The sequence below is a fragment of the Mustela putorius genome, unplaced genomic scaffold (genome assembly GCF_011764305.1).
Source record: "Mustela putorius furo isolate JIRA1106 unplaced genomic scaffold, ASM1176430v1.1 tig00001566_pilon_pilon_pilon, whole genome shotgun sequence".
Taxonomy (NCBI): Eukaryota; Metazoa; Chordata; class Mammalia; order Carnivora; family Mustelidae; genus Mustela; species Mustela putorius.
The window spans coordinates 789,102-915,356 of NW_025421798.1; the positions used below are offsets into that span (position 1 = coordinate 789,102).

Genomic DNA, 126,255 nt, shown 5'->3' on the forward strand with positions numbered 1-126,255 from the left:
AAAAACCCATGAGCCAAAGATAAATTCACAGTGGAAATTAGCAAATATTTTGAACTGACTGATAATGAAAATATCAGTCAGTTTAAAAGTATTTAAAATCTTGTGGGGGTGCTGCTAAGGTGATGCTTCGAAATGTATAGCTTAAATTATATATTATTTTTCAAAATGTGGCAAATCCATCTCAAAAAGTTAGAAAAAGCAAATTAAACTTAATGAAAGTAGAAAGAGAGAAATAACATTAAGATTAGAAATTGACAAGGGACGCCTGGGCGGTTCAGTCGGTTACGTGTCTGCCTTGGGCTCTGGTCATGGTCCCTGGAGTCCTGGGATGGAGTCCCGTGTGGTCAGGCTCCTTCCTCAGCAGGGAATCTGTTTCTTCCTCTGCCTCCTGCTCTCCCTGCTTCTGCATGCTCTCTCTCTCTGACAAACAAATAAATAAAATCTTTTTAAAAGAGTAGAAATTGACAAAATATAACAGAACTACTACAGAGAAGATCAACAAAGCTGAACATGGGTTCTTTTAAAAAACAAGAAAAATGATAAATCATTAAAACTGATCCCCAAAAATACATATAGAAGTCACATAACTATTAACAGGAGCAAAAGAGGAAGTACAATATGAGTCATGGATACATTAAAATATAAGACAGTATTATGAAGAACTTTATATTAACAAATTTCAAAACTTTGATAAATGGGAAAATTCCTGGAACAATACAATACACTAAAACTCACACAAGAAAACAATTTAAAGATAAATAATCCTATAGCTATTAAATAATTGAATTTACAATTTAAAAGCTTTCCATAGGGACGCCTGTGTAACTCAGTTGTTAAGCATCTGCCTTCAGCTCTGGTCATGATCCCAGGGTCCTAGGATCAAGCCCTACATCATCATCATCATCATCATCATCATCATCATCAGGCTCCCTGCTCAGCGGGAACCCTGCTTCTCCCTCTCCCACTCCCTCTGCTTGTATTCCTTTTCTCTCTCTCTGTAAAATAAATAAATAAATAAAATCTTCATAAATAAATAAATAAATAGCTTTCCATAGCCCTCCAGATTTGGTGACAGTCAATAGTGAATTCTACAGGATACTTAAACTCACCAATTTTCTTTTTTTAAAAAAAGATTTTATTAAGGGAAGGCTCCATAGCTCAGGGGTTAGAGCACTGGTCTTGTAAAAAAAGATTTTATTTATTTATTAATTTGACAGAGATCACAAGTAGGCAGAGAAGCAGGCAGAGAGAGAGAGGAGGAGGAAGCAGGCTCTGTGCTGAGCAGAGAGCTCGATGCGAGGCTAGATCCCAGGACCCTGGGATCATGACCTGAGCCAAAGGCAGAGGCTTTAACCCACTGAGCCACCCAGGGCCCCCAATTTTCTAATTTTACACAACTTCTTCCAGAAAATTGAAGAAAAATCATATGATCTATATATGCAAAAAAAGCATCATGACAAAGTTTGCTAAGAACATAAGGGAAATTCTTTAATTTAATACATGTTATCTACAAAAAAAACCCTATAGCAAATATCATACCTAATGAGAGATGTTGAATGGTTTCTGCAAGGATACCCACAATAACAACTTTTATTCAAATTGTACTGGAGTCCTGGCTAGTGCACTAAAATAAGAAAAATAAATAAAGGACATAAGGATTATAAGGGAAGATATGAAAATACAACATCATTAGTTAAGAAAATACAAAAGAAATCAACACACAAAAAAGACTAAAAAGAATAAGATTAATACTGAATGTTGCTGAGAATGTGGAATTGGATGAAATTCTCATAAAATGCTGATGAGAGTATAAATTGATATAATCACTTCGGAAACTGCTTAGCAATATCAAGTAAAGGTGACCATATGCACACCCCATAGCCCAGCAATCCTTCTAGGTATATTCCCAACAGAAATGCTTATACGTGTTTACCAAAAGACATATGCAATAATGCTCATAAAAATACTATTTGTAATAATCCAAACTGGAAACTACTCAAGTGCCAACAACAGAAACATGAAAAATATATTGTGGTATATTTACACAATGGAATACTACACATTGATGGGAAGAAACTAATCTATGGTGATAGAAGTCAGATTCGTGATTGCCTTGAAGGACTGAGTAGGAGGCTTAAGGAAACTTCCGGAGTGCGAGGAACGTTGTGTTTCTTGATTTCCATGCTGATTACATGGGTGGTTACTTAGTAACAATTCACTGAGAGCTGTGCATTTATGCCTCTTTGTACTTTTCTTTATGTGTGTTATACTTCAATCAAGAAAGAGTAAAATAAGCAGTCAGATTGTTTTATCCTAATGGGAGGTAAAGATGGGAAATGGGAGCTGTGGGTGCTCAAGGATGTCAGGGCAGTGTGGGGAGAGGTGTTGATACCCAAGATAAGCGTGGAAGAAATGCAAATAAGTTGGAAGAAGTTTAAGAGACAATATAGTGTAATGGCTAAGAGCATTTACTCTGGCTCCAGGCTGCTTGGGTTTGAATCCCTTCCTCCCACCCAGCTTGCATCTCAAATTCCTTATCTGTTAAATGGGGTCATAATAGTGCTTAGAGCATGGGGTTGTGAGGATAGATGAGGTAATATTTGTAAAGTGTTTATAATAATGCCGAGACATGGGGCGCCTGGGTAGCTCAGTGGGTTAAGCCTCTGCCTTTGGCTCCGGTCATGATCTCAGGGTCCTGGGATGGAGCCCAGCATCGGGCTCTCTGCTCAGCGGGGAGCCTGCTTCCCCCCCTCTCTCTGCCTGCCCCTCTGCCTACTTGTGATCTCTGTCTGTCAAATAAATAAATAAAATCTTAAAAAAAATAATGCCAAGACATATAATTAGTACTATGCACATCATGATTAAGTTTACAAAAAAAAGTGGGGGTGCCTGGGTGGCTCAGTGGGTTAAAGCCTCTGCCTTCGGCTCAGGTCATGGTCCTGGGGTCCTGGGATCAAGCCCCACATCGTGCTCTCTGCTCAGCAGGGAGCCTGCTTCTTCCTCTCTCTCTGCCTGCCTCTCTGCCTACTTGGGATCTCTGTCTGTCAAGTAAATAAATAAAATCTTTAAAAAAAAAAGTGGTGGTCTAGGGAAGTGGAACATCCTGTACAAAAGTTTGGGGGTCCCAGGAGGCAAGATGCACTTGGAGCATGGTGAAAGTAATTTGCTGTGGCCCGGATAAGTGGTGTTGCTCTGGCACAGGCCAGGCCCTGAATGTTAGGATGATGATTTTAGACTTTTTCTTGAAGACAGAGATCCTGACCTTGACTCCTGCTAGCTTGGTTTCCCCTCAGTTAGCCTCCAACCCATGTCTTTCTAAGGCCCTCAGGAGAAAGGGTTGTTCTGGTGAGACCACTGGAGATAGTGAGGAACAACAATGAGGAAGAAAGGGCCTCACAAAAGGAGCATAGGAGAGGCCAGCTGAATTCAAGCCCCCCACCCTATCCTCCTGCCTGAAGCAGCCTTCTTCCCTTGGCAGGGGGGAAAAAGGGTTCTCCAAAAAGGCATCTCGGGGTGCCTGTTTGGCTCAGTTTTGGGGCATTTGCCTTCAGCTTGGATTGTGATCCCAGGGTCCAGGGATCAAGCCCCACATCGGGCTCCCTGCTCTGTGTGGAGCCGGGTTCTCCCTCTTCCACTCCCCCTGCTTGTGTTCCCTCTCTCACTGTCTCTCTCTCTGTGTCAAATAAAGAAATAAAACCTAAAAAAAAAAAAAGGCCCATCTCTATGAGAAAATAAGAGCCAACAGGCAAGGCCATGGGGGGTGCAGGGGGGAAGATAGGGGAAACTGAGTCATAAACTTATAGCCACAGTCTCCCATCTTGGGTCCACTCCAACATTCTAGGAATGGGAGAACCCTGCTTTCCTTCTGCTTTTGTCCCTATGTATACCCCCTGAGCAGGTAAGGATGTAAGCATATTTTTTAGAGGATTTTTGAAGTTCTTTTTCCTCTTGTTCCTTTCTCTAATATGTTCCTTTCTCTGAGAGTTCCATCTCTGAGATGAGATGACTGAGACCCACCACCAGGTGGGTAAAAACACCTTGGTGGGCTGCTGTGTTCTCCTTGATGGGTCTTCTATACTGAATTGGGAGAAAGAGGGCCATGTTTTACCACTCAGTTATGCTTTGAGAAGTTTAACATTTTAAAGTGTGAGATGTAATATATAGATAGAAATGTACATAAGATTAACAAATAGTTAGAAAGTGAACACCCATGTAACCACGGCTCAACTCAAGAAATAGAATATTAATGGTGTCCAGAAGCCCCTAGCATTAATGATTCTCTTATTTTAAAGAAGAGGGACGCCTGGGTGGCTCAGTTGGTTAAGCAACTGCCTTCGGCTCAGGTCATGATCCCAGCGTCCTGGGATCGAGTCCCACATCGGGCTCCTTGCTCAGCAGGAAGCCTGCTTCTCCCTCTGCCTCTGCCTGCCATTCTGTCTGCCTGTGCTCGCTCTCTCTCTCTGATAAATAAAAAAAATAAAATAAAAATCTTTATAAGAAGAAAGAACACAGTCCTATCATAAGGAATGTTTTACTTGGTCTCTAAACAGCTGGGAATAGTTTGGTACATTTCTCATCCATGTTTAACTGTCCTAGTTACTGAATCTAGATGAGGCTTTTACCCCAGGCTTGAATAAAAATGCTTCTTTTCCAATTTATTCTGCAATTTTTCTTAGGGCTCTCATTCATTCTTTCAACAAACTTAAATTTTTTATGAGCATTTCGAACATATAAAGAAGAGAATAGCGTGAACACACACACACACACACACACACACCCCACAAAGATTGGACAATAAGATTCCGCAATATTTGTTCCATCTTTTCCATTTTTTTCCTTTTGGAAGTATTTAAAAGCAAATCCCAAACATCACATCACATTCCTCTATACTTCAGTATGCATTTCTAAAAAGGGACATAATTTTATTGTTTTTTTAATTAACATATAACGTACTATTTGTTTCAGGGGTATAAGTCTGTGATTCATCAGTCTTATGCAATTCACAGCACTCACAATAGCACATAACCTTGCCAATGTCCATCACTCAGCCACCCTATCTGCACCCCTAGCAATCCTCAGTTTGTTTCCTGAGATTAAGAGTCTCTTAAGGTTTGTCTCCCTCTCTGGTTTCATCTTGCTTCATTTTTCCCTTCCTTCCCCTATGACCCTCTGTCTTGTTTCTCAAATTCCTCATATCAGTGACATCACATGATCATTGTCTTTTTCTGATTGACTTACTTCATTTAGCATAATAAAAAGAGGCATAATTTTAAAATCCCATGCCATTATTACACTTAAGCATAGCAACAATTCCTTGTTAATGCCTAGTAATAAGCAAATCCACGGTCACCCAATTGTCTTCATAGTGAAATGTCTTTTTACAGTGGGCTTGTTCTAATCAGAATGCACTGCAATGTCTGATGTGTCTCTTGAGAGTCCCTTAATCTAGAGCAGGTCCTTTCTTCTTGCTTTCTTTGTGTCATGCTCTTGACTCGTTGCAGTTGTGCTATAGATGGACTCATCTTCTGATTTTGTTTGTTTGCTTCCTGATGGTGTCATTAACAATGATCTTTACTCTCCATTATTCCTGGAGATGGAAGTTAGCTCTGAAGCTTTATTGCACTCAGGTCATTTATTATTATTATTATTATTATTATTATTGCAAGAACACTTCATAGGTGATACTATGAGATTTCTATTTCATCACACCAGGAGGCATACAATATCTGGTGGTCCTACTTTTAATGATGTTAAGGGTCATCAGTAGGTTAAGGTGGTAATAGCCTGATCCCTCCATGGAAAATTTCGCCATCAACCATTTATCTAATGATCTCAGCTGTTGATGATTTTTGCCTGAATCAGAAATTTTTTAAAAGATTTTATTTATTTATTTGACAGAGAGAGATACAGCGAGAGAGGGAACACAAGCAGGGGGAATGGGAGAGGAAGAAGCAGGCTCCCCACAGAGCAGGGAACCCAATGTGAGGCTTGATCCCAGGACCCTGGGGTCACGACCTGAGCTAAAGGCAGACGCTTAACTGACTGAGCCACACAGACGCCCCTGAATCAGAAATTTTTTGAAAACTTTTCTAAAATTCTACCAATTTTCTACATTCTTATGTAAGTAAAAAATTTCCTTCATCAACTTGGGCTATTGTGTTATCCAAAATACAGTTAATACAAGATAAAGTTGTAATTCTGACATTACAAATGTCAATTTTTAGATTAATTGAGGCTTTATCATTCCAGTGTTCAAATGAGGTTTTTGTTTGGACTGCTTGTTTTTTACTTCTTCTTGTTTTTAAGGTCACTCTGAACTTATGCGTTTTAAAAAATATGCATTTAGTGTGTTTCAATCCATTGTAACCATTATTCTGCTTGATGTTCAAATTATCCCACATTTGGCCGGTGGGAAGCCGTTCAGGCTTGTTTCTGTGCTTTTTTTGATGTTACACTAGTAGTTTTTGATGGTTTTCTTGGTTTCTGTATGAAAAGATGTCTGGAACTCATACTGGGCATTTCCTGTTCCAGACCTAGAATATATATAATACTGACACTTTGCATTCCTCCCTTTCTTGAGCAAAGGTAGCAGACTGGATATACTGTTTTCACCTTTTGCAAGCATCTATTCAGTGGTTATTATATTTCTGGCACTGGGCTGAGCAACTCAGGCAAGAGCAACCCCACTTATCACAATGTTCTAGTGTATTTCTCAGTATTACAGTTAATTAGGGCTGCTGCTGTTATCTCTGTCTCTCAGGAGACTGTGCCCTGGGTGCCACCTTAGTGTGACTTGTTTATCTCTTACTATCTTGCAGTAAGCACGGACGGTGACAAACACTTGTCCCTCAGCATGTCAAAAGAATAAACATATTTTTAATTACACAAGTTATGCATGAGAACATGCACATCGTGAAATGCTTGAACAACACAGAAGTGTATGGAATAACAAGCCATTGTTTGCCCTCACTCTCACCTAATCCCACTACACTTGACTGAAAGAATTATTCTGATGGTGGTTGACAAGTGGTGATTTTCTTTTCTTTTTTAAAAATCAATTTTAGTTATTTGAGAAAGAAACACACACAGAGAGATAGCGAGAGAGAGCAGGAGCAGGGAGGAAAGGGAGAAGCAGGTTCCTAGCTGAGTGGGGAACCTGATGTCATGCAAGGCTCCAACCCAGGACCTCAGGATCATGACCTGAGAGGAGAGGCAGACCTTTTTTTTTTTTTTTTAAAGATTTTATTTATTTATTTGACAGAGAGAGATCACAATTAGGCAGAGAGGCAGGCAGAGAGAGAGAGAGAGAGAGGGGGAAGCAGGCTCCCTGCCGAGCAGAGAGCCCGATGCGGGACTCGATCCCAGGACCCTGAGATCATGACCTGAGCCGAAGGCAGCGGCTTAACCCACTGAGCCACCCAGGCGCCCCGAGAGGCAGACCTTTAACCGACTGAACCACCCAGGGGCCCCCAAATGGTAGCTTTCTAATTCTATTATTCTTTCTACATTTATTAGCTCACATTCTACAATAAGGAAGAGAAAAACCTCTCCTCCATTTATTTCTTTGTTCACTTATTTAGTTTAGTCATATGGATTTGTTGATTCTCATTTTTTTCCAGTGGGTTATAGATTGCAACATTCATTATTTATTTTGATGCCCAAATTGTCCCAGAATTTGACAAGGGGAGTCTTTTCAAGCTTGCTTTCATGTCCTTTCGATATGCCCATCATTCCCTGAACACTTCTTAATTTTCTGGAGCAGCAAGTTGTTCCAGGCTCATCTTGTACTTTTCCTGTCCCAGCTCTGGAATCAGCCACTTCTCCAAGAATTCAGACTTGGTTCCTTTTGTTAGCGATACCAAGATATTGGTATTAGGTGTACTCTTTGCTTCTGGGCCATTTCTTTTTTTTTTTTTTTAAAGATTTTATTTATTTATTTGAGAGAGAGACAGTGAGAGAGAGCATGAGCGAGGAGAAGGTCAGAGAGCGAAGCAGACTCCCCATGGAGCTGGGAACCTGATGTGGGACTCGATCCCGTGACTCCAGGATCATGACCTGAGCCGAAGGCAGTCGTCCAACCAACTGAGCCACCCAGGCGTCCCATCTTCTGGGCCATTTCAATGGACAGAGCTAGATTAGGATTATATATATATATATATATTTACTTACTTATATATAATACTTACATATATATTCCTTTTTCTATGCTAGGATTATCCTCTCTCTATATATACATTCCTATATATACTATATAATATATATATAATCTATCTATTATGCAATCTCTGTTATCATCTTAAAATCATGAGTTCATCCTGGTACTCCAGTTCCAATCTCAAACTACAATGTTCATTCTAGTCTTCTCCCTTTCTATATTTCTAACTCCCTTCTCTAACAGTGAGAAACCTGGTTCTCATTATCCACAATATACTTACTTGTTCAGTTCTAATGTATACACATTCTAATGTATACACGTTCAGTAGTTTCAGAACTGTCAACCCACACCACTGTGAAAAATAAAGCTACTAACAAGGGCTTAATATTTCTTTACAGTTCTTTCTGTTTTTCCCCTTTGGTGTAGTTATGTTATTCATTTGAATTGGGCTCATTTGTTTCTGTTTGTATTCCATTTTGTTTTGTTGATTGGTTGATTGTGTAAAACATTAACATGATTTTAAAAGTCAAAAGTATACAAAAACTATAACCAAAAAAAATTAGTGTAATTCCCATCCTCTGTACCCCATTTCCATCCTCCAATTCTTTTCAACCCATTCCCACTCATCCCTGTGGGTAATAAATCCCACTACTTTCTGGTTTACCCTTACTGTGTTTCTTTTTGCACAAATAAACAATATGTGTTTTTCATTTCTTCTTCTTTCTTACACAAAATTTAGCATACTATACTGTCTTGTACTTTGCTTTTTTTTTTGCACTATTTGCTTTACAAGTACATTTTGAAACTGTAAATACTTACAAAAACACTTTAGTGGTAAAATGTAATACAGAAAGGTACATAAAACATACATTCATTTTATTTATTTATTTTTATGTAAATTCAATTGGCCAACATATAGTACATACTATGTTTCAGGTGTAGTAAATTCAGTAATTTATCAGTTGTATATAATGCCCAAAGTCCATCACATCACATGCCCTCCTTAATGCCCATCACCCAATTACCCCATACCCCCGCCTACCTCCCCTCCAGTAAGCTTCAGTTTGTATCCCATAGTTAAGAGTTTCTCGTGGTTTTTCTCTCTCTCCGATGACTTACAGTCAGTTTTCCCTCCCTTACTTGCACTATTTCTTATATTTCACATATGAGTGAACATACATTCTTTTAAAGTAATAATTATATAACCACCACATAGGTTAAGAAATAGACATTGTCAGCACCCTAAAAGTCCTCTGGGCGACTTTTGTCAATCACAGCTCCCTCTCTCTCATCCTGAGTGTTATGGCATGTACTTCTTTGCTTTTCTTTTTTCTTTCTTTCTTTTTTTTTTTTTTATTTAACTACAACTGACATGTAATTTCTTGGCTTTTCTTTATGGTTAGCCACCATAGTTTAGATTTGCCTTTACTCAAGGATAACACACACATAAAAGTGCACAAAAATTATTGACAACTTGTTGAGTTTTCACAAAGCCAATATACCCAAGTCAAGAAACAGATCATGACCAGCACCTCAGAAGCCCCAACCTTGTCCCCTCCCAGCCACTAGTCTGATTTCTAAGACCATGGTTTACTTTTCTCTCTATTTAAGTGGAAAGCTAAAAGAGCATGTGCTTCTTTTACTTAATTATGTTTGTGAGATTTATCCACTCTGTTGTCTGAAGATAGTTCATTCTTATTGCTGAATAGCATCCCATTGTATAAATACATCACAATTTAAAATATCTGCTTCACTGGCATTGTTGGGAACTTGAGTTGTGTGTACATGGCTTGTAAAAGAAAAAAAAAATAACCTGCAGATCATAGCCCCATAGGTAAGACAGGCAAGTGAGGCAGAGTTGCAGAACAAGCTCTCCATGAGGGTTATACATGTGGAGTTATGGATAAATGGACTTTGAGATGTCAGAGGTAAGTTTCAAAGGATGAGAAGATAGGGTCTCTCTAAGAAGATACAGGAAGAAAGAGACAGAAAGAGACAGGGTGCTTCGAGGCAGAGGGAGAGCCTGGTGAAGATCTGGGACCTGGTAGCGTTTGGGGGAAGTCTGAGTCAGAGGGAGCTGCTTTTAGAGGTGTAGGGGAGAATTGCAGTTGCAGGGAAAGTTGGTAAGGCAAAGGATGTGTCATGAAAGTTCTAGGGTGTTAGGATAAAGATGAGACTTTATCTCTTAGGGGATTTGAACGCTACCGAAAGATTGTTTTCTCTCCTCCTCATTGATTTTTTTCCTTATATTTATTTATTTGTTTTTATTTTTAGAAAGATTCTATTCACTTATTTGAGAAAGAGAGCACGAGAGGGCGGAGGGACAGAAGAAGAGGGAAAAGCAGACTCTGAGCTGAGCAGGGAGCCCCACATGGGGCTTGATCCCAAGACCCTGAAATCATACCCAGGCCGAAGATAGATGCTTAACCAACCGAGCCAGCCAGGTGCCCCCATGTTTTTCCCATTATTTTTAATGCAGCGTCATCATATGGACTATTTTGCAGTTTTGAAGGGTCCCTCTGGCCGTGGCAGGAATGATGGATCGGAGGGGCAAGAGCAGGAGGCTAGGAGACATATTGGTTGTTAAGAGTGAAAGTCCTGGAGTCAGGCTTCCAGAGTTTGTTCAGCCCAGTTCTCTCTTGATCTCTAGACTCTCATATCCAACTTTCCACTCAACATCTCCACTTGAATATTTAATAGGCATTCTCAAACTCAACACAACCAACAATGAACTCCTGACCTTACCCTAAAAACCGGTTCCTCTCACAGCCTTTCTTACTGTGTTGGCAATTCCAGCCCTTCCAGTGCTCAGGCCACATTCTTAGAGTTCTTTTTCACTCCTCTCTCCTTCACGCCTCACACCCAGTCCATCCCGAAGTCTACTAACATATTCATTTGCATTTCCTAGATTCCATATAAATGAAATCATACAATCTATTTTCTTCTTTTCTGCCTTCCTTCTTTCACTCAGCATAATTAGTTTGCCATTCAAACTTGAGGTTGCATGTGTCAATAGTTCATTCCTTTTCGTGCTGAGTAGTATATCATTATATGTATATACCACAATTTCTTTATCCATTCACCTGTTGATGGACATCTGGGTTGTTTCTAGTTTCTGTCTACTACAAATAAAGCTGCTATGAAGATTAGTGCACACACCTTTGTATGGACATATGCTTTCATTTCTCCTGGGTAAATACATAAGAATGAGTAGACTGGATTGTATAGTACATGTATGTTTAATTTTGTAAGAAACAGTTAAACCATTTTCCAAAGCAGCTATACCATTTCATTCCCATCATCAGTGTATGAGACTTCCAGTTCCTTCGTTCTTTGCCAAAACTTGCTATCATCAGTCTTTCAAATTTTAGTCATCTTAATAAGTGTGTAGTTTTACTTAATCATGGTTTTGACTTGCATTTGACTCATGACTGATGATGAGGAGCATTTTTTCACATGCATGTTTGTCATCTGTATATTTTCTTTAGATAAGTATCTATTCAGATCTTTTGTCCACTTAAAAAATTGGGTTGTTCGATTTCTTATTACTGAGTTTTCAGAGTTCTTTACATATCCTGGATACAAGTTCTTTATTACATACATACTTTGCAAAAAATTTTCCCAGTCTGTGGCTTGCTTTTGAATTCTTTTCTTCTCTCTTTCTCTCTCTTTTTTTTTATTTTTTGCTTTTGAATTTCTTAACAATCTCTTTTTGAAGAAAAATTTCTAGTTTTGATGAACTCCAAGTTATCAATGTTTATTTTACACCTATGCTTTTTGAGTCCTAGTTAGGAAATATTTGCCAAACCAAAGGTGACTAAGATTTCCTTCTATGTTTTCTTTAATAAATTCTTGTAGTTTTTGGTTTGACATTAAGTTATATGATCTATGTTGCATTAATTTTTGTATATGTTGTGAGATAACTGTCAAACTTCATTTTTTTTTTTTGCATATGGCTGTCCAATCGTTCCAGCACCACTTACTGAAAATATTCTTATCCTCATTGAATCACATACTCTAGTGGAAAATTAATTAACCATATATATATACATACATACACACATATATATAGTATATATTTTTATATATGTATATATATTTATAAGAAATGGGTTTACTTCTTGACTCTCTTCCTTTTCACTGATCTTTACACCAGTACCACATTGTCTTAATCACTACAGCTTGAAATCAGGTAGTGTAAGTGCTCTAACTTTGTTCCTTAAAAAAATTTTTTTTGGCTATTCTAGATCCTTTGCATTTTCATATGAATTTTATAATTGGGTTGTCAACTTATGCATCTTTGTAATATTGGGTCTTCCAGTCTGTGAACACAAGATACCTTTCTATTTATTTAGATCTTCTTTAATTGCTCCTAGTAATGTTTTGAAATTTTTGGCTTATAGGCCTTGCACATTTTTGTCAAATTTATCTCTAAGTATTTTGTATATTATAATGCTATCATAAATGGTATTTTTATTTCAAATTCCAATTGTTAATTGCTAGTATATAGACATGTAGTTTATTTTGAATATTGAGCTTTTATCCTACAATCTTGTTAAACTCATTTGGTAGAGGTTTTTAGTTTTTGTTTGTAGCTTTTTAGGATTTTTCTATAGACAATGTTTGTTATATGAGAAAAGGACTGTTTTACTTCTTTCTTTACATTTGGATACTTTTTACTTTCTTTTTCTTACCATACTGCAAGGGCTTGAACCTCCAGTACAATGTTGAATAGAAGCAGGGTCAGACATTCTTGCCTTATTGCTGATCTTAAAGAGAAAGCATTCAGTCTTTCCTCCATAGAGTATGATATTAGCTGTAGGATTTTTAAAGCTGCTCAACATCATTTATCATCAGGGAAATGCAAATCAAAATCACAATAAGATATCATCGCACACCTGTTTCGATGTCTGTTATTTAAAAAGACAAGGGATAACGTGCTGGTGAGGATGTATAGAAAGAGGAACCCTTGTGCACTGTTGGTGGGAATGTAAACTGGTGCAACCATTATGGAAAACAGTATGGAGGTTTCTCAAGAAATGAAAAATAGAAATACCATATGATCCAGCAATCCACGTCTGGGTATATATCAAAAGGAAATGGAACCACTATCTCAAAAAGATCTGTACTTCCATGTTCACTACAGCATTATTCACAATAGACAATGCACAGGAACAACCTGTGTCCATCAACAGATGAATGAGTAAAGGAAATGTGGTTTTTGTGTGTGTGTGTGTGCGTGTTATATGTACATATATCATACATATACATATATACACATACATATACACAAAGGTTATCTATATTTATATATGGGGCATATATATGCATATATAACATATATACATACACACAAAAAAGAACATTATTCAGCCTTAAAGAAGAAGGAAATCTTGGGGCGCTTGGGTGGTGCAGGCGGTTGAGTGTCTCACCCTTGGTTCCAGCTCAGGTCGTGATCTCGGGCTGTGGATCAAGCCCCACACTGGGCTCCATGCTCAGCACAGAGTCTGCTTGAGATTTTCTCTCCTTCTCCCTCTGCCCCTCCTCCTCTCTCTAAAAAATGGGTGAATTAATCTTTAAAAAGAAAGAAAGAAAGAAAGAAAGAAAGGAAGGAAGGAAGGAAGGAAGGAAGAGAGAAAGAAAACTATGCCGGGAGCATTTTGTTCTTTATTGTAAAGGAAGTATGAAGCCAGGCTCCTAAATAGTTCTCAACAAGGTGTTCAGGTGAAAGGGAGGTTCAGTAGCTGTGAAGATGCATATACATACTTTAAACTGAAGTTCTTTCAGTTAAGGGATAAACAAGAAGTGGACTTTATGAAAGGGTAGAAGTTCAAGCCACTAGGATGGTAGCAGGGCAGCCTGATGAAACTTCAGCTTCCAAAGTAAGAAGCTTTTATGGTTAGACTGTAGTCACAGCCGGACACAGAAACCAACTTGATTTAAAGTAGTTTCGTCTTTCCAGTAGGCACATTTAGCATATACCATCAAGTACTATTCACCTCACTTTTGTTGCTCTTGTTGTTGTCCTTCAGCAATCAAAACTACAAACAGGACTTCACCTGTCTGGATTTCGTAGCACATGGGAACAACTGTTACTTCTAGTGACAGGGCTTAACCAGTCGGGGAATGATCTTATAGGCTTAATCTTCGGTTGTCCCAAATTGGTAAAGGAGTTTGAAACGTGGTCCCTTTGGGTGCATGAGTGGCTCAGTCAGTCACGTGTCTGAGCCTTGATCTCAGCTCAGGTCTTGATTTCACAATCATGAGTTCAAGTTCCACATTGGGTTCCATGTTGGGCCTGGAGCCTTCTGTCTCCCACCAAAATGGTCACAGCCTCAGCCCCTGGCTCTGGCTCTGCCATCCTCCTCTTCCAAGGTTCATCCCTAGATGCTCTAGAAAACTACTTTATAAAAAGATGGAAATCTTGCCATTTGCAACAGCATGGATGACCTTGAAGGGCATTGTGCAGGATATCACTTAAATGTGGAATCTATTTAAAACAAGTTGAAGTTACAGAAATAGAAAGTAGAATGGTGACAGGGGAAAATAGGGAGAGGCAGGTAAAAGGGTACAAACGTTCACTTATAAGATAAATAATGTCTGAGGATATAATATATAACATGGTGATTACTCTACTTGATAATACTATTTTATATAATTGAAATCTGCTAAGAGAGTGAAACTTAAATGTTCTTACAAAAACACACACACACACACAAAAACACAAGTTATTATGTGAGGCAGTGGACATGATGGTGGGAATACCTCCACAATGCAAACTTATATCAAACTATCATGTTGCACACTTTATTTTTTCTTTTATTTTTATTTTTTAAATTTTACGTATTTTTAAATTCAAGTATAATTAACATACATAGTTTCAGGTGTATAATGTAATGATTCAACAGTTCTATACGTTACTCAGTGCTCATCACAGTAAGTCTGCGCTTAATTCCTTTCACCTATTTCACCCCTCTTCCCACCCATCTTCCCCCAATTCCATTTGTCAATCATACCTCAATAAAGCTGAAGAATTTTTTTCTGTTGCCCCTTTTTATTTCTTCCTTGACACAATATTTAGAAGTGTTATTTTGCTTCAAAATATTTGCATATTTCCCAAACACCTTTTAAAAAGGTATCTCTAATTAAATTCCATTGTTTTGTTTAAAGATTTTATTTATTTATTTGAGAGAAAGAGATATCACAGGTAGGCAGAGAGGCAGGCAGAGAGAAAGATGGGGAAGCAGGCTCCCCGCTAAGCAGAGAGCCCAATGCGGGGCTCGATCCCAGAACCCTGAGACCATGACCCGAGCCAAAGGCAGAGGCTTAACCCACTGAACCACCAGGTGCCCCCAATTAAATTCCATTGTGCTGAGAGAAAATACTTTGTATGATTTCAATCTTTTAAGTTTATGGAGATTTGTTTTATGGTCCACAATATGGTTGTATTAGATTCCTAAGGCTGCCCTAATAAATTACCACAAACTTAATAGCTTAAAACAATAGAAATTTATTCTCTCACATTCCGGAGGACAGAATTCTGAAATCAAGGTATAGGCAGGGTTGTTTCCTTGTAGAGACTCTGAGGAATAATCTATTCCATGCCTCTCTTCATTGGCTTCTGGTGGCTGCCAGCAATCCTTGGTATTTCTTGGCTTATAGATCCATTACTCCAATCTCTGCCTCTGTCTTCACATTGCCTTCCCCTCCTTGTCTCAAATCTCTCTCCACCTTACTTTTATAAGAACACCTGTCATTGAATTTAGGGCCCACCCTAACTGCCCTGGCTAGAGCCTCTAGACAGTTTTAGCTTGTTGCTCTCAGAGAACTACCAGCCTTCTCTTAATTGCTCACCAGCAGGATTCCATTGTTTTTGAGAGAATACTTAAGTTTGAACTTCTACAAATTCTGTTTCAATTAAAATCAGTTCCTTTGAGGACAACATGGAGTTCTCCCTTATGAACTGCCTCTCTCCTTGGGCAAAATCTCTGATCCACTGCTCCAGGCACTGGGTGAGGGTGGTAGCTTCTGCCTTTCCCAACTGAAACGTCTTCTCATGAGTGAGCTGGGGCAAAGGCTACAGAGACTCTAGTATTTTTTGGCCTGTTGTGCCTGGGGCAAGGTTTCCACCCTGTGAGTGGGGGCTGGATAGAGGAAGGGAATACCAGACATGTTAGACACTTTCACTAGGAATTTGGCCTCTGCAGTGGAGTGGGAGTGAATGAGAAATGTTGGTATCCTGCTCCTTCTAGTGATACTGTGTCCCTTGATTCGGAGCCGAATGGAGAGGGAGCTCCATTTTTGTGGCCACATCCTCCCAAAGTGGACCTTCCATCTAGCTGAGTTGGGGGGTGGAGGATGGAATGGCTCAAGGGCCACAGACTATCATTGTAAGATTTAATAGCTTTTCTTGAATAAATGTTTCCTTATTTGTTGTATTCCCTTAGGACAATTTCTGGAGACTTTAAATGTTTTGACTAATAAATGTTTTATTAGTCCACAGAACTCCTTGTATTGCCATTCTGGAAGTGGAATCCTTTGAATGGCCTGTCCTTTCACTTTTAACCTATTTGTACCTTTACATTCAAATTGGGTTTCTTTCAAGCAGTATATAACTGAGTCCTGCTTTTATTTAACCCCATAATCATTGTCTTTTAATGGAGTCATTTAGATTCTTTACATTTAAAATGATTATTGGTTTGGGTTTACATAGTGCATATTATTGTTTGGTTACTATTTGTCCAATCTGTTCTTCATTCCCAGTATTCCCTTCTTATGCTTTGTTTTAGACAAACACAGTAGCTTTTTTTTAATTCCATTTTGTCTCCTTTGTTAATTTCTTGGCTTATTTGCCAGACTTTTATTTTGGTAGTCAATTCAGGGTTTATAGTATACATCTACAATTTACCACAATGTATTCAAGTAATAATAATCCCACTTTGAATAGAGTATAGGAATTTTATAACAGTATAATCCTGTTTTATTTCTTCCAGCCTTTTTTTTTTTGCATTTGTTGGCATATATTTTGGTTTTATTTATGTTATAACCCCCCAAAATAATATTATTCTTGCCATAAACTGTCCATTTTTAAAGTTATTTTTAAAATTTAAAAAATGGGGGCGCCTGGGTGGCTCAGTGGGTTAAGCCTCTGCCTTCAGCTCAGGTCATGATCCCAGGGTCCTGGGATCGTCGGGCTCTCTGCTCGGCAGGGAGCCTGCTTCCTCCCCTCTCTCTGCCTGCCTCTCTGCCTACTTGTGATCTCTCTCCCTCTGTCAAATAAATAAATAAAATCTTAAAAAAAATTTTAAAAAATGGGTGGCTTATATTTATACACATATTTCATTTCTGATGCTATTTCTGAAGGATTTTTTTTAACCCCCCCCCTTTTTTTTTTTTTCCCAGAGAGAGAGGGTGAGTGGGGAGGAGGGCAGAGGGAGAGGGAGAGAGATAATCTTAAGCAGACCCTATGCCTGGGGTAGAGCCTGATGTCGGGTTTGATCTCACAACCCTGAGATCATGACCTGAGCCAAAATCAAGAGTCAAATGTTTAACTATCTAAGCCATCCAGGTGCCCCTAAAATCTTTTTTTGTAATCTTGCATATTTGCTGATGAATTCTTTGAGAATTTTTATCTCTAAAAAAGGGCATTATTTCGTCTTCATTATTGAAAATCATTTTGTCTGTTTTCAATTTTAGTTTGACAATTCTTTTCTTTCACTACATTAATGATGTTGCTCCACTTTTTTCTGGTTCCCATTGTTTCTGAAGAGAAATGTGCTGTTACATTTCATCTTTGTTCCATGTTACATAATGAGTCTCTTTTTTTCCCCTTTGTCATCTTTTAAGATTTTCTCTTTTTTACAGCTTTTAAACATTTTGATTATAATGTAACTCAGTGTAGTTTTCTTTATGTTTCTTGTGCTTGGGATTCATTGAGCATCTTGGGTGTGGGTTTATGGTTGGTTTGCATTAAATTTGGAAATTTTTCAGCTATTACTTCTAAAAATATTTTTTCTGTCCACTTCCCTTTGGCAGCTACAATACTATGTATATAAAGCAGCTAGAAGTTGTTCTACAGCTCATTATTGCTCCATTCATTTTTAACAAAGCTTCACAGGAAGTTTTGTTTTATCTTATTATGTCTTCAAGTTCACCAATTTTTTCTTCTGAAATGCTAATCAGAAATATCTAGTCTGTTAATCTCATACAATGTAATTTTCACCTCAGTCCATGTATTTTTAATTTCTAGCAGTTCAAAAGGAGTCTTTTAAAAAAATAACTTTAGGGGGTGCTGGGTGACTCAGTGGGTTAAGACCTCTGCCTTCGGCTCATGTCATGATCCCAGGGTCCTGGGATCGAGCCCTGCATTGGGCTCTCTGCTCCGCGGGGAGCCTGCTTCCTCCTCTTTCTCTGCCTACTTGTGATCTCTCTCTGTGTGTCCAATAAATAAATAAAGTCTTATAAAAAATAACTTTAGGGGCACCTGGGTGGTCTTCAGTTCAGGTCATGATCCCAAGGTCCTGGGACTGAGTCCTGCGTCAGGCTCCCTGCTAGATGGGGAGTCTGCTTCTCCCTCTCCTCCCCACTCCTGCTCTCCCTAGCTCTCTCTCTCTCTCAAATACAGTCTTAAAAAATAACTTTATGTATCCTATTAACATACTCACTCTTTCCTCTATTTTTTTCAACATACAGAATACATTTGTAATAGCTGATTTAATCTGTTCACTGGATCACCTGTGTTATTTCTGGATGCGTTTCTATTGATTGTTTTTTTTATACTCATTGTTGGTTGCATTTTCTGCTTCTGTGAATGACTAATATTTTTTTAAGATTTATTTGTTTATTTTAGGAGGGGAGGGACAGAGGGAGAGAGAGAATCTCACGCAGACACCTTGCTGAGTATGGAGCCCGACGTGGGGCTCGTCATGAGATCATGACTTGAGCAGAAATCAAGACTTGGATATTTAAGTGACTGAGTCACTCAGGCACCCCTGCCTAATAGTTTTTTATTAGATGCCAGACATTTTGAATTTTACCTGTTGGGTTCTGGTTTTTAGAATAGTAATAATTTATTTAAGCAATTTTGAACCATGTGCTGGGATGCAGCTAAGTTACTTGGAAACAGTTTTATCCTTTTGAGGCTTGCTTTCTAGGATTGTTAGATATAACCAGAACAGTCTATAGTCCAGGGTAAAATTTCTTGATGACTGAGGTAATTAGCTCTACCCAGTACCCTGCGTATTTTGAGGTTTTCTCACCTCTAGTAGGTGAGAAGATGAATGAATTCCATCCCTCTCTGAACTCTGGAGTTGTTCCACCCATTCTTTTTTGGTGGTACTTCTCCCTGACTTGGGTAATTCCTTCACACAGGTGCACTAATCAGAATTCAGCTGGAGACTTCAGGGGAACCCTATGCAGATCTCCAGAGCACGTGTGCTCGCTCTCTCTTTGCATTTCTCTGCCCTCTAAGCAGCATCTCTCTTTTCTCTTGTCTTCTACTCCAGGACTTTGCTTTTATTTTAAAGATTTTTATTTATTTATTTGACACACACAGAGAGAGATCACAAGTAGGCAGAGAGGCAAGCAGAAAGAGGGGGAAGCAGGCTCCCTGCCGAGCAGAGAGCCTGATGCGAGGCTCCATCTGAGGACCCTGAGAGCATGACTGGAGTGAAGGCAGAGGCTTAACCCACTGAGCCACCCAGGTGCCCCCACTCTAGGACTTTTGCTTGTCTTGGCCTCCCTGAAATTTCAACTGTTTCCTCAACTCTTGGAGACCAGGGACCTCTGGGTTTCCTCTCCCTGCACTGATGCCTGAAAACCTTCTCTGGGCAGTAAGATGTGGGAAATTATACTACTTACCTCATTTCTCCCTTTCTCTCAGGCATCAGGGTCCTAAACTGCCTGTTGTACCTTCTCTAGGAACCATCTGTTCCAATTTTTAAAATTATTTAAAGTGGGAGGATAAAACCAGACCTGACCTGTTTTTTCCATCATGGCCAGATCCAAATCCTGTCAGTCTTGACTTAATCCTTGGATGCCGTATTAAGATGATTGGCTATCTTTTTCATATGACACATGCATGACCTGTGATGAAGAAGTTCAAGGAAACTCCTGAACTTTTGTCAGTATAAGGGCATAACAGTTGTTGCTTTCCTAACAATGACCACTATTTATGATAATGAGGATGTCATAAAATTGTGTGTAAAGAATATGGCATGTGGGCATCATTAAAGAGCATCTGCTATTACTAAGGACAGAAGGGAATACGTTTTAGGTCAGTAAACCTAGCGTCACAATGTGCAGTGTGTGAATCCAGGCTTTGCTGTGGAATAGCAGGGGGACCCTGGTCAACGTGTCTAATGCCTTGGTACATCAGTCTCTTCATCCACTGGTCTATTAACAGAATCAGGGGTGAATGTGGCTGTTGCACCCACTTAGAGGGGAGAGTGCCAGGAAGTAGATTGTGAAGGTTCTTCTGGGTCCAGGAGCAGAGGTTCTCTAGAACATGGGACATCAGCATGTCCCACCCAGCATAGGAGGGAGTGGCGGGTGTTCCTTGGATCAGCCTTGGACATAATCCTGCAAGTGGCTAAGAGTCCCCTGGAAAACAAGACCCACAAGATGAATTCTCCAGCCCATGGGACATGTACAGGGAAGAGTGATGGCCTGAGACTGAGAGTACTCTGCTTATCTAGTTTTTCCACTTCAGGTTATGGGGACCATATTTGTTTCAGGGTCTTTTCTCGGCTTTGGCTACCTCTATAACGTCAACAGCTACTGCTGTCACTGACACTGCTGTGGGAAGAGGCACAGCCAGGGGTTACAGGCAGGAACTCTGGGGTCAGACATTTCTGGGAGTGAGTGTTGACATCTCCTCTCCTGCCTCTGGTGAACTTGAGTAAGATAGTTGGCTAATACATAGTACATCAGTTACTTACCTGTAAAATGGTGATTAATAATAAACACCTCCGAAGGATGTTACGACTACTACCAGAGTTAACTGATGGTCAAAATAGGGCATCCCTGTAAACAGTAATAATGACAAAAGCAATAATAATACTGGCTAGTGTTTTCCTCATATTTATTCGGTGTCAGGTCCTGTGAAAACTCTTGCTGGGATCATCTCATTTGCTTTTCACTATAACCTGTGAGGATTGACACGGTTTCACGGTGAAGAAGACTAAGGCACAGAGAGAGTGAGGGCAGATCTCCAGTCACATAGCTGATATGAAGAGAACAAGCTGAGACTGGCACTCAGGAAAACATCAGAATGCAAGTTCCAGACCACTGCCAGGGATAGGGGTATGGCATGGAGTGGTCCATTCCAGAAGGGGCTCTACTGGGGCTGAAAACTCAGAGAAGGAATCAGAGTGGGCTATGTGCGGAGTGATTACTGGGAAGATACACCAAGAGGATGAAGGGGTCAGAAGGCAAATGATGATGCCCTCCAGATAGTGGGAATCAGAGTAGTGATCCAGGACCAAAGAACAGAGGAGAAAAAGACGCAGGGTGTATTCATTCACACATTTGTCATTTCAAAAGCATTTCCTCACTTCTTGCTGTGTTCTGAAAGGGATACAGAAGGGTTTCAGAAAGATCTGTCTTGGAAGAGAGCTCTTAGACCCGTTCTCACTCCCAGACACATTGTTCTATATGACATATCCAGAGCTAGACTGATCCACAGTTTCTGTCAATTTAATTTGTTTCTACAATTTACAACAACAGGAAATGACAAGAACCCCAACTACCAGCTTCACTGGGAAAATCACAGCCCTTGGCCATGCAGGGATCTCATTTCTGCCCAAGGATAGTAAGCGGTAGCTGCACTGTGGATGTATCCTCAGATGGGGGCGCTACCTATCCCAGAGGCTGATTGGCAGGGAACATAAAACCTACCCAAGGGCTGTTTTTCCACACCTTCAGATGAGCTGGGTTCTCTTATGCACGTTAACTGCCTGGCCCTGGGGCATATTAAGTTTGAGAACCCTGTTCCTGGACACCCTCCAGATACCCTCACAAACAAATACTCTGTGGAACAGGTATTGTTTTCATCACATAACTTTGCATTATAAAGTTACTCAAAGAATATATGAATGTGGGTCAAATGTGAAAGATTCCATTAGTACATCATTGCCTTCCTGGTCCTACTCTTAGGGTTAGTTCTGGGTGTTTCTTTCAAATATATTTCTCTGTATTTAAACTGCCCGTGCGCGCGCGCGCACACACACACACACACACACACACACACACACAAATCCAGGTCCCACTATGAGCATCTCCCATTTGTTCTCTGCTCCACCCATTGTTGGCATATCCTGAAAATATCCCTCTACTCTGTATAGACAAGTTTCTTCATTCAGTTCCATAGTCAGTGGGCCCTCCATGGTAAACGTGAACCCCTCATCTTTTAGTTACCATCCAATGATCACTATTAATGGACATTTAGAGGTTGTTCCCGATTGAAATCTACTACCCTCTTATACACACAGCTCTGTTCATGTGGGTGTTGATCATACATCCTTTTAAGGGGAATTACTGGGTCAAAGATCAGTCATTCGGTGAGCATCCAGTCAGCGTTCATTTTGTGCTGGACACTACAGAGACTAAGGATATTGAACAAAAAAGGTCCTTATCCTCAGGAGCCTAGACTTGCAAGGCTTTTTTTTTTTTTTTTTTTTTTCAGGTTGGTAGATGAGGCCACAATGCTGTTCATCACTGGTCCAGGGTCGGGGAAAGCATATTCACTTACACCATCACATCATTCATGGGGCAGGAGCCCTGATGCAGGGTACGAGACACTTACAAATTTAACCTCATCAAGATCTTCAGGGTCTAGGGATAAGACTTGTCATCTGGGTGTGTTATGGGGTGAAGAGGGAGAGACACAGGAAAGGACTGGTCCACTACTGATGAGGTGGAAGGAGATGGGAATCAGACTTCACTCAGTTGTGTGAGAGGGAAGCTCAGCCTGGTTAGAAATGAAAATTCCTGGACTCCACCCCTGACATACTGAATCAGAAATTCTGGGGGTAGGGCCCAGCAGTCATGTTTGAACAAGACCAACAGGTGCTCTTAAAGTTTCACCTTAGCATTAGAACCACCAGAATGATCCACAGGACTTGAGTGAGAAACCGCCCCTCTGAGGTCTCGCCTCCTGGTGGTATACCGCGGATGAGGTGTGAGGATGAAACTGTCCCCCGTGAGACTCAGCACTGTAGATCCAGGGAGGGACCACAACCACTGCAAATGCTGTGTATGGCAGGGCCATAAAGTCCATCCCACCCTACGGTGATCAGTCCCAGCCTCTGACAGAAGTGACGATGATGCTGTCTCGCACCCCAGACGCCAAGCCCAGCACAGGGCATACACCAATTCTAGGATATCCCCACGGGGCCACTCCAGTCAGACTTTGGCCACGCCACCACTTACGGGTGGTGGGATGAAGCAGGCAGGAATCCAGGGCGGCTCTGGGTGGTCCACCAGAAGACTGCCAGCTCTGGCTCTTGCAGGACAGAGGGAAGGAGCCCTAAGCCCGGTGCCTGTGCTCACGTGGTCAGGTGTTGTGGTCCATGGGTGGGCATTCGAAGTGCAGCTCTGAAGGACCCATCTAAGCCCAACTCCAGGAGTGGTCCTCTGTCCAGTCAATAGGCCTGAAGACACTTACCCATCAGGGCAGGGTTAAGTGAGATCACTCCAGGAGTCAGATAGCACCCTGTGCACCTGGCGCTGAGTGTTAGGTGATCACTGATCTGTTTTGCAGTGTCCTCAGAACTTCCTAGCTCCCAGCTCACTTAATCCTCACTAAGCCCCTTTACAAGAAAACCCAGTCACCGATGAGGCCACTCGGGCCCAGACAAAGCAGGTAACAGACTTGGGTTGTCCAGCTGCCCTGAGGCACGGCTGGCCAGAGGCTAAAAAGCCCCTAAGGACAGCCACAGGAACACTAATGTGATCATGAGGCCCCAGTCCCTCCCAGGGACCCTTCTCTGTGCTCACTGCCCCAGCCCTGCACAGTGTCATCCTGCCTCCTGATGGGACACTCACTGCAGCTCCTCCTCTCAGAAAACCTTCCCTTTACCCTCAGCCCTGGGGAATTCATTGCCCAGGACTCTCAGTCTAGGGCTGAAATTTCACCTGAATACTGGAGAATTTCAGTTCCTCCCAAACAGGGATGTTATGACAGAGCCCTGTGTGATGAAGAAAAGAGCTCTGTCCTGGACAATGCTGTGCACTAGCAGGGAGCAGGACAGGTCCTGAGTGGGTGCTCTGAGGCACAGCTGCGGTGCTGGTTGACAGGATGAAAATGGCAGATGTGGGGTGTACCTGAGGCCCCGTGACTAGGGTTTGGGAATGGGGTTAAAGAGGCTCCCGGGGTGGAAGGGGAGGCCTGGTGGCTGGCAAGGGGAAAAGAGAGCTGTCTGCAGAGAGAAGGGGTGTAGCAGCTGCCACCAGAAGAGGAGGTTTGGGGAAAGGAAAGGACTGTTCAGAGGGATTTAAGGGGAGAGGGCAGAGGCAGTGAGAAGGAAAGGCCTCTCCACTCTCCACGATACAGTATCCTACAGTGGGTGCTGAGAGATGGCAGAGATGACAGGATCCATGGGTCTCCTTTTGCACCCAGGACTCTCACCCTAACACCCCGAGGGGCAAGACGCAGAAGTCACTGTGACCAGACGTGACCAGAGTGGGTCAGATCACGGTCATCTCCAGGATCCAGATCTGAGAGGTCACTCTCAGAACCCTTCAGTCCCAGAGAACCCCCCAGCCCTGAGATGAACCCAACTTCCGGGTGACACCGTGGTGACAGCGGACAGTGAGCATGGCGAGACACCAGGCCTGTCCCCCACAGGGTGGACAGAACAGAGAGTCACTGTCACTGCCCATACAGCAGCCCTGAGCTGCAGATTTGCGGCTCTGTGTGTCACCGGGTGCAGCCTGTAGGCTCTGGGAGTGGGTGCGGGAGGCCTCTGAGCAGAAGGGCAGCTGTTCCTAGGACTAGGAAACCTCTCAGCGAGTTGGCACTATGTTGTCAGGTGTGACCAGCTTCAAGCTGTTTTTTGGTTCATGTCTAGGATGAGAGCTCTCCGAACGACTTGTGCGTCTCTATCCCAGGGTACAAGGTCTCCTAACTATTTGGGGTGGGGAAGGGGGGTGGTCTTTGTCCAGAGAGTTGGGTCTCTGAGCTCTTCATGTATCTGCATCTGAGAATGTGGCAGAGAGGAAGGCAGGATGGACCTCAGTCACAGAGGGCTTAGCGTTAGACTTGGGACTTCACATTTGCTGTGCTGTCCCCCTGCCTGGCCTGTTACCACAGGGAAGAAAGCTTCGGCTCCCCATCCTCAGGGAGGGCCTTTCCTCAGTCACATGCAGCTCCTGGGAACCCACGGTAACAATACAGATAAGACACATATCAGCTAACATTATCCCCGTCCCTGCCAGGGGCCAACCCCTGTCACAAACCGATGTACATGTACCAGCTCAGTTAATTTGCCCAACACCTAAGGAGAAGGTCATCATTTGCACATGAGGGGGCTGAAGACGAGGGAGGAAGGGCAATCTCCGCTCCTGAGGAGGGAGAAACTGGATGTGACTTAAGCTCTTTGAAGGAGGCAGGCACAGCTCTGCACAGCAACGCCTGGTAGGGGGTGACCAGGATGGGGGCAGGGCGAGGGTTGCCCAAGGCCACAAAGACCATGTAACCGACTCACTTTCAGGATGTCTGTCTCCCCATCTCTCATGCACACACCCTGTTCCCCGGCTCAGTGCTTGATGTATGAAATGTGGAGGTGGGGATGGAAGGTACAGAGGTGAGGGAAGTACCTCGGTGCATCACGTTGCACAAAGCCTCAAGCAAACCTAGAAATTCCTGCCTTCGCTTCCCTCCTTGCAGCATTTTTGGGCACTGAGATCAGCAGGAGGGTCATCAAGGGCATGAGGGAGTATGAGGAACCATGTGTACAGCATAAGCCTCCCCGTAACTGAAGTGTGTCCTTGTCCTGAGGAGCAGAGCGTCCCAATGTGGGTCAAGGCAGTGTGACTGAGGCCCAGATCACAGACAGCTGTATTATTACGTCAGGGGCATCTTTTGCTCTGGAGAGACAGACACATCCTCCAGTAGCAGAGCTGGGGGCCCCTAGGTGGGTACTAATTCAGTGGGGAGGGTGTGCGGCCAGAGTCTCTGTCCTGATGTCTCTAATGCTCTTCTTTCTCTGGCTTCTCTGTGTCTGTAACTTTGTCTCTGTTGCCCACCCACCTGTGTGGGACCTCAGTCATGCCAGAGGCCCTTGCTTGGCCTCTCCTGAGGCTATCATCCTTTCATATGGCTGTTCATGGGGAACCGTGCGGGGGGCTGGGGGGTGTTTGCTCGTGAGTCTATGGAACTGTCCAAGGAAGGCATGTTCAGCTGCAGGGAGGGTAGAGAGAAGGTTCTCCTTTGGGGGCAAGCAAGGAGCTGTTTCCCATGAAACTGGGTGCCCTGGGCTTCTGGCCTCTGAAAGAACCCTAGGGGCTTTTCTACTACAAACAAAACACAACAACAATAACAACAACAACAAACCCAACCTAAACCAACCAACAAAAACCCCCAAAACCAAACCTCCAGGGCTCAGAGAGTAAATCAAAGTCCTCCCCTTGGCTCTGAAGGCACGATAAGATCTGGCCCCTCCCACCTCATCTCCTACCTCTCTCCCTCAGCCACACTGAGGCAGCCACAGACCTCACAGTGCCTCATATACCCTGGGCCAATTTCCACTCCTGCCCTTTTCCACTGGCTCCCACCTCTGTCTGGGATACTTTTCTTGCAGATATTCATCTCCTTTAGGGGTCTGCTCAAGGATCACATGCTTTGAAAGAATTTCCTTGACATGCTTCTAGAAATTCACCCCTCTATTTCATTTTGCTGATTTAATTTCCATCGCAATTGCCAAAACCTAGACAACTTCCTAACATTTTTGTGCTGTATGATCCCAGTAGGATGTAAGCTCCATGAAAGCAAGGTTTTCTTCCCCGCCCCCCGTATCCATACAATTGGATTCCTAACATCCATTATATGGTCTGACACCTAATTTGGAGGGAATGAATGAATGAGAAAATGAATAAATAAATGCGTGGCGGGCGATGAGAACTAAAGCCACAAAGGGTAATGGATTCTCCTAGGGAACATGTTCAGGGGTGACAGGATGGTGACGGAGTCGGCGGTCTTTATCTCACTTTCTCGGTGTCCTCGGGGCTCCTGGAAGATGGCTCCTTCCCTAACAAAACCAAAGATCCTTCTATCTCTCTGATCTATCCTGACAGCCAACCACAGTGGCCTGCCCCACACCAGGCCTCTAACACCCCCACTAGACCCATTCTGCATTGCTCAGGGAGACACAAGCCAGCGTAACGCCCAGGACATTGAAAACGCTTGTAACGCTCCCTGGTACAATGGTGGCCACTGCGGGGACGTAAACTTCAGCTTAGTAAGACTTTTCCCCCCGAGTCCAAGACTGCAGTGAGCTGTGGGGTTTGCATCCTGGCTTTGCCCTCCCTCCCTTTGGGGCCAGCCTGGAAGAGCCCATGGGCCTCCGCATCGACCAGCCATTCCAGGTTCGCACCACTAAGGGGCGCTCCAGGTGGACCAGGAAGACTCTCCGGACGTACCTCCCAGGGGCACAGAGGTAGGACCATCTGAGCAGGAAGGTACCACTAGAGACGCGGGGTCCGATTTTGCAATAACCCACGGTGTAGGACACTACACCAAAGGTCTGCATCAGCCACGGCCCCCAGCGGAGGCGCTAATACGCCTCCGAGCCTTTCCCCACCCGCTCCACTCCGTTCTCCCGGCGCATTTGAGCCAGAGTGGACAGCCGGACTGAGCCGGCAGCCGTCATTTCACTTCGCCGTCTCTACATGGTCACGTCCAGCTGGGCAACAACGGGGCGAGAGATTGGCTCTCCATTGTAGGGGCGGGGACTGCGACTCCCTAGGTGGTGATTGGCTCCGGAGAGTTCATCTGAGTAAACCCTTCCTGGGCGCGCAGTGCCTCCGGATGAACCCCCTAGTCCCCGCCTCTGTCTTCGAGTACCCAGTTCCCATTGGTCATTGGGCTGGGACAGGCAGTACGACAGCTGAGCTGGAGCACATGGGGAGGGGTGTGTGTGGTGTTTGGGTGTGCGATCGTGCGTGCGTGCGTGCGTGCGTGCGAGCGCGTGCGCATGCCTTTCGGAGTGTAGAATTTTTCTCCGAGTTCAACTCTTCGGGGACCGGCTGCTGCGAGGGAATGAAGATGCTGCCTTAGTCGGTGGCGAAGTTCGGCGCAACAGCTGGCTGGTAGCCAGTGTCTGGCGCTGGACGCGCGCGGTGACTGTACCGTCTTCACGTGAGCTCTTTCAGTCTTGTTCAGACCTAAACTCGGTCACAAGCCTAATGGGGCCCGTCTGGCACGGCGCCTCAGTCGTACAGATGCAATCAATCAATGGTCAGGGCGAGGTCTGTGCGCTTGGTTGGCGTCCCTACCTAGGAAGTGAAGTGTGTCAGGCAGTTAGGGGATGTGCATCGCTCTAGGTAGGTCAGTACAGATGCAGTTTGGGTACATTTGATCTTTCTGAGCCTTTTGGATATCGGAGTGGATTGTGTTCGTCATGGGATGAAGTGTCGTAGGCTGTGTGTGCCTGTATATCGGGGGGTGCGCTTTCTGAGCGCTTTGTGCTTTGGTGTCCTTGGGTTTGAGGTCTCTATGTTGGCATCTGCACCCTAGTGTGTGAGGTCTCTAAGCTGTTTGTGATTCTGGGTTTTAAGTTGTGAGGTCCGTGAGCTACCTGGGGTGGGGGGGGGGGGGCACTGTCTTAAGGATCTGAGCTGTTGGGAGTCTGTGTCCAAGGTGTAGGCTCTCTGATTTGTATGGGGGCTTTATCGGAAGGTTCTGTGATGTTTCCGAGTTATTTGAACTTCTGTCTTTCTCTTTTTGAGGAGGTCTTTGTATTAGCCTGGGAGGTGTCTGCATGGTTTGGGAGTCTCTCTAAGATGTGACATATCTGAGCAGATTTAATTTGTGTCCTAGAGTGCAGACGTTGGCCTGTTGAGGTGTGGGAGTTGTCTCAGTGTGTGTGATCTCTGTTGCTTTGGGGAATCTGTGACTCCAGTTGTGAGCTCTTTGTGCAGAGATTTTTGGAAGGCTTTTTAGGTCGTGTTCAGTGATCTGTTTTTGTTGTTTCTATCTGAGCTGTTTGGGGGTCTTTGTCTTAGAAGTGAAATCTTTTACCTTTGTAATTTTGAGGTCTCTGTCCAGGAACTGAGGGTCTTGGAACCTGGCAGAGGTGATGCCAAAGTCCAGAGCCCCAAGTCCTGTTTGTGTCGTTGGGCAAGTCACCTGTCTCCTGAAGCCTAAATACGGACCACAGTCAAAAAAAAAAGTGGGGCCAGTGCCTGCCCTGGAGGGTACCTGTGCAACTTAGAAGTGTAGATGTCCTGACTCCCAGCCATCCTTCCCCAAGAATTTTCTGATCACCTGCTGTGAGCCTGGGTACTTTTCTGGGAGCACATAGAATACAGAACAAAACTGACGAAGTCCCCGCCTTTCATAGTTAGCCAGTAAATATATATTGACTATCAGAGAGGGGCAAGTGCTACATAGAAAGATAAGGCCAGTTAGAGGAAAGAGTTTGTGGGGAGCATGCTGTTGTTTATTCAGGGTGATGAGGGAAGGACTCCCTCACAGCGTAATGACTGAGCAGAGGACTGAGGAAACGAAGGAGCAGGCCATGGAACCACCTGCCTTGTTAGAACATCGCAGGAAGAAGGTACAGCAGGTGCAGTAGTGCTGAGGGGACATCCACTGGGTGTGTTCCTGGATATCAGGGATTCCTGTGATGATGCTCAAAGTCTTCATCACGGGGTTTGACACACAGAGTTCATCGAAAGGTGTCTGGTGGTGTTGTCTCTGTTTCTCCCACAACCTGTGAGAGAGAGGTGGTCTTCATCCCCTTTTCACAGACAAAGGACGCAAGGCTCCAAGAAGTACACAGATCTGCTCTCCTGCTTACACCCGAAATTGCTAAAGGAGGGGGAAACCTTGTGCTCGGTCACGAGAGACAGAGAGAGGGCTTGAGTGTCGAAGCCGCAGGGTAGACGCCATTCACACTGGATGTCAGTCAGCCAGCTCACAGAAATGATCATACGGGAATCACTACCCTCATTACCTTTCTACACTTGATGGAGGACAGGACTGAGAAAGCACAGGGGTAGAGAAGAGAGGCAGAAAGAGAAAGGTGGAGAGCAGTGAGGAAGAAAAGAAGCAAAAAGCACTGGCTTCGTGATACTGCCCAGATTTGGCCCAGTTCACCTTAATTAACTGATTGTATTGAGATGTATTCACCTCTTCCCCTCCCCTTTCTTTCCCTTCTCTTCTCTTCTCCTCTGTACCTGAGCAGTTCAGCCCTAAAGCCCTTTGCGGCTACAGAGCATGGCAAGTGTATGTGTGTAGGGGCATCCGACGCTTGAGGAGTCAGAGCCCAGGCACGGGGAGAAGGGCATCCATACACAGGAGCAGGCTCTATGGGGGACAGAGCCCACGGTGGTGAGGACGATGTCCCTGGGAGTTGGATGGGAAGAAGGCTTACTGGCTCAAGGATTCCAACTGGAGTGGGGTACGGTGGTCAAGGTCGGGGAGTGGTTCAGCAGAGCATGGGAGTGGGGGTGGCTCTATTGTGCAGGTGTTATGGCTTATATCCAGTGGGATTCGTCAGCTCAGTAAATGAGGAAGGATATTGGGAGACATGACTCTCACTGAAGAAAACAATTTCTGAGGTGTTGCGTTGGGAGTGGAGTTCTTAAGCATGTGAACTCGTGCTTTTCAGTATGTACGTGTGCGTATACGCATAGATTGATAGATACAGATGTGTGATAGATAGATATGCGTGTGTGTTGGGATGGCAGAGGGAAAAAAGAAACGAGCCTGGCTCAACTTGTGGTACCAGTAATAAGGGCCAGGTCAAGGAAGGATTGACTGATGTCAGAAGGACACAGGAAATCTCTTGAAGGGGCTCCCACTGGAACATATTGGGGATAGTTTTGTTTTTTCAGCTTTATCGAGGTACTGTTGATATATAACATAAGTAAACTGAAGGTATACAGGGTGATGATGTGATACATGTATATGCTGTAAAATATTTACTATGAAAAGTTAGTTAACACTCTTGTTCTTTCATGTAATGACCATTTTTGTGTGGTGGTAACATGTAAGATCTAGGCTCTTAACTTGCCATATCTAATACAGTATTGTGAATGATGGTCACCATGCTATCTATATTACATTAGATCCCCATAACTTATTCATCTTATGGCTGGAATTTGGTACCCAGAACCACCGTTTCCCCCCAGCCTCTGGCACACACCATTCTCATCTCTATTTGTATGAGTTTGCTTTTTAAATGTCCACATATGTGAGAACATGCAGTGTTTGTCTTTCTCTGTCTGACTTACCTCAGTATAAAGTCTTCAGGGTCCATCCATGTAGTTGCAAAAGGCAGGATTTTCTTCTTTTGTATATCCAAATAATATTCTGTCGTGTATCTGTAGCACATTTTCAGGATCCATGGATCCCTCCGTGGACACAGATGTTTCCACATCTTGGCTGTTGCCTCATAGAAAATCATAAAATTGGTGTTACTCCTCCAGTTTTCTTTTTCTTCTTCAAAATTATTTGACTGTTCTAGCTCCTTTGCCTTTCCACCTAAACTGCATGATCAGTCTATATTTCCTAAAAGTCCTACTGGGAGTTTCAGTTGGAATTGTATTTAAATGAGGGATCCCGGGGCATCTGGGTGGCTCAGCGGGTTAAGCCTCTGCCTTCAACTCAGGTCATGGTCTCAGGGTTCTGGGATCAAGCCCTACATCAGGCTCTCTGCTCGGCAGGGAGCCTGCTTCCCCCTCACGCTCTTCCTGCCTCTCTGCCTACTTGTGATATCTCTCTCTCTCTCTCTCTCTCTGTCAAATAAATAAATAAATAATCTTTTAAAAAGTAAATAAATGAGGGATCCCTTTGGGACCTATAGACATCTAAATTATACTGACTTTATCAGGCCTTCCTATTCAGGTCTTCCTCTGCTTCTTTCCTCAGCTTTTTGTGGTTTAGGGCACACGGATCTTGTGTACGTTTCGCTAAGTTTGAGGAGGGAAGCTATTGTAAATGGTATGTGCGAGGGATGTCTGCTTTTTGTTTTGTTAGGTAATTTTTCGTTGCTAGCATGTAGAAATTTGCTTGACTTCTTGTGTTGAGCTTGTATGCTGCAGCAACGTTGACTGCACTTGTTAGTTCTAGGAGGTTGTTGTTTTATTTCATGGGATTATCTATGTACAAAATCATGTCATCTGTGAATTGAAATAGTTTTATTTCCTCCTTTCTGATCTTTCTTTTTTCTTTCCTTTGTGGAATGGCTAGGACTTCCAGCAAATATTGAATAACAAGAGGGGAGGGTGGCTACCCTAGCCTCACTCCTGGTCTTTGGGAGAAAGTATGTAGATTTTCTCCATTAAGTAGAATGGATGGTGTAGGTATTTTTCCAAGATACTTTATATCCAGGTTAAGAAAACTCACTTCTGTTCCTTGTTTGCTGAATGCTTTTATCATGAATGGCTATTGAGTTTTGTCAAATGCTTTCTCTGAATGAATTGATAGGATCCTGTGGTTCTTTTTCTTTTCCTTTCTTTTCTTTTTGATACACTAATGAATTTATTATTTGACTTTTGAGAAGATTTATTTACTTATTTATAAAGAGTGAGAGTGAGAGGGAGTGGGGGGGAGGAGCAGAGGGATAGGGACAAGCAGACTCCTGCTGAGCATAGAGCCAAGGCAAGGCTCCATCCATCTCAGTACCCTGAGATCCTGACCTGAGCCAAAACCAACCAACCGAACCACCCAGGCGCCCCTATTCGTTGAGTTTTTGAATACTGCACTGCCTTTGCATTTCCAGGATAAACCCAACTGGATCATGTTGTATTACAGTTTTTGTATATTATTGAATTTGTTTTGCTAGTACTGTCTTTGTCTGATTTTGGCATCGGGTAATGCTGATCTGATCAAATGATTCAAGAAATGTTCCCTCTCCTCTGTTTGAAGGGGTTGTGTAGAATTACTGTTATTTCTTCTTAAATGTGTGGTGGGATTTTCCAGAGAAACCGGCAGGGCCTGGAGATTTCTTTCCTGACAGTTTTTTTTTTTTTTAAGATTTTATTTATTTATTTGACAGAGAGAAATCACAAGTAGGCAGAGAGGCAGGCAGAGAGAGAGAGAAAGAGGAGGAAGCAGACTCCCTGCTGAGCAGAGAGCCCGATGCGGGACTCGATCCCAGGACCCTGAGATCATGACCTGAGCCGAAGGCAGCGGCTTAACCACTGAGCCACCCAGGCGCCCTCTTTCCTGACAGCTTTTAAAAGATAAAAATTTTAAATTTATGTTTGTTTTTCAGATTATCTGGGTGGGTTGGGTTTTTGTTGTTGTTGTCGTTGTTTGTTGGTTGAGTTTTAATAGTTTGTGCCTTTCAAGCAATTATTTGTTTGATCTAAGTTACCAGATGTCGGTGCACAGAGTTATTTCTTAGAATCCTTTCAGTTTCTGTGGAGTCTGTAACCCATTTCTTTCCTCATAGTCTTAAGTTGTATCTTTCCTTACCTTTCTTTCTGCCTCGGTGTGGATAGAAACTTAGGAATTTCATTGACCTTTTCAAAGAACCAGCTTTTGGTTTCACCCACTGTTCTTTTCCTGATATCTGCTGTAATGTCTGTTTCCCTTATTTACTTGCTTTGAGTTTATTTTTATTTTCTTTCTCTAGTTCTTAAGGGGGAAGCTTTCATTATTGATTTGGATCCTTGATTCTTTCTAATACAAACATTTGATGCTGTACCTTTACTGCTAAGCTCTGGGGTGGTTGCATCCTGCAAATTTGGGTATGTTGTATTTTCCTTTCCGTTCAGTTCATCTAATGAAGGGTCAGTATCCAGAATATTTCCTGATTTCCCTGGAGACTTGCCCTTTGGACCATGGATTATTTCGAAGCATATGGTGTAATTTCCTTGTATTGGGAGATTTTCCTCTTTACTCTTTCTTACATATTGGAAGTTTCTCTCTTCTGCTCAGACTACATTCTCTATATAATTTCAACTGTTTTATAATTTGTAATATTTCTTTTACGACCCAGGATGCAGAGTACCTTGGTGAAACTCCCTATGCCCTTGAAAAAAATGTGTGTTCTGCCGCTGCTATGGGAAAGGTTCTGTACTTGTCACTTACATCCAGGTAGTTCACAGTGTTGTTCGGTTCATCTACATAGTGCTGATTTTCTTCTGTTCCTTCTGACACTACTGAGTGAGTGTTGAACTCTACAGCTATCATTGGTAGGTTCATTTATCCTCCCGTTCTCTCTGACCTCGCTATGTATCTTGAAGCTTTGTTGTTGGGTGTTATGCAGAGAAGAGTTAACAGAGCAGGCCTGAGACCACTATCCTTGCAGAGATCAGCATGTTGGCCCCTACCTTGCATCTGGGAACTTGAATGTCAGAAGGCTTCCCACCATTCCCTACCCAAGCAGGATGCTTTACTCTTCCTAAACTGTCCAAGCAATACGTTTCATGCTGAACACCTGCTTTCCCTTTGGAAATCTGAAATCTTGGTACATGCTTATGCGGAGAGTACTTACGCGACCGGCCCCAAAACAGACCTCCCGACACGGTGTTAGTCATGCATGAGCTTCCCTGTAGACAAGATTTCGTGTGCGACATCATGATTTGTGGCTGGAAGCACAAACAGCATGACTCTACTGGGAAAGGACACTTGGAAGCTTGAACTGGTTTCCTCCAGATGTTACTTGGGTAATTTTGCTTCGTATCCCTCTGCTGTAATAAATCTTAGCCCTGAGGATGAATGACTGTGTGTGCTGAGACCTTTGGGTCCTCCTGGGGATTCCGCAAAAGGAAGGGTGGTCTTGGGACATCGGGAAGAGCGGTGGTAGCCGTGGGACTCACTAGCGAGAAGACCCTGACTCAACTAAAATATGGTGAGACTTCTTTGAGTAAGGGAAGGGTGATGTGGTAGAGATGATGAACCTTTTGTGCCCCGGTGACTGTGGATGTACCCATGGTACGGAACCGCGGCTGAACTCCTGTAGCCACCTTGTGACTTAGTGCTTTATTTTCTCAGGGCCAGGGGAAAGGATACAAGCCTTCCCAAAGGTGAGCTTTGGGTCAGCCAAAAATGTTGCAGGTTTAACTTGCTCTCTCCTCCCAAGCGGGAGGAAACGAATTAGTTCCCTGAGCCAGAAAAAGCTTTCCATAAACTAGAGGCAGAGACATGGGAAGGCACTCCAGCCTTTTCTTCACCTTGCTTCCTGCTGCTGTGGCTGCCTCTCCCAGCATTCCAACTAGAAAGGCCCCTGGCCCCTGTGTGGCCACCCGGTAAGTGTCAGTTTACTGCTAGCCCTTTGCATAAGCTTTCAATGAGAGGGGGAAAGGGAGGATTTCAGAATGGCTCCGATCGTTGTAGTGTCTGGATGTATTGAGAAAATTGATTCAAGATGTGAGGCGGGGCCGCTATTCAATGCAGCTGTGCCCAGCACAGAAGGGAACAACCTAGTCTAGCCTGGTCACTGTGTGAATGAGAGAGACAAAAGGGGCAGGAGGTGATGTAAACCCATTCTGAAAATGTTGAAAATTCAGGATCTCATCCTGACGGTTCCTAATGATCATAAGTCTTTGTGGTTATGCAATAGGTTTTTCTATGAAAATGCTCTTGTCCCTTTTGAGAGCAGCCCCTCCATACAAAGGGTTTGGAGGAGAGTAGGGGATAAGTAAAGAAACGTAAAGGTTTGATTTCAGAAAGGTACACTGATTTGTAGCAGTGGAGGAAACCCAAACCTAGCACCTGGGGAGAGGCAGAGGGAGGAAGCAAAGACATTAATGACCTCTGTTTGCCCAAACTGTTCCTGGAAACCTTTTTAAAGAAAAACTCACGGTGGGGCACCTCGGTGGCTCAGTGGGTTAAAGCCTCTGCCTTTCCCTCAGGTCAGGATCCCAGGGGTCAGGATCCCAGGGGCCTGGGATCAAGCCCCGCATGGGGCTGTCTGCTCAACAGGGATCCTGCTTCCCCCTCTCTCTCTCCCTGCCTCTCTGCCTACTGATCTCTGTCTGTCAAATTAATAAAATCCTTTTAAAAAAAAAAAAAAAAGGAAAGAAAGAAAGATAATACTCGCAGTGCCATCTTTCCAAGTGTCTGTGAGCACTCTGATGCAAACTGGCTGCTGATCCCCCCACAGCTCCCCACCACACCTGCCAGAGCTCTGAGTGTGGGACAGCAGGCATTCCCCCAGTTCTCGGGCTTTGCACGCACAGCACTTCCCCGTGACCTCCTCCCTCAGAAGGAGGCTGAACTGGTGTTGTGGACAGACCATACTTTTGGAACCGACTGCCTCCAGGCAGCCCTCTGAAACCAAGGGCTCAGATGAATATAGGAAATGGACAGGGAGTCTTGGAGGGGAAGGTCCCATGGTGGGAAGCCACATCGGGGCCCTGGCGAGGTGCATCGCCTGATTCGTGTGTGTCTAGCTCCGGGCTCCCTAACAGCTGTAAACTCTGTTTCAGGAGTGTCCCGTGTGCCCTCTGCGATGACACATCCTGTGTGTGCTCTCTGACTAGCCCGACACTGCCTCAGCCTGGAAGACTTTCGGGTCAGCCTCTGCTTCCCGACCAGAGTGTGCTGTGCCCGAATTTGTGCCTCAGGCTGGCTAAGAACCAGGTTCATACAGACACTTCGGCAGTAAGTTATCTCTTTTTCTGTGTTAGACTTTTATGGTTGGTTGAGAATTGTTTTAACCGGTCAAATCGGGGACCCCTGAGGGATGTAATGGAGGTGAGGACCGCAGGCTCCTGTGACCCCTGCTGCAAGGGTCTTAAGACGGAGACCTGTGGCACTTGCATCCCACCCTCCACAGCCTGACGTGCTTCAGTCTGGACATGGTTCTGTCGCGGGCTCGTCATTACGACGCGGGATCTAGCCATTCCCAGTCCCTCAGTTCCACAGGTGTGGACTGGCCTTCTGCTGAGTGTCAGGTCCTCTGGCTCGAGGGCACCAGGATGAGCGGGGTGTTGTTTCCGGCCTTCCGAGAAGGAGGTAAAACTCTGGTGAGGGAGACAGACATGGAAACAAAGTGGCAGCCGTTAAGCTGGTTTTGTTCATCTACTCCTGGCAGATCACAGGATGAGCATCTCCCACTGAATTCTTCCTGTCCTTTCCCAGCATATCCTACAGAAGATCCGTCTGGTCCGTACACTTGGGTTCCCCTCATCCTGTTTCCTCCATGTCCCGCTGCAGCTCTCGAGTGATACTGGAGTGTGGTCGCAGACTCCAAGCCAAGAAGGGAAAGGCTTTCGCTGATGTGTTTTTCCCAAACGGTCAAGGGTTATTGGTACCTTTCCAGGTAAAACCTCGTGCCAGTTTCCCTCAGTTTACGGGGAAGTTACATTTATGGAAAATCCAGTGTATTGAAGTCTCTGCAAAACAGATTTGCATCCCTGCAACTTTGCCTTCCTAAATGCCAGTACCACCCTTTCATCATTTCAGCAATCAAAATGGCCCTCTGAACTTTCCAAAATGTGCCAGTATTTTGGTTTAAATACTAAGTATGATGTGGTTTGAAACCACAAGAAGACGGTCTTATGCAGGTACCCCCATCCCACCCAAAGCCTGGTATTCACAGACAAAAGATAGGAAGGTTTTGGTCCTTGTCTGCATTTGGTCAGAGGAAATAGCGTGGCAGCGTGGAGTAGGGCACAGTACCTTCCAGGAAGGATTCTGGGCACCTTCCTCTTCTGTGTGCTTCCTGTGATGAGAAAACGTTTCAGGGACAGCGGGGGTGTGAGGTAAAGCTTTGTTTCAGAGGTCACCACTGTCACGGGATGTCAGTGTCCAGGATGGTTTTGTGGTAGTCACGGCCCTTAGCTCTGGACCTGGGGTTCTCCTCATTGATGAGAAGCCTTTCCAGGTGCGGACACAGGGTGAGGGGCTGGGCTAGGGCTTGAAAACTACTGTCCTGTTTGGGACAGCAGATGAGATCACAGAAGGACAGCTGCAAGGAGAAGAGGGAGACGATCTTCTAAGGTCAGGGGCAGGTTTCTGGCAGGTGAAGGGAAGACATTGGCCCCAAGTTCTGGTTGCTCCAGGCTGACGTGGAATGGAGTGTGGGTGCAAGAATGAACCGAAGGCTGAGAGGAGGTGGGGATAATAGACGCATAACCTCACATCCTATGGATTACGTGGTCCCTGAGAAAAGCCCATGCTGTCGTGGGAGCCAAATGTCATCTCCTGTCACCCCCGCCACCCACTGGCCTGGAAGAGAATGGTTTTGAGATAGACAGAACCCTTCAGGGAGAAAGGCCAGTGGGGTCATGGTGTCTTCTCAGAAAATCCACTGCCCTACCCCTGTTTTGACTCTCACTCCGTGTGTTCTTTATGCCCTGTCATCTTGCCTGCTTTCAGGCTGGTCTTCTCATGTGTGTATCTGTCCAGAAAGTCAGTACGTTGGAGACAGGCTTGCTCCCAAAGGGGCTTCATTCAGTTCTTGAGTGTTTCCTAGGCAGAGTTAGAAAAAACATCGCAGATTCTAGGGCACCGTTGTGGCCACACTAAGTGAGATTCACTGGGTGCGGATCACAGCATGTGCATTTTTTTAAGAGTTCCTGGGTTCTGACTCATGTGGACAGCTTGTCTGGGAACTACTGGAGCAGGGGAATGGTGCTATTTTTCTTGCCGCCAGGCTTCTCTCTCCTTTGTGAGGGCGCAGAAGTGACACCGGTTTTTGGTGCCTTCTCTAAGGAGGCTCTGAGAGAACTGTTTCCAGAAAGTCTCCAGAATCCAATCCATTCGAGCTTCTGTCTGCGTGATTGCGGTTGCACTCACATTTCTGTTTACTGTGTGCTTCCATGCCCTGCAACCAGTTAGTGGTCTGTGTTAGCCGTTATTCTACATACTTTGCAATGGCCATTGGAGCTTACCACTGACTGAACAAACACACAGCAGGGTGAGTTTTCCACAATGCCTTCAGACCCGTGCCTCCAGCCCTCACAGCTGGGTGACACTGAGCAAGCTGCTTAACATCTGAGAGCCTCGTTTCATGTAGCAACATGGAAATACTAGTTAATGCTAAGCGGAGCTGCTTCTTGGGGCAGTTTAGAGCACTGACTGTGTTAAGACAAGGAAAGTTGTCAGGACAGTGCCTGGCATGTGGAGAGCTGTCAGTGAGTTCTAGCTGCTGTTCCTGTTGTCATTCTCACATTTCCCTGAAGCGTTTTCCAGACGCGTGGTGTCAAGACTACCTCTGACTCACTGGAGGGACTTGGCACTCTCACGTCAGCAACTCAGAGACTCCAGAGTCAAGTCGGGGGTGGGGGTGGGGTGGGTGCCCAGGGGAGGGCGTGTTTTTCCTTACCATAGTGAGTGTTCGGCCAACCTTATGGGTTATTATGAAGCGTGAATGGAAACTTCTCTAGGAAGTTAGGACAAATGACCTGTTCATACGTCTTACAGGATGGTTGGAAAAGTAAGTGGTCACGGGATAAGGACAGAGCACACGTCTCTGAATTTGCATAATCATGTCAAAGAGTGAAATTTCAAGGCCAGGGACCCTCATTATGTGGCTTCTTTTCTTGCTGTTAGTTCTATTGAATCCACTTCTGCATCAGATGGTCACAAGTGAACCTGGGAAAGATAGGAAACCGTTACTAGTCAAATTGTCATCGGCAAGACTTTATTTCTCATGGAGTTTTCACCTGTCCAGTTTTATTGTATGGATTTTTCTCTTCCACTAATACTCATTATTCCTTTAACAAAGGCTGATGTATTAATATTTTCAGAGCTCTGTCCTGAGGAGATGGTAAACAGTGTTTTTGGAGAGTCTGAGGAAAGGGGCAGTGGGGAGGGAAAGGCGGAGGGTGAGGTGAAGGTGTGCGGGGGAGGGGGCGGGGGCAGAAGGAGAGACGTCACGGCAAAGAGAAGGGGAAGGATGAGGGGCACAAGCAGAAAGATGTAAAGAGACATAGGAGTAGAGGCTCACACGTCAGGAGGCTTCCTATAGGCTTGGCATTGTTTTTAGCTCTTTCTCTACAGATAGAATTTTAAAAGTCATTTAAAAGTCTCTTCAACACTGGGAGGTAAATATTTTTAATGTTAACATCCCCTTTTTACAAACCAGAAAACCGAGACACGTAGAGGTTAAGAGGAGGGGAAATAACTTCCCTGAAGCCACCTAGCCAGCAAGGACAGAGTCAGGGTTGTACCCAGGTCAGAGAGAAGCATAAAGAGACTTGGGATTTGCCCCTAAACTGCAGTGCACCTCAGTGTCCAGTGTCCTCTGGCTCAAAAGGCAGGTGAACGTGTGCAGCAGCTTAATCTGATTACACTGCATCTGGGTATGGATTGATCCTGATGTCTCCTCAGTGCGTGAAACACTGGGGGGTGGCAAGTCACTCTAGGCACATCAGTAAGTGGGTACCTGGTTCATATCAAGGCCTGTATGTGTGGACGTCACCATCATTATGATGATGGACAGTAGTTTATGGTATAATGTTGGGAAGTAAAACAACAGAGAAAAGAGTGTAGATGACCTCCCCGCTCCAATCTCATTTTAAATCATCATTTTAAAAAATGTATAGAATGAAGCCTGGATGATAGTACACCACATGAAGTCATTTTCCCTAAGTGTGAAACTCTTATTTAATTGGCAGATAACGTTTTGTTCGCTGTTGGATGTGCTGTATCTTCTCTGTTATTGCACAACCAGTGTTTCTGTTACACAGGTTTTTTTTTAAGATTTTATTTATTTATTTGACAGACAGAGATCACAAGCAGGTAGAGAGGCAGGCAGAGAGAGAGAGAGGAGGAAGCAGGCTCCCTGCTGAGCAGAGAGCCCGATGTGTGACTCGATCCCAGGACCCTGAGATCATGACCTGAACCGAAGGCAGAGGCTTAACCCTCTGAGCCACCCAGGCGCCCTCTGTTACACGTTTTAAGTCATTTTGATGAAGACTCCAGCTTTGATATCCTTGCCAGGAGAAACACCAGTCAGGGCATTTAGTGGAGAGAGGAGATCTATGGTTCAATAGAGAGGAGCCGTGGGGGAAGCAGAGAGCTTTGGGCGGAAGGTTAGCTAAGTCTGCAGTTGCTGTGAAATCACCCCAGAGGATACCAGCCAAAACCAAATCAAACCAGATAGCAGCTTGCATATCCCGAGGAGGAGACAGTTGCGCCATTGAGATGAGTATCTGCACGAAGATTTCTTAGACTTTTATTCTCTGTTGGCCCCTGTGGTGCAGCCGGGCGACATGTGGTTCTTAGGAGGCAGTACTTCTCTGCGCTGGGCTGTGGGTGAGAGCAGCAGCCTCACCTGAAGCATTCTCCTTTTGTGGGCCAGTTGGAGTACTTTCCTTGATGTCTGGAAGCCGACAGATTCAGAAGAGAAAACAGAAAATACACAGCGCAGCAGTTAGATCCAGCTCTCCTCCAACAGATCCCTACATCGCAAGTGAGCCGCAGGCACAGGTGTTGTAGTCATTGGTTGGGAATTAGCAGGTTGGGTTGGGAGGCTCAAAGAAGAAACATGGAAGTGAATAAAAGGTGAGAGAACACCTCAAGAGGGGACAAACCGCAGCCATCCTGTTTTCTGGCCTTGCTTTTCTGCTAAGAAAATCGTGTGCTCCGTTACTGTGGGGAGAGGGCATCCTGGCCCGAGGTCTGGGAAGGAATCACTGCAAGTGGTGATGAGTATTCTGAGGACCCACCATCAGCGGTAACAAGGGGACACTGAGTGTGTGAAGGCGCAGAGGCCTCTGCCTTTACCATAGACTCAAAGCTCTTTAGCCCTGCTGAGAGTCATGCTGCTTCACCTTACAGAAGCTCAGAGCCACCATCTAGCAAAACTGCTGGTGCTTCTCCACATCCTAATCCAGCTCGGGGTGTCCGCCCAGGCACTGCTCACTGATCTGCAGGAGCGTAATGGTGACCGTGTGTGTTTGTGCACAAGTGCGTAACAGGCATAAGGACTGAGAGACTGTTCATTTAACTGTGATTCACCGAGTTCCCAGCCACTATCTGGACACTGTGTTGGGTGCCTGGGAGATGTAGTTAGTAAAGACACTTCCGTGCTTTTGTGCAGTTTATGCCAAATCATCAGAGAGTAGTTAATCTAAGCATCATACAAAGAAACATAAAAATTACACCTGTGATTAGTGGTACAAAGAGGTGCACTTTATGGAGGTATGACTGATAGGTAGAGCTGTATGTATTTCATGTGTACAACTTATACGCCATCAGTGCCATCTAGGACATAGATGGAACCATCACCTTCCAGGGTTTCCTCCTGCCCCCTTTGTCTTGTGGGTGTGGTGATTATATTCTTATCATTAGTGGTAAGAACACTTAACATAAGATCATCTGGTAGTGATTTTAAGTATACAACACGGTTATCATCAGCAAATGGCATGGTGTGTGCAGTAGAACGCCAGAATGTATTTATCTTGCATAATTACAAGTTTGGACCTTTGACTGTCACCTCACGGTTCACCCCTGCCCCGATCCCTGGCAACCATTGTTCTGTGCTCTGCTTCTAAGAGTCTGTTTTAGATTGCATATACAAGTGAGACAATGCAGTGTTTGTCTTTCTGTGTCTGCTTTATTGTACTTAGCCATCATGCACCCCAGGTTTGCACGGCATGCTCTTATCCATAGAAAACCCTGAAGACTCTGACAAAGACCACACCAGACCAAAACAATGGTTAGAACTAACAAGCAGATTTGGTAATATTGCTTTCATTTTTAAAAAGAGTTTACTGGATATGAGATTGTTGGTTGCTGAGCATTTTGAATGATTATCCCCCTCCTTCTGTCCTCCGTTTTTTCTGCTGAGAAATCTGCTCTTTATCTGATTGGCTTTCCCCCATACGTGAAGGGTCCTTTTCTCTTGTTTTCAAGAATTTCTCCTTGCCTGAGGCTTTCAGCATCTTTTACTGTGATGTGTCTCAAATCGCTTCTCATTTATCCTGCTCCGTGTTCTGGCACTCTCCCGCATCTCGGTGGGTGTTCTTAAGAGTGTCCCATATTGGGACGCCTGGTGGCTCAGTTGGTTAAGCAGCTGCCTTCGGCTCAGGTCATGATCCCAGCGTCCTGGGATCGAGTCCCACATCGGGCTCCTTGCTCAGCAGGGAGCCTGCTTCTCCCTCTGTCTCTGCCTGCCATTCTGTCTGCCTGTGCTCGCTCTCTCCCCCTCTCTCTCTCTGATAAATAAATAAAATCTTTTAAAAAAAAAAAAAAAAGAGTGTCCCATATTTCTCTGCAGCTCCGTTTATTTTCCGCACTTGTTTTCCTCTCTTTCTTCAGATTCTGCAGCCTCTATCTGTCTTTTTTCAAGATGGCTGAATCTTTGGCAGTTCAACTACCGTCGATCTCCTTGAGTGAATTTTTTTACTTCAGTTATTGCGCTTGTCAACTCCAGAACTTCGATTCGGTTCTTTTTGGTAATTGTTCTCTCTTTATTGTTATTCTCTGTTTGATGTGACATTTTCATCATACCTTCCACTACTTTGATTGTGGTCTCCTTTTGTTCTTCGGACCTGTGTATAACAGCAACTTGGAATACCTTGTCAAATCTGTCATCTGGTCACAACCATAGGCAGTTTCTGTGGCTCACTTCTTCATACTTTCCTGTTTCTTTGCATGTATCCCAGGTTTTTTATCCTTGTCTGGAAACCTGACAATCTAAACTAGTCCAGGTGCTACACTGTCTAAAATACTGTAGCAGTTCTGGGTTCTGGACCATCCCACCCCTTCCCGGGTTTGTTACTGCTATTTGCTTGTTTAGGTGTTTAGTGTCTGGCTGGTTCATTTATTTTTTTTTTTTAAAGATTTTATTTATTTACTTGTCAGACAGACAGAGGGAGAGAGAGCGAGTGAACACAGGCAGACAGAGAGGCAGGCAGAGGCAGAGGGAGAAGCAGGCTCCCTGCCGATCAAGGAGCCCGATGCGGGACTCGATCCCAGAACCCTGGGATCATGACCTGAGCCGAAGGCAGCTGCTTAACCAACTGAGCCACCCAGGCGTCCCTGGCTGGTTCATTTAGAGTCTGTTTTCACTCCTTACTCTCCCCCTAGCCTCGCCCCCATCCTAGCTGTGTTATGCTTCAGATTTTACTCCTCAGGGAGAGACGACTCGGGGATGCCCACGGTCACCCTGCGGAGACTGGTTCGGGCAGGGCTCTCTTGGATTGTCTCTTCCTCGGACCAAACCCAGCTGTTCAGGTCTACTAAGTGGGGGCCGCTTCTGCTGTTTTCAGCAGTACCTGGCTATGTTGCTTCGTAATAGAAACCTGTGAAATCCCTGCTCCTTTGAAGGGCTAGCTGTCCACGTTAGTGTTAAAGATCTTTTTTTCTGACCCCAAGCAGGCTCCTTCCAGCTGTCTCTTCTCCCTGATTGTCTCAGGTAATCCAGCCAGCCTACAGTTGATCCTCTACGTTCAAGAATTCCACCAATATGCTATGGGTTGCCTTTTCCACGGGCTCCACTGTTTTGAGAGTGCCCCTGGGCCTAACCTTCAAAACACTGATTTGAAAATGAAAAATTCATTCCTCTGGGAGGAACTATCTGCTTCCAAACCTCTGAGCCACAACTCTGTAGTTGGGAAGTGGGGATGATGGTGGCACATGGTGGCATGCTTCTCCTTCCTGTTTTTTAGTGTGCTACTTTGTAGTGTGGCTTTTTACAATGTCTGTTTTTGATTGTTTATGGCTGGTATATAGAAACAATGGACTCTATGGTACTGACACTGTACTGATGTTGTATTTTGTTACTTTGCTGAACTGGCCTCTTATTTCAGGTAACTTTTCTGTGGATTCTTTTTAGGGATTCAGGTTTGCCTGTGACTAATGACTGTTACATCTTTCTTTCCTCTGGACTTTTTTATCGGCTGGAACAGGCAGTAAACTATTGACTAGAAGTGGCAAAAGTACACACACTTGCCGTGTTCCCTGTCTCAGAAGGGAAGCATTCACACCTTCAGGATTCGTGGTTATATTAGCTTTAGCTCTTTCTGTAGCTGCCAATTATCCGTTTAAGGATGTTGCCATAGACTGAATGAATATTGCCATCTCCCCAACATTTATGGTGAAGCCTTTCTCCAGTATGATGGTAATTGGAGGTGGGGCCTTTGGGAGGCGATCAGGTCATGAGTGTGGAGCCCACATGTGTGGTATGTGCACCCTTATAAAAGGGACCCCTGAGCGCTCCCTCAGCCCTCCTGCCATGTGAGGACAAGAAGTCAGCAGTCTGTGTGGCAGGAAGCAGGGCCTCACCTGATCCTGAATCTGGCTGGCACCTTGATCTTGGGCTTCCCGGCGTCCGTAAGTCTAAGAAATACATTTCTCTTGCTTTTTGTAAGTCATCCAGTCTGTGGTAGTTTTGTTACATCCGCCCTAAGAGACTAAGGTAGAAATCCCTCTCTATAGCTAGCTGATTTGCTAGGCGTTTTTATCAAGTACGTTTTAATCAAGTGCTTTTAGTGCATCTGTTGAGATGCTCGTGTATTTTTAGTCTGTTTTTATGGTCAGTTAGAGGGATTGATTATCAAGCACTCAACCCATCTTGAAGCTGTAGAGCAAATGCCATTTCACCATGGTATTTTATCTTTTGTACGTATTGCTGGTTTCAAACAGCTAATATTTTATTTTGGATTGCTGCATCTGTGTTCATGAGTTACATTGCTCTTGTTAGCCTGAAAAGTAAAACAGCCAGTTATGTTACCAGCAAAAATGGGTTTATTCAGGAATAGCAGAGAATTAGAAAATTGGAGCAAGCAACCTAAGGCAAAATCCTAGGCAAGTCCAACAAACAAAGGAGAGGAACGTTATTTTGTGGAGAAGGAGGAAGTTGGGAGGGGTTGTTTGGAACAAAAGTCCATTGGAGAAACAGCAAGAGTTCAGAGTGATGACAGTTGCTGGCTGGCTGAGTTGCAGGAGTAGTCCCTATCTCATAGGTGACGCCATGTACATCTTGGCCTGTTGGGGCCAATAACTGAGGTTCTTTCATGTTGATTATTCTTCTGTTGGCTCTATAATGGACAGCCCTTCCTGTAATTGATGTTGAGCAGTATGGCTCTCCCTTCTAGGCTCTGGACTCTACTTTATACTGATATTTCCCTTTTTTTTTTTTTTCACACTCTTTAATTTGTATTCTTAAGAGATGGTGTCCTGCTTTGGTGTCAGGATGTGGCTGGCTCTGTAACATGCTTTAGGAAGTTTAACTAAACTCTTCTTCAGTTACCTGGAAGCTAGAATGTAAACAACGAAGCCACTTAACCCTTAATTTTTTTGTGAGGGAACGGTTTTTATTTTGTGTTTGATTTATTGAATTCATTCTCTTTGACAGATGTAGGGCCATCTGGGTTAACGACTTTTTTTCTTTTTAAGATTTTATTCCTTTGAGACAAGAGCGCGAGCCAGTGCCCGAGAGAGCGAGCGTGAGCCACAAGCAGGGGGAGAGGGAGAAGCAGACTCCCTGCTGAGCTGGGAGCCCGACCCAGGGCTCCATCCAGACCCCGGGATCATGACCTGAGCTGAAGGCAGACACTTAACCTGCTGAGCCACCCATTCATTTTTACCAGTCTGGCTAAACCTATTAGATTTACTGATCTTGTGAAGGAACCAGTTCTTAGTTTCATTGATTCCTTTGTATTGTAGCGATTCTATGATTTCTACTAAGTTGATTTCTTTTCAGACCTCCATTAATTCTTTTTCTCCTTGCCTTGGGTTTAAATTGATTTTGCTTTTGTAATTTCTTAAGGTGACAGCTTAGATCATTGATCGGAGACGATTCTTCTTTTCTAATATAAGTATTTAATGATAGAAATTTCCCTCAGTGCATTGTTTTAGATTCACCTCACAAATTTTGATACACCGTGTTTTCCTTTTCAGCTTCTTGCAGTTTCTTCCTTGATCCCCACGTGACTTAGAAATCTCATTTAATTTCAAAACATTTTGTGGTTTTCTGGATAGCTCGCTGCAACCCATTTCTATTTTAATTCTTTGTGGTCCGAGAACCTAGTGTGTGTTTCAGTCCTTTAGACGCCGAGATTTACGTTATGGCACAGCGTATGGCCTGTCTTGGTGAGCACTGCCTGTGACTTTAGAAGAATGTCAATTCCACTGTCTTTCTGTAAGTATCAGGTCATTTCTGTGGGGAGTCATGCTCAGGTGTTTCCATAGAGTGTCTGATTGTATTGTCCACTTGTACTTTCAGTTGTGGGCAGGAGAATGCTGAAGGCTCTCATTATAACCAATTTGTCTTTGTTCTTGGTTTTATCAGTTTTTACCTCTTGTGCTTTAAAAACGCATGCACGTTCATGATTTTTTCATCTTCTCGATGACGAGACCTCTATTTTATTACGTCACTCTGTCTCTTCCCTTGTGATGATCCTCATTCTGAAGTTTACCTGGTGTGATAGTAATTTAGCCCCTCTAGCTACTCATTTGATTCACGTTTGCTGGGTTTATGTGTCTCTGTGTGTTTGGGGTGCAGGCACAAAATACCACAGACTGGGTGTCTTATACACAAACTTATTTCTCACTGTTACGGAGGTTGGACATCCGGGATCAGGGGCCCACCTGGTTGGGGTCTAGTGAAGGCCCTCTTCCTGGTCACAGATTTGTGGTCGTGCCCTCACATAGACATAGTGGAAAGACAATGTGACAATGTGAGTGGATCTCTCCAGAGCTTCTTTTATTTAAGGCCCTGATCCCCTTCATGTGGGCTCTGCCCTAGGACCTACCCCTCCCGAAGGCCAGCCTCCTAACACTATCATCTTTGGGGGTCAGGCTTTAACGTAAGAGTATTGGAGGAGACACCTTCCGACCATAGCAGTAACATTTTCCATTCACTTACTTTTAACTTATGTATGTATTTATGCTTAAGTGCGATTCTTTTGATAGTATGTAGTTGGGTCTTGCTATTTTTACCTGAAGGGACAAATTAGGACTTTTAATTGACGTGCAGGCAGTGTACATTGAGTGTGTTAACAGTTTACGTGTACATCTGCCATCTGGCTGGCTGTATATTTCTATCATATGTGTTTTTTATTTAGATTTTCCTATTCCCGCCATAATTTTGGATCAGTTGAGCATTTGCTGTTATTCCATTTTATCTCCACTGGCTCCACTGTTGGCTTACTAGTTAAACACCTTTAAACAGTCTTTTCAGATGGTCGCTCTAGGGTTTACAGTGTATATTGGTGCTTCTCGCACCATGCCTTCAAATGATATTCTGCCACTTCATGTACACTGTAAGAATCATACGACTGTATACCTCTCCTTCTTTCTCCCATCCTTGGTGCTGTGGTTGCCTTCAGTGTCTTACACCCCGCAATACATTGTTCCTATTGTTACTTTCGATATTCTCTTCTAAAGAGATGAATTACTAGGAAAAAAATTCGTATTCACCCATGACGTTACCATGCCCAGCCCTGTTCAGTTGTCTGTATAGATCCTGATTTTCTTTGGTTATCATTTACCTTCTTCCCGGAGAACTTCCTTTCACATGTTTTATAGGGCAGATCTGTTGGCTGTGCCTCTCCTCAGCTTTTTTGTTTGCTTTGAAATTTCTGTTTCACCTTCATTTCTCAAAAGCATTTGCATGAATCTGAAAATTCTGGGTCACAGCGATTCTGATGAGTAAGTAGCCGCCATCCTGTTTGTTCCCGTGTGTGTAACGTGACTCTCTTCTTTGCTTTTCCCATCAGAGGGTGTCAGTGTTGGTGTCTGAGTCAGTCTTTCCGCTAGTCAAGTTGGACTTCAGTTCTGTTGTTGCAATAGTTGGTTTAACCCTACCGTAAACTAGATTGATACACAAAAATCAGTTCTATTTCTATACATGAGCAGTGAATAATCCAAATAAGTAAGAAAACAATTTCATTTACAATCGAGGCAAAAGAATGACATATTTAGGAGCTAATTTAACCAAACAGGTGTGAGAGGTACACACTGAAAATCACAAAACGCAGTTGAAAGAGAGGAAAGCATACTGAAATAAATGGAAAGACCTCCTGTGTTCATGGATTGGGCACTTGATGTTGTTAAGTTCGCGACATTCTGCAGATTGATCCAAGAAGCATTCAGCGTAATCCCTATTGATAGTCTAACTGCAGTGTTTTAGAAATTGAGAGGCTGATCCTGAAATTCATGTGGAAGTTGCGGGGACCTAGAATAGCTTAAACCATCTCACAGGAGACAACCAAAGTTGGAGGACTCACGCATTCCGATTTCAAACATTATTTCAAAGCTCCAGTAATCAACATGGTGTCGTACTGATGTGAGGATGGACATAGAGATCAACGGAATAGAATTGAGGGTCCGGAAATAACCCATACTACTATGGTGAGTTACTTGTTGGCAGCAGTGCCAAGACAGTTAGGTGGGAAAAGAACAGCCTTGTTCGCAAATGGTGCTGGGACAACTAGGTGCTCACATTTAAAGAAATGAATTTGAATCTAAACGTCACACCACAGGCAAAAATTAAGTCAAAAGGGATCAAAAAATGTGAGAGCTAAAACGATCAGGCTTCCGTAAGAGAGCATAGGAGTATATCTTTGTGACGTTGGGTTGGGTGACGGATTCTTAGCTATGACGCCAGAGCACAGATAGTAAATGCCAAATGGATATAAATGAACTTCATCAAAATTAGGAAAAAAATTTTTGCTTTAAAGGACACCACAAGAATGTGGAAAAACAAATACAAAGAATGGGAGGAAATATTTGTGTATCGATAAGGGTCCAGTGTTCCGAATGTAGAAAGAATTCTTACAAATTAACAGTAAAAGGACAACCCAATTAAAAATGGGCTAAGCATTTGAATAGACATTTCTGTAAAAAAGATATACAAATATCCAAAAAGGGCATGGAAAGGTGTTCAAAAATATTAGTCGTTAGGGAAACAAAACCTGAAAGCACAATGAATTACAACTTACCACCCACTAGTATGGATAGAGTTTCAAAAATGAAAATAAGAAGTGTTGGGGAGGATGTGCAGAAACTGAAATCCTCATACATTGCTGGTGGGAATGCAAAATGGAACATCTGCTGTGGAAAATAGTTTGGCAGCTCCTCAAAAAGTTAAGCAGAATTGCTGTCTGACCCAGTTATCCCACTCCTAGGTGTATATTGAAGACAAGTGAGGACATAAGCTCTCGCAAAAACTTGTATACGAATGTTCCTGGCAACCTTAATCACAACCGTCGAAGAGTGCAAACAACCCAAATGCCAGCCATGTCATGAGTCTATCACGTGTGGTGATACCATATCGTAGAATAACGTTCAGGCAAAAAAGAATGGAGCCGTGATACTTGCCACAACATGGATGAATCCTGAACACATTAAGCTGAGCGAAAGAAGCCATGCTCAAAGGCTGTTTGATGTGTGATCCTAATTAGTGGAAATACCCAGAATGGACAAATCTGTGGAGACCTGAAGCCCAGTAGCGAATATCCAGAGTTCCTGGGAGAGGGGATTGGGGAGGGACTGCTAATGGTAAAGGGTTTGTTTTGGAATTAGATACTGGTGACAGTTTACACAACCTTGTGCCTGTACAACTAAAAAGGGTGAATTTGACGGTACACGACTTGCAGTTCAATAAAATGAAAAAGAATTAAATGAAAGCAGTACGTACCTTTGAATAGGTTTTTGGCCATTTTTAGAAATGCAGTTGGCTACACCCAAAAGACATAGTAAGCTGTTCAAATCTTGTAGCCGGATGAGGTGTGTCCTTCTCGTCCCTGTTACCCGTATTTACAGACTGCACGTGCGCACACATATACACGTACAGACCCTGGTTGACGTGGGAGTACTTCTTACATGCTACTCCCCATTTAAAAATATATATAAAAGTAAAATAAAAGCAAAATAAAGCTCTCTGGCCAGTACAGATTTGCTCCTCTCATTCCGTTTCAAGGCCAGTGGGTGCTCCACGGTATGATACGAACACGTCATCTCTCATTTCCCCTTCCCAAGGGTGTTGACTACTAAGGGCCGTTGAGAGTTTCTTTCCCCCAGAAATTTCTTCTTGTCATTATACACACAGCTCTGTGCCTGTGTGAATATTTAAGACCAGTTGGTAGCAGTGGAGATTGCTGGATCAGAGGTTCCTTCAGTACAGAAATGTCTCTGAAGTACTTACTTGTGGACCTGATACTGTTCTAAATGCTGGGGAGACATCCCAGAAGACGCACACGTGCGCTTCGTTTCATGAACTGAAATTGTACTGAGGGTGGGGACAGGGTGGAATCAGATTTTGATAGATGCTGCCACAGAGCCCTGCGAAGTTCTTTTACCAATTCATGCTTCCCTCGGGGTGGCTGGGGTAACAGATGCCCCTTTGCTGGCCACCTCAGCACCCCATTCATGGAGCAGGGGCTGTTGACAGGAGGCTGAGCGCTTTCTCCCAGGCTGCCTACAAGATCATGGAGTCTGCAGCTCGAATGATGCCTGTGGGGATTTTTTTTTTTTTTAGATTATTTATTTATTTATTTATTTATTTATTTGACAGACTGAGATCACAAGTAAGCAGAGAGGCAGGCAGAGAGAGAGGGGGAAGCAGGCTCCCTGCCGAGCAGAGGGCCCTATGTGAGGCTTGATCCCAGGACCCTGAAATCATGACCTGAGCCGAAGGCAGAGGCTTTAACCCACTGAGCCACCCAGCCGCCACTCCCCCCCCCCCGCCCCGCCCCCGCCTTGGGGATTTTAAGAGTAGTGAGACTGATTGGGGCACATGGATGGCTCAGTCGGTTAAGAGCCTGTCTTTGGCTCAGGTCATGATCCCAGGGTCCTGGAATCAAGCCCTGCATCAGGCTCCCTGCTCAGCAGAGAGCCTCCTTCTGCCTGCCACTCTGCCTACTTGTGCTCTCTCTGTGTCTGTCAAATTTATAAATGAATGAATGAATGAATGAATGAATGAATAGCGAGACCGAGAGACAACAATCCACTACCCATTTAGGTGTATTCCCAGGTAGGAGGGGAGCTGGGGGTGATGTGACCTTCTCTGGGCAAATTACCAGAGTGTGTGGGGACAGGGGAGGGTGAGAGGTTGGTAGAGGAGTAGTGGGCAGTACCTGCCTGTACTGGGATGTACCACTGAGAGAGCCAGAAGAAGCAGTCCGCTTTGGGAGGGACAAGTGGGAGTGAGGGAGCCTTGTGTTCCCAAACAAACCATTGTGTGCAGGGTGCAGGGGAGCTCACTACTATGCAAGGACCTGTGCCTCCCCCAAGGTTGCCATCACCCCCCTTCTGACCCCAACCTGTCAGCTCTACAGATTCTAATCGTGTGGGGACCAGAGAAGGTGACAGTGGGGCACGTGAACGCTTCCCTGATGGGTGAGCAGGGCAGAGATGAAGGACACCAGTGGATCTGATTGGTCTAGATGGAATTGTCTACCAGGATCTTCCAGGGGAGAGAACTCCCAATGGCTGCAGGTCGGGGTGTCCTAGAGAGGTTAACGGTGCATAGGTGGGGCTTCAAAGAGTGGAGGTGGAAGTGGAGCGTTTGAAAACCTGCTGTGGAACCTCAGGCTGCTCATTCACCAAAAAAGGCTGAAGATGCTGGCCAGGTCGGTGAGATCACTGGCTTTTATTCTGTCCTCTAGTCTGTCTTCCAGTTAGGTTTTTAAACAGTGGATACTGGATCCCACAATATGGATACCAGTGCCCAAGAAGCAGTCATGAAATCTTTCTCCGGTGTCCCGTTATGTGCCCAGCAGACTACATGCAGGTCCTGGATGGGCAGAGATCTTTCAGAGACATATTCATGACATTCTCCAGACCAGGTTTCTCCAGGGAATCCGACAGTGACCCACTCAGCCCAAAGAAGTGAACACTTAAATGATGGGATTTTAAGCAGGAGATGTCTGGGTGAGAGTAGGTAAGGAAGACATAGGCGGGTTCTCAAGTCAGTGAACTTCTCACCAGTCCTGACTGTATTCACACCTGAGTCTGAAAGGCTGCATATGTAAGACTGGGTTCCTGTGTTCCCCGGTTCCCGGGGGAAGTGGCCTCAGAGCTGGGCCAGTGTGTGTGTCCCCTGAGGAGGACAGGGTGCACCAGTTGGGCCCACATTAGGCTCTGTCCCCAAATCCCACAGCCTCACAGTAGATACATGCCCATGAGCAAATAGCCCTGCTCTGTTGTTGGCCTCATGGGGCGAGAAGAGGGGGAAATGCATGCGCCTCACAGTTTGCACACCCTCATGCCACCTTTCCCTTTAAAGCAGAATTAGGGATTGAGAGGAGGGGACAGCTTTCCTCTTTGGGGAGATGATAAGGTGGAGGGGTGGGTGGAGCAGGGGCACCCCTCAGTGGTCAGGTGCGTGGTCTGTGGCACGTGTACCTGGCAGGGCAGTGTGAACCCCTTCACCATCTCCTTCCCCCACTCATGTTCACTGGCTTGCAAAGGATCTGCTGGCTGAAGGTGTCCCTTCTGTTTGGGGCTCCGGTGGACACTGGGAAAACCAGGTGGCTGCAATGCCTGCAAGGGTTAGGAGCTGAGAAGGCTGAAGGGAGCACTGTGTTCAGGGTGAATGAGCCGCCGGCCAGACCTTCCTGAAGGCAGGGTGGCGGGGACCGGACCTACCCTGAGCAGCATGGGACTCTCCTGCTCCACCTTCCACAGCTTTCGCTCCTCAGCAGGTGGGCTCTGGGACCTTAAGGACAGTGTGAGTCTCCTGAGTATGGTATGAACACTGCCAACCTAGACGATATCCCTATTTTGATGGGCGGAGGGCTCCACTGTGTGTCAAGCCTGGGGGGGCGGGGGGGCTGCTGCCCTCCTGGGCGTGGCCTGGGCCTAGTGCAGCTTTGTCTTTGTCCAGAAACAGCCAACAATGGCAAAACCTGTGAGTCACCCATCCTCTGGAAAAGGAGGTTCCTCGGGTGCCTGGACGGGCCCACTAGGATAGGGGCTAATACCCTGGAGACAGCTGTGTTCCTGAAAGGCTCTCTGTAATTCTGCCTTTTGGTCTCCGTGTCTCACTGGTGGGGCTGGGTGAGACCTCATTGTGGCTCTCGTTGACATCTGTCTTGTATGGGGTGAATTTTTGTATTGAGGAGCAGGATGTCATTTCTCTGAGCTGGTTTGGGATCTGTCCAGGATTTGAGATGTCTTGAGCTGTGTGAGGGTGTGCCGGCATGTGAGATCACTGAGCTGTGGAGTGCTGTGTGTCCCAAGTGAGAGCTCTCTGGGCTATTTAGGGCTTCCTCCCAGCGTGTGAGGTATTTGACCTGTTTGGGGTGCAGGGTGCAGCATGGAAGGTGTTTGGGGCTGTTGCCATGCAGTACTTTAGGAATTAGGGTTTGAGCTCTCCTGACAGTGTGTGTCGAGGTTGGCATATTTGAGCGCCTGGGGGTCCAGTACTCTAGGTTGTGAGATCAAAAAGGTTATTTGTCACAGGACAGGGGGTGTCCGAGTAAGCTCTGTGTTCACAGTACAGGTGCTCTGTGCTGTTTGTGCGTCTGCATGCAGGGTTGTGAGCTCTGTGGTTGTGTGACATGCAGGGTGTGTGGTCTGTGAGCTATTTAACGTTCTATGTCGCAGGTTGTTAGGTTCCTAAAATGTATGTGGGTCTGTATTTTAGAATTGATTTGTCTTTGAGCTGTTTCTTGTCTCTCTCCTCATTTCTTGAGTTTCCAGGAATTTGAGTTCTGTGCCTTGTTTAATCTTGTGTGTCCACTGCATTGCAGTCTCCTCGCTGCCCTTTCCTGGGTCTGGAGCTCATTCTCTCCAGCTCCCAACAACCTGGCTTTCTTATCTAGGCCAGTGAGTCTGTGTGGCTGGCTTCCCTCGATGTGTTATTGGGATCGTTTGGGTTTTGCTAGCTGTAGTGTGAGGTCCATGAGGTATTTGGGAGTCTGTGTGGGGGGGGAGGGATATTCCGGTCCCAGGGTGAGGTCTCCTATGTCTGTGGTGCTGTGTTGTAGGCATTGAAACTTCTGACCACGTGGCTGTTCTAACAGAGACTTTGTCACGTACCAAGTTCAGACATGAGGTGTTTGTGACCTCTGCCCAGTGTTTCAGTCTGACAGCTGTCCAGAAAGACGGAGCTCGATCTGAATGAACCGCCGGGACTCATCCATTCAGCTCCCAGTAACCTGGCTTCTCGACCATTGACTCCCTGTGGTGTGCTTCCCTCAGACCCTTCCCTAGGGTCGGGTTCTCCCAATCCAGAGCTGTAACTTACCTATTTCATGCAAATCTCAAGTACAGTTTGAAATGGTAGTCAGTATCCAACTAAAAACACCAGAACCAGTGCTTCCCTAAAGATACTCTTCACAAGACATTTTACTGAATCCCAAGAGGTTCCAGGTAGGGACCCTGCTGCCCTTTTGATAGGGAGTTGTGGGAAATTTCCTTAAAATACGGGATATATTTTTTTAATCCTTTCTCTTGCTGGTACCTTGAGAGGCTCAGGCAAGAAAGGCATTCAATTTTACGTTTTTGACCAAACAAGCAAAACAACCCTAAAACACACACACACACACACCACCCAGTACACCCAGTAGTAAATATAAGGAAATTGTATTGGAAATGTAAATGGACTCCTGTGATTAATTATAAAACTAAATTTCTGATCACATTAGATGTCTGTCAGGATTGGCTGTATTCCAGCTGACAGGACAACCAAAGATGCCTTCTTTCTCCAGATCTCATAGGCTGCAGCTTATAATCTGATTACTGCGGTCTAAGTAATTGTAACCAGTGTAGGAATCACAGGGCCTATTAAAAGCACGTCTTTTCCTGTGTCACATCATGACACCTCTGCATGTGTGTGTGTGTGTGTGTGTGTGTGTGTGTGTCTCCCCCGTCCCCCCACGCCGCTCCTCCTAGACAGACTTTCTCGGGAAATACAGGAGGCACTACCAAGGAAACAGACTCTGACCCTTGGAACACAGACTGGAGCCCAGTATTGTCCCAGGCTCTAGCAATGCCCATTAGAAGTCTCAGTCTCATCTCCGCTAAAAATGGCAACCTAATTAGAGAAAAGAGAAAAACAGCTATTCTTTCAGACAGCAACCGGTCGCGCATGGCTCGGAAAACGCTAGTCCTGAGACACTAATGTGCGCACGGCCTGTTGAGGGAGATTCTCCCTCTCTCGCTCTCAGGCCCTCGCTTTTGCTCGTTCCTTCCCAGGATCAGGTTCCCACCACCCCGCGGCTAGCACACCCCCTCGGTTCCTCAGCCCAGGCCGTGAAGCACACCTTCCAAAAATGGAAGGGCTAAGACTAAGACCACCGAGAGGAAAAGTCCTCCCGGCTTCCTAGGCCGGCCAGCCACGCGCGTGTGCGCGCGCGCACACCCCAGGAGAGGAGGGGCTGCGTGACGTCATAGGAATGGGCCCAGGGGCCCGAGGCCGGGTGCTTTTTATCCTTTCTCGGGCTGGGCGGGGCCGGGCGGGGAGGGAGCCGGGAGGTCTGGGGGCACAGTGGGCGCATCTCCGTGGACCGCGGCTTGGGTGCCTGGAAACCCTGATGAGAGCGCCGGGGTGGTGGGAGGGTTGAGCCCGCCCCCATGGCGGCGCATCAGAGTGACTGCACAGGACGAGTACTTCCTGAGATCCCCGGGAGCGTTTCCGGGGGCTGCAGGTCACGTCGCAGACAACGCACGTCGTTCTCAGCTGGGTGGGCTGACCAGGGAGGGGCTTCTCTATGACAGCCTGTTTAGGTCCCTTGCAGGGGTCACGCGCGAGATCTGTGTTACAAACTTTTTGTTTTCTTACTAGGGGTTTTGCGTAGGCTGGGCATGCACGCGGGCAAAGGCAAAAGCAAAACTAGGAGAGAGCTTGTCTATTCAAGCTCTGGCAATCTGGAGAGCACCCCATCTGAAGATCAGTGTGTGTCGGCAGGGTGGTTTTGTCTTTTCTTCATAGGGATAAGTAGACACGTTACAGTGGAGAGATTTAAGGTAGGGGTGTTTCTGCATTCAGGACTAGTCTCCGTCTGTGGACCAGGAAATGTTTCTCTCCGTATCTAGCTAGTTTCGGGAGGATTGACCTTTCTAAGTCTCAGTGGCTGTTCCTGAGACAGCAGGAAGCTGGGGGAGACTGTCTGGCCCTTCAGCCAGAAGAGGAAGGTCCGTGTTTGGCCTTCTCACATCTAAACCCGAGTCGCCCAAGAGACTGATGGTGGGTATGACAAAGAGTGAACAGCAAGCCTTCTCAAAGATAGAAGGGGCAAGAGTGGTCCTTCCGGGTCAGCCATTTCTGCACGGCGAAAGCCTGTGGAGATTTCTTTCCTGTGGCTTTTGTCATGGCTCAGGTGAAATTCAGCGTTGTCTGTGGGGTAAAAATGCGCTTGCCCTCTTTTGTGCCTGTCCAAGCAGATATCCAGATAAGCAGAGATTCTCTTTTTAACTCTGGAAGTAATCGATACCTGACGAGCACTTCATGGTTTTTGAAAAGTACTGTTTTTCCTGATCTAAGTGAAGGAAGCAGAATGAGTCATTATCCCAGAATAAGATCATTGTCCTCATCTTACTAGTGAGGAAACTGACCACAGAGAGGTTCAGTTATCTGCCCAAAGTCACACAGGGAGTAAGTGGCGGGGCCCTGATTTCAAATCTTGGTATGGATGGCTTCATCACCTGTCGGCCATGCAGGAACATAGTGTTGGTTTCCAGATCCACACATTTGGTTCTGTCCTCTCTGAAACTACACACCTCCTGAGACAACTGACAGGCCTACAGACAGATTGCACTCAAAAAGTGCTAGCCAATCTCTGGGACACTGGGGATGACCTGACGGGGAAGAGAAGTGTTGGAGGAAGTAGGTCCCAAAGGCTCACCACGATCCCTGAGGGAGAGCCTACCAGAGGAAGACCGAAGGGCCTGAAAGGGACTTGTGTTTCTGAGACGGGCTGATGGGCTAACCTATGGCTCGTGTATTCAGGACGTTGCTTTGAATTGTATTTTTTTTCTTTTAGCACTGACAATCCGTGCTGCGTGTTGAAAACACACAAGGCAGTTAAGTAAAACCAACCAATATATGGATAGGTAGAGAGAATCCCGTTTGACCCAAGGAGTACCTACCTGACTGTCAAACAGCTCTGTGCTGTGCAAAGGAAGAGCATTTTCTTAGACTGAATGAAACAAATTAGCTCTTTTTCCTAATTTTTAGTATCCTTCCCTTCCAGATGAAACAACTCAGGCACAGAGAAGCTGGGTCAGCTCCCCCAAGTATTTGAGGTACTAAGTGGTTGAGTGCAGAGGCAGAGAATACACAACATGTCCAGAACTGACTGCGTCCACCCCCATTCCCCATACATCTGCATCTCCTCCGGTGTTGCCAAACTCAGTGAAAAGCAGCCTTCATACCCAGCTGCTTGGGCCAGCGATCCTTAAACCCATCCTTCCTCGGGCAGCTGGGTGGCTCAGTCAGTTAAGCACTGCCTTCGGCTCAGGTCATGATCTCCGGGTCCTGGGAGTCCTGTCCCGCATCGGGCTCCTTGCTCAGCGGGGTGTCTGCTTCTCCTTCTACCCTTCCCCTCACTCACGTTCTCTCTCTCACGCTGTCTCTCTCAAATAAAATATTTTTTTTTTCTTTTTTAAAAATCCCTCCTTCCTTGCTGCCTCTCTCACCACCCCTCAGTTACTAAGGCCTGTCAATCCAACTTTCTCCATCCTTCTAAATAAGATCTTGACACTTCTTCCATCACTACGGTTCGATCCCTAGTCCAGATGACCCTCTTCTGTGCTTGATAATCACCACCAATCTTGACCCTTGGCCACAAGTGTTTTCATCCCACTGCCTGAGGGACCCTTCTTAAATCTTAATCTGGTCTTGTCTACCCTGCTCAAAACTCTGCAGGGGCATCCTGCTGTTTTTAAGATCACATCTGCCTCTTGGACTCGGCACAGCAGGCCTTGCCTACCCTCAAATGCCTCATCTTCAGCACACCACCTCCTGCTCCACCCCATGCCACATTTCCAGCCCCCTTCCACTTCTTTCTGTTTAGCAGGTGGCCAGTGAACCCAGACGCTCTCTCTTCTCTCTACCTCTCATTTCCCCAGCCCCACGCATGCCATCCCCTGTGGATCGAGGATTCACTTCACTTGCCTGATTCCTACCTATGTTCAGCTGGCAGGTTCAGTAGAGGGCAATCTCCACTTAACGCGAGGAGTACCTGGATGAAGAGGCACTGTTCACAGAACTTTGTGCTGAAAAGAAGTGATGGAGATTCCATTATAAATAACCCCAAATGGACAGAGGTTTTACTCTGGACCACAGTGAGCTATTTGGAAATGCAGTCTGACGGCAATTTGGCCTTTCTGGAAAAGGCCTCCTTGCTTAGAGTAGGATTACACTCGGCAAAGATCTCACCTCATGTTACATGGAGCCTTGGATCCACGTGACTCGGACTTTGGAATGTGGCCCACATTTTCCAGTGTGAAGGGGTCCTTCCTTCCGGTGAGGAGGGATAAGCAGAAACATGGGAAGAATATGTCATTAGGGCACCTGTGACCCAGGACATTAAGCAGGCCTGCAGCCACCTCCCGTGGACTTTGTTTTGATGTGCTAGTTTTTCAGTGGAAGTTGCAGTCTGAGTTTTCTGTTGGAACAAGAGAAAGTATATGAACTGGTCTTTCCTTTACAAGGGGTTTGATTAATTTGTTCCTGTGGCAGTGGAGGAAGCAAGGATTAGCTGCCTGCTCCTATGGGAACTCTCCAAGGGAGTCTGACAGTGCCTTTGTATGAGTCCCTAGGGGCCCCCACCAGGTGCCCGGAAGCCCTAGAGGAAACTATGTCGGTCCCTCGAGCATCCAGTGGAGAGTGTGAACCCACCACTGGTTTCTCCCTGCCATAGGCTCAACTCAGCTACAAGGATTAGCCGCATTCACTACAACCCCTGTAAGCACAGCACACCTGAGCATGAAAAGAAGTGTGTGCCTTGGACAAGACAGAAGGTGGAACCACCAGTGCAACCAGTACTGCCCCAACTCTCAGCCCCGGCCAGAGGGTGGGACTAGACTCCCAGGGGCCTGGCCTACTTTCCTCCATTGCTGACGTGTCTCTAACACAGGAATGGTGTGATTGCCTCTTCCCGCAGCCTAGGTCTTGAGGAGCCAAGGTGTGCGTGGTAGATACAGTGTGATTACCCAGGGACTCGGGTAAGTCTGAAAGCCCAGCGTCCTTAGACGGGGAAGCAAGCCGAAAGGAGCCAGTAGCTGATGCAGGAGAGGGTGGATCTGGAAATCCCACCTCCGTTTTGCCTGACTCGAAAGCCAGTCTTGGCGCTCACGCGACGACACACCTGGATTGTGTTTCAGTTGCTGAAATGCAGATACTGTTCCACGATTGCATAGTCATCGTGGTCCCAACACCGTGTCCACCTTGAAACGCGGGTCCCTGGCAGGGTAGAGCAACCCCGAAAGGTTCTAAGACTCTGTCTGCCCTCTGAGGAGCGGCCCCGAAGCAACAGCCCTGGAGTCCCTTGGCGTGGGAGGCTTGCCTCAGAGCCCGCAGCTGAGCAGGGCTTCAGCTTCCAGCCTTCCCCTGTGGAGAGGCCTTTTGCCACGTTAGAGGGACTTCTGTGATCCACCCCACTCCCCAAACTCGGTCTCCACCAGTCCCACTCTGTTCCCCAGAGACTATGAATGGAGAGGCAAGCAGAGCCAGAGGAACTGCTTTTGGCGGCTGCGTCACCGTCGCGGAGCTGGCCAAAGGGCAGTGGTGGTTGGAGCTCGGTAGACTGAGGCCGAAAATCTGGCTCTCTGCGTGTGGGGATCTCTGGGTTTTTGCAGCTGGCAGGTCTGGAAAATGTGGGTAATCCGAGTGCTTGCCTCATCAGCCTCCACCCGTGAGAAGTGGGTCCTGACCAAACACACACATACACTTAGAGAGGGGGAAGACGCCCTCCTCTGTGTTCCTAAGGTACTGCGACTTAAATTCCACCATCAGTGTTCCCACAGAACGAGTGGTGGTCATCTGCTGGCAGATTCAGCCTACCTCGTCCCTGCATCCCCAAACTGTGTCCAGGAAGCCCACGCGTGGTATTCAGCTGGCGCTTAGAGCACGTTTTGTCAGCGAATGAGAGACCCTGACCCAAGGTGACCTTATGACTTCACCATAAAGGGTAGCTATCATACCAGCTGTTTCTGGATTACAAATGGAGGAAACAGGATATCTCTGTACTCCGATTCTCTTTGGGAGGAGGAGGAAGGTTGCATCTTTTGTACCACCTCTAACTGCAGATGCTTAAAAGAAAAACTGCGAGGCTATAAAGATCTTTTAATTGTGTGGGACACTCTGTCGCCCCATCAGCCACAGTTCTGATCTCACAGTGGAACTTAGATCGTGATCCTCGGAACACCAGTGAGCTCAGGGAGTGTCTTCCAAGGGACCGGTGCACACAGCAGGTGCTCACAGTGATGTGTCCAACAGGTGGACTGTTGAGTGAATTCAGGCTGCTAATTAAGGGTGTGATGCTATGGCTAGAGCACAAATGCCCTTGGGGACAGGGACACGGGCTCCCAGGTGAAGGGTGTGTCGGTCTGGGGGAGTGCTGTCAGCCTCTCAGGGACGTGCTCTTCCTCACTATCCTTCCAGCTCTTTGCCAAACATGCCTCTTCTCTGAATGGTCTTCTCCTCCTCTGCCTACCTTCCAGCCTGATACAGGCTGTCACTCAGCATCTGTGATCTCTCGGTGTTCTTTGTGGTCCAGCCGACTGAGTTGAAGCTTCCTCACCCAGCAGGATCTGGAGCCTGTCACCCTCTGCTGTCCCCGCTTTCTGTGAGGCTCTCATTCCCTGTCCAGCCCCCCGACAGTATCTGTGCTGTGGCCCGGCAGCCTCTGCTCCAGACACTTCTTCCTCAGTGTTCCCTCTTGTCTGGAAAGTCCTGACCCAGATACCTGCCTCTCGGACTCCTCTCCCTGTTCACACTGTTGGTGGAAGGTCGCCTCCTCGAGAAGCCTGACTGGTCTCACTCCCCTGGGGTTACTTTCTAGGTTAGGCGTTGGAGCTTACAGATCACCCGGAGAGGCAGTGCCACCAGGGGTGCTTACATCTGGAGTCAGGATGCCCCTGGGCTGCAGTTCCGTCTCTTGGCTGCAGGTGAGCTCCTGAGATGTCACTTACCCTCCCCACACAGGCCTTTTCTCCTTTGGGACCATGGAAGATACACGGATTCTGCAGGGTTGATAAATCAAATGAGATGTTCAGAAAGGGCCTCACATTCTCCTTTATTCCATTTGGTAGGTATTCGTGAATGCCCCCTGAGGTTGAGGCTCTGATGGGTGAACAGGACAAAGTCCCTGGACTCTGCCAGGGCCTGGGCTAGTGAGCGAGCCAAACAATTTGCCTCTGATGGCTGGGTGGGGTTAGGGGCTGGGAAAGGGGAAACGCAGGGTGTTGTGGAAGTTCGCGGGGGTGGGGTGGGGTGGCGGGGGAAGTTCAGGGGAAGGAGAAGAAGGCTTGCTGATAGAAACGCTGCCTGAATCCCCAGACGGGGTAAGAGGCGAAGGGCTTCCTCACTGCCATTACCTTCCCAAACGTTTCGTTCAGGACAGGTGTGGCATCACCCTCCAGTCCTCCTGGCCGAATGAGAGGAATGAGGGTGTGAGCCGGTGCTGGCCAGTGGGAAAGGAAGAGACTGTTTGCTGGGAAACTCCCTTGTTCATACAAAAGATACAGGACCGGAAAGTCTCTTTTTGGCACTGGACCTTGTTGTATCTGGATGTTGGTCTTGGAACATCTGTTCCAGAAACGGCCACATCAGAGCTGGAAAGAACCTACGTCCTTGATGGCATCACTGGACCCCGGGGTGTGCCCACCCGCACCCACCCTTCCTTCTGATTTCGTTAGTGTGACTGTGACTTGCCTTTGTGCTCAGGCCTGTTTGCAGAGGGGTCTCCTCCTTACTCACAGCACGAAGCTGACTTCCTGATATGGTGAGCATCATGGGGTCTGGTGCTCTGTTGTTTTGTGGAACCCACACCATATAATGGGTAAGGACACAAGCTCTGACCCTAGACACCCTTCCTTCCAACCCAGTTCTGCCACTTGCAGTCACGTCCTCTGGAGAAATTTACTTGGCCCTCTGTGCCTTACTCTCCTCACCTGTGAAATGGGTTTGTTATTCTTTGTAATAACAACACCAGACAGAGAAGGGTGCATTTCTGAGTACGTAATGCGGTCATGCAGAGGTGGTTCACAGAATTGGGCCTGGCACGTTCCCTGTCATCACAACCTCTGAGGCTGCCACGGGATAGGTTGCAGGTCACGCTTCACACTGAATGAGCCACGGCCAAGAACATGGAGACGGCATCAGACGTGTCTCTTCAGCCCCAGAGACTCTCTTTCTGTGCCACTGTCTTGTCACGCACAGATGACCCCTCACCAGAAAGCTGGCTTTCCCACTGTGGGTCTCCCATTTGGGGGAACACAAATATACATCGTGTTCCATTGTGCACATGAATTCAGGTCACTCCCGTCCGGTCCTCAGATAGCTAGGGGCTGCTTCTGGTGCCGTGGGGGGTGGGTAAGGGGCAGGGGAGGGCAGGGCAGGTAACAGAGCACGGGACGCTCTGGGAGTGCCAAGTGGTATCGGCAGTGCTTTGTGTCCCGGTGCGTGCCTTGATCTCCAAACTCCCCTCCCTGCACCCCAGCATTCGGTTGACACTCTCACCCGATTCCGGGGCAGACCCCGCCACATCAGTCTCTCTCCTTCAGCCTCAAATTGCTCCGGGTAGAAGGGCGTCACTCTGCCTCCTTGAGGTTTGTTGGGAGACCCGCGGGAGACAATAGATGGGAACCACGTAGCTGACATTACCTGGCTCGCGGAAGGCACTCAGTAAGTGGCGGCATCACCTGTCCCGCTTCTGTAATCCCTAGCAGCTAGCCTGCACATGGTCCGATCTCCTCCTCTCTGGGGCGGCTGCTCCCGTCCCATCGTGTATGTGTGCCACCCCTCCTGTATCCGCTGCTCTGCTGACTGACAGCTGGGTGCTTTCCAGTCTCCTGGCTCCTGGGGAGAAAGCCGCAGTGCACAGGGGAGTGCGGGCATCTCTTGGAGATGCCGATCTCCGTACTTCTGGATGTATACCCAGGGGTGGGATTGCTGCATCACATGGTAGGTTTTTTGGTTTTGTAGTTCTTGGTGCTTTGGAGGGGGGCACCCTGCTGTGAACAAGAACCTGTGACGGTTTCACTTTTAACTTTTTGAGGAACCTCCATACCACTATTCTGTTGTGGCTGTGCCAGTTTGCATCCCACCGACGGGGCACAAGGGTTCCCGTGTTCTTGCTTGCCTAGTGACACTTGTGATCTGCTGTGTTTGTTAGTTGGTTTGACGAGACCTGTCGTCACGTGTGCAGCCCGACGTCTCATTGTGGTGTTCACGTGCCTTTCGCTGATGGTTGGGGATGTGGAGCCACGTTCCACATGCCTTTTGGCCACTTGTGTGTCTTCTTTGGGGAAGTGTCTATTCAGATATTTCGCCCGTTTTTACATTGGTTTGCTTGTTTTCTTGCTATTGAGTTAGAAAAGTTCGTTATACGTGGGGAAAATCAGCTCCTTGTCAGATAACGCGGTTTGGAAATGTTGCCCATTTCGCAGATTGCCTTTTCGCCTTGTTGGTGGTTTCCTTCGCTGTGCTGAAGCTTTGAAGTTGCGTGTAGTCCCACTTGTCTGTTTTTGCTTTTCTTGCCTGTGCTGTGGGTGTTGATTCCACAAGATCATCACCAAGACCCGTGTCCTGCAGCTTTTTCCTCTGTGTTTTCTTTCAGGAATTTACAGTGTGGGGTCTTATATTTAATCTTCAGTCCCCTTTGGGTTGATTTTCATGTGTGGCGTAACAGAGGATCCACTGTCATCCTTTTGCATGTGGGCCTCCAGTTTTCCCAGCGCCATTTGTCAGAGTGTCCTTTTCCCTGTTGCGTGTTACTGGCGTCCTCGACCAGGTCCGTTGACTGACTGTGCCTCGGGTTTATTTCTGGGTTCTGTTCTGTTCCATTGGTCTGTGTCTGTCTTTCCGCCAGTACCGTACTGATTTACTTACTGTTACCTGGGACTGTGTTTGGAAATGAAGAACTTTGGTACCCCCAGCTGTGTTCTTCCTCAAGGTGGCCTTGGCCGTTCTGGGTCTTGTGTTGTTCCAGATGCAGTTTGGGATTGTTTTTCTATTACTGAGAAATGCCACTGGGGTTTTGACAGGCATAGCATGGAGTCTGTCATTTTTCTTTCTAATCTTTCATCTTAAACTGTAGATGACATGGATTAATGAGTTATATGCCAGATCTGAGGATTGCCTTAGTTGGTTTTCACTTACTGAACCACCCTTGCTTTCCCGAGCTAACCCACTTGAGCATGGTGTATTTTCTCTGAACAGATTGCTGGATACCACTGCTGGCATTTCGTTGAGGAATTTTGTGCTTGTGCTCAGAAAAAATATTGGTCGGTAGTTTTTCTTTTCTTGGCATCAGTGAAATTGTGGCCACAGAAATCACTTGCACATGCCTCTTTGCTTAGTTTTCTGGAGGAAATTGTGTAGAATTTCTGCGTGTGTCTGTTTTTCCTGTCGATACTTGGTAGAGTTCACTGCCGATACCGTCTGGGATTGTCGTCAGAGGTTTTAAACAACCGATTCAATTTCTGTGAATGATACGGAATCGTGCGTGTTATTTTGCCTTAGATAAGTTTAATAGTTTATCGGTTTGCTAGTTGTTGCATTTACACACATAGATTTGAATGTAATACTGCCTTCTTACTTCTTTCATATTTGCTGGGTCTCTAGCGAAATGTCCTCTTTCATTCCTGCTATTGGTAACCTATTTCTTCTCTCCCTCTTTTCTCTCTTTTTCTCCAGTTTCCTTGAGACAGAATTGACACAGCAACGCAGAGGGGATACAACATAATACTGTGACTTACACATACCATGAAAGGATTACCTCAGTAAGCCTAGTTGACATCCACCATCTTCTATAGATAGAAGAAGAAGAAAAAGAAAACAGGGTTTTCCTTGTGAAGAGAACTCTTGGGATTTACTGTCTAACAACTTTCATCTATACCACATGGTGGTGTTAACTAGAGTCATCATGTTGTACATTATGTCCCCAGTACTTATTTATCTTACAACTGGAAGTTTGTTCGTTTTGGCCGCCATCCTCCAATTTTTCCTCCCTCCCTAGATCGCCACCTGTGATAACCACAAATCTGATACCTGTTCCTATAAATGTGGGAGGGTTTTTCCAGTCCTCTGTATGAGTGAGGTCATACCGTATTTGTCTTTCTCTGACGTACTCACTTAGCATAATGCCCTCAAGGTCCATCTCTGTTGTCACAAATGACAGGATTTCCTCCTCTTTTATGGCTGAAGTGTGTGTGTGTGTGTTTTCTTGATCCGTTTATCCGTCAAGAACACCTAGATTGTGTCCCAAGTCTTGCTTATTGTAAATAATGCTGCTGTGAACATGGGATGCCCATATGTCTTTGACATAGTAGTTTCATTTCTTTCAGGTACATTCTCAGGAATGGAATGTCTGCATCATATGGTAGTTCTGTTTTTAATTTTTAGAGGAATCTCTATACCGTTTTCCATACCGACTGTGCCAGTTTACAGTCCTGCCAACAATGCAAAAGATTTCTTTTAAGACTTACTTATTTGAGGAGAGTGCACTGGGGTGGGGGCACAGAGGGGGAGGGATACTTAAGCAGACTCCCTGCTGAGCGTGGAGCCCGATGTGGGGCTTGATTGCACAACCCCGAGATCGCAGCCTGAGCCAAAACCAAGAGTCAGATGCTCAACCAGCTGCACCATCCAGGCGCCCCATGATTTCTTTATTCTCCACATCCGAGCCAGCATTTTCATCTCTTGTCTTTTTGATGCTAGCCATTCTAACAGGTGTGAGGTGACAGCTCATTGTGGTTTTGAATCGCATTTCCCTGACGATTAGTGGTTTGGAGCAGCTCTTCATGTCCCTATTGGCCATCCGTACGTCTGCTTTAGAAAAATGTCCGTTCACATCCTTTACCCATTTTTAAATCGGATTACTAGCCTTTTTGCCATGGAGTTGTATGCGTTCTTTGTATATTTTGCATCTGACCCCTTTGACAGATACATGGTTTGCAAATACCTTTTCCTGTTCCATAAGTTGTCTTTTCACCTCGTTGGTGGTTTCTTTGGTGTGCAGCTTTTTAGTTACATGGAACCCTGCTGCTTTCTTTTTTATTTTATTTTCTGTGCTTTGGGGGTCAGAGCCAAGAATTCATGGCCAAGACCCGTGTCAAGGAGTTTTTTGGTTCTGTATCCTCCTAGGAGTTTTGTAGTTTCCGGTCTTCCGTTGAAGTCTTTAATCTACTTCAGGTAAATTGTTGTGTGTCTAAGTCAGGAATCCCGCTTTCTTCTTTGACATGTGAATATCCCATTCTCACAGCACCATTTATTGAAGAGACTGTCTTTTCTCCATTGAGTATTCTGGACTCCTGTGTCAAATGTTGGTTGACCATATACGCCTGGGGTCATTTCTGGGCTCTCAGTTCTGTTCTGTTGGTCTGTGTGTCACTTTTTATGCCAGGACCACACTGTTCTGATTTCTCTGGCTTTGCCATATGGCTAGAAAGCAGGAAGTGGGATGTATCTTGCTTTGTTCTCCTCTCTGCTTTTCTTCTTTTCCTTCATCAGTCCTGTGAGAAGTGTATCAGTTTTATTGATTATTTCAAAGAGGCAACTTTTGATGGGAGTCCCTCTAATGTGCCTTGTCAGAAATTTCATTGATTTCTGTTCTTAGGCTTTGGTAAATTCTTATTTATTCTTACAGGGGATTTTGAAATGGTTTCCACAGGCTTGAGTGTCCTTTTTAGGTAGATGAATGCCAGTGAAAATGGAAAAGAATGTGTCCTTCCCTGTGGTGGAAACGCTTTGATTTTAGTAAAAGTCTGCTTTTCGAAGGTACACGAACACCTAGAAGGAGAGCACATGCCAGTCACCCATGGATTGTTGTTAAAATGATGCTTGAGAACGGTCATAAAACGTCAGCAGGGAATTAGCATGGTTGACTGCAGGACATCATTTGCCATGACAGGTCACGTGGACGCGATAGCGGATCTCACTTCTGAGACTCTGATCCTGTGCCGTCAGTATTCTGAGCTCTCGGAACCGCATTATCACACTGAAAGCGCAGAACAGTCCTCGCGACCAGGGCTCATTACTGTCCCCATTTCACAGATAGGAGACAGAGGCACACAAAGGTTAAGTCAGGGGAATTATAACGGTTTTTCTCTCTTCTTTTATCACCATGTGCTGCAGTCTGGGTTCTTCTGGCCATGCACATCCCTCGCTACCTTCATCTTCTTCCTTCCTTCCTTCCTGTCTAGACCCAAGGACCAGGTGGCGCTGTGTGATCACCGACTACACCTCTCCATGGATCCAGTCCAGAAATGTAACTCCACGTTGACCCCTGAATCTTCCCCAATGATCTCTGAAGAGACTTCCCGAGAAGTCACAGCAGCCTCCCCTCCTTCCTTCTCAGAACTGCTGATGATGGGCCTCGGTGACCTCAAAACCGGTGTGGGCACAAAACACCCTGCCCCTCTGCCAGAGGGGCTGCTCCAGCAGCGGTACAGGGATGAGAAAACCCTCCAAGAGAGGCGGTGGGAAAGGTCAGCGTCCCCTCAGAGGAAGAGAACCCTTCTGGGGCACATGAGACGGCGACACCTCGATCACGTGGCACCTTACCGGGTCGAGAGGAAGGCCAGGATCTCTTCCTTGGGGGACAGAGATCAGAACAGATTCAGATGTGAATGTCGATACTGCCAGAGCCACAGGCCCAGTGTCTCTGGGATGCCTGCAGAGAGGAAAGGGGCCCCGCATCCTTCCTCCTGGGACACACTGGTGCAGGGCCTCAGTGGCTTGACCCTCAGCCTGGGGACCAGCCGGCCCGGCCTTCTGCCCGATGGGGTGCTCCAACAACAGGAAAGAGAGGAGAAACTCCAATGGGAGATGCAGCAGGAAAGCAAAAGAATGTTCCAGAGGCTCCTAAAGCAGTGGTTGAAAGAAAACTGAGGCTCTCATCCTCGCGTGACAGAGATCGCAACGGATTCAGAGGTGGAGGCTGGCGTGGCCAGATCCTGAGCGTGGAATCCTTTTGGGGACCAAAGAGTAAGAAGCACTCAGAGAAGTCAGAGAAGGAACAAGAGCAGCGTGAGGACTGGACACTCTGTCCGTGTGAGCATGGATCCGATCCTGGGAAGGTCCTGCTCTTTCCTGCCTGGAATTTCTGGATCACCGTGGGGCTTTCTAGGGGATGCTGCATACCAGGGGTCCTTAACTTCTGTATCACAGCTCCCATGATGCATGTTGTCCCTTTCCCACCCCGGATCTCTGTCTCTCCTCCCTGCCTCGTTGTCAGTAAGATGTAGGCTTTCTCTGTAGCATGAATGCCCTGGTGACGGCCGTGTGCTTTTGTGCCGTGTCACTGACTGCCTCCCAGAAGCAGCACTAGGTCTGCTGGGATGCCCGGGCGCTCAGCTGGGCTCCACTTCCAAGAATCTGATGCTAAGCCAGGCGCAGAAAGGGACGTAGAACTGGAACGTGGTGGTTCACCATTGTGTTCTCTGTGTAAGCCGTTGTGAATGTGCTGAGCTAACTACAGGTCCACATTTCCCTGCTTCGTGACATTGATAGTATTCCCCTGGGCGGAATTTCTGACGGGTTCCCTCATCACGCACACCAAATAAATACACGTATGAAAGGAAAATAGCTCTGGAGTTCTGGTTTCTCGATCCCTGTTGCTTTCTGCTTTGTAGGATCTGAGATCACGACATCTAAATCCTAGGGCAGCAGATCACGCTTTCTCAGGAGGAGAACTCTGAACTGTGTGGCTTCCCAGCAGGGGCTGGGGAGGGCACCCAGGGACAGCATCACGTCACCGTTTGCGGCCCTGCGGTGGGACCAGCCTTCACATCAACCAGGAGCAAGGGGAAGAGAGCCTTCCTGCCCACAGAGAGCAGGAGGCAGCGTCCGCTGCCCACGGTAGGAGGTCCCACAGGATGGTGCCGGTTCCCCTGGCCTTAGGATCTTCAGGTGCCACTCCTCCTCCGCTGCCTGGTGTCACTGGGTTGGTGCGTGGGAATACCAGTTCCAGGCCTGCTGCAGGACAACCAGAGCATCGCTCAGTTACTGAAGAGTCATTTTGGGATTTAGACAATGTGCCTTTGCAGTTCAGGAGGTATGAAGGAATCCATCTACCTTCCTTCCCCAACACACACACACACACACACACACGCACTCCAGTGCTGTGTACCCAAGAAGTGCCCGTGCAGTTCCTCTGAATGGATGGTAAATTGCTTTCTTTCAGGCTCTGTGTTTAGGTAGTGCCCGGAGCTGGCTGTTGCTGTGAGTCTCCTGCAGAGGCAGGTGACTTGAGCACAGGTATGTTTCTTTTGTTCTGAACCTGGGGATCTTGTCCCAGAGCTTGGGAGCTCATCTGACCCCACCAGGGTTGTCTCCCACTCGCAGGGAGAAGCTAAATAAAGCAAGACTTTTCTTTTTTCTTTTTTTCTTGGATGATTATTGATTTATTTATTTGAGAGAGAAAGAACATGAGTGGGGAGGGAGTAGGGGCTGAGGAGACAGAGAAGTCCACTCCCTGCTGAACAGGGAACCTACCACAGGGCCCTGAGATCGTGACCTGAGGCAAGGGCAGACGCTTACCTGACTGAGCCACCCAGGTGCCCTCAAGCAGGACTTTTCTTTCCTGAATCTCTGAGGCCTCAGTGCAGACTGGTCATTTGGGGTGTGGTGAGCAGGAGTAAAGTGGCATTTCCCTTTATTGATGGTGTCCTCGCTATCAGACAATATGCTACATATTTCCGTACCTCAGTTTATGTAATCCGCTGCCAAAGACCCTTGGTGGAGCAAGACCTCAGTCTCGGTGGGTGGGCGGGGAAGCAGAGCACAGACAGGTGAGGTGACTCGCTCAGTGTCATGCAGGCACCAAGAGGGGTAGTGCACACAAACCAAGGCGAACTGCATTCAGAGTGGGCACTCTCCACCCGCTCACCACCTGTAACCTCCATAAAGGCTGCGGGTGAAGTGCGGAGAACCGGTGACTTGGCTGGACATTTCCCAGTTGCAAGCACCAAGTCTTACAAGGTGCATCTTTGAGTCCTCTGCAGGATGCTTGGGGGCAGGGCCGGTCTTCCCCCACCCGGCAGAGTTCGCAGAGACAGGAACGAGGTGGCCTCACCTCAGCAGCTGTGCCAGCCACCATCAGATGCAGAGCCACTCGTGAAGGTTTCCTTACCTCCCTTGCCTCCCCGACTCTGTGCTAGGCTGCCTGCTGGGCGGGGGAGTCGGGAGTCATAGCGAGATGGTCCCAGCCCTCGGGAACTTGAGCCTTTAATCAGGGAGAGCTGTGACACCCAGATGTGTGGCGCGAGCCGTCCTGGATCCCCTGTGCCGCTGTCTTGCCGCAAGACGAGAGGAGCGGGGAGGATCGGGCTGGGGCCCTGTGGACCTGGGGCTTGCTGAGGGTGCTCCTAACCACAGACCTGGGGGCACCTGGAGAATGGGTCGGTGGGTGTACCTGAGGGACTCACTGGTGCCACCCCATCTCCACCTCAAAGCCATGGTCCCCTTGCCTGCGTGTACGAGCATCATCTGAGGGTCCCATCTGACATGGCATACGGTCCCCAAGATCCTGACTGGGAGCCAGGATCCAGCGACGTCTAGAAATGTTCAACGTGCCAGGTTCCAGACCAGAGACAGAGGCAGAGCCATGGGGAGGCAAGAAAATACAGGGAGAGAATGGGGGTGAAACAGAAGGCTCAAAGACAAAATCTGAATGGACCTACTGCAAGTAAAGAAATGGAATTTGGGAATTAAAAGCCTTCCCAGGCCGCCTGGGTAGCTCAGTGGGTCGAGCCTCTGCCTTCGGTTCGGGTCGTGGTCTCAGGGTCCTGGGATCGGACCCTGCATCGGATTCTGTGCTCGGTGGGGAGCCTGCTAACCCCCTCTGTCTCTGCCTGCCTCTCTGCCTACTTGAGATCTCAATCTCGATCTCTCTCTCTCTCTGTCTCTCTGTCAAATAAATAAATAAAATCTTTAAAGAAAGAAAAAGAAAAAAAGCCTTCCTACAGACAAAAGCCCTGGACCAGCTGTTTGTCAATCGCCTCCTTGGTGAATTCTGTTCCACTGTAGGAAGAGATCATAGCCATCCTTCATAGACTCTCCCAGAACAGACAGGAGGACGGAAGTCTTCCTAACTCAGCCTATGAGGACAATACCACCCTGCTACTGAAGCCGCGCAGGACAACACAAGAAATGTATAGACCGGTATCTGTCATGACTATCCACATGTCATTCCTCACCAAAAGGGCACACCAGATCCACCAGCATTTACAAGGGAGCGTGCAGCTACCCAAGTGAGACTTATCCCAGGGTAGCAACATTGCTTTAGCATTCAAAATACGATTGAGGTCAACACCATCATGGTATAATGAAGATAGAAGCCATGTAGTTGATCATCTCGATAGACAAAGAAGAGACATCTGACAAAATTCAAGATCCATTCGTGATAAAAACGCTCAGCCGACTAGGGCTAGAAAGACGCGTCCTCCCTCTGGTAAAGGGTATGTAGAAGAAAAATGAGTCTCCTGTCACATACCGTCCTGAGGAGTGAAAGAACGAATGCATTCCTTCTGAGATCCGGACCAGGACGAGGAGGCTGGGTCCCGTCGTTTCCTTCCAACACTGACTGAAGTTTCCGGCCGGCGCAGTCATGCGAGACAAAGAATGAGGACGTGGAGAAACTGGAAACGGAACGTATGTCCAAGCACGGGCTTGTACTCAGACGTTCCCGGCAACCAAGGGGAGACAGTCTAAAAGTCTGTCGATGGTAAAAGGATAATCAGACTGTGGCCTACCCTGGCAGTAGATGCCACTGGTCTGTGGGGACGGATGACCCGATGTTTGCAGCAACGCGGATGAGCCTCCGTAGTGTCTGTCCAAGTGAAAGAACACGGACACACAAGCCCACTCTTGAAGCTTGAGTCCGTTTACAAGAAGTGCCCAGAAAGGGCAAACCTACAAGAGATAGAAATTACCTTAGATGTTGCCTCGGCCTGGAGGCAGGAGTGGGACCTGAGTGCTGTCCCCTGAGGGGACACAGGGTCCTTCTGGAGGGACAGAGATGTTGTACAACTGAATCGTGGTGAAGGCTGCACAACTCCGCAAATCTACTACGAGTCCCTGCATGGGAACCTTTAACTGGGGGAACTCTGTGGTATGTAAATCTTAGCCTTTATTTAGCAGGTGCAGCGAAATCTGGAGAACAGTATGGGGTTTCCTCCCAAAGTTAAAAATAGAACTGCCCTCCAATCCAGCAGTCGTACTACAGGCATTTGACCAAAAATAGAAAAACACAAGTCCGAGGGGTACATGCACCCCTGTGTTTATAGCAGCATTGTTTACGATGACCAAAGCATGGAAGCAGCCCAAGCGTCCATGGATAGGGGAATGGATAAAGAAGATGTGTGCATATATACAATGGAGTATTATTCAGCCATAGAACAGATGAAATCTTCCCACTCACAAAAACACAGAGCTAGAGAGTATGATGCTAAGACAAGTATGTCAGAAGAAAGACAAGTTCCATATGATTTCACTCGTGGAATTTAACAACAACAACAACAAAACAAGCAAAAAAGAGAGAGACAAACTCATAGCTATAGAGAACTAACTGATGGTAACTGCAGAGGAGGTGGGTGAGGGGAGCAGTGAACTAACTGACAGGGATTAAGGAGTACACTTGCCCTGATGGGGACCGGGTGACGTGCGGAATTGCTGAATCACTGTACTCTGCACCTGAAACTGATACAGCACTATGTTAGCGATGCTGGAAGTAAAATTGTAAAAATTACTGAAAATTTAAAAAACCCAAAAACCACAAAAAAAGAGGGACAGACGCTGGCGCTCCATCCCCAGGGAGTCTGAAGTAGGGAGTCTGGAATGTGGCCTCAGCGAGAGCATGATTTGGAAAGTCCTATGAAAACCTAGTTTGCAGCTGTGGGAACAGAACCATCCTTAAGGTGAAAACCTCAAGTCAGAAATTGGAGACTCCCCTTACAAGGCAAGCAGGTTTTCGTCTTCACCGGCTGGGGTTGGCAGATCTCACAGGCTGTGAGGAGAGGCAAAACACGTCAAAGTAAAGGTGGGCTTTAAAACTGTCTTGTATTTGCTGCTCTCCAAGTTCCGGAAAACCAAAGTTTGAAGTTAAAACCCTGGATTTGCTCATGAAACATACAAGACTTTTCACTTCCTGTCAGAATCCCTTGTGCTTAGCTACTTTAAAATGGGAGAAGACATTGTATAGATAACTCCATCAGACAGATCTCAGTAATTCTTTGAAAAAGTGTTGGCTGAGATTTGTATCTGTTGATAGAGATGGCTCAGCTGTCAGGCTTAGCTGCCAAGTTTCCTGAGTTGCGTTTTTAACTTCCTTTTACACTTTATGTTCTCAAACTCATTCCCATGCTCAGATAAGAGCCCTAACAGGTTGAGGTATTTAGGATGAAAAGTAAATTTGAGCAATCCCTTGTTTCTTGCTCACCCAAGGACACGAGTCTCCCCAGACATTCTCTTTGAGAGATTGCTTCCGGATACTCAACTCCACATTGCAAATCCCGGGCTTCCTGCTATGCCTCCTTCATCGAGTTGACACGGTGGGTTCTTACAGAAGATGAGGATTTCTATCTCCCGGGTGTGTTACAGGGCCCAGGTCTTCTCCTTGGGAATTCCTGTGGGGAACCCACCCAAACCAGGAGCATTCTGAGGACATGCTTAAGAGTGTATCTGTGGAGAAGCAGCCCTCACAAGAGACTTTGGGGACCTCATGTGGCAGCATGAGGATCATGGTGTAGCCTTTTTCCTGAGCAGGTCCCAGAGAGTCATGAGGCAATGGAGAGCACACCTAGCAGCCTTCCCAGGATTTTCCCTTAAGGTAGTGGGTGGATGGCAATGCCCACCCATGAGACGGGACTAGGGTTCTGGTGTCGTCTGCAGATTGGTAAGGTTTGTGGGACCTCTGAGTGGAGATGCCCTATAGGTTCAACCCACGGGGATTCTGGGATCCAGCAGACATTTCTCAGGGAGACTTGTTGACGGGAAAAGCCATAGGCCATACAAGGGGATCCAGATGGGAACAAGTCAGGTGGCGGTGTTGTCACCCACGGATCATGTAAGGAATGAGATGAGCACAGGGCAGAGGTCGGAACCCTGGAAGAAAAAACAAAATGAGATTTTGGAGGGGATCAAGTGGAATGGGCCAACAGAGACTTGGAAGTAATGATCTGCGAGGCAGGAGGAAAGGCAGGGTGGGCTGCTGTCCTGGCAGCCGAGGAACCACAGCACTTTGCGCACAAGGAATGTTGCTGCGGCCAAGACGGCGTTGGGTACCGTGGTTTGGCAACATGGAGCTCTTTGGAGAATTTAGCAAAGGGATGACCCACAGGTGGGGGACATCGTGGAAGAATCCAGAAGGAGCCAAGTAAGTCTAGTCTTTGGTCTACGCTATCAAGAAACCTGTCTTGACAGGAATCAAAAACACAGGGTAGTAGAAGCGGGTGGCTGTGTGCTTTCAGAGGCTGTTATTTTCTGTCCCAAAGCAAGTCAGAAACACAGCTGGATGCAGGTTCGAGAAGCCCCTGTGGATGGTGGGGACTCTTGACTCGATGACAGGAGCAGAGAGCTGGGACGAGCCTCGTGAGTGTTCTTTTTTTTTTTTTTTTAAGATTTTATTTATTTATTTGACAGAGAGAGATCACAAGTAAGCAGAGAGGCAGGCAGAGAGAGAGGAGGAAGCAGGCTCCCCACCGAGCAGAGAGCCCAATGCAGGCCTCAATCCCAGGAACCTGAGGTCATGACCCAAGCCAAAAGCAGAGGCTTTAACCCACTGAGCCACCCAGGCGCCCCTCTTGAGTGTTTCTTTAAGTTGAGGGCAGAGCGGTGGGATCATCGCAGCAGTGGGGTTGAGCCCTCCTCTGTCACATCTCTCCTGCCCCATTCCTGCCTCTGTGACCCACGGAGAAGCAGCTTCAAGATTCATCATTGTCCAGGTAAATGCCACAATGGATGGTGTCTGGGGAGAGTCCCACACTGAGCTGTCAGACTAGAGGGAAACGGAGGGGGACGGACTGGGGAGTTGTGGCACAGGTGACATCCGAGGACAGGAGGGACGCTCAGAGCAGTGCTGCCATTGAGGGCACTGGATGGCAGGGGCTTGGGGTTGAGGCAATGGGAGGTCTAGGGCATGGGCATTTGGCCAGGACACTCGGACCGAGGGTGTGTGCCAAAGATGTTTCTCGGCTCGGGGCAACCTCGGCAGCGGCTGGGGCCTGGCTAGACCAGAACGCTCTGTAAAACTAAGGCCTGATCACGAGGTTGGCCTCGGCGTGTCCTGTCTGGTGGTGAGGAGGCTGGGCTTTTGGGTCCTCCCAGTGAGGAACAGAGAGGCAGGTCCGTCAAGCCCCAGAACAGAAGCGCCATGTGATTGTCCCCTGCAAAGCTGGGCCCAAGAGTGCAGCCCTCAGATCACCTTGAAGGGGATGCAGGGCCCAGGTTTCCCACGGGTTGTTGCAAGTACAGGGGGTGGCCCAGGTCCGGGGTGTTCCAAGATCTTAAATGAGGGCCCCTGGCCAGGCCACCGTGCAGGAACTCAGGCGAATGCTCTCAAGCAAAGGACAAGCTCCAAACCGAAAGCCACTTGGGCCATTGCTTTGTGGCCATGGAGTTCAGGGTTTTGTGAAGGAAACCCCATCTTTCTAAAGCTCCTTCTCCGTGCTGGATGAGGGAGTGAGGGATCGGTCATGATCTGAGAGGAGGCCAGATGAGGAAGGGAGGCCCGGCAAAACCCGACTCTAAAGACCCCAAACCCTTGCTCCTGGCTGACCCCTTCCTTCCCCAGAGTGACACAAGAGCACGGTGGCTTCTTCAGGACTAGACCCTGGTTTCCATCTGAGAGGCGCCAGGGCCTCAGGGCACCACTGTCTCATTAAGATGGGGGGGGGGTAGGGGCACCTGGGGGGCTCAGTTGTTAGGCCTCTGCCTTTGGCACAGGTCATGATCTCAGGGTCCTGGGGTCGAGCCCTGCATCGGGCCCCCTGTTCTGCGGGAGACCTGCTTCTCCCTCTCCTACTCCCTCTGCTTGTGGTCCCTCTCTTGCTGTCTGTCTCTCTGTGTCAAATAAATAAAATAGTAAAAAAAAAAAAAAAAAAGATGGAGGGGGTTAGAAAGCATGACCTTTGAGCTACAGGAACCATGGGGGGCAAAGTTCATAAGCTAGTCCCCTCTAAGTCCTCTAGCTTCCTATAAAGAAAGCCTGCCCAACACTGTTCCTGCTGCCTGACCGTGTTGCGGCCAGAACCTGATGGGCTCTCACCACGGAGAACACACTAAGGGACCAATGACAGCAGCTGAAGACCTGAAATGTGGCCTTGACTGGGAGCCTGATTGCTGGTCTCCGCAGACAAAAGCCCACACCCCTGCTTCCGGCCATGCCACGTTGAGGCAACCTGGGGTGGATCTCCTTCAAAGAATGGATTCATTGAGTGAGAACTCTACAAGGTAATGCTGCACCAATGGGTAAGCAGAGGCCATAGGGTAGTGAAAGATAAGAAGATGACTATAATGGCACACTTATCCTCAATAAACCTGAACTTCCAATGATGTAAATGAGACATGCATGACAATCATATACACATCCCAAAGCAAAAAAAAAAAAAAAAAAAAAAAAAGAATGGATATCCTGGGGATGTTTGAGTGGCTCAGTTGGTTAAACAACTGCCTTTGGCTCAGGGCATGATCCCAGGGTCCTAGGATCCAGCCCTACACCGGGCTCCCTACTCAGCAGGGAACCTGCTTCTCCCTCTCCCTCTGCCATTCCCTGTCCTTGTGTTCTCTCTCTGACAAATAAATAAATCAAATCATAAAAAAAAAGAATGGATATTCAGAGCACCCAGCAAAGGTGGCGGGGTGGGGGAGGAGATCTTCGGGGTTAGTTCTGGCTCTGCCAGCCAAGTACTGAGATCCTCACCTAGGCCTCTCAACTCTCTGGAGGACACTCACATGATTTACCTTCAAAAGAATTAAGAAGGGAAAACCTCTCCTTCTTCTAATGAAAACCACCGGCTTTAGGCACGCTCCTCCAGGCATCCTGCTCTGGCTCTGGACACATTTTCTGAAGCTCAGCTCCAGAACTCAGGCCCTGAAGTGAGTGTCTGTGTTGTTCAAGGAGAGATGGCCTGTGGAGGCAGGGTGGCCACAAGGAGGCCCAGCTCACCTCTCTGACAACCTGTGTCAACTACTCCACTGTGTGTGTGTCTGCGTGGGCCTCCCTTCTCTCTGTCATCTGTTCTGGGGATCCGTCTGTGGAGGGAAAAGCTTCCTGAGTTCAAGGAGAGGAAGAGACAGGGACCCCAATCTCCTTTAACATGACTGCCTGGACAGACTGTGGGCAGAAGAAAAGCCAGTGGGGGTGGTGAGCTCAGATCCCAGACTCCCTGGTGCTCCTCAGACCACCCGGTCGCTTTGGTTCCATTAGTCTCCTGACCTGACTGCCTGAGTGCCCCCCGCCCGCACCCCCCCCCCCGCCCCGACTGGAAGGCAAGGGGGGAAAGGAAGCCATCCATTTACATCGAATATGGTAAGTAAGTGTGGTGTGGTCCTATACAGTCCCTGAGGGGCCACTTCTACAAATGCTCAGTCCCACGTTTCCACCACCCCTGACCCCTCCCTCCTCCCCAGTATGAGGAAGGGGTCTTTGTGGCTTACAGGTCTGTTTGATGATGTGGAAAGGGGGTCCTGTGACTCACCTATGTGGCCCACAGTGCCTTTGGTGGTCTCTGAGGGAGGGATGACTCTTGTCCCCCAGGTCCAGCTGCCAATGCCGGTCACGGAGGTGGGTGTAATTTGTACTTCTGTCTCCCTCCTCGAGGACTGGACCTGGTGCTCCCTGGCTGCCTCAGCCTTACCTCACTCAGCTGGCATCTGCAAATACCTCTGCCTCTGGGTCTCATCCTCCAGGCCACGCTCCAGGACTGTCCGCTCCACGGGTGCAAGTGCAGAGTCCTCGAAGCCTCCACCAGGTTAAAGCATCCTTCATGAACCTCTGCTTACGGACCCAGCCACATTCTACATCCCCCATGGGGGATTCCAACCCCCCACCCTGTCTCATCTACAGCACAGCAGGAGCTAAGAGCAGCTCCAGAAAGCTACATATCTCAGCTCCAGCTATCCCTCTACTCACAGAGAGGAGAGCGCTTCGGTCTTGAGGTGCAGAGTGTATTCTGTGAGTCCCACGGGTGAATGAGGTGAAACTCTCCTGTACCTGGAGCTCCTCCTCCCTTCTTGACCACCCTGTCCCTTGTCCGAGCTGTTTTGCCTCTGCCCCCACTTTGTCTGGGGGCCTTTACCTCCTCTGTGACTGAGAAGGATACTCATTCTTTGGTTCCTCTTTCCTATTGACCTAAATTCCCATAGATCCAGGTCAAAAGGAGCATAACGTGAAATTGGCATGTTGTCAGATACAATAGAAACTGAGTTTCTATACACCTCCCAACTCAAATCTATCTATCTATATCTATCTATCTATCTATCTATCTATCTATTTTAAAAAGCAGGTGGCGAAATGAATGGTCACACCGCCAAAGGCGCCTCAGGTTCCCTAGGGTGTGCACAGGGTGTGAGTGGTGTGAGGCAATGTGGATATTAATGGAGGCCTTGAGGAGCATGGTCGCAGTGGAGAGATAGGGACAAAAGCTCTACTGAAGGGGGGGTTGTGCAGGAGAAGTTGAAGCAGTTTTGCTTCGAAAGGTACAGATCCGGTGCCAGTAGCTGCAGGATGACTTGAGGGAAGGCAGTGAGGGTTTACCCCCCCTTTATTGTGGAATGATCCAATGTAGAGAGAGCAGGAGAGAAGAGACATCATCGCAAGAGCAAATTCGCTGAGAAGGTGTAAGGCAAGGGATCCTGAGCAGAGGTGAGGGGCTGGTTGCAGTGCAGAGCACGTATGTATGCATGCATGCTAAAGGGGCAGCAGAGAATGCCAGGACGGGGTTTGGGAAAGCTTGGGAAGTCCCCCCTGATTGCTACTGTCCTCCATGAATTCGTAGGCAGTTTTGCAACAGACTGGAACAGAGCTGCGAAGGAATGAGGTAGTAGTAGTGGGAAGGATGAGTGGAAATGAAAGGCAGTTCTCTTCTGGCCATGGGATTAACATAAAGGAATTCAGTAAGAGTTTTAAATCGCTCCATCAATGCTCTGCTGCTCACATACAGACAGGGAGTGTTTGTTACCCAGGGTGAACCTTGAGGTGGCCCTGTGATCAGGGCTGTACCCCGCCTCCGCCGCCGACCCCACCCACCTAAGGCTGAATGCTGGGGCTGTAGAAGCATTCGACGGAGGGAGCTGGAGAACCAGGGCTTTCGGTTCCGGGTGATGAGAGGAAAGCTGCAGGGGGAACACCAGCGAGGGGCGCGGGGTTTTCTGAGCCCCAGGACGCGTCCGTGGGCGGGGCGATACGCCCCCAGGGGAGAAGGAGAACATCCCTGGGGCGGAGAGGCCCGGGACGGCCGCGTCCTCTACCTGAGCCTTCAGGGCGCCCTGGAGGCATCAAAGGAGTGAGGGTTGGGGGGTGGGTGGGTGGGGGGGGACAGTGAATGTGTCACGGGACTGGCGTGTTCACAGGCAGGGGTTGGGAGGAGGACAATAAACAGGGGACCCGTACAACTGCCGCACGAGGGCACCGGAGCTCTAGAGACTCTGGCGACCGATACCCGAATATCACCGTTCCGGGGCTCCCCGACGGAACCAGGGGCAGAACCCGGCGTCAACGTCATTCCACACCGGGGCGCAACGCCGACGAGTCTCCCTCCCTGGTGCCGGGACTTCCGGCTGCGCACTTCCCGCGGCTGTTGGAAAACTTCCGGGACGGGGCGATGGAAACGTTTTTGTGCGGAGGACGCTGCCGTCTAGCCACTGGAGTCGGTCTCTGCCTTCCTCTGCCCCTCGGCTGCAATACACGGGGCTCCCACAGAATCGCTCTGCACCTCGCCTCCCAGGGAATGGTAGTCAAAGGCAACTTTTTGTTTTGCACAGTTCGGTGCTCAGTTTCTCTGGCCGCTTGGTGGCACTGTTGCGCCGCGCGGCTTTCCTCACAGCCTCTTCCCCCGCCCGCTGTGCTTGAAAAAAGCGGCCGCCGGTTGTTTTCTTAAAAAAAAAAAAGGGGGGGGGGGGGCAGCAGTTACTGCTCTCTGCGCTTGCGCGAGCACGCCGCCTAAAACTGGATCTCTCCGGTTCTCGGTCCTAGGGCCTTTGTGAATACGTGCGGCCCTGGCTGGGCGTCTCTTTGATTGTTCCTGGGGTAGTTCTGCAGCCTTTTTTTTCTCCGTGTGCGAGTGCCCTGCTCAGTGGCTCTCCCTAAGCCCCAGACCGATACCAGACGCCGAGGGGAACCTGTACTGGGAAGTGTTTAATGAAAGGGTTGTAAAGCTAGAGTTCGGGGTCAGGGAAAGTTCTGGAGATGGGGGATGCCAGGGATGGTGGCACAACGGTGTCAACTTGCTGACGCTCCTGTCTGTTCACTTAAATGGTTTAATTTTAAATTAAAATGGTAAATTTTGTGTTCTAGATACGTTAGCACCCCGAAGAGTGAGAGAAAACCTCTCTCTGTTGAAGGTGACATAGCCTAGAAGTCGTTGGAAAGAAGTAGTCGCACAAATGGGGCGAAAAGAAAGGCAGGTGTCAGATAAGCCTGCCCTTTCAGGTATCAGAAAGAGCAGGTAGGTAACCCATGTAAAAAGGTATGTCGTCCCTCTGCCCCTTGATCTGGTTTCTGCCTCCATCCCCTCCTATGGGTCCCAGACCAAGCCCCCCCCGCCCCCCACCTCTCGGGGTTGCTCAGGCCCCAGGTGCTGTACTGTCCCACGCTGGAAGGAGCGCCTCTGGGTACACACGTGTGCACCTGTGTGTGCGTGCCCAGGACCCTTGTGACAGGCAGATGTGTTGACAGTCACAGCGCCCCGCCCTGTCTGTGGGTGGACGCCCACACCATTCATCCTGTGTTTTAGTTTAAACCCTTTTGTCTTCTTGGCGGGTTTTTTCCTCTCCAGTCTGATGGATGAAGCTTTAGTTGCCTAGTAACCGGGTTATTCCCCCGCGCCCCCCCCCCCTTAACATCTATTCCCAAAAGAGAGCCAGGTGGAGACAAGGGCTTTCTCAGTCCTGGACCTTCAGCTGGGCTGATGCCTGAGCTGAGCGACCCAGGGAGGGGGAACGGAATGACGTTGCCATGACAACAGACTCCCACACTTCCTTCCAGGACAAGGGCCCCTCTCCCTCCCTCTGCCTGCCTGCTGGGCTCTCCACTGAGAATGGGAGTGTGCTTTGGCCAGCACTGAGGGGTTCCCTGTGTGGTCCAGGGTGCAGGGGAGAGGGGTAATCCTGGGCTGTCTCCTGAAGGGACCAGAGTCCCAGAGAACGCGTTCTGTACAACCCTGAGGCCCCAGGAGAGCATGGAGACTATGAACCCATAGTGGCTCTAAATGTGGTTCTGGGATTTTCTCCAGCAGTCCACAGTGCTGCACCGGTTTCTGAAGCCAGGCTCCGAGGCCCAGACTCTGGAAATCAGGGCCTGTGTTGTGAAAGGAGGATGGAGCCTGGCATGGCTTGCGGGGGCAATGACAGACTGGAGAAGGACCGGGTCGCCTGGGTGACAGTTCTCCTGAGTGACAACGGCACTTGTGTGTCTGGTCTGCTCTTCCTTCTGTGCTCCGTGTTGGGGTCCACTTACGGGATGGGAACCATGGTCCTAGTTCAAGGAGAGGACAGGCAGAGATGCCCCGGTCTCCTCTAAGATGGACTGATTGGAGGGTGGACAGACGGGGGAGCTGCCAGGGGTGCTGAGGTGACCTCACACATCCACTAGGGCTCCTCAGACCACAAGGACATATTGCTTAATTTCTTCTCCTCTGGCTGGTGAGATCTTCAGGATTGTTCACTGTCTGAACCGGCTAGAGAAGGAGGAAAACACCCAGTGAAATCATTTCTTATCTGGTCCGGGTCCGGCCCGGGCCGGGGTGGGGGGTGTGATGCAATCATGCGAATGGTCTAGTTCAGGTGCCTCCTTAGCACAGTAGGCAGCGTGTCAATCTCATAATCCAATGGTCTAGTTCAAGAAATGCTCAGTCTCTCAGATTTCCTCCCCACCTCCCTACTTCTTCCCAAGCTGAGGAAGGAGCGAGTGTGGTGGTTTACTGATCTCCTGGGTGATGCTGGAAGGGGCGGCACCTAGGACATTCTTATGGAGCTCACCGAACACTCCTGGCCTCTGAGGGGAGGATTCTTGTCTCCCGGTCCAGCTGGTGAGACACCTGCATCAGCCATGCATGTGGCTGGTGAAACTTGCATTTTCCTCTCTCTCCTCTGGGTCGGGACCTGGTGCTTCCTGGCCGACCCAGCCTCATCTCACCTTTGCTGACATCTCTAGACCCCTCTGAATCTTGGTCTCAGCCTCCATCCCCACTCTGGGCAGGGCTGTCAGCCCACATCTCAGCAGCGGGGTCCCCTAGTCCCTTCTCTACTTAAGTTTACTTCCCCAGCCTCTGGCTGTGGATTTTGTCACTTTCCACATTCCCCCCTCAGGGAATACAGCCTCTGGGGGCTGGCCTGTAGCACAGCAGGACCCAAGATCAGCTCCAGAAAGCTGAGTCCCTCAAGGTCAGCCATCCCTCTGCCCAAGGAGGGTCATCCTGCAAAGTGAATTCCTCTGAGTCCCAAACGTGAGTGGGGGCAAAATCCTGTCCCCCACTTCTCTGCTGTAGCTCTCTTGTCCCCTCCCATAGAGGGGAGACTGAGCCTCGAGAGCCTTCCCTCCATTTGTCACTTCCTCCGTGTGTCTTGTACTTCTCTGAGGCTAGACAGAACATTCTTCTTTTGCTTGACCCTCATGCTCACAGGGCTCCCCCATAGTATATCCAGACCCCAAAGAGGAACTCTGGGAATTGCCCGGCCGCCTGGAACTGGATTTGTCCAGTTCCCCCCTGAGGGCTCTCGTGAAGACACGCTGTCCCTGACAAAACCGTTCTGCGGTACCACTTGGCCTCTCTTTGCTTGCTGCCTGGGTGCCTCAGCAGCTTCTTTTTCTTCCTGTCCCGGTTGCCTGCCCAGTGGCTCTCCCTAAGCCCCAGCTGTTAAAAGACGCCCAGGGGAACCTGTACTGGGAAGTGTTGAATGAAAGGGTATAAAGCTAGAGCTTGCTTGACCTTCATGTTCACAAGCCTCCCCAGAGTATGTCCAGATCCCAAAGGGAAACTTTAGGATTTGCTGCCCTTTTTTTTTTTTTTTTTTCCTGAGAAAGGGGATTGGCTAACAGATAAAGAAACACAAAATAGAAGGGATTACCAAACATGAATGCCTGTGCCCTCATCAGCAGGACAAGATGTATAAAAGTAAACTCAGAGTTCAAAGACAGACACCATGTTTTAACAGGGTCCTAGGAGATGCTGTGTCAGCAGTTTTCATGGCGGTGCCCAGAGAGCCTTGCTCCTCAGTCCTCTGTTCCCACCAGCGCCTGGTAACGGTGCAGGAGAGCTGGGCAGCAGAGATGAACTTACCCAGAGCTTGTGATGTCTGCCAGGAGTTACAGGGCAAGCTGGGGAGCGTGTTCTCTCTCTAGTCCAGAAATGTCCTGGAGAGTCGCCAAACTTTTTTCCGGTCTCCTGGTTACCGTGTAATAAATACAAGAGCAGCATCTGACACCGGCTCACTAGTTTCACCTTTAAAAAGAAATACTTTGGGGCACCTGGGTGGCTCAGTGGGTTGAGCCTCTGTGTTAGGCTCAGGTCATGATCTCAGGGTCCTGGGATCTGGCTCTCTGCTCAGCGGGGAGCCTGCTTCCCCTCTCTCTCTGCCTGCCTCTCTGCCTACTTGTCATCTCTGTCAAATAAATAAGTAAAATCTTAAAAAAAAAAAAGAAAAAAGAAATACTCTGATTACCAGGAGGAGCCCTGTGGACATTACTGGAGAATACAATGAAACCACAACTGTCCTCGTTTTAAAAATCCCTTAAATGAAAACGTTTGCTGGACAACTTCCCATTTTCAGAAAAGGATCTTCAGTGGCCTTCTGCCTGAAGTTTAAATACGGGTTCCTGGCTCAGGCCCCAACAAAGCATGCTTTCCCTGGGTGCTTATGGGCGCGGGTCCCACGGAGACCCAGACACGCGGGGCGCTCTGGCCCTCAGCAGCTTTTCTCAAGCTCCTGACCTCTCCAGGGGGCAGGGACTTAGGGGGAGAGCAGGATCTCTCAAACTCCTTTTGAGACCTCCCGGTGCCTGCCCTGTTGTGAGAATGGACAGTCTCAGCCACCCTATGGGCTCACGTCCTGCCTGCCTGCCCCGTGTGCAGATGGAGAAACCAGGGCCCAGGGAGACCAAGGGTCTTGCCTGCTGCCGCCATGCGGCCAGAGAGCTTACCACATGAAGTCCTAACAGCGCTGCTGCCCACCCTGGGTGACCTTAGGGTCACATGCTAACATCTCCTTTCTCCTCTCACTCACTGTGGGTAGGTCATTTTAGGTAGCAGTGAACTGATTTAATCCCTTAGGAGAAATCGAGGCAGGGCAAGGTATTCCTTGTGCCTTTAACGCAGACCCATCAAAACTTGCGGGACCTATTGGGCGGTACACAGGTGTTCCTGTGGATGTAAAGGGAGAGTCTCCAGTAACCTTCCTCCACTCCCCACCACCCCTTCCATACCCGACAAAAAAAAAAAGAAAAAAAAAAAAAAACAGGTCGCAGGTAGCCTTCTATTCAGTATCCAACAACATTGAAGGAGAGCCTCTCTCAAAAGGTGTTTTGTACTCTTATAAAAGCTGCTCATTTAGCACTCACCTGGGGAGCGAGACAATACCCACCAGCCAACCAGTGCATGAAGAAGTTAGTGTGGGAAGTGTTAGGAAGAAAATAGCTCAGGTCCCAGGTCAGGACCAATCAGCTTACACAGAGTGGTCAGGCGGAGCTTGTCTGAGAAGGCAGTGATGGAGCAGAAACCTTACCGTTGAGAAGGAACCAACCACTTAACGATCTGGGGCTGGACTCACCCAGGCAAAGAGCGCCATGATGACCCATGTCCTGACGAGGGAATAAGCTTGGCATGTTCCAGGAACAGAAGTCCGCCAGAGTGGCTGTCGTGGAGGCAAGAGCTGGTGGGATTGTGTGGCTATTGAAACAGTGGCAGTAGGTAAGCACAGAAGGGGATGGAGAGGCGATATAGTCCAGCGATCGGATCTAGAGGACTTGTTGCTGGACTGTGGGGGAGACCGACTAGATGCAAGACATGAAGAGGCGTGCTTGGGGCATGCGAGGTGTATGCTTCCTCCCGGTCGTCCAACAAACATACAGACACATCTGGATCTCAGGACACAGGTTGATGCGTGAGGTAGGCCTGTGGGAGGTCCTATCGTGTACATGCTCTATTTTCTAATGGCCCAAAGGATGAAACAGCCCACGGAGAGAGTGTAGCATGAGAAGGGCCCTGTTAAAAACTAAAACCCAGTGGAAAGGAAGGAGGAAGCACCAAATACTGACAAGAAGCAGAGTGGCCACCGGGGCTGGAGGAACAACACCCGGAGAGTCAGTTAGTTGTTAAATATCCAAGAATAAAAATTCCAAGAAAGGGTGGGGGAGGGACAGTGTCAAAACCAAAAAAGGCAATTGGGAAGTGTACCAAAGGCATCTGAGAGGTAACGGCGAGTCGAGGAGAGGACATCATCCCAAGGGCTGGTGATAACGTGAAGGCCCCTGCTGCTCTTGACAAAATCGGTCTTCTTTTGGGGGTGGGGGCAGGCTGATAGAAGCACGATTGAAGTGGGTAGCAAGGAAAAGGGCAACAGAACAAGGGGAGACTTGCTGTTGGGAGCATCAGGGAAATGTGGTAGTATCTCAGAAATAGAGGGGGTAAGGGATGGCTTTATGTTTTCCTTCATCTCGCGTGAGGGGAGGGAAGTACGAGCATGTTCCGAGCATGTCCGAGTGAACAGAATGACGGAGAAATAGATGGACGGGTGATCATTCAGATGCACTGCAAAGGCCTTCTACCCCGAAGGAGACAGGTATGGGATCCAGGTAAAGGGTCTGGCCTCAAGTGGGATCAGGTCGAGAATATGGGTGCAGATCCAGTGTTGCTGGCAAGTGGTGAGCGGGTCTGTCTGATAGCTTCTCTCTTCTGTTCTGTTCTGTTTTCTGTCTCTCTCTGGATGTATTACCGTGGAACATCTTGATGAGCATGGGGTGGAGCTCTGCAAGGCTCCTGCAGGCAGAGGAGAGAGAGAAGATACACGTGTGGAAGACGCCCTTTGTCCTTTACTGGGGGTGTGCCCGGAAAGTAGGTAGGTGGGAGTAAGGAGCAAACGGCCTGTGTTTGAGCGAAAATTCATAGCCTTGGGTAAGCTGGAGGAAGGAGCGGCATGGTGGACCCTGATGTGTCCCTGGGGTCCCTGCACTGGAGACCCCCCAAGAAGCTGAATGCTGTGGATGCAGAGGCACTAGGGGGGTGGAGCTGGAGAACCGGGGCTTGGTGTTGGGAGTGAAGAATGAAAGCTACAAAGGACACCGGTGAGGGGTTCCCAATGCTCAGGGCAAGTCCGTGGGCAGGCGACGATCAGCTTGGGGAGAGGGGGAACATCCTTGAGGACCAGGAGGCCCCGGAGAGGCCGGTGATCTTCGTGAGCCTTGAGGGGGGACTGAAGGCATCAGAGGAGTAAGAACTGATGAGGAGAGCGAATGTGCTTCTACTGGCATGTTCTCTGGCTTGGGTGGACAGGAGGACCTGAACCAGGTTTGCGTATAATTGCCGCCCGTACGGCCGTACGGATACGATAGCTTGGTAGAACATACCAGTATATCTGTATTCTCAACACAGTACGGGATGTGAAACCAGCAAGAGCCCAGTTCGAAGAATTTGGCACCGACCTCACTTAACCCTTGTGCGCAGGCTCAAAATCCGCCAATCGCAGTACAGCTCCGACACTTCTCCCTCCTCTTTCTGGCGTCCTCCGATTTTGTATTTTCTGTTAGTATAGTTTCGGGGCGGGACGTCTGAAGGCTTTTGTTGAAGAGTTGTGTGCAGGCCTTTTCGGCCGTTCTTCCGCATCCTTTTCCGCAGAGAGGCATTCGCCTTTCGTCCGTTTCTCACGATCTCTACGGCTCTTCATAGTCTAATAGCGAAATGGATTTTCATTCGCAATGAATGGCGATATGTTTCTCTGGCCACTAGGTGGCAGAGGTGTTCCGTGTATTCTTTCTAACCTACTCTTCTCCGCCCTTCGTGGTTCAAAAAAATCTACCGTTATTTTTAGCAAGTAAAAAGATGGTGTTTTGTTTTCCAAGGGCGGGAAATGCTGGGTCGAACTGGATCCGCTTCCTTCAGGGAGAACTTTCCTGAAGCACAAGGTGAAGAAAAAAACATTTTCCCCATTAATGTTGACTTTTTTTTTTTTTTTTAGATTTTGTTTATTTATTTGACGGACAGAGATCACAAGTAGGCCGAGAGGCAAGAAGAGAGAGGCGGCGGGGGCAGGCTCCCCGCGGAGCAGAGAGCCGGAAGCCGGCCTGCAGCCCAGAAGCCTGGGATCATGACCTGACCTAAGGCAGAGGATCCAACCCAGAGTCACCTGGGCGCCCCTAATGCTGACTTTTTTTTAAGGACCTGTAAGGTTTCTGGCAACTTGGAGTTTGGTTTCTAGGTTTCTTTTCGTGGTGTTACCCCACCGTAGCCTGAGGTTTTGGACTCGGGTTTTATATACGACCGACTACATTCTCTCAAGTCACCCAGAGTCAGTAGAGATTATTTGGAGGACTAATAAAATGTAACGAAGCTAATCGTATCCACAGTCCCACCACTCAAACGATGACCATTAATAATACTACGTGATAAATTTCCCTAGAGGTTTTTCATTCATTCGTGCATTTATCCATTTTTGTATTGCATCATGACCTGAACATCCCACTTTTTAAAGATTTTTTACCCAGTTACCCTCATTGTAAAAGTCATTTGAAAAAGACACTCTAATTTCTTACTCATTTGTCTTCCTAAAACAATACACAATTTTTAAAAGAGTGAAAAAAACAATATACAATTTTTAGTATCTGAGATAGAAAGCAGAAATAACTTGTGATTCCTATCTCAAAGGCCATTATCATAATGGAACCTTCCTAAGTTAGGGGCTATGCTCATTTTGCTTTGTTTTGCTAACCACTGTATTTTCAGCACACCAACAAAACGATGCTTAGCAGTGCATTCTCAATATATATTTGTTGAATAATTGAACAGGTATTTCTTTCGGATGCTTTTCTTGTAAATATACTTTATTTTTTCATAATACTAAGATGGTATGATATGAACAGTTTCCTATATTGCTTTTTCTCCTCTTCCATTTAGCACTTTATTGTGGAGAATAACTATGTTGTTACACTTTGAAAAAGTTTTGCAGGCTGTTTTAACCTCTTCCCCAGTGGGTCTTTTATTTCATTCTTGTATTAGGGGCAGGAAAACATCCTGCAAACCAGTGTACCATCTAAGGACTGACCTCAGACCTGAATGTTGAGGCCCTCCTTCAGGAGCCCCGAGACCCTTGAAAACTGACTTCTCCTGTGTGTGCCAGTTTCCGTGGGTATAAAATGAGGGCAGCACCTGCTCTATGGGGTAGTGGTTAGCGTAAATAACCCAACAGGTTATTAGCTTGAAACTGCACTTATAGTGCTGTGGAAAAATCTGAAGTGACCTAGGAAACTCAAGTGGTTCACAGGAAATCAGGGAAAACTTAGCTTTATTATGGAAGGTGGGCCCAGGGGGATCACTCCCAAAATCTGAGCACTGGGCCTTTATTGGGACAGATATTTATAGGCAAACTCGGGATTTTCCGGTTTCTCACAGCTCATTGGCTCCAGGGTCATGAGGCAGTTCTGAAAGCTATGCAGAAGTAAATTGGTGGGGGAATTGCCAAGTCATCCTGGGTGGTTCCTCATCTCAGTGGGGTGGCCATTTTGGGCTTTCTGCCTCAGTAGAGATCATGTTAGTATTGTTAGTGCTATCTCTAATATTCGCTGTTATGTGTGTAGTCTGTACAAATCTTCAAGCCACAAGACTGAGTGTGAGAAAATGTACTTTAAATTTACATACAGAAGGGCCTGAGTGGCTCAGTGGTTAAGCCTCTGCCTTACTGCTAACTAAAGTCCTGGGATGGAACCCTGCATCAGGCTCTCTGCTCAGCAGGGAGGCTGCTTCTGCCTGCTGCTCCCCCTGCTTGTGCTCTCTCCCTCTGTCAAATAAAGAAATAAAATCTTTAAAATAAAAAAAAAATTACCTATACCACACATCTGTTCTTCAACTACCCATTTCTGCTTTCCAGTGGAAATCTCACACTAGCATTTCTCAAGAAATGCAGTCGAGTAAATGTATAGGATGAACACCTTGATACATTCCTCAAAGATTATATAATCATAAAATGAAAAGAATATTTTTGTATGTGCATATTTTCACCATCTATGATTTTAAAAATAGTTTTCCAAGAGTAGATTTACTGAAATGAAGAAACATGAACACTTTAAATAGTCTCAGTGTACATTGCAAGAAATAAAGGGGGGCCTGCGTGACTCAGTCCTTAAGCGTCTACCGTAGGCTCAGGTCATGATCCGGGTCCTGGGATCCAGCCCTACATCAGGTTTCCTGCTCAGCAGGGAGCCTGCTTCTCCCTCTCCCACTCCCCCTGCTTCTATTCCCTCTCTAGCTGTCTGTCAATTAAATAAGTAAGATCTTAAAAAAAAAAGAAATACAATACTCATTGGTATTGCCACCAATATTCTGTTAGAATGCTTTGTTTTTTATACTCTCACCAGTATTCATGTTTTAAATAAAATTACCTTGTTGATTTTAAGAGTTATATGTGAAGATCTTGGCCCACAGTTTGACATGTACATCACAAGCACTTGTCTTGGATTTTGCATTTAAATTATTTGTGGTTTTCAGATGCATGGATAATTTTATTTTTATGTAGCTAAATCCATCAGTCTTTCACACGTAGCTTTACCCATTGGTACAAAGCTGAAAAGGTCATTCTTGATCCACCTGCCTTCTTACTTATTTTTATCCATGCCTCTCTTTGTGCTTCCAGTCCCCTGACTAGTAAACTCCCCACTAAAATTCCTTGAAGATGCAATTGAAATGAAACTTGACAGTAAATAGAGTTAGGATTTATTCCCAACTGTTGGCACAATCTGAGATTTCCCACTTACTAAAGGGCTGACTGAAATGATTCTCTGACCCATTGCAGCACAACTTTTAGTAGAACCAGGAGGTGCCAGAGCCTACTTTGACAAAGCCATATGGTAACCATAAAGGAGAATTGAACTAACACTGACAGAAATAACACCCGCCCTCTGCAGCACATGTTACAGCTCCAGAGAAATGAGCATTTCTTCTAAATGGTATCCTTTGAAACTCCCTCCCATCCCTTGGCATTTCCTGGGTAACAGTCCAAGCCTGTTGACAGGGGTGGGATGAATCCATCTCCAACTATAGAGACTCATGAGACACTGCTTTCAGGAATGCTGGAGGTTGGGCATTAGAGATCTCCCCCTTTTTTTGTTAATGGCCTTGGGCCTGAAATATCAGTTGTTGTTCAGAAGCAGAAAATTGGCTGGCCGATCTCACCATCCGTGCATTATAACAATTACCCCAGCATTTTGTGGATAGTCTGGTTAAAAAAGAACTACAGACATACACATAAAAAACAAATTAAACAACTGGAAGGAAACAAAAGGTCCTCCACAAATACCATACAGATAGACAACTTATGTACCTTTGGTGTGCTTTATGACTTCAGCATATGCTATGGCAACAATGGGGTTCCCTCCCTGCTGTTGGTACTCTCATTAAGCATGGTGAGCAAGGTCAAGCTTTGCGAGATGCCTTGTTCCTCCAACCAGGAATTGGCTGTGATCATAGCTGAAGCTCATATACTGGGGAACAAACCCTTGAGACAGAAGGAAATTCCTGGGCTGACCAGTATGGGAAAGAGCTTGCTCTCGCCCAGGTTCATAAATAAAAGATGGCCTGGTTACTCCAGATCATTTCTATGAAACCTTCAGACAATCACACTCGCCAACATGAGATTCTGTTAAAAAAAAAAAAAAAGATAAGATATTGGGTGTATGGTTGTTCCTCAAAAATTTTTTAAAAAACAAATTACCATATGATCCAGCAGTTCCACTTCTGGGTACATATCCAGAAGAATGAAAGAATGGACTTGAACAAATATTGTGCCCCTATATTCATGGTAGCATGATTCACAATAGCTAGATAAACATGGAAACAAACTAAGTGTCCATGGATGGATGAATGGATAAACAAATTGTGGTATATACAGACAATGGAAAGAAAGGAAATTCTGGCACATGCTACAATATGGATGAATGTTAAAAACATCACGCCTGGTGGCTCAGTCGGTTAAGCACCTGCCTTCTGCTCAGGTCATGATCCCAGGGTCCTGGGATTGAGAATGGCATCAGGCTCCCTGCTCTTCTGAGAGCCTGCTTCTCCCTCTGCCTCTGCCCCTCCCACTGCTTGAACCCGCGCTCTCTCACTCTCACTCTGACAAATAAATAAAATCTTAAAAAAAAAAAAAAAACCACGAAAACGTCATGCTTAATGAAATAAGCCACTCACAAAAGGATAAATGTAGTATGGTCCTACTCCCACAAGATACCTAGAGTAGTCCAGCTGATAGAGACAGAAAGTAGAACTGTGGGTGTGAGGACCTGGGGGGAGGGCGGAATGGGGAATTATCTGGTAGAGTTTCCCCTTTGCAAGATAAAAAGAGTTCTGGGGCTTCCTGGCTGGCATAGATAAACATGGAAAAAAACGAAGTGTCCATGGGTGGATGAATGGACACAAACAAAAGACCAAATCAAAAAAATTATATAGAAAACTGTTGCTGAAAGCCAAGGCTAGGAAAATAACTGATTTTATATACATAAAGAAAAATATATATTCTGTAGTTTCACAGTACTGAGCACACATGAAGTGGAAGGAGCAATTATCAAATATGTACTACAAAATTAAAAAAAGAGATTGAAATCGTGATGCAGAAATGAAGCTTACTATATCTAAAATGCACCTTTTTAATAAAAAACCCTCAGGGATTTTTCATAAATATTATTAATCGTCAGAGTGGCGTAATGGAAATGAAGAACGTATAATTTGTTTTTTGTTAGTTTTTTTTAAAAATATTTTATTTATTTATTTGACAGAGAGACACACAGAAAGAGAGGGCATAAGTAGGGGGAGCGGGAAAGGGAGAAGCAGGCTTCCCGCCAAGCAGCGAGCCCTATGCGGGGCTCCATGTCACGACTCTGGGCTCATGACCTGGGCTGCGGGCACACGCTAAACGACTGAGCCACCCAGGTGCCCAAGAATATATTATTTTATTATATTTTATCTCTAATCCAACATTTCTCAAAGTGATGCACTGACTAGCATGATTGAAGAATATATTAATAAATGCTCATAAAATGCAGACTACCAGGAAAAAGACAAACTCAGGAAACGGAGAACAGTTGCTAGGCAACCCAAAAAGGCTAGCAGAAAAAGAGGCATCTAAAATAGCAAAACGATTCCTCCCCGGAAGAGGTGTTTTCAAAGGCTTCACTAAAAAGAACGCACCCAGCCTTAGAAACCTACCCCGAACTCTCTAAGCAACCCAGATATTTCTTTGCAACAACTACAAAAAATAAGGACGGATTTTTTTCAAAGCAAAAGGGAGGGGGAGAGGAGGGTAAAAGCAAGATGGTGCAACACTGGCACCTAGCGTACAGAGAAACATAACGCGACAAAACCCTCCAAAAATATAAAATTTCAGACACATATTTCGCAAAAAACCATAAATATGGTATTTCAGAAAACCAACGGGAATGGCTGGGACGATCAGGAAAATGAGAAAAAGCTATCAAACGGTCCCCAAATAACACCACCGACCCAGGAAGCCTTCACTATTTTGCACCCCGGAGAAAAGCCGCCAATGCAGGAAGTTCGGCCCCCTAGACAACGGTGTCCTACAGGGCCGAAGCGAGGTAAGGTTCCGATTGGTGGAATCTGGACCAGCGCGCAGAAAATGCGTGATTCAGGAGCAACCTTATCCCAGGACCACTATAATTTTCATACGTGTTAAACGACGGGAGTCCAGAAGTGCGAGTCCTCTCTCCACTATACCAAAGAACCCACTGCCCATATGGGCGACACCCGTAGGGTGCCACTAGTCGTAATCCTGCCGAACCAGTCAGTGAATGTGCCAGTCCCGAAGCACGCTCCCTCATCTCCTCCCTACTCTAATCCCTCCGGAGCCCTAAGGCTCACGAAAATCACCGGCCTCTCCGGGGCCTCCTGGTCCTCAGGGATGTTCCCCCTCTCCCCAAGCTGATCGTCGCCTGCCCACGGACTTGCCCTGAGCATTGGGAACCCCTCACCGGTGTCCTTTGTAGCTTTCATTCTTCACTCCCAACACCAAGCCCCGGTTCTCCAGCTCCACCCCCCTAGTGCCTCTGCATCCACAGCATTCAGCTTCTTGGGGGTCTCCAGTGCAGGGACCCCAGGGACACATCAGGGTCCACCATGCCGCTCCTTCCTCCAGCTTACCCAAGGCTATGAATTTTCGCTCAAACACAGGCCGTTTGCTCCTTACTCCCACCTACCTACTTTCCGGGCACACCCCCAGTAAAGGACAAAGGGCGTCTTCCACACGTGTATCTTCTCTCTCTCCTCTGCCTGCAGGAGCCTTGCAGAGCTCCACCCCATGCTTATCAAGATGTTCCACGGTAATACATCCAGAGAGAGACAGAAAACAGAACAGAACAGAAGAGAGAAGCTATCAGACAGACCCGCTCACCACTTGCCAGCAACGCTGGATCTGCACCCATATTCTCGACCTGATCCCACTTGAGGCCAGACCCTTTACCTGGATCCCATACCTGTCTCCTTCGGGGTAGAAGGCCTTTGCAGTGCATCTGAATGATCACCCGTCCATCTATTTCTCCGTCATTCTGTTCACTCGGACATGCTCGGAACATGCTCGTACTTCCCTCCCCTCACGCGAGATGAAGGAAAACATAAAGCCATCCCTTACCCCCTCTATTTCTGAGATACTACCACATTTCCCTGATGCTCCCAACAGCAAGTCTCCCCTTGTTCTGTTGCCCTTTTCCCCTTTTCCTTGCTACCCACTTCAATCGTGCTTCTATCAGCCTGCCCCCACCCCCAAAAGAAGACCGATTTTGTCAAGAGCAGCAGGGGCCTTCACGTTATCACCAGCCCTTGGGATGATGTCCTCTCCTCGACTCGCCGTTACCTCTCAGATGCCTTTGGTACACTTCCCAATTGCCTTTTTTGGTTTTGACACTGTCCCTCCCCCACCCTTTCTTGGAATTTTTATTCTTGGATATTTAACAACTAACTGACTCTCCGGGTGTTGTTCCTCCAGCCCCGGTGGCCACTCTGCTTCTTGTCAGTATTTGGTGCTTCCTCCTTCCTTTCCACTGGGTTTTAGTTTTTAACAGGGCCCTTCTCATGCTACACTCTCTCCGTGGGCTGTTTCATCCTTTGGGCCATTAGAAAATAGAGCATGTACACGATAGGACCTCCCACAGGCCTACCTCACGCATCAACCTGTGTCCTGAGATCCAGATGTGTCTGTATGTTTGTTGGACGACCGGGAGGAAGCATACACCTCGCATGCCCCAAGCACGCCTCTTCATGTCTTGCATCTAGTCGGTCTCCCCCACAGTCCAGCAACAAGTCCTCTAGATCCGATCGCTGGACTATATCGCCTCTCCATCCCCTTCTGTGCTTACCTACTGCCACTGTTTCAATAGCCACACAATCCCACCAGCTCTTGCCTCCACGACAGCCACTCTGGCGGACTTCTGTTCCTGGAACATGCCAAGCTTATTCCCTCGTCAGGACATGGGTCATCATGGCGCTCTTTGCCTGGGTGAGTCCAGCCCCAGATCGTTAAGTGGTTGGTTCCTTCTCAACGGTAAGGTTTCTGCTCCATCACTGCCTTCTCAGACAAGCTCCGCCTGACCACTCTGTGTAAGCTGATTGGTCCTGACCTGGGACCTGAGCTATTTTCTTCCTAACACTTCCCACACTAACTTCTTCATGCACTGGTTGGCTGGTGGGTATTGTCTCGCTCCCCAGGTGAGTGCTAAATGAGCAGCTTTTATAAGAGTACAAAACACCTTTTGAGAGAGGCTCTCCTTCAATGTTGTTGGATACTGAATAGAAGGCTACCTGCGACCTGTTTTTTTTTTTTTTTTTTTTTTTTTTTTTTTTTTTGTCGGGTATGGAAGGGGTGGTGGGGAGTGGAGGAAGGTTACTGGAGACTCTCCCTTTACATCCACAGGAACACCTGTGTACCGCCCAATAGGTCCCGCAAGTTTTGATGGGTCTGCGTTAAAGGCACAAGGAATACCTTGCCCTGCCTCGATTTCTCCTAAGGGATTAAATCAGTTCACTGCTACCTAAAATGACCTACCCACAGTGAGTGAGAGGAGAAAGGAGATGTTAGCATGTGACCCTAAGGTCACCCAGGGTGGGCAGCAGCGCTGTTAGGACTTCATGTGGTAAGCTCTCTGGCCGCATGGCGGCAGCAGGCAAGACCCTTGGTCTCCCTGGGCCCTGGTTTCTCCATCTGCACACGGGGCAGGCAGGCAGGACGTGAGCCCATAGGGTGGCTGAGACTGTCCATTCTCACAACAGGGCAGGCACCGGGAGGTCTCAAAAGGAGTTTGAGAGATCCTGCTCTCCCCCTAAGTCCCTGCCCCCTGGAGAGGTCAGGAGCTTGAGAAAAGCTGCTGAGGGCCAGAGCGCCCCGCGTGTCTGGGTCTCCGTGGGACCCGCGCCCATAAGCACCCAGGGAAAGCATGCTTTGTTGGGGCCTGAGCCAGGAACCCGTATTTAAACTTCAGGCAGAAGGCCACTGAAGATCCTTTTCTGAAAATGGGAAGTTGTCCAGCAAACGTTTTCATTTAAGGGATTTTTAAAACGAGGACAGTTGTGGTTTCATTGTATTCTCCAGTAATGTCCACAGGGCTCCTCCTGGTAATCAGAGTATTTCTTTGTTCTTTTTTTTTTTAAGATTTTACTTATTTATTTGACAGAGATGACAAGTAGGCAGAGAGGCAGGCAGAGAGAGAGGGGAAGCAGGCTCCCCGCTGAGCAGAGAGCCAGATCCCAGGACCCTGAGATCATGACCTGAGCCTAACACAGAGGCTCAACCCACTGAGCCACCCAGGTGCCCCAAAGTATTTCTTTTTAAAGGTGAAACTAGTGAGCCGGTGTCAGATGCTGCTCTTGTATTTATTACACGGTAACCAGGAGACCGGAAAAAAGTTTGGCGACTCTCCAGGACATTTCTGGACTAGAGAGAGAACACGCTCCCCAGCTTGCCCTGTAACTCCTGGCAGACATCACAAGCTCTGGGTAAGTTCATCTCTGCTGCCCAGCTCTCCTGCACCGTTACCAGGCGCTGGTGGGAACAGAGGACTGAGGAGCAAGGCTCTCTGGGCACCGCCATGAAAACTGCTGACACAGCATCTCCTAGGACCCTGTTAAAACATGGTGTCTGTCTTTGAACTCTGAGTTTACTTTTATACATCTTGTCCTGCTGATGAGGGCACAGGCATTCATGTTTGGTAATCCCTTCTATTTTGTGTTTCTTTATCTGTTAGCCAATCCCCTTTCTCAGGAAAAAAAAAAAAAAAAAGGGCAGCAAATCCTAAAGTTTCCCTTTGGGATCTGGACATACTCTGGGGAGGCTTGTGAACATGAAGGTCAAGCAAGCTCTAGCTTTATACCCTTTCATTCAACACTTCCCAGTACAGGTTCCCCTGGGCGTCTTTTAACAGCTGGGGCTTAGGGAGAGCCACTGGGCAGGCAACCGGGACAGGAAGAAAAAGAAGCTGCTGAGGCACCCAGGCAGCAAGCAAAGAGAGGCCAAGTGGTACCGCAGAACGGTTTTGTCAGGGACAGCGTGTCTTCACGAGAGCCCTCAGGGGGGAACTGGACAAATCCAGTTCCAGGCGGCCGCCGGCAATTCCCAGAGTTCCTCTTTGGGGTCTGGATATACTATGGGGGAGCCCTGTGAGCATGAGGGTCAAGCAAAAGAAGAATGTTCTGTCTAGCCTCAGAGAAGTACAAGACACACGGAGGAAGTGACAAATGGAGGGAAGGCTCTCGAGGCTCAGTCTCCCCTCTATGGGAGGGGACAAGAGAGCTACAGCAGAGAAGTGGGGGACAGGATTTTGCCCCCACTCACGTTTGGGACTCAGAGGAATTCACTTTGCAGGATGACCCTCCTTGGGCAGAGGGATGGCTGACCTTGAGGGACTCAGCTTTCTGGAGCTGATCTTGGGTCCTGCTGTGCTACAGGCCAGCCCCCCAGAGGCTGTATTCCCTGAGGGGGGAATGTGGAAAGTGACAAAATCCACAGCCAGAGGCTGGGGAAGTAAACTTAAGTAGAGAAGGGACTAGGGGACCCCGCTGCTGAGATGTGGGCTGACAGCCCTGCCCAGAGTGGGGATGGAGGCTGAGACCAAGATTCAGAGGGGTCTAGAGATGTCAGCAAAGGTGAGATGAGGCTGGGTCGGCCAGGAAGCACCAGGTCCCGACCCAGAGGAGAGAGAGGAAAATGCAAGTTTCACCAGCCACATGCATGGCTGATGCAGGTGTCTCACCAGCTGGACCGGGGGAGAGACAAGAATCCTCCCCTCAGAGGCCAGGAGTGTTCGGTGAGCTCCATAAGAATGTCCTAGGTGCCGCCCCTTCCAGCATCACCCAGGAGATCAGTAAACCACCACACTCGCTCCTTCCTCAGCTTGGGAAGAAGTAGGGAGGTGGGGAGGAAATCTGAGAGACTGAGCATTTCTTGAACTAGACCATTGGATTATGAGATTGACACGCTGCCTACTGTGCTAAGGAGGCACCTGAACTAGACCATTCGCATGATTGCATCACACACCCCCCACCCCGGCCCGGGCCGGACCCGGACCAGATAAGAAATGATTTCACTGGGTGTTTTCCTCCTTCTCTAGCCGGTTCAGACAGTGAACAATCCTGAAGATCTCACCAGCCAGAGGAGAAGAAATTAAGCAATATGTCCTTGTGGTCTGAGGAGCCCTAGTGGATGTGTGAGGTCACCTCAGCACCCCTGGCAGCTCCCCCGTCTGTCCACCCTCCAATCAGTCCATCTTAGAGGAGACCGGGGCATCTCTCTGCCTGTCCTCTCCTTGAACTAGGACCATGGTTCCCATCCCGTAAGTGGACCCCAACACGGAGCACAGAAGGAAGAGCAGACCAGACACACAAGTGCCGTTGTCACTCAGGAGAACTGTCACCCAGGCGACCCGGTCCTTCTCCAGTCTGTCATTGCCCCCGCAAGCCATGCCAGGCTCCATCCTCCTTTCACAACACAGGCCCTGATTTCCAGAGTCTGGGCCTCGGAGCCTGGCTTCAGAAACCGGTGCAGCACTGTGGACTGCTGGAGAAAATCCCAGAACCACATTTAGAGCCACTATGGGTTCATAGTCTCCATGCTCTCCTGGGGCCTCAGGGTTGTACAGAACGCGTTCTCTGGGACTCTGGTCCCTTCAGGAGACAGCCCAGGATTACCCCTCTCCCCTGCACCCTGGACCACACAGGGAACCCCTCAGTGCTGGCCAAAGCACACTCCCATTCTCAGTGGAGAGCCCAGCAGGCAGGCAGAGGGAGGGAGAGGGGCCCTTGTCCTGGAAGGAAGTGTGGGAGTCTGTTGTCATGGCAACGTCATTCCGTTCCCCCTCCCTGGGTCGCTCAGCTCAGGCATCAGCCCAGCTGAAGGTCCAGGACTGAGAAAGCCCTTGTCTCCACCTGGCTCTCTTTTGGGAATAGATGTTAAGGGGGGGGGGGCGCGGGGGAATAACCCGGTTACTAGGCAACTAAAGCTTCATCCATCAGACTGGAGAGGAAAAAACCCGCCAAGAAGACAAAAGGGTTTAAACTAAAACACAGGATGAATGGTGTGGGCGTCCACCCACAGACAGGGCGGGGCGCTGTGACTGTCAACACATCTGCCTGTCACAAGGGTCCTGGGCACGCACACACAGGTGCACACGTGTGTACCCAGAGGCGCTCCTTCCAGCGTGGGACAGTACAGCACCTGGGGCCTGAGCAACCCCGAGAGGTGGGGGGCGGGGGCCTTGGTCTGGGACCCATAGGAGGGGATGGAGGCAGAAACCAGATCAAGGGGCAGAGGGACGACATACCTTTTTACATGGGTTACCTACCTGCTCTTTCTGATACCTGAAAGGGCAGGCTTATCTGACACCTGCCTTTCTTTTCGCCCCATTTGTGCGACTACTTCTTTCCAACGACTTCTAGGCTATGTCACCTTCAACAGAGAGAGGTTTTCTCTCACTCTTCGGGGTGCTAACGTATCTAGAACACAAAATTTACCATTTTAATTTAAAATTAAACCATTTAAGTGAACAGACAGGAGCGTCAGCAAGTTGACACCGTTGTGCCACCATCCCTGGCATCCCCCATCTCCAGAACTTTCCCTGACCCCGAACTCTAGCTTTACACCCTTTCATTAAACACTTCCCAGTACAGGTTCCCCTCGGCGTCTGGTATCGGTCTGGGGCTTAGGGAGAGCCACTGAGCAGGGCACTCGCACACGGAGAAAAAAAGGCTGCAGAACTACCCCAGGAACAATCAAAGAGACGCCCAGCCAGGGCCGCACGTATTCACAAAGGCCCTAGGACCGAGAACCGGAGAGATCCAGTTTTAGGCGGCGTGCTCGCGCAAGCGCAGAGAGCAGTAACTGCCCCCCCCCCTCCTTTTTGTTTTAAGAAAACAACCGGCGGCCGCTTTTTTCAAGCACAGCGGGCGGGGGAAGAGGCTGTGAGGAAAGCCGCGCGGCGCAACAGTGCCACCAAGCGGCCAGAGAAACTGAGCACCGAACTGTGCAAAACAAAAAGTTGCCTTTGACTACCATTCCCTGGGAGGCGAGGTGCAGAGCGATTCTGTGGGAGCCCCGTGTATTGCAGCCGAGGGGCAGAGGAAGGCAGAGACCGACTCCAGTGGCTAGACGGCAGCGTCCTCCGCACAAAAACGTTTCCATCGCCCCGTCCCGGAAGTTTTCCAACAGCCGCGGGAAGTGCGCAGCCGGAAGTCCCGGCACCAGGGAGGGAGACTCGTCGGCGTTGCGCCCCGGTGTGGAATGACGTTGACGCCGGGTTCTGCCCCTGGTTCCGTCGGGGAGCCCCGGAACGGTGATATTCGGGTATCGGTCGCCAGAGTCTCTAGAGCTCCGGTGCCCTCGTGCGGCAGTTGTACGGGTCCCCTGTTTATTGTCCTCCTCCCAACCCCTGCCTGTGAACACGCCAGTCCCGTGACACATTCACTGTCCCCCCCCCACCCACCCACCCCCCCCAACCCTCACTCCTTTGATGCCTCCAGGGCGCCCTGAAGGCTCAGGTAGAGGACGCGGCCGTCCCGGGCCTCTCCGCCCCAGGGATGTTCTCCTTCTCCCCTGGGGGCGTATCGCCCCGCCCACGGACGCGTCCTGGGGCTCAGAAAACCCCGCGCCCCTCGCTGGTGTTCCCTGCAGCTTTCCTCTCATCACCCGGAACCGAAAGCCCTGGTTCTCCAGCTCCCTCCGTCGAATGCTTCTACAGCCCCAGCATTCAGCCTTAGGTGGGTGGGGTCGGCGGAGGCGGGGTACAGCCCTGATCACAGGGCCACCTCAAGGTTCACCCTGGGTAACAAACACTCCCTGTCTGTATGTGAGCAGCAGAGCATTGATGGAGCGATTTAAAACTCTTACTGAATTCCTTTATGTTAATCCCATGGCCAGAAGAGAACTGCCTTTCATTTCCACTCATCCTTCCCACTCTACTACCTCATTCCTTCGCAGCTCTGTTCCAGTCTGTTGCAACTGCCTACGAATTCATGGAGGACAGTAGCAATCAGGGGGGACTTCCCAAGCTTTCCCAAACCCCGTCCTGGCATTCTCTGCTGCCCCTTTAGCATGCATGCATACATACGTGCTCTGCACTGCAACCAGCCCCTCACCTCTGCTCAGGATCCCTTGCCTTACACCTTCTCAGCGAATTTGCTCTTGCGATGATGTCTCTTCTCTCCTGCTCTCTCTACATTGGATCATTCCACAATAAAGGGGGGGTAAACCCTCACTGCCTTCCCTCAAGTCATCCTGCAGCTACTGGCACCGGATCTGTACCTTTCGAAGCAAAACTGCTTCAACTTCTCCTGCACAACCCCCCCTTCAGTAGAGCTTTTGTCCCTATCTCTCCACTGCGACCATGCTCCTCAAGGCCTCCATTAATATCCACATTGCCTCACACCACTCACACCCTGTGCACACCCTAGGGAACCTGAGGCGCCTTTGGCGGTGTGACCATTCATTTCGCCACCTGCTTTTTAAAATAGATAGATAGATAGATAGATAGATATAGATAGATAGATTTGAGTTGGGAGGTGTATAGAAACTCAGTTTCTATTGTATCTGACAACATGCCAATTTCACGTTATGCTCCTTTTGACCTGGATCTATGGGAATTTAGGTCAATAGGAAAGAGGAACCAAAGAATGAGTATCCTTCTCAGTCACAGAGGAGGTAAAGGCCCCCAGACAAAGTGGGGGCAGAGGCAAAACAGCTCGGACAAGGGACAGGGTGGTCAAGAAGGGAGGAGGAGCTCCAGGTACAGGAGAGTTTCACCTCATTCACCCGTGGGACTCACAGAATACACTCTGCACCTCAAGACCGAAGCGCTCTCCTCTCTGTGAGTAGAGGGATAGCTGGAGCTGAGATATGTAGCTTTCTGGAGCTGCTCTTAGCTCCTGCTGTGCTGTAGATGAGACAGGGTGGGGGGTTGGAATCCCCCATGGGGGATGTAGAATGTGGCTGGGTCCGTAAGCAGAGGTTCATGAAGGATGCTTTTAACCTGGTGGAGGCTTCGAGGACTCTGCACTTGCACCCGTGGAGCGGACAGTCCTGGAGCGTGGCCTGGAGGATGAGACCCAGAGGCAGAGGTATTTGCAGATGCCAGCTGAGTGAGGTAAGGCTGAGGCAGCCAGGGAGCACCAGGTCCAGTCCTCGAGGAGGGAGACAGAAGTACAAATTACACCCACCTCCGTGACCGGCATTGGCAGCTGGACCTGGGGGACAAGAGTCATCCCTCCCTCAGAGACCACCAAAGGCACTGTGGGCCACATAGGTGAGTCACAGGACCCCCTTTCCACATCATCAAACAGACCTGTAAGCCACAAAGACCCCTTCCTCATACTGGGGAGGAGGGAGGGGTCAGGGTGGTGGAAACGTGGGACTGAGCATTTGTAGAAGTGGCCCCTCAGGGACTGTATAGGACCACACCACACTTACTTACCATATTCGATGTAAATGGATGGCTTCCTTTCCCCCCTTGCCTTCCAGTCGGGGGGGGGGGGGGGGGGCGGGGGGGGGGGGCACTCAGGCAGTCAGGTCAGGAGACTAATGGAACCAAAGCGACCGGGTGGTCTGAGGAGCACCAGGGAGTCTGGGATCTGAGCTCACCACCCCCCCACTGGCTTTTCTTCTGCCCACAGTCTGTCCAGGCAGTCATGTTAAAGGAGATTGGGGTCCCTGTCTCTTCCTCTCCTTGAACTCAGGAAGCTTTTCCTCTACAGCCTCCCACAGACGGATCCCCAGAACAGATGACAGAGAGAAGGGAGGCCCACGCAGACACACACACACAGTGGAGTAGTTGACACAGGTTGTCAGAGAGGTGAGCTGGGCCTCCTTGTGGCCACCCTGGCCTCCACAGGCCATCTCTCCTTGAACAACACAGACACTCACTTCAGGGCCTGAGTTCTGGAGCTGAGCTTCAGAAAATGTGTCCAGAGCCAGAGCAGGATGCCTGGAGGAGCGTGCCTAAAGCCGGTGGTTTTTCATTAGAAGAAGGAGAGGTTTTCCCTTCTTAATTCTTTTGAAGGTAAATCATGTGAGTGTCCTCCAGAGAGTTGAGAGGCCTAGGTGAGGATCTCAGTACTTGGCTGGCAGAGCCAGAACTAACCCCGAAGATCTCCTCCCCCACCCCGCCACCTCTGCTGGGTGCTCTGAATATCCATTCTTTTTTTTTATGATTTGATTTATTTATTTGTCAGAGAGAGAACACAAGGACAGGGAATGGCAGAGGGAGAGGGAGAAGCAGGTTCCCCGCTGAGTAGGGAGCCCGGTGTAGGGCTGGATCCTAGGACCCTGGGATCATGCCCTGAGCCAAAGGCAGTTGTTTAACCAACTGAGCCACTCAAACATCCCCAGGATATCCATTCTTTTTTTTTTTTTTTTTTTTTTTTTTTTTTTTTTTTTTTTTTTTGCTTTGGGATGTGTATATGATTGTCATGCATGTCTCATTTACATCATTGGAAGTTCAGGTTTATTGAGGATAAGTGTGCCATTATAGTCATCTTCTTATCTTTCACTACCCTATGGCCTCTGCTTACCCATTGGTGCAGCATTACCTTGTAGAGTTCTCACTCAATGAATCCATTCTTTGAAGGAGATCCACCCCAGGTTGCCTCAACGTGGCATGGCCGGAAGCAGGGGTGTGGGCTTTTGTCTGCGGAGACCAGCAATCAGGCTCCCAGTCAAGGCCACATTTCAGGTCTTCAGCTGCTGTCATTGGTCCCTTAGTGTGTTCTCCGTGGTGAGAGCCCATCAGGTTCTGGCCGCAACACGGTCAGGCAGCAGGAACAGTGTTGGGCAGGCTTTCTTTATAGGAAGCTAGAGGACTTAGAGGGGACTAGCTTATGAACTTTGCCCCCCATGGTTCCTGTAGCTCAAAGGTCATGCTTTCTAACCCCCTCCATCTTTTTTTTTTTTTTTTACTATTTTATTTATTTGACACAGAGAGACAGACAGCAAGAGAGGGACCACAAGCAGAGGGAGTAGGAGAGGGAGAAGCAGGTCTCCCGCAGAACAGGGGGCCCGATGCAGGGCTCGACCCCAGGACCCTGAGATCATGACCTGTGCCAAAGGCAGAGGCCTAACAACTGAGCCCCCCAGGTGCCCCTACCCCCCCCCCCCCATCTTAATGAGACAGTGGTGCCCTGAGGCCCTGGCGCCTCTCAGATGGAAACCAGGGTCTAGTCCTGAAGAAGCCAGCCACCGTGCTCTTGTGTCACTCTGGGGGAAGGAAGGGGTCAGCCAGGAGCAAGGGTTTGGGGTCTTTAGAGTCGGGTTTTGCCGGGCCTCCCTTCCTCATCTGGCCTCCTCTCAGATCATGACCGATCCCTCACTCCCTCATCCAGCACGGAGAAGGAGCTTTAGAAAGATGGGGGTTTCCTTCACAAAACCCTGAACTCCATGGCCACAAAGCAATGGCCCAAGTGGCTTTCGGTTTGGAGCTTGTCCTTTGCTTGAGAGCATTCGCCTGAGTTCCTGCACGGTGGCCTGGCCAGGGGCCCTCATTTAAGATCTTGGAAACACCCCGGACCTGGGCCACCCCCCCTGTACTTGCAAACAACCCGTGGGAAACCTGGGCCCTGCATCCCCTTCAAGGTGATCTGAGGGCTGCACTCTTGGGCCCAGCTTTGCAGGGGACAATCACATGGCGCTTCTGTTCTGGGGCTTGACGGACCTGCCTCTCTGTTCCTCACTGGGAGGACCCAAAAGCCCAGCCTCCTCACCACCAGACAGGACACGCCGAGGCCAACCTCGTGATCAGGCCTTAGTTTTTACAGAGCGTTCTGGTCTAGCCAGGCCCCAGCCGCTGCCGAGGTTGCCCGAGCCGCCGAGAAACATCTTTGGCACACACCCTCGGTCCGAGTGTCCTGGCCAAATGCCCATGCCCTAGACCTCCCATTGCCTCAACCCCAAGCCCCTGCCATCCAGTGCCCTCAATGGCAGCACTGCTCTGAGCGTCCCCTCCTGTCCTCGGATGTCACCTGTGCCACAACTCCCCAGTCCGTCCCCCTCCGTTTCCCTCTAGTCTGACAGCTCAGTGTGGGACTCTCCCCAGACACCATCCATTGTGGCATTTACCTGGACAATGATGAATCTTGAAGCTGCTTCTCCGTGGGTCACAGAGGCAGGAATGGGGCAGGAGAGATGTGACAGAGGAGGGCTCAACCCCACTGCTGCGATGATCCCACCGCTCTGCCCTCAACTTAAAGAAACACTCAAGAGGGGCGCCTGGGTGGCTCAGTGGGTTAAAGCCTCTGCTTTTGGCTTGGGTCATGACCTCAGGTTCCTGGGATTGAGGCCTGCATTGGGCTCTCTGCTCGGTGGGGAGCCTGCTTCCTCCTCTCTCTCTGCCTGCCTCTCTGCTTACTTGTGATCTCTCTCTGTCAAATAAATAAATAAAATCTTAAAAAAAAAAAAAAAGAACACTCACGAGGCTCGTCCCAGCTCTCTGCTCCTGTCATCGAGTCAAGAGTCCCCACCATCCACAGGGGCTTCTCGAACCTGCATCCAGCTGTGTTTCTGACTTGCTTTGGGACAGAAAATAACAGCCTCTGAAAGCACACAGCCACCCGCTTCTACTACCCTGTGTCTTTGATTCCTGTCAAGACAGGTTTCTTGATAGCGTAGACCAAAGACTAGACTTACTTGGCTCCTTCTGGATTCTTCCACGATGTCCCCCACCTGTGGGTCATCCCTTTGCTAAATTCTCCAAAGAGCTCCATGTTGCCAAACCACGGTACCCAACGCCGTCTTGGCCGCAGCAACATTCCTTGTGCGCAAAGTGCTGTGGTTCCTCGGCTGCCAGGACAGCAGCCCACCCTGCCTTTCCTCCTGCCTCGCAGATCATTACTTCCAAGTCTCTGTTGGCCCATTCCACTTGATCCCCTCCAAAATCTCATTTTGTTTTTTCTTCCAGGGTTCCGACCTCTGCCCTGTGCTCATCTCATTCCTTACATGATCCGTGGGTGACAACACCGCCACCTGACTTGTTCCCATCTGGATCCCCTTGTATGGCCTATGGCTTTTTCCCGTCAACAAGTCTCCCTGAGAAATGTCTGCTGGATCCCCAGAATCCCCCCGTGGGTTGAACCTATAGGGCATCTCCACTCAGAGGTCCCACAAACCTTACCAATCTGCAGACGACACCAGAACCCTAGTCCCGTCTCATGGGTGGGCATTGCCATCCACCCACTACCTTAAGGGAAAATCCTGGGAAGGCTGCTAGGTGTGCTCTCCATTGCCTCATGACTCTCTGGGACCTGCTCAGGAAAAAGGCTACACCATGATCCTCATGCTGCCACATGAGGTCCCCAAAGTCTCTTGTGAGGGCTGCTTCTCCACAGATACACTCTTAAGCATGTCCTCAGAATGCTCCTGGTTTGGGTGGGTTCCCCACAGGAATTCCCAAGGAGAAGACCCGGGCCCTGTAACACACCCGGGAGATAGAAATCCTCATCTTCTGTAAGAACCCACCGTGTCAACTCGATGAAGGAGGCATAGCAGGAAGCCCGGGATTTGCAATGTGGAGTTGAGTATCCGGAAGCAATCTCTCAAAGAGAATGTCTGGGGAGACTCGTGTCCTTGGGTGAGCAAGAAACAAGGGATTGCTCAAATTTACTTTTCATCCTAAATACCTCAACCTGTTAGGGCTCTTATCTGAGCATGGGAATGAGTTTGAGAACATAAAGTGTAAAAGGAAGTTAAAAACGCAACTCAGGAAACTTGGCAGCTAAGCCTGACAGCTGAGCCATCTCTATCAACAGATACAAATCTCAGCCAACACTTTTTCAAAGAATTACTGAGATCTGTCTGATGGAGTTATCTATACAATGTCTTCTCCCATTTTAAAGTAGCTAAGCACAAGGGATTCTGACAGGAAGTGAAAAGTCTTGTATGTTTCATGAGCAAATCCAGGGTTTTAACTTCAAACTTTGGTTTTCCGGAACTTGGAGAGCAGCAAATACAAGACAGTTTTAAAGCCCACCTTTACTTTGACGTGTTTTGCCTCTCCTCACAGCCTGTGAGATCTGCCAACCCCAGCCGGTGAAGACGAAAACCTGCTTGCCTTGTAAGGGGAGTCTCCAATTTCTGACTTGAGGTTTTCACCTTAAGGATGGTTCTGTTCCCACAGCTGCAAACTAGGTTTTCATAGGACTTTCCAAATCATGCTCTCGCTGAGGCCACATTCCAGACTCCCTACTTCAGACTCCCTGGGGATGGAGCGCCAGCGTCTGTCTGTCCCTCTTTTTTTGTGGTTTTTGGGTTTTTTTAAATTTTCAGTAATTTTTTACAATTTTACTTCCAGCATCGCTAACATAGTGCTGTATCAGTTTCAGGTGCAGAGTACAGTGATTCAGCAATTCCGCACGTCACCCGGTCCCCATCAGGGCAAGTGTACTCCTTAATCCCTGTCAGTTAGTTCACTGCTCCCCTCACCCACCTCCTCTGCAGTTACCATCAGTTAGTTCTCTATAGCTATGAGTTTGTCTCTCTCTCTTTTTTTGCTTGTTTTGTTGTTGTTGTTGTTAAATTCCACGAGTGAAATCATATGGAACTTGTCTTTCTTCTGACATACTTGTCTTAGCATCATACTCTCTAGCTCTGTGTTTTTGTGAGTGGGAAGATTTCATCTGTTCTATGGCTGAATAATACTCCATTGTATATATGCACACATCTTCTTTATCCATTCCCCTATCCATGGACGCTTGGGCTGCTTCCATGCTTTGGTCATCGTAAAACAATGCTGCTATAAACACAGGGGTGCATGTACCCCTCGGACTTGTGTTTTTCTATTTTTGGTCAAATGCCTGTAGTACGACTGCTGGATTGGAGGGCAGTTCTATTTTTAACTTTGGGAGGAAACCCCATACTGTTCTCCAGATTTCGCTGCACCTGCTAAATAAAGGCTAAGATTTACATACCACAGAGTTCCCCCAGTTAAAGGTTCCCATGCAGGGACTCGTAGTAGATTTGCGGAGTTGTGCAGCCTTCACCACGATTCAGTTGTACAACATCATCTGTCCCTCCAGAAGGACCCTGTGTCCCCTCAGGGGACAGCACTCAGGTCCCACTCCTGCCTCCAGGCCGAGGCAACATCTAAGGTAATTTCTATCTCTTGTAGGTTTGCCCTTTCTGGGCACTTCTTGTAAACGGACTCAAGCTTCAAGAGTGGGCTTGTGTGTCCGTGTTCTTTCACTTGGACAGACACTACGGAGGCTCATCCGCGTTGCTGCAAAACATCGGGTCATCCGTCCCCACAGACCAGTGGCATCTACTGCCAGGGTAGGCCACAGTCTGATTATCCTTTTAACCATCGACAGACTTTTAGACTGTCTCCCCTTGGTTGCCGGGAACGTCTGAGTACAAGCCCGTGCTTGGACATACGTTCCCGTTTCCAGTTTCTCCACGTCCTCATTCTTTGTCTCGCATGACTGCGCCGGCCGGAAACTTCAGTCAGTGTTGGAAGGAAACGACGGGACCCAGCCTCCTCGTCCTGGTCCGGATCTCAGAAGGAATGCATTCGTTCTTTCACTCCTCAGGACGGTATGTGACAGGAGACTCATTTTTCTTCTACATACCCTTTACCAGAGGGAGGACGCGTCTTTCTAGCCCTAGTCGGCTGAGCGTTTTTTATCACGAATGGATCTTGAATTTTGTCAGATGTCTCTTCTTTGTCTATCGAGATGATCAACTACATGGCTTCTATCTTCATTATACCATGATGGTGTTGACCTCAATCGTATTTTTGAATGCTAAAGCAATGTTGCTACCCTGGGATAAGTCTCACTTGGGTAGCTGCACGCTCCCTTGTAAATGCTGGTGGATCTGGTGTGCCCTTTTGGTGAGGAATGACATGTGGATAGTCATGACAGATACCGGTCTATACATTTCTTTGTGTTGTCCTGCGCGGCTTCAGTAGCAGGGTGGTATTGTCCTCATAGGCTGAGTTAGGAAGACTTCCGTCCTCCTGTCTGTTCTGGGAGAGTCTATGAAGGATGGCTATGATCTCTTCCTACAGTGGAACAGAATTCACCAAGGAGGCGATTGACAAACAGCTGGTCCAGGGCTTTTGTCTGTAGGAAGGCTTTTTTTCTTTTTCTTTCTTTAAAGATTTTATTTATTTATTTGACAGAGAGACAGAGAGAGAGAGAGATCGAGATTGAGATCTCAAGTAGGCAGAGAGGCAGGCAGAGACAGAGGGGGTTAGCAGGCTCCCCACCGAGCACAGAATCCGATGCAGGGTCCGATCCCAGGACCCTGAGACCACGACCCGAACCGAAGGCAGAGGCTCGACCCACTGAGCTACCCAGGCGGCCTGGGAAGGCTTTTAATTCCCAAATTCCATTTCTTTACTTGCAGTAGGTCCATTCAGATTTTGTCTTTGAGCCTTCTGTTTCACCCCCATTCTCTCCCTGTATTTTCTTGCCTCCCCATGGCTCTGCCTCTGTCTCTGGTCTGGAACCTGGCACGTTGAACATTTCTAGACGTCGCTGGATCCTGGCTCCCAGTCAGGATCTTGGGGACCGTATGCCATGTCAGATGGGACCCTCAGATGATGCTCGTACACGCAGGCAAGGGGACCATGGCTTTGAGGTGGAGATGGGGTGGCACCAGTGAGTCCCTCAGGTACACCCACCGACCCATTCTCCAGGTGCCCCCAGGTCTGTGGTTAGGAGCACCCTCAGCAAGCCCCAGGTCCACAGGGCCCCAGCCCGATCCTCCCCGCTCCTCTCGTCTTGCGGCAAGACAGCGGCACAGGGGATCCAGGACGGCTCGCGCCACACATCTGGGTGTCACAGCTCTCCCTGATTAAAGGCTCAAGTTCCCGAGGGCTGGGACCATCTCGCTATGACTCCCGACTCCCCCGCCCAGCAGGCAGCCTAGCACAGAGTCGGGGAGGCAAGGGAGGTAAGGAAACCTTCACGAGTGGCTCTGCATCTGATGGTGGCTGGCACAGCTGCTGAGGTGAGGCCACCTCGTTCCTGTCTCTGCGAACTCTGCCGGGTGGGGGAAGACCGGCCCTGCCCCCAAGCATCCTGCAGAGGACTCAAAGATGCACCTTGTAAGACTTGGTGCTTGCAACTGGGAAACGTCCAGCCAAGTCACCGGTTCTCCGCACTTCACCCACAGCCTTTATGGAGGTTACAGGTGGTGAGCGGGTGGAGAGTGCCCACTCTGAATGCAGTTCGCCTTGGTTTGTGTGCACTACCCCTCTTGGTGCCTGCATGACACTGAGCGAGTCACCTCACCTGTCTGTGCTCTGCTTCCCCGCCCACCCACCGAGACTGAGGTCTTGCTCCACCAAGGGTCTTTGGCAGCGGATTACATAAACTGAGGTACGGAAATATGTAGCATATTGTCTGATAGCGAGGACACCATCAATAAAGGGAAATGCCACTTTACTCCTGCTCACCACACCCCAAATGACCAGTCTGCACTGAGGCCTCAGAGATTCAGGAAAGAAAAGTCCTGCTTGAGGGCACCTGGGTGGCTCAGTCAGGTAAGCGTCTGCCCTTGCCTCAGGTCACGATCTCAGGGCCCTGTGGTAGGTTCCCTGTTCAGCAGGGAGTGGACTTCTCTGTCTCCTCAGCCCCTACTCCCTCCCCACTCATGTTCTTTCTCTCTCAAATAAATAAATCAATAATCATCCAAGAAAAAAAGAAAAAAGAAAAGTCTTGCTTTATTTAGCTTCTCCCTGCGAGTGGGAGACAACCCTGGTGGGGTCAGATGAGCTCCCAAGCTCTGGGACAAGATCCCCAGGTTCAGAACAAAAGAAACATACCTGTGCTCAAGTCACCTGCCTCTGCAGGAGACTCACAGCAACAGCCCAGCTCCGGGCACTACCTAAACACAGAGCCTGAAAGAAAGCAATTTACCATCCATTCAGAGGAACTGCACGGGCACTTCTTGGGTACACAGCACTGGAGTGCGTGTGTGTGTGTGTGTGTGTGTGTTGGGGAAGGAAGGTAGATGGATTCCTTCATACCTCCTGAACTGCAAAGGCACATTGTCTAAATCCCAAAATGACTCTTCAGTAACTGAGCGATGCTCTGGTTGTCCTGCAGCAGGCCTGGAACTGGTATTCCCACGCACCAACCCAGTGACACCAGGCAGCGGAGGAGGAGTGGCACCTGAAGATCCTAAGGCCAGGGGAACCGGCACCATCCTGTGGGACCTCCTACCGTGGGCAGCGGACGCTGCCTCCTGCTCTCTGTGGGCAGGAAGGCTCTCTTCCCCTTGCTCCTGGTTGATGTGAAGGCTGGTCCCACCGCAGGGCCGCAAACGGTGACGTGATGCTGTCCCTGGGTGCCCTCCCCAGCCCCTGCTGGGAAGCCCACACAGTTCAGAGTCTCTCCTCCTGAGAAAGCGTGATCTGCTGCCCTAGGATTTAGATGTCGTGATCTCAGATCCTACAAAGCAGAAAGCAACAGGGATCGAGAAACCAGAACTCCAGAGCTATTTTCCTTTCATACGTGTATTTATTTGGTGTGCGTTATGAGGGAACCCGTCAGAAATTCCGCCCAGGGGAATACTATCAATGTCACGAAGCAGGGAAATGTGGACCTGTAGTTAGCTCAGCACATTCACAACGGCTTTACACAGAGAACACAATGGGTGAACCACCACGTTCCAGTTCTACGTCCCTTTTTCTGCGCCTGGCTTAGCATCAGATTCTTGGAAGTGGAGCCCAGCTGAGCGCCCGGGCATCCCAGCAGACCTAGTGCTGCTTCTGGGAGGCAGTCAGTGACACGGCACAAAAGCACACGGCCGTCACCAGGGCATTCATGCTACAGAGAAAGCCTACATCTTACTGACAACGAGGCAGGGAGGAGAGACAGAGATCCGGGGTGGGAAAGGGACAACATGCATCATGGGAGCTGTGATACAGAAGTTAAGGACCCCTGGTATGCAGCATCCCCTAGAAAGCCCCACGTGTGATCCAGAAATTCCAGGCAGGAAAGAGCAGGACCTTCCCAGGATCGGATCCATGCTCACACGGACAGAGTGTCCAGTCCTCACGCTGCTCTTGTTCCTTCTCTGACTTCTCTGAGTGCTTCTTACTCTTTGGTCCCCAAAAGGATTCCACGCTCAGGATCTGGCCACGCCAGCCTCCACCTCTGAATCCGTTGCGATCTCTGTCACGCGAGGATGAGAGCCTCAGTTTTCTTTCAACCACTGCTTTTAGGAGCCTCTGGAACATTCTTTTGCTTTCCTGCTGCATCTCCCATTGGAGTTTCTCCTCTCTTTCCTGTTGTTGGAGCACCCCATCGGGCAGAAGGCCGGGCCGGCTGGTCCCCAGGCTGAGGGTCAAGCCACTGAGGCCCTGCACCAGTGTGTCCCAGGAGGAAGGATGCGGGGCCCCTTTCCTCTCTGCAGGCATCCCAGAGACACTGGGCCTGTGGCTCTGGCAGTATCGACATTCACATCTGAATCTGTTCTGATCTCTGTCCCCCAAGGAAGAGATCCTGGCCTTCCTCTCGACCCGGTAAGGTGCCACGTGATCGAGGTGTCGCCGTCTCATGTGCCCCAGAAGGTTTCTCTTCCTCTGAGGGGACGCTGACCTTTCCCACCGCCTCTCTTGGAGGGTTTTCTCATCCCTGTACCGCTGCTGGAGCAGCCCCTCTGGCAGAGGGGCAGGGTGTTTTGTGCCCACACCGGTTTTGAGGTCACCGAGGCCCATCATCAGCAGTTCTGAGAAGGAAGGAGGGGAGGCTGCTGTGACTTCTCGGGAAGTCTCTTCAGAGATCATTGGGGAAGATTCAGGGGTCAACGTGGAGTTACATTTCTGGACTGGATCCATGGAGAGGTGTAGTCGGTGATCACACAGCGCCACCTGGTCCTTGGGTCTAGACAGGAAGGAAGGAAGGAAGAAGATGAAGGTAGCGAGGGATGTGCATGGCCAGAAGAACCCAGACTGCAGCACATGGTGATAAAAGAAGAGAGAAAAAAAAAACCGTTATAATTCCCCTGACTTAACCTTTGTGTGCCTCTGTCTCCTATCTGTGAAATGGGGACAGTAATGAGCCCTGGTCGCGAGGACTGTTCTGCGCTTTCAGTGTGATAATGCGGTTCCGAGAGCTCAGAATACTGACGGCACAGGATCAGAGTCTCAGAAGTGAGATCCGCTATCGCGTCCACGTGACCTGTCATGGCAAATGATGTCCTGCAGTCAACCATGCTAATTCCCTGCTGACGTTTTATGACCGTTCTCAAGCATCATTTTAACAACAATCCATGGGTGACTGGCATGTGCTCTCCTTCTAGGTGTTCGTGTACCTTCGAAAAGCAGACTTTTACTAAAATCAAAGCGTTTCCACCACAGGGAAGGACACATTCTTTTCCATTTTCACTGGCATTCATCTACCTAAAAAGGACACTCAAGCCTGTGGAAACCATTTCAAAATCCCCTGTAAGAATAAATAAGAATTTACCAAAGCCTAAGAACAGAAATCAATGAAATTTCTGACAAGGCACATTAGAGGGACTCCCATCAAAAGTTGCCTCTTTGAAATAATCAATAAAACTGATACACTTCTCACAGGACTGATGAAGGAAAGAAGAAAAGCAGAGAGGAGAACAAAGCAAGATACATCCCACTTCCTGCTTTCTAGCCATATGGCAAAGCCAGAGAAATCAGAACAGTGTGGTCCTGGCATAAAAAGTGACACACAGACCAACAGAACAGAACTGAGAGCCCAGAAATGACCCCAGGCGTATATGGTCAACCAACATTTGACACAGGAGTCCAGAATACTCAATGGAGAAAAGACAGTCTCTTCAATAAATGGTGCTGTGAGAATGGGATATTCACATGTCAAAGAAGAAAGCGGGATTCCTGACTTAGACACACAACAATTTACCTGAAGTAGATTAAAGACTTCAACGGAAGACCGGAAACTACAAAACTCCTAGGAGGATACAGAACCAAAAAACTCCTTGACACGGGTCTTGGCCATGAATTCTTGGCTCTGACCCCCAAAGCACAGAAAATAAAATAAAAAAGAAAGCAGCAGGGTTCCATGTAACTAAAAAGCTGCACACCAAAGAAACCACCAACGAGGTGAAAAGACAACTTATGGAACAGGAAAAGGTATTTGCAAACCATGTATCTGTCAAAGGGGTCAGATGCAAAATATACAAAGAACGCATACAACTCCATGGCAAAAAGGCTAGTAATCCGATTTAAAAATGGGTAAAGGATGTGAACGGACATTTTTCTAAAGCAGACGTACGGATGGCCAATAGGGACATGAAGAGCTGCTCCAAACCACTAATCGTCAGGGAAATGCGATTCAAAACCACAATGAGCTGTCACCTCACACCTGTTAGAATGGCTAGCATCAAAAAGACAAGAGATGAAAATGCTGGCTCGGATGTGGAGAATAAAGAAATCATGGGGCGCCTGGATGGTGCAGCTGGTTGAGCATCTGACTCTTGGTTTTTGGCTCAGGCTGCGATCTCGGGGTTGTGCAATCAAGCCCCACATCGGGCTCCACGCTCAGCAGGGAGTCTGCTTAAGTATCCCTCCCCCTCTGTGCCCCCACCCCAGTGCACTCTCCTCAAATAAGTAAGTCTTAAAAGAAATCTTTTGCATTGTTGGCAGGACTGTAAACTGGCACAGTCGGTATGGAAAACGGGTATAGAGATTCCTCTAAAAATTAAAAACAGAACTACCATATGATGCAGACATTCCATTCCTGAGAATGTACCTGAAAGAAATGAAACTACTATGTCAAAGACATATGGGCATCCCATGTTCACAGCAGCATTATTTACAATAAGCAAGACTTGGGACACAATCTAGGTGTTCTTGACGGATAAAACGGATCAAGAAAAACACACACACACACACTTCAGCCATAAAAGAGGAGGAAATCCTGTCATTTGTGACAACAGAGATGGACCTTGAGGGCATTATGCTAAGTGAGTACGTCAGAGAAAGACAAATACGGTATGACCTCACTCATACAGAGGACTGGAAAAACCCTCCCACATTTATAGGAACAGGTATCAGATTTGTGGTTATCACAGGTGGCGATCTAGGGAGGGAGGAAAAATTGGAGGATGGCGGCCAAAACGAACAAACTTCCAGTTGTAAGATAAATAAGTACTGGGGACATAATGTACAACATGATGACTCTAGTTAACACCACCATGTGGTATAGATGAAAGTTGTTAGACAGTAAATCCCAAGAGTTCTCTTCACAAGGAAAACCCTGTTTTCTTTTTCTTCTTCTTCTATCTATAGAAGATGGTGGATGTCAACTAGGCTTACTGAGGTAATCCTTTCATGGTATGTGTAAGTCACAGTATTATGTTGTATCCCCTCTGCGTTGCTGTGTCAATTCTGTCTCAAGGAAACTGGAGAAAAAGAGAGAAAAGAGGGAGAGAAGAAATAGGTTACCAATAGCAGGAATGAAAGAGGACATTTCGCTAGAGACCCAGCAAATATGAAAGAAGTAAGAAGGCAGTATTACATTCAAATCTATGTGTGTAAATGCAACAACTAGCAAACCGATAAACTATTAAACTTATCTAAGGCAAAATAACACGCACGATTCCGTATCATTCACAGAAATTGAATCGGTTGTTTTTAAAACCTCTGACGACAATCCCAGACGGTATCGGCAGTGAACTCTACCAAGTATCGACAGGGAAAAAAAACAGACACACGCAGAAATTCTACACAATTTCCTCCAGAAAACTAAGCAAAGAGGCATGTGCAAGTGATTTCTGTGGCCACAATTTCACTGATGCCAAGAAAAGAAAAAACTACCGACCAATATTTTTTTCTGAGCACAAGCACCAAAATTCCTCAACGAAATGCCAGCAGTGGTATCCAGCAATCTGTTCAGAGAAAATACACCATGCTCAAGTGGGTTAGCTCGGGAAAGCAAGGGTGGTTCAGTAAGTGAAAACCAACTAAGGCAATCCTCAGATCTGGCATATAACTCATTAATCCATGTCATCTACAGTTTAAGATGAAAGATTAGAAAGAAAAATGACAGACTCCATGCTATGCCTGTCAAAACCCCAGTGGCATTTCTCAGTAATAGAAAAACAATCCCAAACTGCATCTGGAACAACACAAGACCCAGAACGGCCAAGGCCACCTTGAGGAAGAACACAGCTGGGGGTACCAAAGTTCTTCATTTCCAAACACAGTCCCAGGTAACAGTAAGTAAATCAGTACGGTACTGGCGGAAAGACAGACACAGACCAATGGAACAGAACAGAACCCAGAAATAAACCCGAGGCACAGTCAGTCAACGGACCTGGTCGAGGACGCCAGTAACACGCAACAGGGAAAAGGACACTCTGACAAATGGCGCTGGGAAAACTGGAGGCCCACATGCAAAAGGATGACAGTGGATCCTCTGTTACGCCACACATGAAAATCAACCCAAAGGGGACTGAAGATTAAATATAAGACCCCACACTGTAAATTCCTGAAAGAAAACACAGAGGAAAAAGCTGCAGGACACGGGTCTTGGTGATGATCTTGTGGAATCAACACCCACAGCACAGGCAAGAAAAGCAAAAACAGACAAGTGGGACTACACGCAACTTCAAAGCTTCAGCACAGCGAAGGAAACCACCAACAAGGCGAAAAGGCAATCTGCGAAATGGGCACAACATTTCCAAACCGCGTTATCTGACAAGGAGCTGATTTTCCCCACGTATAACGAACTTTTCTAACTCAATAGCAAGAAAACAAGCAAACCAATGTAAAAACGGGCGAAATATCTGAATAGACACTTCCCCAAAGAAGACACACAAGTGGCCAAAAGGCATGTGGAACGTGGCTCCACATCCCCAACCATCAGCGAAAGGCACGTGAACACCACAATGAGACGTCGGGCTGCACACGTGACGACAGGTCTCGTCAAACCAACTAACAAACACAGCAGATCACAAGTGTCACTAGGCAAGCAAGAACACGGGAACCCTTGTGCCCCGTCGGTGGGATGCAAACTGGCACAGCCACAACAGAATAGTGGTATGGAGGTTCCTCAAAAAGTTAAAAGTGAAACCGTCACAGGTTCTTGTTCACAGCAGGGTGCCCCCCTCCAAAGCACCAAGAACTACAAAACCAAAAAACCTACCATGTGATGCAGCAATCCCACCCCTGGGTATACATCCAGAAGTACGGAGATCGGCATCTCCAAGAGATGCCCGCACTCCCCTGTGCACTGCGGCTTTCTCCCCAGGAGCCAGGAGACTGGAAAGCACCCAGCTGTCAGTCAGCAGAGCAGCGGATACAGGAGGGGTGGCACACATACACGATGGGACGGGAGCAGCCGCCCCAGAGAGGAGGAGATCGGACCATGTGCAGGCTAGCTGCTAGGGATTACAGAAGCGGGACAGGTGATGCCGCCACTTACTGAGTGCCTTCCGCGAGCCAGGTAATGTCAGCTACGTGGTTCCCATCTATTGTCTCCCGCGGGTCTCCCAACAAACCTCAAGGAGGCAGAGTGACGCCCTTCTACCCGGAGCAATTTGAGGCTGAAGGAGAGAGACTGATGTGGCGGGGTCTGCCCCGGAATCGGGTGAGAGTGTCAACCGAATGCTGGGGTGCAGGGAGGGGAGTTTGGAGATCAAGGCACGCACCGGGACACAAAGCACTGCCGATACCACTTGGCACTCCCAGAGCTTCCCGTGCTCTGTTACCTGCCCTGCCCTCCCCTGCCCCTTACCCACCCCCCACGGCACCAGAAGCAGCCCCTAGCTATCTGAGGACCGGACGGGAGTGACCTGAATTCATGTGCACAATGGAACACGATGTATATTTGTGTTCCCCCAAATGGGAGACCCACAGTGGGAAAGCCAGCTTTCTGGTGAGGGGTCATCTGTGCGTGACAAGACAGTGGCACAGAAAGAGAGTCTCTGGGGCTGAAGAGACACGTCTGATGCCGTCTCCATGTTCTTGGCCGTGGCTCATTCAGTGTGAAGCGTGACCTGCAACCTATCCCGTGGCAGCCTCAGAGGTTGTGATGACAGGGAACGTGCCAGGCCCAATTCTGTGAACCACCTCTGCATGACCGCATTACGTACTCAGAAATGCACCCTTCTCTGTCTGGTGTTGTTATTACAAAGAATAACAAACCCATTTCACAGGTGAGGAGAGTAAGGCACAGAGGGCCAAGTAAATTTCTCCAGAGGACGTGACTGCAAGTGGCAGCCAGAAACTGGGTTGGAAGGAAGGGTGTCTAGGGGTCAGAGCTTGTGTCCTTACCCATTATATGGTGGTGGGTTCCACAAAACAACAGAGCACCCAGACCCCATGATGCTCACCATATCAGGAAGTCAGCTTCGTGCTGTGAGTAGTAAAGGAGGAGACCCCTCTGCAAACAGGCCTGAGCACAAAGGCAAGTCACAGTCCCACACTAACGAAATCAGAAGGAAGGGTGGGTGCGGGTGGGCACACCCCGGGGTCCAGTGATGCCATCAAGGACGTAGGTTCTTTCCAGCTCTGATGTGGCCGTTTCTGGAACAGATGTTCCAAGACCAACATCCAGATACAACAAGGTCCAGTGCCAAAAAGAGACTTTCCGGTCCTGTATCTTTTGTATGAACAAGGGAGTTTCCCAGCAAACAGTCTCTCTCCTTTCCCACTGGCCAGCACCGGCTCACACCCTCATTCCTCTCATTCGGCCAGGAGGACTGGAGGGTGATGCCACAACCTGTCCTGAACGAAACGTTTGGGAAGGTAATGGCAGTGAGGAAGCCCTTCGCCTCTTACCCCGTCTGGGGATTCAGGCAGCGTTTCTATCAGCAAGCCTTCTTCTCCTTCCCCTGAACTTCCCCCCCCCCCCCCCCCCCCCCCCGCGAACTTCCACAACACCCTGCGTTTCCCCTTTCCCAGCCCCTAACCCCACCCAGCCATCAGAGGCAAATTGTTTGGCTCGCTCACTAGCCCAGGCCCTGGCAGAGTCCAGGGACTTTGTCCTGTTCACCCATCAGAGCCTCAACCTCAGGGGGCATTCACGAATACCTACCAAATGGAATAAAGGAGAATGTGAGGCCCTTTCTGAACATCTCATTTGATTTATCAACCCTGCAGAATCCGTGTATCTTCCATGGTCCCAAAGGAGAAAAGGCCTGTGTGGGGAGGGTAAGTGACATCTCAGGAGCTCACCTGCAGCCAAGAGACGGAACTGCAGCCCAGGGGCATCCTGACTCCAGATGTAAGCACCCCTGGTGGCACTGCCTCTCCGGGTGATCTGTAAGCTCCAACGCCTAACCTAGAAAGTAACCCCAGGGGAGTGAGACCAGTCAGGCTTCTCGAGGAGGCGACCTTCCACCAACAGTGTGAACAGGGAGAGGAGTCCGAGAGGCAGGTATCTGGGTCAGGACTTTCCAGACAAGAGGGAACACTGAGGAAGAAGTGTCTGGAGCAGAGGCTGCCGGGCCACAGCACAGATACTGTCGGGGGGCTGGACAGGGAATGAGAGCCTCACAGAAAGCGGGGACAGCAGAGGGTGACAGGCTCCAGATCCTGCTGGGTGAGGAAGCTTCAACTCAGTCGGCTGGACCACAAAGAACACCGAGAGATCACAGATGCTGAGTGACAGCCTGTATCAGGCTGGAAGGTAGGCAGAGGAGGAGAAGACCATTCAGAGAAGAGGCATGTTTTGGCAAAGAGCTGGAAGGATAGTGAGGAAGAGAAGCTAACGTCCCTGAGAGGCTGACAGCACTCCCCCAGACCGACACACCCTTCACCTGGGAGCCCGTGTCCCTGTCCCCAAGGGCATTTGTGCTCTAGCCATAGCATCACACCCTTAATTAGCAGCCTGAATTCACTCAACAGTCCACCTGTTGGACACATCACTGTGAGCACCTGCTGTGTGCACCGGTCCCTTGGAAGACACTCCCTGAGCTCACTGGTGTTCCGAGGATCACGATCTAAGTTCCACTGTGAGATCAGAACTGTGGCTGATGGGGGCGACAGAGTGTCCCACACAATTAAAAGATCTTTATAGCCTCGCAGTTTTTCTTTTAAGCATCTGCAGTTAGAGGTGGTACAAAAGATGCAACCTTCCTCCTCCTCCCAAAGAGAATCGGAGTACAGAGATATCCTGTTTCCTCCATTTGTAATCCAGAAACAGCTGGTATGATAGCTACCCTTTATGGTGAAGTCATAAGGTCACCTTGGGTCAGGGTCTCTCATTCGCTGACAAAACGTGCTCTAAGCGCCAGCTGAATACCACGCGTGGGCTTCCTGGACACAGTTTGGGGATGCAGGGACGAGGTAGGCTGAATCTGCCAGCAGATGACCACCACTCGTTCTGTGGGAACACTGATGGTGGAATTTAAGTCGCAGTACCTTAGGAACACAGAGGAGGGCGTCTTCCCCCTCTCTAAGTGTATGTGTGTGTTTGGTCAGGACCCACTTCTCACGGGTGGAGGCTGATGAGGCAAGCACTCGGATTACCCACATTTTCCAGACCTGCCAGCTGCAAAACCCAGAGATCCCCACACGCAGAGCCAGATTTTCGGCCTCAGTCTACCGAGCTCCAACCACCACTGCCCTTTGGCCAGCTCCGCGACGGTGACGCAGCCGCCAAAAGCAGTTCCTCTGGCTCTGCTTGCCTCTCCATTCATAGTCTCTGGGGAACAGAGTGGGACTGGTGGAGACCGAGTTTGGGGAGTGGGGTGGATCACAGAAGTCCCTCTAACGTGGCAAAAGGCCTCTCCACAGGGGAAGGCTGGAAGCTGAAGCCCTGCTCAGCTGCGGGCTCTGAGGCAAGCCTCCCACGCCAAGGGACTCCAGGGCTGTTGCTTCGGGGCCGCTCCTCAGAGGGCAGACAGAGTCTTAGAACCTTTCGGGGTTGCTCTACCCTGCCAGGGACCCGCGTTTCAAGGTGGACACGGTGTTGGGACCACGATGACTATGCAATCGTGGAACAGTATCTGCATTTCAGCAACTGAAACACAATCCAGGTGTGTCGTCGCGTGAGCGCCAAGACTGGCTTTCGAGTCAGGCAAAACGGAGGTGGGATTTCCAGATCCACCCTCTCCTGCATCAGCTACTGGCTCCTTTCGGCTTGCTTCCCCGTCTAAGGACGCTGGGCTTTCAGACTTACCCGAGTCCCTGGGTAATCACACTGTATCTACCACGCACACCTTGGCTCCTCAAGAGGACCTAGGCTGCGGGAAGAGGCAATCACACCATTCCTGTGTTTAGAGACACGTCAGCAATGGAGGAAAGTAGGCCAGGCCCCTGGGAGTCTAGTCCCACCCTCTGGCCGGGGCTGAGAGTTGGGGCAGTACTGGTTGCACTGGTGGTTCCACCTTCTGTCTTGTCCAAGGCACACACTTCTTTTCATGCTCAGGTGTGCTGTGCTTACAGGGGTTGTAGTGAATGCGGCTAATCCTTGTAGCTGAGTTGAGCCTATGGGCAGGAGAGAAACCAGTTGGAAGACAAACCAAGTGGGGTTCACACTCTCCACTGGATGCTCGAGGGACCGACATAGTTTCCTCTAGGGCTTCCGGGCACCTGGTGGGGCCCCTAGGGACTCATACAAAGGCACTGTCAGACTCCCTTGGAGAGTTTCCCATAGGAGCAGGCAGCTAATCCTTGCTTCCTCCACTGCCACAGGAACAAATTAATCAAACCCCTTGTAAAGGAAAGACCAGTTCATATACTTTCTCTTGTTCCAACAGAAAAACTCAGACTGCAACTTCCACTGGAAAAACTAGCACATCAAAAACAAAGTCCACGGACGAGGTGGCTGCAGGCCTGCTTAATGTCCTGGGTCACAGGTGCCCTAATGACATATTCTTCCCATGTTTTCTGCTTATCCCTCCTCACCGGAAGGAAGGACCCCTTCACACTGGAAAATGTGGGCCACATTCCAAAGTCCGAGTCACGTGGATCCAAGGCTCCATGTAACATGAGGTGAGAGATCTTTGCCGAGTGTAATCCTACTCTAAGCAAGGAGGCCTTTCCCAGAAAGGCCAAATTGCCGTCAGACTGCATTTCCAAATAGCTCACTGTGGTCCAGAGTAAAACCTCTGTCCATTTGGGGTTATTTATAATGGAATCTCCATCACTTCTTTTCAGCACAAAGTTCTGTGAACAGTGCCTCTTCATCCCAGGTACTCCTCGCGTTAAGTGGAGATTGCCCTCTACTGAACCTGCCAGCTGAACATAGGTAGGAATCAGGCAGTGGAAGTGAATCCTCGATCCACAGGGGATGGCATGCGTGGGGCTGGGGAAATGAGAGGTAGAGAGAAGAGAGAGCGTCTGGGTTCACTGGCCACCTGCTAAACAAAAAAAACAGAAAGAAGTGGAAGGGGGCTGGAAATGTGGCATGGGGTGGAGCAGAGGTGGTGTGTCTGAAGATGAGGCATTTGAGGGTAGGCAAGGCCTGCTGTGCCGAGTCCAAGAGGCAGATGTGATCTTAAAAACAGCAGGATGCCCCTGCAGAGTTTTGAGCAGGGTAGACAAGACCAGATTAAGATTTAAGAAGGGTCCCTCAGAGGCAGTGGGATGAAAACACTTGTGGCCAAGGGTCGAAGAAGATTGGTGGTGATTATCAAGCACAGAAGAGGGTCATCTGGACTAGGGAATCGAACCGTAGTGATGGAAGAGTGTCAAGATCTTATTTAGAAGGATGGAGAAAGTTGGATTGACAGGCCTTAGTAACTGAGGGGTGGTGAGAGAGGCAGCAAGGAAGGAGGGATTTTTTAAAAAAGAAAAAAAAAATATTTTATTTGAGAGAGACAAGCGTGAGAGAGAGAACGTGAGTGAGGGGAGGGGGTAGAAGGAGAAGCAGACCACCGAAGGGGAAAAAGGACACCCCGCTGAGCAAGGAGCCCGATGCGGGACAGGATCCCAGGACCCGGAGATCATGACCTGAGCCGAAGGCAGTGCTTAACTGACTGAGCCACCCAGCTGCCCGAGGAAGGATGGGGTTTAAGGATCGCTGGCCCAAGCAGCTGGGTATGAAGGCTGCTTTTCACTGAGTTTGGCAACACCGGAGGAGATGCAGGGGATGTATGGGAATGGGGGTGGACGCAGTCAGTTCTGGACATGTTGTGTATTCTCTGTCCTCTGCACTCAACCACTTATACCAGTTCAATCAAATACTTGGGGGAGCTGACCCAGCTTCTCTCTGTGCCTGAGTTGTTTTCATCTGGAAGGGGAAGGATACTAAAAATTAGGAAAAAAAGAGCTAATTTGTTTCATTCAGTCTAAGAAAATTCTCTCCTTTGGCACATATTGGTTGTGGTGTGCACAGCACAGAGCTGTTTTGACAGTCAGGTAGGTATAATCCTTGGGTCAAACGGGATTCTCTCTACCTATCCATATATTGGTTGGTTTTACTTAACTACTTACTGCCTTGTGGTGATGGTTTCATTCAACACGCAGCACGGATTGTCAGTGCATAAAAGAAAAAAAAAATCACATTCAAAGCAACGTCCTGAAATACACGAGCCATAGGTTAGCCCCCATCAGCCCGTCATCAGAAACACAAGTCCCTTTCAGGCCCTTCGGTCTTACCTCTGTAGGCTCAACCCCTCAGGGATCGTGGTGAGCCTTTGGGACCTACTTCCTCCAACACTCTGGTCGGGGGTATCTCTTCCCCGTCCAGGTTCATCCCCAGTGTCCCAGAGATTGGCGCTAGCACTTTTTGAGTGCAATCTGTCCTGTAGGCCTGTCCAGTTGTCTCAGAGGTGTGTGTAGTTTCAGAGAGGACAGAACCAAATGTGTGGATCTGGAAAAACCAACACTATGGTTCCTGCATGGCCGACAGGTGATGAAGCCATCCATACCAAGATTTGAAATCAGAGGGGCCCCGCGAAAAGCCACTTACTCCCTGTGTGAACTTTGCAGGCAGATAACTGAACCTCTCTGTGGTCAGTTTTCCGTTTCCTCACTATTAATGATATGAGGACAATGATCTTATTCGTGGGATAAGATGACTCATCTCAGGGGTTCTGCTTTCCTTCACTTAGATCAGGAAAAAGGGTGTACAGTACTTTTTCAACAAAACCAATGAAGTGGCTGCTGTGCACTGGAGGGTATCGATTACTTCCAGAGTGGTGGAAAAACAGAGCCAAGTCTTCTGCTTATCTAGGATAATATGACTTGGACAGGCACAAAAGAGGGGCCAAAAGAGCAGCATTTCAATTTCCCCAACAAGACACACCTGACAATACACAATCATCCTGAGACATGACAAAAAGCCAAAGGAAAAGATCTGAGTAGCCATGACAAAAAAGCCCAGGAAGCAATCTCCAACAGCTTTAATTCGTTCCGCTTCGCCGTGCAAATGGTTGACCCGGAATGAACCCACTCTCCGGGTGACATCCCGGAACTGCGTACTTATACTCTTGCTTGCCCGCCAATTCTATCTATCTTTGAGAAGGCTTGCTGTTCACGCTTACACGCACCGTCTTGTCATATTGGTAAAATACCCACTCAAATAACATATATTTCCAGACACCCCATCACAGTCTCTTTGGGCGACTCGGGTTTAGATGTGAGAAGGGAAGGCCAAAACACGAGCGGACCCTTCCGTCTTCTTCTTCTGGCCTGGGAAGGGCCAGACAGTTCTCCCCCAGCTTCTGCTGTCTCTCAGTAAAAGCCAGCTGCGAATTAGAAAATGTCAATCCTCACGAAACTAGCTAGATACGGGAGAGAAACATTTCCTGGTCCACAGACGGAGACTAGTCCTGAATGCAGAAACAACCACTAACCAAAAAAAAAACCAGGGACCTACCTTAAATCGGCGTCCACTTTACGTAGTCGCTGACTTATCCTATGAAGAAAAGACAAAACCACCCTGCCGAGTCCACTACACTGATGCAATTGTCAGATGTAATGTCTCTCCGAGATGGCCAAGGCTTGGAATAGGACAAGCTCTCTCCTATTTTGAAGCTTTATCTGCCTTGCCCGCCTTGCATGCCCAGCCTACGCAAAAACCCTAGTAAGAAAACAAAAAGTTTGTAACACAGATCTCGCGC

General features: G+C 48.1%; 2 protein-coding genes and 1 long non-coding RNA gene across 19 annotated transcripts; 2 read left to right on the plus strand and 1 right to left on the minus strand.

Moving 5' to 3' along the window:
• Positions 1 to 28,220: 28,220 nt before the first annotated feature.
• Positions 28,221 to 69,931, plus strand: FAM156A (family with sequence similarity 156 member A). 15 transcript variants are annotated; one of them, XR_006608912.1, is made up of 5 exons: positions 28,221 to 28,511; positions 36,761 to 36,935; positions 37,416 to 37,596; positions 49,489 to 49,583; positions 50,360 to 51,732. XR_006608912.1 is itself a non-coding variant. In XM_045087853.1 (5 exons), the coding sequence occupies exons 4-5, from the start codon at positions 37,553 to 37,555 to the stop codon at positions 69,235 to 69,237; spliced, it is 732 nt and encodes a 243-aa protein (XP_044943788.1). In that variant the 5' UTR covers positions 28,261 to 28,511; positions 35,325 to 35,578; positions 36,761 to 36,935; positions 37,416 to 37,552; the 3' UTR covers positions 69,238 to 69,931. The 15 variants fall into 15 exon arrangements, 11 of the variants coding, with proteins under 11 accessions (XP_044943788.1, XP_044943787.1, XP_044943786.1 ...); XM_045087853.1 differs by lacking the exons at positions 49,489 to 49,583; positions 50,360 to 51,732 and adding exons at positions 35,325 to 35,578; positions 68,550 to 69,931 and having other exon boundaries at positions 28,261 to 28,511; XM_045087852.1 differs by lacking the exons at positions 49,489 to 49,583; positions 50,360 to 51,732 and adding exons at positions 37,111 to 37,289; positions 68,550 to 69,931 and having other exon boundaries at positions 28,261 to 28,511.
• A 17,556-nt stretch (positions 69,932 to 87,487) lies between these two features.
• On the plus strand, positions 87,488 to 89,555 carry LOC123394151. The gene is made up of 2 exons (XR_006608916.1): positions 87,488 to 87,615; positions 88,732 to 89,555. It is a non-coding gene; the product is annotated as an uncharacterized LOC123394151 (long non-coding RNA).
• Positions 89,556 to 112,931: 23,376 nt separating this feature from the next.
• LOC123394152 (protein FAM156A/FAM156B-like) lies at positions 112,932 to 120,905 on the minus strand. 3 transcript variants are annotated; one of them, XM_045087865.1, is made up of 2 exons: positions 120,419 to 120,905; positions 112,932 to 114,125 (listed from the first exon to the last, which is right to left on the minus strand). In XM_045087865.1, exon 2 carries the CDS (start codon positions 114,077 to 114,079, stop codon positions 113,198 to 113,200), a length of 882 nt encoding a protein of 293 aa, XP_044943800.1. In that variant the 5' UTR covers positions 114,080 to 114,125; positions 120,419 to 120,905; the 3' UTR covers positions 112,932 to 113,197. The 3 variants fall into 3 exon arrangements, with proteins under 3 accessions (XP_044943800.1, XP_044943798.1, XP_044943799.1); XM_045087863.1 differs by lacking the exon at positions 120,419 to 120,905 and adding an exon at positions 116,555 to 116,863; XM_045087864.1 differs by lacking the exon at positions 120,419 to 120,905 and adding an exon at positions 116,555 to 116,863 and having other exon boundaries at positions 112,932 to 114,193.
• Between the last annotated feature and the right edge of the window lie 5,350 nt (positions 120,906 to 126,255).

Bases quoted from the DNA above. Each gene is read 5' to 3' on its own strand.
- FAM156A (XM_045087853.1), top strand. From the start codon at position 37,553: ATGTGTTTTTCCCAAACGGTCAAGGGTTATTGGTACCTTTCCAG. The intron at 37,597-68,549 runs GTAAAACCTCGT...CTTCCTGTCTAG, and splicing joins GGTTATTGGTACCTTTCCAG to ACCCAAGGACCAGGTGGCGC.